Source organism: Hemicordylus capensis, chromosome 6 (assembly GCF_027244095.1).
Source record: "Hemicordylus capensis ecotype Gifberg chromosome 6, rHemCap1.1.pri, whole genome shotgun sequence".
In the NCBI taxonomy this organism is placed as follows: domain Eukaryota; kingdom Metazoa; phylum Chordata; class Lepidosauria; order Squamata; family Cordylidae; genus Hemicordylus; species Hemicordylus capensis.
The window spans coordinates 144940140-145084318 of record NC_069662.1 but is presented as its reverse complement, the minus strand read 5'-3'; the positions used below and the strand labels follow the sequence as shown (position 1 = coordinate 145084318).

Below are 144179 nucleotides of genomic sequence, written 5' to 3'. Positions count from 1 at the left end.
GCTGAATGGGGATCTGAACAAGGGTCTCCCCGGTCCTACTCCAGTACTCTAACCATTGAGAGGAGAGTTGGTCTTGTGGTAGCAAGCATGAATTGTTCCCTTTGCTAATCAGGGTCTGTCATCATTTACATTTGAATGGGAAACTACATGTGAGCACTGTAAGATATTCCCCTTAGGAGATGGGCCCACTCTGGGAGGAAAGAAGGTTCCAAGTTTCCTCCCTGGCAGCATCTCCAAGATAGGGCTGAGTCTGTGTAAGCAATCCTGAGCTAGATGGACCAATGGTCTGACTTGGTCATAAGGCAGCTTCCTATGTTCCTATGAATGGCTGCTAGGGGATTTGCTCTCCCTAGCTTGACAAGCGCCATATGCCTCTACCACAAGGCAAGCCCAGCCCAGTTGGGATGGCCCACCTGAGCCATTATTGAGAAAGTCTTGCTGTGGGTGAAGAGCAAGACTTACCTGCTGGCGTCTGAGATTGTTTACATCCAGGCTTCTGAGCTACAAAGGCCAGCTTGCCCTCTGTGGGAACATTGGCTAAACAAACCCAAGACACGCAGCCGCTGGATACCCTTTTAATGAAGCTCAAATTCCCAAACACTGAAGAACGAGGATCAAATTGGCTTGCAGAGTCCAAAATAAACAAAACTACTCACACTGTGCCTTGCAGAACACTCTGTGCATGGCAGTTCCTTATTACCAGAACATAAGGAAGGAAGCAAGCAAGCTGCCAGCAAAGCCAAAACAGAATCTGAGCAGGAACCACGACTCCATGAGAAACAAAAAGTACCATTTTTATGGGAAGAGATTCCCCAAGGTGGTGAGCCAGCTCTTACGGGAACAAAGAAGAATGACACAGCAGTCATATGGGTCAATCATTGGAAATAATAATGGGAGCAACTGTTGGGACCCATGGAGTTTCATTTCTTTATTAACTTTTTCTGAAGGTAGGAGAGAAGAAGGGCCCTCTCTTTGCTCCCTACGCATAGATGCTAACTGCTCTTAGTTTTGTGTGATAGCCACTGTGCCTTCAGTAAAGTACTATACACAAATACCAATTGTTTTAAATCGGGGTGGTCAGCTCAAGGCTCTCCAGCATTGTTGGACTACAACTCCCATCATCCCCAGCTGTATTGCTGCTGTTGAATTACAAATCCCATTTGGGATATTGCACTGTTGTTGGACTATAACTCTGCTCATCCCGAGCTGTATTGTAGTCTAACGACTATATTGAGCTGAAGATGCTGAGGTTGGCCATCCCTGATGTAAATGCGGAGACTGCATTAAGAAACACTCATCTAGAAATGTATTTATTCGTCTAGAAATGTATTTGTATCAAAATAATATACGTCATTATTTATATTTTTCTGATCCAAAACTGAATGCAGATGCTCCATCACTAAGCTACAGCCCCATTACAAATCCTAAAGTAATCCTCTATTATCTTGTGTTAGACATACAGTAGGGAGATGTGGGTTTGCATCCAAGCCTACCTTATGGGTTATTGTAAAGCCCAGTCAGTGCTGGTTGGAGCTAGGGTGAAACAGCAGTGCCACCAATGAACAGAAAAATACATGGAAACAGGAGGCTTATCCTTTCCTGCTTGACCCTTCTATGCATTTTTAGGAAAAAGCCAGATTCAGACATACTTGCTGTACCCTTCCTAACTGATGATATCTGTGCATAGCTCCATAGACACAAGCCCAACAAGAGAATCCCACATGCTCAATACAATACTAGGGGTTTTAGGTTAAAGAGGATTCCTGTTTAATGGAGGGTGACAGAGCCAGGCCAACAGAGATGCAAAGTAACAAAACATACACAGGATTTTAAAACACCCACCCACATTTCTATCTTCTCTGCCTTTTACATATAGACACGTTTTCTAGCAACTGCTTGGTTACTTGCCATCTGCTTGAGTGACCGAAGGCGAAGAGATGCAAGGATGATGATGCAAGGATGAGAAATCTGCTTCCTGTCCAGACACCGTCTCCATCTATCACCTAGACAAGACTTTAATTTGCAGCACAGATGTGCTAACAGACTGGCTCAGACTCATCTAGTAAATCAGGTAGCAAAAAGCAGAAACTCTCCGCCAATCCACAAGGAAGCTTGATAGCAGAGCACGAAGACTGCAAAGTGATGGAAGGAAGGGATGTTGCCTAGATTAGTCATCTGTCTTTAATTGATTAAGCCAGCCACTAAATCTGGATATTACCGATATGAGTGCCTTTTTGAGTTACTAAAGGAAGTGGCAGACATATTGTGCAGGGCTCTATCTGCCTAGATCTTGTATGTTTGTACAAGAGTGCTTTTGCACCAGACTGCACAACAGTGCCAATGCAGTTGCAAAAGAGAGGGCCATTATTTCCTTTTTAAAAATTGAATCACATTTAGGGACATAGGAAGCTGCCATATACTGAGTCAGACCGCTGGTCCATCTAGCTCAGTAGTGTCTACACACACTGGCAGCGGCTTCTCCAAAGTTACAGGCAGGAGTCTCTCTCAGCCCTATCTTGGAGATGCTGCCAGGGAGGGAACTTGGAATATTATGCTCTTCCCAGAGCAGCTCCATCCCCTGAAGGGAATATCTTACAGTGCTCACACATCAGGTCTCCCATTCATATGCAACCACCAGGGTGGACCCTGCTTAGCTAAGGGGACAAGTTGTGCTTGCTACCACAAGACCAGTTCTCCTCCCTATATATTCCTATATCTTTCTTCTGATTGTGCTTTAATGCTATAGCTTTCACTTCCAGGTTGGGCTTTATTTTTAAGTAGTAAACAAGTTCTTTAAAAAGAACACCCACCAGTTAATAGTTCCTCCTCTATTCTGTTTTGTATATAAGCTTTATGTCGATCAACAGGATTTTTGTGAATTACCAAGGGTTCCCCCCCTCCGCCTATTCCTTTTCTTTACAGTAATATTTTCTGGGTCACCTTAAGTGGCACAGTGGGGAAATGCTTGACTAATAATCAGAAAGTTGCCGGTTCGAATTCCCACTGGTACTATATTGGGCAGCAGTGACATAGGAAGATGCTGAAAGGCCATCATCTCATACTGCACAGGACGAGGCAATGGTAAACCCCTCCTGTATTCTACCTAAGAAACCCACAGGGCTCTGTGGGCTTCAGGAGTCAAAATCAACTTGACGGCACACTTTACCTTTAATATTTTCTGGTAAAAAGTAGTACTACTTTTCTTCTTCTTGTTTCTATTTTCAAATTAAAACTTCATGTTAAAAAAAATGTAGTGCAGGATCTTCTTCACTCTTTGCCTTTGGGCACCCAGCTGAAAGCATTAACTAATGTCAAATGTGATTCTTTAATTGTTCTCCCTCCTTTTGCTTGTAAGTATATGAAAGCTGTTATCCCCTCATCTTTCCCCCAGGCTCCAGATATCTAGTTTCTCTCTCCTTGCCTCATCTGACATCAGAGTTGTTGCCGCAGGGGTGGGGTGAGGGCTGGTCCCGCCGGCATCTTCTAGGCTTTCTCCCTCAATTACCAGCTGTTGTTTTACAAAGTAAGACTTCAGCCCTTTATATTTGTGGGGGTAGAAGGGAAAATATGCAGGGAGATTCTACCCAGTTGCACAATTAAAAATATTGAGAAGTATTGGTTATGCCTTCAATCACAGGAGAGCTTGTAGCATGTAACAGATCCAGGATAAAGACTCCTGTAGAGCGGCTGCTGCCCGTCAATGGAGCCAATACTGAGCGAGATGGATGAATGGTCTTGTTGGGGTTTCTCCCTAGACATCATCTCAATTACTTATATGGGGCATGCTTCTTTAATTTGAATGTATCTATGTACTGGCTTGGGGGTGGTCACAGGGCCCTTTCGGACACAGCGCAAAACAGTGGGTTGACGAGCCTGAGGTTAATTCTTAAACCCAGGAACTGTCCTGCAGATGATCTTCCAACCCAGGTCGGGCAACCTCTGGTTCCAAGGCAGAGGAGCTCCTCCCTTTTCCTGGTCTGCCGAGGCCGCATCCTAGAAAGCTCCATAGCGCTCATGTTGCCAGACTGTGGTCAAGGTGTCAATACATCAACAGGGCAGCAGCCATTGACCTCCATCTTCAAGGGGATGTGCCCAGCATGATCATGCCTTTTCTCTAAGGACCACCTGCCCTCAGCAGGGAAAGGGCATTTAAACCCTTTAATTGGCATTTAAACCCTTTCCCTCACGTCACTTGCACCGTTGCCCTTGCAAGAGTCCTGCAGCCAAACAGTCTTGCACAAGCATAATCACTGGTAACAGGGGAATGGAGAGGAATGGATTTTTCTGTTACTCTGGGAAGGGATCATGATGACTTCCTAGGAGGGAACATGTATATGAGGGCAGGCAAAGAATCATGGGGTCTCGTCATTTTTGCTGCCATCATGGGCTGGCAACACTGGATACTCATACTGCACAGGTGCGCTGGAGCATCTCACCTGTGCTCGCCCAGACAGGCCCCACCAGCCACCTCGCCCACTGCTACCACCACAGAGGAGGCCTGTTTGGCTCACCCCCCGGCCGCACACATGGAGGCAAAAACGGCCTAGATCAGCGTGGAGGGGCAGTGAAGGGGAGGCGGTAGGCTTCTGGGGAGACATTTGGAGGTTCCCAAAATGCAGATTTCTTTTTTCCCCCTTTAAAAACAATTGGGGGTGGGGCTCGTGGGGGTGGGCTTTGAAGCCCTTCAGTTCCAGGCTCCAAAATTACCTAGATGCACACTGCACAGACTGCATGCTTGCACCCGAGGGGAAGGGGCTGGGCCTCCCTTCCCTAATTCGTACAAAAAACAGAGCAGAGCCAGGGGCTCCCTTTCAACCCAGACTCAGGTATTACTCCCCTGGCATGTGTTATCTTTGTTGGGGAAGCTGGTTTGTTTCACTTTTGTAATGAAACTGCAGTTTCACGCATTCGGATGACCATGAAATGGAACCTCTGGCTTGTTTGCCTCCAGTTTGGTGTTATGTGCGAAGATGGCCACAGCGTTTGTTCTTCACTTGTTGCTTTGAATTCAAACTGAGAGATTCTCCCTCTCTCTGCTGTATCTGTAACCTGCATTTCAAGGGGCCTGTACCCAGGTTCACTTTTAACATGAATGTGGGTACAGTCATTCACACTAAGACACCGATATGTGTACAGACACCTGAGTGCACATGCAACATTATGGGTGAGTTCACATGAACCAACAAGTCTGGTCCCTGGGAACTTCTGGTTTCTGGTGAATATGCACTGCCAGTGGGCATGTCATCTGAACTCGCCAATGTCTGGTTCTTGGGCCTCCCAACTTTTGCCTGACTAGCAGCCTACATTTGGCATAGAATGTCAGGTGAAAGAGTCAGCCAGGAGTCAGGAGTCCGGCCTGGGAACTGGACTTTGGTGGGTTCAGACGGCATGCCCACCAGGAGTGTACATGCCCCAGAAACAGAGGTTCCCAGGAACTAAACTTGCTGGCAGTCATGTGAACTGCCCAGTGTTGAAAAGGGCTTCTCAGTAGAAAATGTCTAGCCACAGGCCTGTCTGACCAGGGCTGCACATCTTTGGCCCTCCTGCAAATGTTGGACTACAACTCCCATAATCCTCATCTATTGGTCCCATAATCCCCGACTACTGGTGGCTAGGGATAATGGGTGTTGTAGTCCAAAAACAGCTTGAGGGCCAAAGCTGTGCTGCCCTGTTCTAGACCCATCCTCCTCATCCTAGGTCTCCTCTACATCCTTTCTTCCAGTTGCTGCTCTGCTTCTCAAACACTGGTACTCACAGAACCAAACACATTAGTAGTAACGCAGAATGTTCCAAGAGGCAGGAACTTACACCTCATTTCGGTTCTCCAGAATGCTTCCCCCCTAAGAAAGTGAAAGAGATCAGTTTTCTGCTTGGGATGTCTAGTTATGTAACAAATTGAAATAGCATTTGCTTCCAGTATTCCCTGGTTGAATTCTTTCTGAGTTTCAAAGCGCTGCTTCCCTGTATCAAAGTGGCCTATATTAAGTTGAGCATTATACATATCCTAGCACCTGCTAGTCTTTCTCTTTCAAATTCAGCTGGGTCTCTGCAATTGACTCAATATTTTCCAGACTTGTTCATGAGCATTTTAGCAGTAATATCTCAGTAAATTTCTCATAAGCCTCTCTGGAATGATGTCTCCCCCCTTCCCCCCCTCCATTTAATATACTCTGCAGCTGCAGTCAAAAGTAATAAAGAGTTGTTTCCTTCTCCATTAAATATTGGGAGTGAAGATAGACATTAAGGCTTGGCCTTAGCTGTACAATAACTATCTCTTCCAAGATAGCAGGTAAGTTAATGGTTCACTCCAGGAGTTCTCAAACTTGGGTCTCCAGATGTTGTTGGACTACAACCAATTGTGGCTGGAGATGGTGGGAGTTCTAGTCCAACAACATCTGGGGGCCCAAGCAGTGTCCCCTCTAGAAGCGATTCCCAGATGTTGTTGACTACAGCTCCCATAACCCCCAAGCAAAAGCCATTGCAGCTGGGGATTCTGGGAGTTGTAGTCAATAAGATCTGGGCATCTCTGTTAAAGGGAACACTGGACCCAAGTCTGAGAATTCCTGGATCACTCTGCTTCTCCTCCTCCTCCTGAAACTCTTCCAGTGCATGTCCATTCCACACTCACAACTTCATTCTGAACTGGTCCTTCATTTACCCCCATTCACCTGGCCAAACTACAGGCAGCAATGATTGCAAGACCAACATGGCAGTTCATATGATGAGAGAAGTGCTGTAAACCACCCCTCAAAATAGCACTCACTTTTGTACCAGTTGCTTCCCATACCTCCACTTCTTGGATTCCAGCAGCTGCCAGCAAGCTATGCTGCATGGGATGGGATGGCAAGAGTGGCCTACTATTGGCTGCTTTGGGGACCATTCACCCTGGCTTTCCCCGTTTGAGTCTGTAAAAACACACTCTGCACCTACAATTCAAACATAAAAGCTACATTAGTTACATCCCATAATGGCTCTACCACTTTTTAATCTGACATTAATATTCCTACAATAGCATAAAAGAAGCTCAAATCAAGACAGTCTCTTCCCTGCTTTTACATTATACTCAAAATCACAAAAGCAATTAAGCCACATATAAATATGTGCCAAGTAAATAGAAAATGAGAGATGGTTTAATGCCTTGCCTTCTGCCATTTTGGATGGCAGATTTAAGGGGATACCACTAAGGAACCAGTTACGTCCATGTGGTTCAGGTTACATTGAGTCTGTCTTACACATTCTTTTACACTGTGCCTATTATCGGGGCATTCATACTATCTGGATCAAACCATTTTTTAAAAAACAGGCCTGGTCAATCAGAAGAATATTACATCTCCTATCTCTTGGCGGATCAACATACAGTTGTTACAGCGGGGACAGCAAGATTCTGTGCGGCAGCCTGTAAGCTGAGACAGGAACAACTTCGTTGTAACTGAGATTTTTGCACAACCTGATGTGGTGTTATCAAGTTTTACTGTTTTGATTTTGTTTTGTTTTATGCTGATTTATCTTTTGGTGTGTATGTTGATTGGTCATTGAGTGTAATAAATTATTACTTTTTGTTGATGACTTATGTTGATGAGCAGGAAAATTGGACTAGAACTGAGACTGCCAGCACCCTCACCCTCCCAACCTCCTTTGCTAACTTCTGAGGTTTCAATAAGCCCTGCTTGCACATTTCTTTCTTTCTTTTTTTAAACCAAACACTTATCTCCTAGCCATAAGGTCTGGGAATGTAGCTTTAAAAGATACCATGTGTTGCCCTTATTCCTGTACCAGATAATCTTCTTGGACATTGTGGCTGAGGGTGTGTGGAAGACATACAGCCCTGGCAGAAGCAATTTGAAAACATTCAACTGCAGTGTTATTGGCTGTCAGTAGAGACACCCCCCCCCCCCCCGCAAACACTTAGATTTACATGTGTTGCCTTTTGTGTACAGTGGCAGCCAGTGAAGGCAGGTGTCTGCTTCAAGTGCCTGGTTGCTCATTGGGCTGCTGACTTCAGCAGAGGCAGCTGCCCCGGTGGCAACTGCATACTTGCACAGAGCTGGCTTCAGTGCCCTCCCGCCTTCACCCACCAGTTAAAGGTAAGGGTGGGGATTCCACTCCCCACCCCTCAGTGGCCACACAGTTGGCTGCTGGTAGTCTTGCAAAGCAGACCACCTCTCCTGCTGCTTGTAATTAGAACTGGGACATAAAAGGAGGACATTGCAAAGGAATGCAAAGGAATTGGTCAGAAAGTTGCTTCTCTCAAAGATTCTGGTTTGGGACTCAGTTGGTTCTACAGTTTTTCAACCAAATATGAACAAAAATACTATGTATTCAAGTTTATATAAAGGACTAGTGTGGTATTGTACTGTACTCTCCATTAGAGAGCAACAACTTTGGCAACTTCCCCACCACCACCACCAATACCAATGATAACCAAGTCTCTTTACCCAAGTCCCGTAACCAGTTTCACTTGCCAAAAGCATGAGAATGTTCTTTCACATGCAGCACTTGATGCAGGAATACACACACTAATCACACAGAATTTGTGAAGTTATCCTTTCCAAAACCAAGTGACAGAAAAGACTGGGCTGGGGAGACCAGTAGCAGGGCAGTAGCAGGGCAGCTGAAACCTGTAGGTGGGGGGTGACCTTGCACCCTGCTGCTCATATGGTCAGTGCCTGGTCAGGAAAGAAGCTAAGCCTGACTTCTGGGAGGTAGGCTGGAGGAGTTGCCTACCTATCTGGCTGCATTGGCTTTTGCTCCTTGTTCTGGGGTAGAGGAGTGAGTGAATTAGGCTCCTTTGAACAACCAAGACCTTTAAAAAAATATTAATTCAAGCAACAGGACCTTAATATACTGTGGCTGCACTGTATGTATTAAGCCATGTAATGGCACAATGGGCAAATGACTTGACTAGCAAGCCAGAGGTTGCCAGTTCAAATATCCACTGGTATGTTTCCCAGACTATGGGAAACACCTATATTGCTGCTGCCCGATATAGATGCTGAAAGGCATCATCTCATACTGCGTGGGAGGAGGCAATGGTAAACCCCTCCTGTATTCTACCAAAGACAACCACAGGACTCTGTGGTCTCCAGGAGTCAACAATGACTCGACGGCACACTTTACTTTTACTGTATATGTTCTGAAGCTTCAGTCGGATGGCTTAGGGAGTTGGAAATATTTTTGGAGGGAGCGCCCGTGACCCCTTGCTACCCGTTAGAGTCATCCCTGCTGGAAAGAGGCCTCTTTGGGCATTCAGGAGGTGCCAGCACTCAGCAGCAGAAAACAGAAGGTCCCAGGTTGAGTTCCTAGCATCTCTATTTAAAGCACCTGCAGGGCTGGGGTGGCAAAGTCTCCCAGTGATACTTTGGAGAGCTGCTGCTAGTCAGAGTAGACAGCACTCATCTAGTTAGCCTGATGATGTGATGTAGTGTTGCACATGTCCATGTTTTTGTTGAGGTCCAGCATTGTTCAAGAAAGAATTGGGAAGCTGTCTTGGTGCACTCAGAGCCTAACTTAAGAGGTTAACTTTGATACTGTGAAACTTAAAATCTGACCTAAATAATTTTAAAAAGGGGGGGTGCAATGATGGGGGGAAATGTAAAGCATTTCACACTGGGGATTTCAGTCTATTTATGCTGAAGACTGAGCAAATAACTTAGTGGTTTCTTGTCTGTTAATGTAAATACGCCCAAGAACACTGCTGATTTTAGCAAAATCGTCTGGATGGCCTTGTAATCCAATGCAGATGTTTGAGTACGCAAGAAGAACCCCGGCTTCTCTCCTGATACTCCCCCGATATTCTCATGACATTGATTAGCCCCAGTATTGTTGTTGGCCTCACTCAAAAACAGCCGGCCCTGCTCAGCTTCAGATTGGAAAACCAAAATAGAGGCCTGTTTCATTAAAAGGAGATTTATTGATGTTAGAGAGTGTTTTGTTACAGAGCTCATTCTCATGCGATGGGTTCTGCACAGTACTGGTTCTTGTGATTTATGCAATAGGGAGCGAGTGCTGAGGAAGGCTGGTAGGTTAGGCTGAGAGGTAGTGGTGGACATCCTGACTAAGCCTGTAGCAGCGCACTAGTAGGACATGACAGCACTAATGAAAGTTGTATTAGCTCTGCTGCACACAGCATGCAGGGTAGGGCCACTCTTCACTGATCTTTGCTTCCCCTGGAAGAGAACATAAGAATATCCCTTGCAGAATCAGGCCCAAGGCCCATCTAGTCCAGCATCCTGTTTCACCAGATGGCCCAAAAGATGTTGCTGGGGAGTCCACAGGCAGGAGCTGAGGGCATGTTCTCTCTCCTGCTGTTACTCCCCTGCAACTGGTATTTAGAGGCATCCTGCCTCTGAGGCTGGAGATGGGCTGTAGCCCTCAGACTAGTAGCCATTGCACCACTCAAACATATGTCCCTGAGGGTCATGCAACTCTCAGGGATGTATTTTCAGATAGCACAAGGCATTAGGGATGTGCATGGAACCGGGGAGGCATGGTCTGGCACCAGCGGGGGTCTCCCTTTAAAGGTGGGAGTTGTACTTACCCCTTCTGCCGCTTTTCCCTCGCCGAACCTGTTCGGAAGCCTCTGTTCATGGCCTCCAGACTGGTTCATGCACATCCCTATGAGGCACTTCCAGGAGAAGCAGAGACAGACAAAAATTAACACCCCCACACACCCTCTGAGCTCTATGCTACAGTACTCTAGAAGCCTTGCACAGCGGGAATGATGTCCAAAAACAGCTAGAGGGCCAGAGTTGTGCAGCTGTGCTCTAGACCCTTGAATTGTGCCCTTGGTTTCAACAGAAAAGTTACACACATACACAAAGCCAACAGTCAAAATGAATCCCATGCATCCCTCCTATCTTTGGAAGCTGCTTTCTTTTTAATAACACAGAAATGGAGGTCGGAAGCAGGAAAATGATACCTCCACTCCTACAGAATCGGTTGCCTAAAGCAGCTACTTTAGCAGCTATCATTGTGAGATGGGCTCTGCTTCCAAGCAAATGGTTGTCACTGAATAGTGGAAGCTAATATAAGGACACGTTCTTGGAGTACTAGGGTAGCAACTGAAGAAGCCCATCGCCATTTCTCTGAGGCGATGAACCCCACCTGGAGGAAAACTTAAGGTGCATACTTGTGTATAGGCCTCTCATGGTAGATTCACTCATCAGAATATCAGATTTGCTGTGACATAAACTTCACAATACATAAACATGTCCATAAGGAATACCCATTATTTCCTGTCCCTCAGTCAAGAACTTGAGGCCATCAAGGCTGCAGAACCATGGAGAGCTCCAAGTGAGGGGTCGGAGCTGGAAGGAGATATTAAATAGCTCCAGGCTCAGACTACCCCTCACAGGCTCCACCTCCCTGCCTGGAGAGCAGAGAGATTTAAAGGGGGAGTCCTCTTGCCTGGAGCCCAGCACTCCTTATCGGCTCCACTGAGTCACTCCTGGCCTGTTGCTGGCATTCAGGCTTGGGGAAAGCATGAGATACTTGGGATGGAAGAGACTGTCATGAGCTCGCCTGCCGGTCGGCGCCTGACCAGAAATTTATGCCACAGGAACAGGTAGCTCTGGTTTCAGGTTTCTGCACCGAAAGCACAGGTCACAGAACTGAGAAGCCTGGAACTCAAGGTTGCAGAAGCTACAACAACGGTGCAATCCCAGCCGACGTGCTGTTTCCAGTGGTTGTTCATTACCCACGCCACCTGATTTATAGTCCTTAGCCTTAATTAACACTCCACCCCTGCCAGCTGCTAGAGATTCAGCCTCTCTCTTGCTGTCTCCCGAGGAGAGGCCGGCTTCTTCGCAGTTCCTTCACTTGCTGTTGCCATCTTTCTTGTTGGCATTCTTGAGGAGTCAAGTCTGACCCTTCACCCCCAGGGTCCCCTGGACCTGACGGACCTTCCTGTGCCGAACATTCACACTGGCCCATCTCAGCTATCTCCTGATTCCCGACATCAGACTGCTCTCCTTCAGGTGCCTCTCCACCTACTAGAAGGCTGCCTGCCTCCCACTCCTCTTCACTCTCCTCAAGTGAGGGCATGACAGAAACCAGTTCATTGGGGGCTCAGGCAGTACTGGTTCCAGGGTCTCTGGTTCCACATTTGCTAGCCCTGGGGTCTCTCAGATGGCAGTTACAGGTAGGGATGTATATGGAAACATGGAGGCATGGTCCAGCACTGGTGGGGGTCTCCCTTTAAGGGCGGGGGGTATGCACTTACCCCTCCCACCGCTTTCCCCCCGCTGGTGCTCCATTTTAAAAAAATGTTTTTCTGGCCACAGCATTCCTCCCTGCCGCCCCTGCCCCCCTTGTTGACTGGAAATACCGTAAGTAGCGATCGTGCATGTGCCCGCCGCCACCACGTGGCTGCCACGCACATTGCACATTGCGTGCACATGTCACGCACACAACATGCAATGTACGCAGTGGGTGCGTGCGTGGAAGCGAGCACACATGCAATCGCTACTTCCGGTATTTCCAGCCAACAACAGGGGCAGGGGCGGCAGGGAGGAATGCTGCCGCCTTAAAAACATTTCAAAAAAACAGAGCGCCAGTGGGGGGAAGTGGTGGTGGGGGGGTAAGTGCAACCCCCCCTGCCCTTAAAGAACCACACTCCCGAAGCTGGGGCACCAGACTGGGCCACGTTCGAACTGGTTTGGAGGCCTCTATAATGGCCTCCGGACCGGTTCGTGCACATCCCCAGTTTCAGGCTCCAGCATGGTGTTAGGAATTGGGGCTGGAACTGGGCCTAGGCCTGGCTTTACTGACCTGACTGGTCCCCATGCCTGAGAGTCAGACTCTGCAATACTGCACAGGATGGGGGTCATGACACATGAGAAATGGGCTCTAGTCCACGAAAGCTTATGCTGTGAGAGCCAGTGTGGTGTAATGGTTCAAGTGGGCTGGGGAGACCCGAGTTCAAATCCCCATTCCACCATGAAACTCACTGGGTTACTTTGGGCCAGTCAGTTATTTCTCAGCCTAACCGGGTGGTGAGGATAAATATAATTGTGTACACTGCCCTGGGCTCCTTGGAGGAAGAGCAGGATATAAATGTAAAATAAATAAAATAAAATGCCACAATGAATCTCTTTATCATCTTTAAGGTGCCATAAGACCCCTTTTAAATTTTGCTGTAAAAGATCAAAATGGCTCCAGGGGTGTAGCTATAATTGAGCAAAAGGGTTCAAAGAACATGGGCCCCCAGCTCCTGAGGGCCCTCCAGCTCCATCCCGCCCCATTTTCTTCATTATCTCCCTCACTCGGGGGGGGGGCAGAAAGAGGGATGAACACGGGCCCCTTATTCCCTAGCTATGCCCCTGAATGGCTCCCTCTCTGTCATGTGCCGCCATCAAAATGTGTACCTCAGGGCTGGTACAAAATGTGTATCTCAGGTTTGGAGTTGGGCTCAGCAAAGTGCCCTCCTCTGTGGGTTTCCTCGTACCTGAGTGCTCCCCCACAAAGTGAATGGAGTTTGCCTTGGCATTGTCTGAGTGTGTGTGGCGATGCATTTTGTGGAGGTGATGATGCTGCTTCGTCTCTCTGCCACCACCACCGGCCTCCCTAGCTGCAAATGGGAACTTTCTCCTGAGACCCCTGAGGTGCTGCAGAGAACTCTGGGACAAAAGCTCCCAATTATGAATAGGATGGGAGAGAGGGAGAGATGAACAGAACAACTCTCAGAGTCAAGATACCTGTTCTGGCACTGCTGTCACAGAGGCTTGGGGCACGGGGCAGGGAGTCAGGGGTCAGCAGCAGTGGGTCTTCCTGGGGGCCCAGGGCCCTTGGCAGCTATTTGAGGATGACAGTCTCTTTGGCTGACCCTAACTTTATTATAAGAACAGAAGAACAGCCCTGCTGGATCAGGCCCAAGGAAGCCCATCTAGTCCAGCATCCTGTTTCACACAGTGGCCCACCAGATGCCACTGGAAGCCTACAGCAGGAATTGAAGGCATGCCCTCTCTCCTGCCGTTACTCCCTTGCAACTATGATCTATGCAATTATGATCTAAGCACTTACAAGAACATAGCAGAGAGCTTAAGGAAGCACACACACACCCCGCCCCCAGTATATGTATCCATCCCTACTACAGAGAAACCTTGATTTTCCGGACCCCAATACTCTGGATTTTCCAGACACTATTTTCAGAACCAGAAGTTTCTCCATTTTGCTCCCTCGTTCTGCTTTTGGCCACTGTCCCAGGCATATGCTGCGAGACCTTGTGCACAAAAATCATTTTCTATGTCCCAAAGAATGTTTTGTGTCACAGCATACAGGCTTCTTTTGCTGCCTCACCTTCTGTGTCCCAAAAGCTGTGTCTTGTTTTGGGAAAACGTTTAACAACTTTTGTGATCATGTGCTTTTTGCCTCCATTTTCTGGGCAGTTCAGACTGACCTTCCCCTCCACTAGTCCAGAAAATCGAGGTTTCTCTGTATTACTACTGCATTCCCCACACTTCTATACTCAGGATATCTCTATTGCTTCTGGGTCCTTCATACTCCTATATCCGGCATGTTTCTTCCTCTCTTTGGCAGCTATGCCGGCTTTCCATCTTGAACAGTTCCATTGCCATCTATTTATTAAAAGCCCGAAGCACCATATTATGTTGCAAAGAACGGTCTCTAGCCGTATCACCGCATCTCTAGGTGCAGCTCCGGTAAACTTCTGTAGGTGCTGATAACTTGCAAAGATGATATTTCTAAAGCGTCTTGCCTGGCCCAAGGTCTCCCACTTTTAAAAAACTCAATGTATGTTAGAACTCAGTCAGGGCACTCCGAATACCTCCAGCTGCTTTTAATTGCTACATTGGCAACATCTTAAAGGAACCTATCAGGGAGCAGGAAACAAAGAGAATAAAGGAGCTTTGTTTGTGCACAGCAACATCGGTAGGTAGTGGAATTATCCCAGTTCCTGTTAGTCAAGTTAGTTTATTGGCAGAAGGACTCTGCTGGACTACATGGAAGACATCAGGTAATGACAAGTAGGACAAGGTTTGGACACTCTGCACTATTTTAATCACATCCACTGTGCAAAATTATTCACTCTTCTTCTTCTCACACCTGCCTACAACTTAAATACAGAGCACAACAAACACAAAAGCTGGAGAACTGTCAGTTAAAACCTTTGTTACGGCTATGCTCTCCCAGGCATTGGGATTATACACGAGCATTTCCATTGACCATCCAGTAGGTGGTGGTATTGCAAAACCTTTCCTCCACTGGAATCCTCCTCCAGGTTTAATGGCAAAGTGGAGGGGCAGAACCCTGCCAGGAGCAAGTAGAAAGACAAAGCACGGACATCCGTTGCACTTAGGTCTCCTAGTTTAATTCGCCAGGGGCTGTCTGAGTGGAGAGCTGGTCTTGTGGCAGCAAGCACGATGTGTCCCCTTAGCTAAGCAGGGTCTGCCCTGGCTGCATATGAATGGGAGGCTAAAAGTGTGAGCACTGGAAGATCTTCCCCTTAGGGGATGAAGCGCTCTGGGAAGGAGCATCTAGGTTCCGAGTTCCCTCCCTGGCTTCTCCAAGATAGGGCTGAGAGAGATTCCTGCCTGCAACCTTGGAGAAGCTGCTGCCAGTCGGTGAAGACAATACTGAGCTAGATAGACCATTGGTCTGACTCAGTATATGGCAGCTCCCTATGTTCCTATGAGTGGCACACAAGAGAGCCATTGCGGTGGAAGGTGGTGGCACCTTTGCAATCTTTGTAACCTCTGGAGCCCTTCATGCTTCTTTAAAGCAGTATTTCGAGTGCATGTAGAGGGGCAGTTAATTTCATTTATTATATTTTTACCACAGCATCTGACAACTCTGAGCGGTTTACAATGAATAAAAACAAAAATACCACAATCAAGTACCCTGCTAACTGAGCAAAGAGGCACTTTTAAAAGTGGCGATTCTCTTCTATCTAGCAAGGAAGAGCCAGCCACGGGCCCTTTCCAACAGTTGTTGGTGTCTGCCTTATGTTTCTTTTTAGACTGTGAGCCCTTTGGGACAGGGAACCATCTTATATATTTATCATTTATTCTTCTACGTCAACCGTTTTAGAAACCTTTGTTGAAAAGCGGTATATAAAAAGTAATAGTAGTCGCAATTGCAATTAAATAATTAGAAAATACAACCATCTAAAACTCTGACGCATAGAAGTCAGGGGCAAGGTCTAAAACAACTTAAAAATCAGGGCTCTCTTGAAGCCAGTAACGTTGCTAAGCCTCGGTGTGCTGGGGATGAGATGTGCCTGCTCATGAGGCACTCAGGTCTTTATCATGTGGGGCAGGCAAACTATTGTCCAAACTGGCCTAGAGTCTATCTATACCAGGGCTGCACAACTTCGGCCCTCCTGTAGACGCTGAACTACAACTCCCACCATACCGTACTATTGGCCACTGTAGCTGGGGATTATGGGAGTTGTAGTCCAAAAACACGGGCGAGCTGAAGCTCTGCATCCGTGATCTATTCAGAGTCTCTGCAGAACATCCAATAAACGCAGGGAGGGCATGACTGGGCCCAGATGCGAAGATCCTGCTTCCACTCACCCTCTGCTTTTCGGGCCCTCACACCAACAGGGCTTTTGTTCTCACAGGGTAGCATTGAGCAAGCCACTGTCACCAGTCTAACTTGCATGGCAAAACTGTTCCAAGGATGACGTGGTATAGTCGCACCCACACTTCCCTGAACTCTTTAAAGGAAGGGCAGAGAACACACGAAAAGTGTGCCCCAATCCTTTGATTCTCTGCCTCTCTGATTTCCAACACTCCTGCCATACTTTCAACAGTCAAGTCTTTTATAAATGTCGGCAATCAGGGAAGCAGCCAAACAGCTTGGGCTGTCTCCTCCACTGAGGGGTGTAACTACAATAATACGTTTTAATTGGCACTTAAGAGGACCTTTTAAAGGCACAGTTGGTTCCCTGAGGCTGCTGTTGTTTGTTTGTTCCCCTTATCTATGTCTGTGCTGCATCCGATCAAGTATAAACTTCATTGTGAATAAACAGTTTTAAATAGTTCGTCTTATCTATGCAATTACATAGTCACCGAGTGATAACACTGCATTATTTGCATTCTCTTTCATTTAAGTTTAGGGAGAGTTTATGCAAATATGACTCCCTGACTTGGATGGAAGGGAGAGAGAAGGATCAGACTGAATAAATAATCCTGAGGCACATTATCTGCCTTTGAGAGCACCACCTTGGCAGAAGGTTTCCTTCCAAACAAAGGTAGCACATGAGATTTGTACAGATGTAGTGGCCCATTTCATGTTTGTATGGGAGAGACAAGTCTCATTGTTTCATGTGCCAGGTACTTTAGTTGAACAGTTTCTTATGGCTTTCCCAGATGATGCAAAAATGTACTTTATCCTTAGTTACAATAGTTGGCTGTCACAATACTAGCCCAAATCAAACTCCAGTGGCACAATACCCACATAATACACAGGAACTTTACTGTAGGGGGGAACCCCTTCTGCTTCTTTGAATGGAAAAGGGAAGATGGATGCTCCTGTTCTGGAGAGGGAAAGCCCAGAGGCCCAAAATAATTATGTCTATACCAGAGCTGCACAACTTGGTCCCTTCAACTGTTGATGGACTATAACTCCTATCATGCCCAGCCACAGTGGCCAAGAGTCAGGGATGATGGGAACTGGAGTCCAATATCTGCAGGAAAGCCTTAGTTCTATATGCAGCCCTGATCTATATGGTAATGCATATAGGAGGCTTTGCCGCAGTGTATATGTTGAGGGGTGAAGCCTCCAGTAATGATGGGCTGAGGTGTGCTAATGGGATGGTGCAAGCTTCCTGAAAGTAAGTGACAAGATCCCCACCCCACTCCATGGATAATTTATGTGTGTACAGTAAAGGCCTCCTCATTCAGAAATTTCCATCAAACGCATAGGAGTCAGGTGCAGGGCCAACATATGACCCCACTTGCTCCTCCATGCATTCACCAAGACAGTAACTTGTGAACAAGACTCTTGTCAGACGAAGAAGACTCTTGTTGAGGGAGCAGGGAGAGGTCCCTTATTGCTGGGGGTTTCTGACGTTTTTCTGAAATAGTCAGCATTTCGGCTTCTATAATTTTAAGATTTGCTGAGAAGACTGTACCTCAGTCAGTGCTGTTTTATTTACCATGTCGCAATACAGAGAACTTGCCCTCTCTCCTATATCAGTTTTAAAGACACAGGATCCTTAACTTTGAAAAGTTGGCCGTTGTTCAGCTAAGAATTTTTTCTACCCCCTGAATAAACGCAGACCATTCCGAACTGCTCCCATCCTCTTCACCGTCCCCAAAACTTGCCTTCCAGGAGCAGCAGTGGGGAGAGGCAAAGGGGCAAGTTATTTTTCACCAGGCCTGAAAGCTTTATAAACAGTACGTTCCCAGTGCAAAGAACCCTGGGAACAGTATTTTCAATTGTACTTCAAATACTAAATAATACTTTGCCTAAAGTATAATGTTTAAGCAAATAATACTTTGCCATGGCTTGCTGTTCTAGAAGAAAGGAAAACAGTTGCAGAGACGCTTGTGGGGGCAGTGAGGGCCAGATGGGGAAGTATTTGAAATGAACCAAATCTACGATTCCAGAGGCCTTTCCTCCCAGAGAATTCTCTGGAAAGGCTTGGGATGAACCCATTTTGAACTGAGATGGCGGGGAGGGGGAGTTCAACCACATAGGGTCTTACATTAAGATAGAAGATTTGGGGCAATACTGTCTCCTGCCCCATTCTTGTCTCCTTGACAAATTTCCTCAGAACCCTGCAACGGCATTCTAAGGTGTACAGTGGAGAAAGGTATAGGATTTGGAGATATTTGTGGATATTGATGAGGAAGACCTGGGTGCTCAGGTAATGCACAAGTATCCAGATGTGCTGCAGTGTGCTACAGTTTCCAATCTAAAATCAGAGCCAAACTGGACATGACTTTAGTCCTATCCATTGGCTAGGACATGCTTGTGTCCCCCCCCCTTTTCTTAAATAAATAGTGTGTGGGATTATAATTTGGTTCGGGATTGTAGGGGATATGGGTAAGGTTGCCAACCCTGACTGATGCTATTCCTGGAGATTCCCCCGCTCCCCCATGCCCCAATATTTTTCTGTGAACATCTCCGATTTGCCTTCTACAGTCACCTGGGGATTGGGGTCAATCCCCAGACTCCAGGCCAGTCCTGGAAGCTGGCAATCCTTGGTGTGGGGGCTTTACGCCTATCATGCACTGTGCGGGGGAAGCTTCTGTTGGGGCCCACTAGAAATAAATGTGTTTCCTTCTTCCAGTGTTCTGGTCAATGAGTGCAAAGCTACTGAGATCCCCCAAGGAGCACTCGGTCTGGATTTTTAAATAGTACACAATGACATTTTATTTCAACAACATTTAATAAAAGCCAATAACTTAAAACACATTAGGCGGCCTGTATTTATATTCTGGCTTTTCTGCAGAGACTCCTGTTCTTCCAAGGCACCACCTCACTACAATATTTGGGGCGATAGGCTGGACTGGAAAGCTTACTCTGTCACTAAGGAAGTGCTGCGTCGATTGTTAGGCACTGACACACAGAATTGTGAGCACTTCTGGCTCCTTATAAACTATAGCACAAAAAGAAACACTTCTTTTAACTTGAAGGACTAGGACTCACCGGTGAGCCTTTCTCTGGTGGGTCATGGGGGCATTGCTGTTCTCTCCATGGTGAGTAGGGAGCAAGTGGTATCCAAGACTGAAGGTTGTGCTTGAGGATTACTCTGCTGTTCTCATGGGCATGTTCTGTTGCTGTCCATAGAGGAGACTGGCCCTCTCAGAACAGGAACCAGAGGAACTTCCTATTATTTGACAAACTCTATTTACCCTCCCCTCCGCCCTGCTTCATGAGCTACCTAGGAAGAGCCCTGCTGGATCAGACCCAAGGCCTAACTAAGCGAGCTCCCTGCTCCCCACAGTAGCCCACCAGATGCCTCTGAGAAGGCCATGGGCAAGAGGTGAAGATGTGCCTTCTCTCCTGCTGTTACTCCCCTGCAACTGGTTTTCAGAGGCATCCTTCCTCTGAACCTGGAGGTAGCCTGTTGCCACCAAGACTTTTAAAGAACCTGTGGAATAAACTGCCAGTCCTTGCCACATCCGCTACTACTACTACTACTACTACTACTACTACTACTACTACTGATATACTGCTTTTCAATGAAGTATTTAAAGTGGTTTACATAGAAAGATAAATACGATGGTTCCTTGACCCAAAAGGGCTCACAATTATAGTTAAATATATGAGAATCACCACTTTAAAAGGTGCCTCTTTGCTCAGTTAACAGGGATTATACCCTACCCTTCAATGCTATGGTGCTATTCAGGACTTTGCAAATGTCTGGATTTGCCCCCCAAAAGTGTGAGGGGATTTTTAAAAAAAATTTGCTTCAAGCCTTTCGTTTCTAAGAGAGCTTTCGGAGGCCCCTTCCCAATCCTATACTACTACTACTACTACTACTACGAATATTTATATACTGCGCTTCAACAAAATTCTCAAAGTGGTCTACATAGAAAAATAAACAATACAAAAATAAGATGGTTCCCTGTCCCCAAAGGGCTCACAGTCTTAAAAACAAACCTAAGGTAGACACCAGCAACAGCCACTGGAGGGATGCTGTGCTGGGGTTGGATAGGGCCAGTTGCTCTCCCCCAGCCACATAAGAGAATCACCACTTTAAAAGATGTCTCTTTGCTCAGTTAGCAGGGGTGCATACCAATCAACACTCTTTTAAAAAATCGTTTCCCATATTGACACCCCAACTTCTGTATAAATAATCACTACAACTGTCATTATGGTGGCAGTCAACGATGGCGAGTGGCCTGACATGTCAGATGTGCCAGGGTCTGGCTTGGCAGGAGCTGTAGGCCTAACAAGCGGCTTCTCACGCCATGGACCAGGCAACCCAACAAGCAAACTGAAATGCATTGTGTCTAAGTCTTGTGACTGGAAGGAGCTCTTGAGACACAAGCACCGTTTCAAACGCTGCCGTGGAAGCGGGTGGGGCTTGAAGAGGCTTGACATTTCTTAGGTTCCCTTGGGATGGAGATGAGCTGGATGACAGGAAGGCTCTGTAAAGGTTGCCATGGAGAGGGGCAGGAAGGAGAGAAGCACGGTTGCTCCCACTTACTTGTTTTTTGTTTTTTAAATTTAACATATTTTTTTATACTGCTCAAAACGTATGTCTCTGGGCAGTTTACAACAAAACAAAATAAATGGCAACAGAAAAAGTTTAAACAGTTAAAAATGACAGCAGAAAAAGTTAAGACATTACAAGAATTTAAAAGTCTAAAACAATGTTTTAAAACAATTTTAAAACTATTAACACAGTATTTAATTAAAAGCCTGGGTGAACAGAGGAGTCTAAAGATTTTTTTTCAAATGGTCAGAGATGGGGAGGCTCTAATTTCAGCAGGGAGCGCATTCCAAAACTTTGGGGCAACAGTGGAGAAGGCCCGTCCCTGAGTAGCCACCAGACGAGCCGGTGGCAACTGCAGACGGACTTCTCCTGATGAATTCAATGGGCAGTGGAGTTCATGACGAAGAGGACGTTCTCTTAAATACCCAGGGCCCAAGCTGTTTAGGGCTTTATAGGTTATAACCAGCACGTTGTATTTTGCCTGGAAACTTATCGGCAGCCAATGTAGCTCTTTCCAACTGCAGTTTCCAGACTACATACAAAGGCAGCCCCACATAGAGTGCATTGCAGTAATCCAGTCTGGAAGTTACCAGCATATGTACCATTGTTCTGAGATCATTTATCTCAAGAAAAGGACGCAGCTGGCGTATCAGCCGAAGCTGATAGAAGGCAACTCTGGCCACTGCCTCAACCTGGGACACCAGGAAGAGGCTTGGATGAAGAAGCACCCCCAGACTGCATACCTGTTTCTTCCAGGGAAGTGTGATGGTCACACTTCTGTCCATCCAGAACAGGCAGATCAAACTCATCTCTCGAGTTTTGACCCCACACAATGAGTACTTCTGTCTTATCTTAATTAAGTCTGTTTGTTATCCCTCATCCAGCCCATCACCTCCTCCAGACAAGCATCTAGAGAGGTTATGCCCTCTCCTGATGATGCTGAAATGGAGAAATAGATTTGGGTGTCATCAGCATACTGATAACCACCCACACCAAATCTCCTGATGATCTCTCCCAGCGGTTTCATATTGATGTTAAACAACCTCAGAGACAATACAGAGCCCTGAGGGACACCATATGAAAGTTCAGATTTTGAAGAACTACACTTGTAGCTTGAGTGGGCCAGAGGCAGCCAGCACTCAGGGAAGGGCTGTGGCTTGGTGTCAGAGCACATGCTTTGCATGGAGAAGGTACCTGGGATTCAATCCCTGGGATCTTTGGCTAAAAGGGATATGTAGGTGGTGAGAAGAAAGATCCCTACCCAAATGTTACCCAGTGCAAGGACAAGACAGTGGAGTTGAATCAGGAATATTAATGGTTTAATGAGACAGCTATTATTCACAGAGAGGCAAGTGCAGTCTGCCTTCAGTGCTCTTGCTGCTGGCTGTTTGTTGGCCACTACTCCAGGACTGGAATAAAAGTAACTAAAGCATTATTCAAAAGCTGGCCTGGACCACGGAATGGAGTAACCAAAAACACCACACCCCAAGACCTTGGAGAGCTTTTTCCAAGCAGAATAATATTAGGCTAACCCAGGGTGGATAAAAATCAATGATAAAAAATAAATAAATAAAAAAAATTGGATTTAAAATTTTTTAAATCAGATTTTTAAAAAATAAAATGCTTTTTGAGGGGAAAAATCTATCTATAGTTAGTTTTCTATTTAAGATACATTATAGTCCAAAGGTTACTCATCATGAAATAAGGATTAGTTTTTAATTATGTAGCATGAGGCTGTATATAAGCAATATTTATATTTTATTCACAATGTCATGCTCTTCCAGAGGTTTCTGTAAGATTATTTGGGGCAATTTTTCTTTCTAGAAGAGGACCAAAAATGAAACCTTCATCTGGTTGTAAATATTAAGATTATACCAGCAAGAATGAGTCTTTATGTAAAAAACATGATTTAAATCTAGTCTTATTGACTAGTGATTTAAATCGTGGTTCAAATCGATTTAATTTAACTCAGATCCACCCTGGGCTAACCAATATTTATTTTTCTGTGCAAACTGCTTTGGAAACTTCTGTTGAAAAGCGGCATATATATTGTAGTAGTTAGTAGTCGAGCAGGGGTTCCCAACCTTAGGATCTCCTGATATTGCTGGACAACAGCTCCCATCACCCCCAACATTTCCACCATTGGCGCTGGATGGACTTCTAGTCTCACTCATTGTATTGTGTGGTAGCTTCATATGTTCACTCTCTTTCCTCCATCCCTTCCAGCATCTTTGATCAAATAACAAAGAAACCACCACTTCAGGTTTCTGAGCCCTTCCTGAAAGGAGAGCTGATCTTGCGGTAGCAAGCATGACTTTGCTATGCAAGGTCTGCCTTGGTTTGCATTTGGATGGGAGACTGCATGTGAGTGCTGTAAGATATTCCCCTTAGGGGATGGGGCCCATAGCTCAGTGGAAGGATATGCAGAAGGTCCAAGGTTCACTCTCTGGTATCTCCAGGTAGGGCTGGGGGAGACTCTGCCTGCAACCTTGGAGAGCTGCTGCCAGTCAGTGTAAACAATATTGCCAATGGTCTGACTCAGTAGAAAGCAGATTCCTAGGTTCCTAAATACATCTCAGTGTTTGGCCCCATGTGTTTTTTTGAAGCCTAGACACCTTTGTGATCTCACACCTCTCTCCTCTGCTATTATTTTCAGTTAGGGCTGGGACTTCTATGTTTCATGTTTGCCTATTCCATACAGCAACTTGTTTGATAGTTTTCTGTAGGTAAGAATAGATGAATTGTTACCATAATGCTGCCCAACATTTCATATGTAGTTCCCATATGGCTATATTTATGTTGCACAAAGAGCATAAAAAGGTGGCATGGGAGACATTCAGGCAATGGTATTGTCCAAATGTTTGTATGATTGCTTAGCCTTTTCGCTTCCTTCTTTCCCCTCTGAATCCCCCTTGGGTCACACTGCCTTGAATCAAAATCCCCTGCAATTATGCAGCCTTGGCAGTGGAAGCCCATCACAAATACATGAAAAGTCCCTCTGGAAAATCACCTGCTCAGCTTAAACAGAGGCAGAGGGACTGCCAGACATCCTCTGCTGTTTCCATGTGCCCCTCTTCCTTAGGAGTCCCACCATTGCTCCTGGGATGGGTCTGGTTATTCTCTCCAACCAGCCCTGGAGCAAGGCGGCAGGCTTTTCTGCTGTCTAGGACGGAAAGTTCCTCATTTGTTTAATGAGCAGTATGTTATTGTGGCTTCCTTGGCTGAGGGATTTCATTTTCATTTCTAATCTCTGCCATGTGTTGGTCAATATGACTGTGGAGTTTGCTTAATCTCTTCCCACCCGCTTCACCCGATTGTGCACATGCAAGGCTCCAGCCCACGTTGCTTACACATTACTCAGCCTGGGTGGGAGGCGGCATTGCAGGAGGACTCCTAGCAATGTTCAAAAACAAAAGAGCATGGTATGCAGTGTTTGTTCCACTCCCCTGCCGAGAGATTTAGTGGATAATTGTATGCATAAAAAGCAATTAGCAATAAGCCGTGTCTGGTTTTCTTCAATGGCTCCACAGGTTTAGCCAGTACACAGATGAACTGGGTGCAAATGGTCACTTTCTTTTCTTGACGTAGGGTCCGTGCTGCCACTTGAAGACCTGAGATCCTGGGCAAATAAAACGGCTGTTTTTCTCTCCTAGTTCCTTGAAAAATGGAAACTTCAGGATAGCCTTTAGAGTCAACTTCCTCTGAAGGAGAGGGTGATGGTGAAATGCAGAGCTGTTGTAAAATAGTGGTCTGTTTATATAGAAATTAAAATTCCCTGAAAACCTTGGAGCCAGAGTACTGAATGAGTTGGTATTCAAAGGAGGGGAGGCAAGCAGTATGTATGGACAGTGGCAACTCCAAGCCAGTTATCAGGGCAGTTTCATACCCATCTAAGCAGGATAGAGGCCAAAGTAAAACCTGCATCTCGAGTCTTTTGATGTGAAGTGACCCGAGAGATGATAAGCACCTTGATAAAGATGGTACCATGAACTAGGGCCATAGCTCAGTGGAAGAGCACCTGCTTTGCATGAAGAAGGTCCCACGTTCAATCCCTGGCATCTCCTGGTAGGGCTGGGAAAGACCCCTGCTGGAATGTGAACAACTCAAGTGGGCTGAAGATAGAAATGACAGAAAGCCAACTAGTGGAAATGTATTTTTCTATGGAGGAGGAGCAATCTCATGGTTAAGCAAGAAACAATATATAATAGCTTTATCTTCAACTGAAGCTGAATATATATCTGTGGCACAAGCTTCTCAAGAGGTAATTTGGTTGCATAAATTTCTAGAATATTTTGGAGTAGTTGCACCGAAGCCTACTGTAATGTATAAAGATAACCAACAATGTATTATTCTGTCACAAATTGAGAGGGTTACACAGAGAAGTAAACATATTGATATTGATTCTTTGTAAGAGAATTACAAGAGAAAAATATTATTGATACAAAATATTGTGCTTCAGAAGAAATGGTTGCAGAGACTGTTATTTTTCTGTTAGGATGATCTTTCACTGAGTAGGACTGTTGTTTATAATTTGGGAGTAGTTAAGTAATAAACCTTAGTAACTTTGTTCAATAAACCTAACAAGCCTCAGTTTCGGATCAGTTGCACTCCACTGCAGTAACACAATTGTCCTTCCCTCACAGGCATAGGTAATTCAAGTGTGAGGTACCCTATTAAATTATACATCTACATTAAAGTCAATGACTAGACAAATCTCTTTTGAGGAATTGCCCTATCCTGGTTCATCCTACTATGAGGAACAAGAACATAATCTGTTATGATCAAGGTCCTTCCATGAAGTGAGGTGAGGTAGTTGTCTCAGGCAGCTGGTTACTGGGAGGGATGTGCAAACCAGCTCAACACTGAGCCGGTTCAACGGTTCGGGGTGAAACTGAACCACCCCGTTTGGTCTGACCCTGGACCAAACACCACCCGACTGTTCAGGGGTTTGTGAAGGGGTCGGTTTTTTTTTTAAAGGAATTTTTTTTAACCTTATCCCCCTCGGTGGAGTTCCTGGAGATGGTGGCGGGGGTGTGTGTGTCCTGCAGAGGTTCCCCCTCCCCCTGATGGCTCTCCCTATGGCCCCCTCTGGCCGGTTCAGCTGGCTCTACGGCCTTCTCCCAGTGGCCTGGTGGCTGGAGGGGGCCATAGGGAGAGCTGGTGGGGAAGGGGGAACCTCCATGGACCCCCCTGCCGCTGCCTCCAGGAACTCCCCCGAGGGGGATAAGGTGAGAAAAAAATTCTTTAAAAAAACATTTGCGAACCATCCCCCCGGACCGGACCGGACCGGGGGAGGGGTTGAGGGGATGCCGAGCCGAACTGGCCTGGTTGGGTTTGAGTCTGGTCCAGACTCAAACCAAACTGGGCCAGCCGGTTCCATGCACATCCCTAGTTACTGGCGCACCAGCAAGGAAGCAAGATACCCTTCTGCCCCCAGCCTTTAAAAGGGGGGAGGAGGGAATTTGGTATCTTGCCTCAGGCACACAGAGACCCCAAGGTGTCACTGGTTACAAATTGGCGAACGCCAACGATCCTGGACAAATTTGTGAATGTCTGAAAATCCATAAAGAGGTGGACCTTATCTGCGGGGGTTCTAGTCTCAGCTACAACCGTGGCTAATGGAACAATGGGTAACGAGACATTGAGGCAACAGGAATTGGAGGGGGATTAGGTTCCTGGAGGCTAAAAAAGGCATAAATCAGAGAAATAAAGTGCTGTAGTGTGCTCTCCAGCAATGCCTCCCCTCCAATTTTACCGGTTGTCCTTGGGATTTTCCTCGCTCCGGGGTGTGTGTGTTGAATCACAAAATGGCTCTGCTGAGCAAAATGGTGGGCAGAAATGACCTTGGAGGCCATTCCAGCCTTGGGAACTATAGTTTTTAACCCTTAAAAAAAAATAAAACCACATACACCAAGGTGGGCTCTCCATTGCCCAACCATGGATACACAAAAACGTGGTCAGGACTGCATGTGAAGAGGTCCACCAATGAATGTCATCAAGCATATTTAGATAAGTGTTGCCAAAGAGAGGAAATATGTATGTATTTTTGGACATTCACAAAATGCATTTGGGATTATGGATGTTTTACATATTTTAATTCAGCAATCACCATCTTCACGCCGAGGCTGATTCGATTGTATTCCCCCCCCCCCCCGGATTATCAACTATTATATTAAAGTTTTGAAGGATTAAATAGGGTAGAGAGACAGACCACCTACAACTACAGAAGAAAGAAAGTGCACGTTCCAATAAAATAAACCATTCTTTTTTGTTTAATGTATAACAAAGTTTAAATATTTAATAAAGATTCTATGTAATAGAATCTGTGTATTACAGATAAGCAATTGTGGCTGCCAAAGCACAATAGGTGGGTGATTTTTATATTTGGCCAAATCATAGGACCACCCAAAAATACCAGAAATTGGAAATGCTTAAGAGAAAATGGCTTCAGAAGAAAGATAACATATACAAGGCCAATACAAGCAGACAGAAATAAATTTTCAGAGGCATGTTAGCAAACAAAAACACAGGACAATTTTTTTTTTAAAAAAAAATCTATATAAACATTGTGCAGGTTAAATAATTGTTAATTCTCAATGCACATGGTTCTCTTTAAATATGCTTGGAATATTTTGAAAAAGGAACGATTACAAAGTGACAAAATAGCTCTTTGCATGGTCACACAAATGGAACAAACATGGAATTGTTGGGGTGGGGGTGGGGAATAGTGTAAAAATAAAACCCCCAAACACAGAAACCCTACTGAGATGTTACATGAAAAACTGCAGAACATGCTTACAAGTGGGGAAACCAGGTTGGGAGTCCTGCCCCATCAGGCCATCCGACATAATGGCAATGGCACTTTCCGCTTCAAATACTGCCATTTCTGTGAGTGGCAAGGTGGGAGTGATGTACTGGGGCTAGGGGCAGACAAATGCATAGGCAAGAGAGGCACTTGCCTATGGTGGCAAACTTTGAGAGGTGGCAAATCAGGGGTTGGGGGGAAGGGAAAGTTAAAACAGTTTTAAATACCTTTTAAAACCACTGCTGTGCAGTGGCAACTGCAGCGAGAGGTCCTAATGGGCCCGCCTGCCTCCCAAATCATGACAGATTGCGCTGTCAGTGTAGCGCAGACAGTGGGGAGAGCTCCTCCCATGGGCCTACCTTCTTCCCAAATGACAGGTCGGGCCATTTTTGGCCCAAAACAGCCCGACTTGTCATTTGAGAAGAAGGTAGGTCTGTGGGAGGATCTCTCCCCACTGTCTCGGCCGCCATGTGCAAAGACGGTCCAACCGGTCAAGATTTGGGAGGCAGGTGGTCCCACAAGGAGCTCTCGCCACCATCCCCGCTGCATAGTGGTGGTTTTAAAAAGAGATTTAACTGCCCCCACCAGCCCTTTACAGAACTTGTAAAGGGGAACACTTGCTGGGGTGGCAAATCTTTGGTTGCCTACAGGTGACAAAAAACTTGATCCGCCCCAACCCTGGGTGGGACTTCCAACCTGCTTTTGGTGCCTGTAAGTGTGATCAATGGTTTTTAGAACATCCACCTAATAGGGCTAATGTGATAAGGTGACAGCCCATTTTTGCACGCTGCTGAGCCAATACAGGTGCTTGTAAGATCTGGTGCAATGACTGCAGCATGAACACAAGCAGGTCTGCTAGGGCAATGATGATACTAGGACCTGACCCTGAAGCTTTATCCTCTGTGCAGGCCCACAATGCCAAGCAATCGAGTCACTGTGGAGAGGACTGTGTCCTCTTGTGTGGTTTGTTATGGTGCCTTGAAGGAAGGCATTAAGCTGCAGCACCCAAAACATAAAGTGAAGAACAAGACTGGTTTCTCCTGAGAACAGGAGAAGCACTGACTCACAGACTCAACCTCACATTCCACAGAAGACTGCCCTGCTTCAAGAAGCCATACTTACACCTGCTGCAAATTAAGCCATTCCTTAGGGTCAGGGCGCTAGATATTAAGCCTCACCTACTTTGTGGTGATTTCAAATCTGTGGAATGTTAGGGTTAGAAGACCACCCTGGACCTTTTCAGCTGTAATCTCACTGGAAAGCAGCAGCCCAGCAGGTAAGAAAACGAGAGAGAGAGAGAGAGAGAGAGAGAGAGAGAGAGAGAGAGAGAGAGAGAGAGAGAGAGAGAGAGAGAGAGGCACATGACACACATGCCTCTTTTTACAGCAATAGAAAGTGGAAATTGTGGGCAAGATGATTATACGGAATGTGTACAAGATTCGCAAGTACACTCTTCTTGGCTAGCTTCTCCGAAAAAGCCCATCTGCTGAAAAACAGATATATCTTTCAACTCGCCAACGTTCAGCAATTGCCTATACTGTAGAAAAATAGAACACACTCTCTTTTAAAAAGTTGCTTTGTTTGAAGGATCTACCAGATTGAACTAGCAATTCGGCCATATAAAGAATTTCTAGCCTAAACTACAAAATAAAAAGACAGGAAAAAAATATATATAAGTACATAACACTGAGTGCAAAACAGTGGCCAGGATGGTGAGTTCACATCAATTTGAAACAGCAAGTTGGTAGCAATAGCTGTACTACGTGTAATCGTGGCCCTGTGCAACAACTCCGTGGCTTTGTCGTCGTATGTGCGGAGCATTTGCTTTTGTTTTCTTTGCACGTGGCAAGAAGGAAACTTGAAAGAACCAAAGCCCCTTCCAACTGTGGAAGTCCAGGCAGATTTCACAGTCAGTCAATCAGCCTTCATTCCTGCTGGCTTGCATCCACTCGGACGGAAAAGGCAGCCGCGGCTCTCTCGCTGCCTGCTTTCTGGCCAAAGTTAAACAAAGCTGAGGGTTCAGAGGTTTGGATGTTTAGCTTCAAAATTCACATTCTTTCAAAAATCATTTTGCTAATCTCTCCTGTTTACGTTTGAGACAGAGGAATAAGCCAGCAATCCCTCCACTCAGCTCTGCCCCACCCTTCTTGTCTTCATCCTGTTTACCATCCTGGCTGAACGCTGCTCAGCAGAGTTTAAAATGACCAATCCATGCCAAGTGGAGGCATTAAGTCTTAATGCTACAAAAAACAGATGGTTCCAAAAGGGAGAGATTTGGGCCTGTTTTCTCTCCCCTCTTTTTTTCATGCAAGCTCTAGAAAGCAGTGGGATGTCAAGTACTTCTTATTTCCCCACTGGCAGCGAGAAGGCTGTGCCCGAAAACAAAGCGAAGCCCGTGTGCTGGAGCCCAGCAGTGTGTTCCATGGAGGTTAGAGATCTCTTGAAATGTGTGCATTTTCTCATCACACTCTTTCAACTCTGGTGGGATCATACGAGTCTGTAAGATAGGAAAGGCATCCATTATTAGTAGTACTAATTTAGGCTGCACTTCCCCTTGTTCAGCTATACCTACAGTTCCCTTGGATTTCAGCAGGAAGTACACACTGGTCGCCCTGTAAAGGACTGCAGCTTAATACAGCATTTTCACACTCAAGTGTTTGACTGTCTTTCTAGTGCTCATTTTCACAACAGCCCTGTGAGGTGGGCCATTACTAACCCCATTTTACAGATAGATTGCAGCAGTTTACAGCTTATCTAAGGATACCCGGTACATTAAACACTACTGGAGGATATTAACCCAAACCTACCGGAGAATGCTAGCTCTCTATATTAATGGGGTGTGTGCTATGACACCAAGTTCATTATGTCACTGGGTTTTGTGAAAGTCCTTTATTGGCTGAACCTTGGAAGGGCAAAGCAAGAGGAATCAGCCACTTCACTCCATCCAATAGATTCTTACAATGGAATGGGGACAAAGCTACGCATTATTTGTAGCATAGCAGCATAATGTAGTGGTTAGATTGTTGGACTAGGACTGTGAGGACCCAAGTTCAAATCCCCATTCAACCATGAGATTCACTGGGCCAGTCATGTATCTCTCAGCCTAACCTACCTCACAGGGTTGTTGTGAGGATAAAAATAAGCATGTACACTGCTCTGAGCTCCTCGGAGGAAGAGCAAGATATAAATGTAAGTAAGTAAGTAAATAAATCTGGTGCACAATTCATCTTTAGTGTATTGCTTCCATGTTACAAGCAATTGCTTTCTGTGCATATGAAGCTTTTAATGATCAGCATAGTCATATTCCAATACAGCAAACTTAACACAGAGTGTAGGGAGTGGTTGCCCGGGGTTCTGGAGGAGCCATACTTTTTGTTGATACACAATTACTTGATAAGGATGGCAAGCTTTAGGAACTGCACAGAATTCTGTGCAGTCTAGTGCCTTTAATCTTAAAAACAGCAACAAACAGAGCGCGCGCACACACGCGCACGCACACACACACACACAACCCCCCCCCCACCCCATCTATATCAGAATTCACTGCTTCCCACTCATGTGGCTGCCATCTCAATGTTATTCTATTGAGACAGATATGTGAAAATGTACCATGTTCTCTTTTGAGGGCAGATCTATTTTCTTGCTGAACCAAGAGGATGAGACACAAAATAGATCATGGGTGGGAGGCATGAAGACATCCCTTCTCGCAGTGAATGCTTCCTTCAAATCCTATAATTGGGACTGAGCAATCTTCTCCAAGCCCGAGACCACACGGGGGACTGGGGAAAGGGGCTTGTGTGTCTGTTTGTGTGCAAAAAGTAATGCCTTCCCTTTTAGTGTATGGTTGGAGTCAAGATCACCTTACAAGGGAGAATCTGTTTGGATACAGAGTGTGTTGTGGCTTCTTCATAAGCAGCTTGATTTCATTCTCCCTCCCTCTCCACCAAGATATTTTGTCCTCAGATCCAACCACTACAAAGAAAGGCAATCCACTAATTCACAATGATTTTAAAACAGTGGGCCAACATTCTGCCTCCCATGATGTAGTGTTTTCAGCGGGTGTAAGGATGCAAAAAGTTAATTGTAAAATAGAGCAAGAGTCACTGTACTTTAATTGAGATCAAAACAGTCATGTGTACCCTGTGGACTGACTGTATGTAGTAGGGAGGTCCGACGAGATGGGAACACTGTTATCAAAATGGAAAGCGCTTTTATTGCATGGTGGAGTTATCCTCGGCAAGACGAACATATGGCATGAAAAGCTCTCCAGTATAGCTGATCTATGGGACCCGTTTCACACATACAAAACCAGGCTATTGCAGGATAGCTGCTCTTACCACAGGAGAAATGTGATCACGTGAATAAACCGCTCTGAAATATAAGTAGTGATTCTGCTGTGCAAACAGAGAGAGGTGCAGCTAGAGTGGAAGAAGGATATTAGCCCAGTTATATCTGGAGAGCCAGGTTCAGGCGCAGTGGCTGTACCACTGGTCAGTACAGACGGTTAAGATGGGACATGACGGTCTAGAGCAGGGGTAGGAACCTTGGTTCTCCAGCTGCTGTTGGACAAATTGTGGCTGGGGATGATGGGATTTGCAGTTCAACAACAGCTGGAGAGTCAAGGTTGCATATCCTTGGCTTGAAGGACATGGTTATGGCATACAAGGGTGAAGCCACCATTGTGTGTCCCCCACCCAAGAACATGGACCGCTGTGCTCAGGGGCCATACCTGGCGTCTTGACATCAGACACAGAGGGGGTGGCCACATTAGCAAACAGGGCCATGTGTCCCGTTTTCAAGTCAACTTCGGCCGGTAGCACCTCTCCTTGCTTGCAAAAGCAGACAGACATGTTCCTGGCCAGGCTGGGAGTCCAGCGCTGGCTGAAACTGTTAAAAAATGGAGCCTTTCAAAAAAGGCTCCATTTTTTTAAAGGCTTCAGCCAGCTGGGAACACATCGCTCTGCTTTTGCAAGTAGGAAGAGGCACTACTGGCTGAAGTTTACTTGCAAATGGGGTAGGTGGCCCCATTTGCTAACATAGCCATGCCCCCTGCATCTGACGTCAGACGTAGGGGGCCTCTCGCTTGGGTGGAGGCTGCACCTGCCGTGATAGACGGGGGTGCCGGCATCCTCGCTCCGCCACTGATGGCCTCGATTCATTTATTTTAGCCCACTCTTACTTTGCTCCCACTTTGGAACTGATCCAAACCCTAGATCTGAGATTGGGAAGGAATTTTCCAAGGATCATATCAGTTAGACGCCATACAGAGATTCTTTGGTTGCGTGAGGCTTACGTCTCTCTGTGATTAGAAGGTTATGCTTTCCCTTCTAGAATGTGGATTGGCTCACTTGCTTAACTCCCTCGAAGCTACTGCCACTAAAGGAAATCTGCTTGCTGCAATATTATTATTATTAATTCGATTTCTATACCACCCTTCCAAAAATGGCTCAGGGTGGTTTACACAGAGACATAATACATAAATAAGATAAGATGGCTCCCTGTCCCCAAAGGGCTCACAATCTACAAAGAAACATAAGATAGACACCAGCAACAATCACTGGAGGTCCTGTGCTGGGGGTGGATAGAGCCAGTTACTCTCCCCCTGCTAAATAAAGAGAATCACCATGTTAAAAAGGTGCCTCTTTGCCAAGTTATCAGGGGTATGCATATGCAATAGCACATAGTTATTTTGCCCAAAATGTGGAAAGGGGCATCTTCATGTGACCCACTCAGACATTTTCTCTCATTCTCTTGGGTCAAGCAGGGAAATGGTCTTGCCCATCTCTAGCATTCTATGCTGTTACGTAAGCAGTCAGATTAGCATTCTGGAAGAGGTTTTCATTTTCCCCTGTGTGGTTCAGTGACTGGAAACAATTTCTTCAAATCCAGGTAAGTCTCTACTAAAGCTGTTCCACAAAGATCTGTTGGGCTGACAGTAGAACACAGCACAGTGTACTATGTGTCCCAGTGTTATCCAGGGACATTCTCTCTCTCTCTCTCTCTCTCTCTCTCTCTCTCTCTCTCTCTCACACACACACACACACACACACACACAGAGAGATTTATTTAAAATCCATTCCTGAATCAGACGGAATCCTGCAAAATCTATTCTGGCATCACGAGCTTGCTAACTATGAAACTTAACTCAGAAGAGGAGATGTGCTTCATTGGACCAAAGTAGATCTTGATATACTCTTCATTTTGACTCATGAGGAAAAATCAATCAAAGCCAGTTACTGGCAGCTCGTCTTCTGATAAAGGCAGCGTGACAGAAAAGTGCTCAGAGGATCTAGTGAATTATTAAAACTACAGTTTGTGTAAATAAGAATGATTCCTTCAATGTGGCTTTTCTGTAAAGCGGACTCTCTCATTTTAAAATTATAGGTATGTTTATAGTTACCTTAGAAATCGCTCTGTAAAACGCCAAACGTCTTTGAAGTAGAAGCACCACTTATTGAAGGATGAGGAAGCCCCTTTCTCTATATTACAGACCATATATTATTTTTAAGCAGCACCTATATCATTGGCTATTATAAGCCAGTGATATATTTTTTTACAAGTAAATCACGATTTTAAGATACACTGCTTTTGGACAGGCCTTTGAACCGTGCTTCAGTATTCTCCCTCCCTTCTGCCATTCAAATCTCTCACCACCACCCACTCAAAACCAAAATGGAAGCTCTGCTTTAAAGTGCAGGAGAACCTTCTAGAACTGGAGGGGGGGGAGAATACCCATGAGTCAAAGGCCCATATATCGTGGTTTTCAGAGGCAACCCAAGGTACTGAGGTGGCTGAAAGTAAAGTGTGCCGTCAAGTCAATTTCGACTCCTGGCGCCCACAGAGCCCTGTGGTTTTCTTTGGCAGAATACAGGAGAGGTTTACCATTGCTTCCTCCTGCGCAGTATGAGCTGATGCCTTTCAGCATCTTCCTATATCACTGCTGCCTGATATAGATGTTTCCCATATTCTGGGAAACATACCAGCGGGGATTCGAACTGGCCACCTTCTGTCTGTTAGTCAAGCATTTAGGCAAGGTGCAAAATGCTGCCTTGCCGCATGTCTCTGGTGGGGGCCAGCCCCCTTTCGATACCAACCCTTCCAAGCTTTGAAAGTACATGGGGGGCTGGGAGGAGGGAAGGTTGCCAGCAGCTCTTCTCCCACATTTGTCACTCTTTCCTCTTCTCTGAAAATGGGAGTGGGAAGGCAGCAAGAGGCAGGTTTCCCCTTTTGCTTGCCCATTCAAATACTGATTATATTGGCATTTAACAAATTTAGCACACTACATCTGGAAAACACTGGTACAACTGGCACTTGTGCATCAGTGGCCATGCAGGACAGTGGTGCTCCAAAAATAGTACACCCAAGACCAATACAATTCCCCGTGCAACATTTCACCAAGTTGAATCTTCTAACCACTGATTTTCTGCTGCATTGTTGTTTGCTTGCATCCGAATAGCAGTTTCACTTCAAAGGGGAACAAGGGGAGGATAAAGCTTCCTTTTGGAGGATCTTTCAGGATAAGTGAATATTCATCTTCCAAAAGTACTGACCACACAAAAGAACCTGGAGAAATTTAGATCTTACCTAAACAAAACAAATCTCTTCCAGTTTTCTTCTCATGCATGTTGTCCGAGAGTCCATTTTCAGCCAATGAGATGATACGCTTGGAAACTGAATTCCCATGTGATAGTTTGCGGGGCAGTTCACTTCCGCCAAAGGAGACATCACTTCCTCTTTCTTCTGGCCCCTTTGGATGCTTATCCTCCTCCCGGTCCTCACTTGGATCTGCATTTTTTATGCTGAGACGTCTCATTCGAGAAACTGAGTCGACCTCTTTCATCCTCACCAAGCGATCCATGGCGGCTCGGCTGGGAGGAGATGCAAGTTTGCCCTGCAGTGTCTCGATCACCTTTGACGTGCTCCTGGCTCTCTTTTCCACACTGGGTGGAACCAAACTTATTTCAGGAAATGTAACCACAACAGACTCATGATGGGGAGTTTGGTCTTCTCCTTGTCTACTAAGAAGTTTACAGTGCTCAAAATGTTGTTCAGCATACCAAGCTTTTTGGCCAGGGTTTTGGTCCTCCACAGATCCCGATGAGACATTTCTGTCTCCAACAAAGAGGGAGCTTTCTGTCCAGCCACACTTCCGCCTTCCCTCATAAGAAATTGCCTTTGTCTCCATCTTGCCACCTAGTGACCTCTTGGCTGACAACTCAAGGCTCTGGGGAATGCTATCAGAGAGTGAGTGTTTATCTGGAAGAGTTTTGTTATTGGGCACAAGGGATTCTACAGCTACATCTATGCCCAGGATCCTGGCAGCTCTTGCCTGAAGCGATTCATTGGGGGGAATCTCTGCAGTGACCGGTTCCCCATAACTATCAAGAGTACCAGGCTCTTGACTATCACCAAATCCTACAGCTCTCAAATCTGGCTCAGAGAGGCCTTGACTCCTGTTTGTTAAAGACAATCGTACTAAAGACCCTCTTTCTAAAGCTAGATTATTCCTGGGTGCTGTGTTTATCTTCAGCCTATCAAAATCAATTATGGTGTCTCTATGACTTTGGACTTGGTTTTCTTCCCTGAAGAAGAGGCTGTTGAATGGATTGTCATGATTCTCATCATCGTACATATCTGACAGAACTGTTTGGACTTCCTGTGGACCAACAGCCTGTTTTATCATCCTTTTCCTAGCTTCCTGCTTTCTCAGTTCCGCAAAAACATCTCCATCAGCTGGCCTAACTGATTCACCCATTTCTTTGGCTTGTAAGCAGCTTTGTGATCTAGCATACCTAGGAGAGCCTCTAGATTTGCCCCTTGCACTTTCAGATTTACTCACCTCTCTTTCCTGTTTAAACACAGGAACAACTGATATGGCTGCTTCTGACTGCATACCAGGTCTATGATGGTCCTGGCTCTGTCCCTCGCTCCTACAGGTCCTACTCTCCTTCCTCACTTCCTTCTCCTCTTCTCTCTCCTGCTTGTCCTCACTCTCCACACTATCTTCACTACTTTCTTCCTGTTCTTGAAGCTCCTTGTTAAAACTTTCTAGTTCACTTATGACATCCCAGGGACGACGGCTAACAGGCTTCAAGAGGAACTGCCCAAACAGCTCCTTACTTCTGCAAGGGGTGCGTTCTTCCTCCTTGGGAACAGAACCAGTTTCCTTTCCTTGTTCAGGAAGAGCAGTGCATGATGTACAAGGGGGGTTCTGACAGGCCTTTGGGGTAAGAACTCCAGTCTTAGAACACACATTATTGCTGGGCTTGTCAAGAAACCCCTGACCTTTCACACTGGATGAATCTTGCCTATATCTTCGGTCACCAGCAGGTAACACCGTCAGTGCCGATTCTGTGGTGGATGCTGTATATCTTGGCAACTGGGAAGCTGCCACCCTATTTTGTCCACTGGGTTCCAAGCTATGGGCAAGCCGCAAGATTCTGGGTTCTTCTGTGAAACTGGTCTGTGTCTGCTGGTCCTTGTACTGGTCACCTGGCCACGAGCCAGAGTACTGGAGCTCTTTGTGCTTTGCTGGCTGTGGGAATCGGAGGTTGTTCATGTATTTGAACTCTGGTCTCCACAACTCTTGTTTTTGTAGTTCGTTCTTATTGGTCATACTTCCTGTAAGTGCCTGGAGCTCCAAGTCTGTGGAAGAGGTGCTGAGGAGACTTTGTTCCTGCAGACCCCCACTGTTATCAAACCCATTCTTCTCACCAGCTCCCTGCGTCAAGTTGTTGTTCCTATCAGTATCTGGCAGGTTCAGCTCGGATTTAACTGGGATGGAGACCAAGCAAAATATAGTCTCGTTTGTTTTTTTCTTTGAACTCCTTTTGCTCTGGATCTCAGTTCCGGGTTCAAACGTTTTCACTTTGGTCACAGTCTCACAGGGGGGTTCTGTATGTGGGCTTTGTGCAGACAGCATGCCTTTGGGGTTTGGGGGACTCAAGTCATTACCTGCATCATAACGGTCTCTTTGGACAGGGAAGGCACAGTGATTCTTATCTACGCTGGACTCTGCTAGCCATGGGCTGCTGTGTGCAGAGCTCCCAGGGACTTGGTCACATTTCACAGCAGGATTTAATGAGGTTGACAAATCTGAGAAGGCACTGTTGTACTCTAGGTCCAGAGCACTCTCTTGGAAGGCATACGGACTTACCCTATTTGCATCCCCAGTCACTTTGCCATCCTCCTGGAGAGCATCTGGGTGTGCAATTTTAATGTGCCGTATTCGAGGGTCATCAAAAGGAATGTACTGCACAGAAGACAGGTAGCCCTCCACGTGCCTAGGATGGCCTGTCTTGTCATAAGGAAACTGCTCTTCATTATGGTGCTCAGCAACAGTCCCAAAAGTGCTAGCAGAGGGCTGGTAACCAAGCATGGCTCTCACCTCTGAGCTCTGCACACCATTATTAAAGCACATATCATACTCAGGCACTTCACCGGGCAAATGCCGGTTCACACTTTGCTGAGTTGGAGATTTATAACACGGGGGAGGTATGTACAGAGGGGGCTCCAGACCAGAATCTTGAATGCATGCATCCCGACTCTGCTCATTCGCTTTGGTCAAATAGGAGAGGGCTTCATCTTTGCGCTGGTCATCCTGAAACAAGGTGGCTTCCGGCACTCCCCTGGTTTGTCGATGAAGTTCGTAGGAAGGAGGCTTAAGGGGTCTACCATACTTGGGCCTGGGCAAAGGAAGGAAGTGGGCTGCTGGGTCAGAGGGTTTGGAGGTTTCCAGGGCCAATCCAGTGCCAGGACAAGATACTGTTTGAGTTCCACTGAATGAGGCTTTGTGGTTGACCAGGGAGGGCCCCTCAGCAGACCTCAGGCTTTCTGGTGAAAGAACTCTGGGCAAAGACTGAGACTTCCCCTTTGCATGGGGAGTAACAGCAGCATCTCCTTGTCTTACTGAGTACATATCTTGAAGGAGCCTGCCTCTATCACCATCAGACACTAGCCGTCCAAACCTACTTGGCTGGTTCCAACTTTCTGTTCTTAAGCTTTGCCATCTGTAGTCACCAGGCAGTTTCCAGTTCTCCTGCAGGCCCATCTTCCTCACGTTCTCTGTCCCTCCTCCTACCTCCCACTGACCTTCTTTATCCTTCCCATACAAGTCACAAGGTGCTGCTGTTCCTTTCATTTTGGTGTCCCCTCTGTCAGTATAACCTAACAATACACTGAAATCTTGGCCTCTTCTTCTCCAGTAGGCAAGATCTTTATCTGTCTTGGGACGTGAAGACCAGGCTAGCTGTGGCTGGTCGTAAAACCTGCAAAAGAAAGGAAGCATTACTGAAGCGGTTCACACAAACACACTCCCCTCAGCTACACCCCATAAATGAAGCATATTCGAGAATCTAATGGTGAATCAAAGCCACACAGCACATCTCCCACCTTGGAGGCCAAACGCCACATTATATTAAATCCATAGCTTGGCTATGTTTCTCTCTCTGTGTGTGTGCGTGCAACTGTATGTTTTAAATAGAGTAGCTACCACAATGGAACTGCTCAGTAACATCATCACACAATGTTGCAGTATTTACCCTTTCCTGCTGCGCTGTGGTCCTGACGAAAATGCACATCCCCCACCCACCCCGCCCCAGTTTTTGTTAACTCTGAAGGGAACACTTCCCTCCAAGGCCAACAGCAACTTTGGAGATTATAAACAGCGACTCATCTGGTCACCTGTGGAGAGTAAAAATCTTCTTCAGGTGACCAGAAAAGGCATAATTTGTAAAAACTGGGAACTTGTAAACTTTTCTTTTATACAACAAATGGCTAACATATATAAGTATACAAGCAGGTAAATAATAGCTTTTGTGGATTTAAGGCTGAAACAAGGATTTAAGGCTACGCCAGAGAGGATTCAGAAGTTTCCCATATTTTGCCAATTAAAGGGCAATCTTGTCACATGTGGGCACCTATAGCTTCATCCTGTGAAGGAACTGCATCTGTATAAGCAGAGGGGGAGAAAATGACTGCAGTTCCAGGAGATGATTATACATGCACATGTATCACCACATGTATGGTAGTCCACAGCTTCTCAGTGTGGTGTGCGACTACATGAAGGTGGCATTTCCTAAATGGAAAAGCTTTCTATGAAGGAGCTCATGGTGAGAAATGCATACAAACTTCTATTGGAGAAGTTTGTCAACTCTTCACAGCACATTGAAATGTACTAGCTGTGCTCCTGCACACAGGAGGATCAAATATGCAACTGCCATGAGCATAAGTCAAACAGAAAAAAAAAAATCAAATTTGACAGAAGTAGGACAAGCATGTAGATCAAATGAGAGAATTTACTTTCCTTTCTCTCAATTTTAATACATAGTGTTTCTGGATGAGAAAGAAAATTAGGCACTCCCATCCCCACCCCACAAACCCATTTCCTCTTTAAAACAGAGATTCAACACACACACACACACACACACACACACACACACACACACACACACTGCTAGTAATCCACATTCTGAGAACTCTTCAATCATTTCCACTTTACGTCCATGGATTCATCCCATCAAGAAAAACTGGTCAGGACAAACTGGGACGAAATATATATATTTCATCAGAAAGATTAAAACAAATCATCTGGGCAAAATGTTTAATTTGGAAAATTATTTCCTTCCAGAGACCGGAAATGAGAGAGCACCCCAAATACAAGATTAGTGCAGACAACATAAATAAAGTGCAAGAGCCAACTTGTCTTCCTCACATGGCATTCCCTGTTGTCAGCATTTTGAAACTATCACATCTGTGGCACTTTCAGTGTGGATTAGAAGGCAACACAGAGCTGCTCCAATAAAGTAGGCCAAGCAATGCAGAGAAAGACGACTGCTTCCATTCTGTGCAACTTACTACTGCGTGCCACTATGCCAAATGAAATGAACAGGTAGAACAAAAGAGGCTATTATGGTTAAGCTAGATGTGCTTGCTTGTTATATTTATATCCTGCCCTTCTGTCTCAAAGTTCAAAGTGATTGCCCACCCAGGTTGCTGCACCATCTGCCTTCAGACCATGCTGCATTCCGAGACACTGTATACAGGTGGACCTCGGTATTCGTGGGTGCTTCGTTCTACCCAATTACAATGGATAGGGAAACTACAAATACCAGGTCACTGAAGTAAATGTGAATACCAGGTCACTGAGGTCATTTCCGGCCACTGTCCCACCCACGGATACATGGATTTAACCCTTTCCCCAACTCCCCCCGCCCTCGTATACCGAGGTCGCATGTCAGAATACTGCTGTATTCTGTATAAAATAGCCCACGTGTGAAGAATTACTTTGGATAATAAAATCCTTTCATGGGCGACTTTAATGCCTTAAAATAAATGTGTTTAATGGCCTTGTGAAATTCAAATTGATCTTGGGAAAATCCAACTGAGAAGATAATAGGAGCACACCTGAACTATCTGTTTATATGAATCCCTTGATCTAGAACATTCAGGAAGACTCAGTCCCTGAAAGGAAGACTACTTCCTCTAGAAAGCAGAGAATGCTGGGAGATTCTCCCCTCAACTGTCCCTGGTGGAGCAAGAGCAGGGAATATACAGAAAACAGCACAGAAATTAAATTTCCTGAATGACCTCTAGAGAGCAGTTGACCTCTGTTCATATGAGACTATTTTTTAACCAGGGGTTAATTACCACAGTGTGCATTTAATTGCTTAGTAAGTCATCCTGCTCTGTGGGGAGGAGGAAGAGTTTTACCACCCACCTTCTCAGATACCCACTTAGATTCAGAAGTACAACAACAACAAAATTATCTTTATCACTTTGCAAGGTAAAACAGACAGCTGGCAGGCTATAAATGCTGTGGCCCAGTTCTAGGGCTGTACCCACTAGCAATCAGGAGTCTCCAGGGACCAGCATCAGTCCCGGAGATCTTAATGGCTTGATGCAGTGAAAAAGGAAAAAATAAAGGAGAAAAAAATAGGGGAAAGAAGAAAAAGCAGGCATATGCCCCCCTTCATTATTAAAAACATGTATATATCACTTTTCAAGAAAAGAACCAGTGCAACCCATCCAGCCAATGCAGTCCTCAGGCTTTCCACCCCACCTAACCTCAGCCTGCTCCTCCTCTTTGCCACGCCCCCCTCCTTCCACACCCTTGCCCATCTCCCTTAGTCTTAGGGCTGGCTTGACATGCATTCTGGACCAACTGCAGTTTCCGGACTACATACAAGGGCAGCCCCACATAGAGCACATTGCAGTAATCCAGTCTGGAGGTTACCAGCAGATGTAGCACTGTTTTGAGGTCATTCACCTCAAGAAACGGATGCAGCTGGCATATCAGCCGAAGCTGATAGAAGGCACTTCTGGCCACCGCCTCAACTTGGGAGACCAGGGAGAGGCTTGGATCCAGAAGCACCACTAGACTGCGTACCTGTTCCTTCCGGGGAAGTGTGACCCCATCCAGAACAGGCAGATCAAAATCGTCTCTCAAGTTCCGACCCCGCACAAGGAGTACCTCTGTCTTAGCCGGATTCAGTCTCAGTTTGTTATCCCTCATCCAGCCCATCACCAATTCCAGGCAGGCATTTAGGGAGGTTATGCCCTCTCCCGATGATGCTCACATGAAGAAGTAGATTTGGGTGTCATCAGCATACTGATAGCACCCTGCACCAAATCTCCTGATGATCTCTCCCAGTGGTTTCATGTAGATGTTAAACAACATCGGAGACAATATGGAGCCCTGAGGCACACCATACAAGAGTTCAGATTTTGAAGAACAGCAGTCTCCAAGGGACACCATCTGGAACCTGCCCGACAGGAGGGAGCAGAACCACAGCACATACTAGCCCTCTGACAACCCTGCGGAACAACTCTGCCGGACATGAATTTGCGGATGCAATACGGGCAGAAAAGAATAGCTTCTTTGCCACACGTATCGCCTGAGCATAGGTCTTCAAATGAGCTCTATGTTGCAATCTGCCAGATTCAAGCCGAGTCTTTCTCCACTTGCACTCCAGTTGTCTACCTCACCGCTTCAGCTCCCGTAGTTCTTCCGTATACCAAGGGGCCAGTTTTGAAGCAGGTCGGAGAGGACGCTTAGGAGCAATCATGTCTACCCAGTGAGTATGCTGTTCTAATTCTCCATCAGGGCATCAACAGAATCACCGGCAGAGCCAACAGTAAATCCCTCCAAGGCTTCTTGAAATCCTGTTGGGTCCAATAACCTTCTCGGGCGGACCATTCTAATAGGTCCCTCGCCCCTGCGAAGGTGGGAAGTGATTGTGATCATTTACTATGTGATCATTTACCATGACAAAACTACAATCACTCAGGTAAGTGTCCAAACCTGGTCTGTGTTAAGTTACCACTTGGTAAATGGTCATTTGGTTTCACAAGAACCACAAAACACTCCACTAAGTGCACAATCAAAACAGGAAATTGATCCTTTTACACATGCTGGCTTGAAAGACTTTTACATGCTTTCATATACAGAAGCAGCAAAGGGATAGAGACAGAAGTGCTTCTGTGAGCTGGTTACTGTATTTGACTGGAAGACAACCTGCATTTTCAGCATTGTCCTTTAAAGCCTTTTCCATTTGTTCATGTTTAGCTGACAGACGGCTGCAAGGACACAATTACAGAGTGCTTCCCTCTAAACACACAATTCTTCCTGTCCAATTTGTTCCAGTTCAAGAGTGCATGTCCGATCTGCTGCAGGGCAGCAGAACTGCAGCGACACATTTTATGAAATTACAACAAGGCCTTCCACTGGGCTGGAGCTGGTTTAATGACACTTTTCAGGAACTATATAGTATTTGCTTCAGTGAGCACTCCTGAGGAAAATGGGCCTTTCTGTAAAGACACACACACACACACACTTCACTGGGGCTTACTGAAAACATTTAGAATGGAGGACTGAGTTTCATTTGAGACTACCTGCTCCCAGCAAAATTATGGGGATTTCTTATTTCTACTATTTTGCTTCAATGTGTCTGCTATTACTTCTTCTTTTTTTAATAAGCTCAGGCATATTTCCAAAACAATGGCTGACATCCAGAGTCACAAAGCACCGGTGCTGCTGCTCTGTTCTACTAATGTAGCTCCAGTGATCGTGCACAGGACAAAGATGCATCTCCTCTTTCCCCAGAAGTGTTTTGTGCTATACAAAAATATGTCCCCGAGAGTCATATAGCCCTCAGGGACATATTTTTTAATAGCTCAGAATGCTTTTAAGGGAAAGAGGTCATCGGAAATTGCTCCCCTCACACTACCACCAGCTCTGTGTTAATCTTTAACTCAGCATCACCACCAACACTTCGCATCAGTGATTCGTAACTGAGAACGTCGGCCAATACTGATCAACCCATCCATTTAAAAATATAGATTTTTAATTGTTTAGAGATGAGCTGCCTTGCTGTTCCCTGAGTAAGAAAGGAAACCTTTCAGCAAGGCACCTTTTTTGGACCAATGTATTTACTGTGCTTGCACTAATATCTTGATCTTCTGCTCAGAACATCTTACATGTTCATAGGCAACCCTATCATTGAAGAACTCACCAGGCCAAAACTTGCTGAGACTGTGCAGTGTAATCGCACCAATATATGCTCTCAGACTGCTCTTTAGGCATTCTCTTCTAATGGCAGGGTAGTCAGTGGTCAAGTTGCATTAAAACTCTTAATCATGTAAATTAAAAAGAAAAAAATCTGTGCCCTTTAAAGCTTGCTACACTCTGTCAATAGGAAGGCATCATTGGAACAATTTTGGATAGTGGTTGACATCCTAAGGAAGCATCCATAGTGGTTGACATCCCAAGGAAGCATCCACATCCTGGGAAAACATGTTCACGTGCCAGAGAGTTTTCTTAACTGCATGGCATGGAGGGTGGGAAATTTTTTTCTCCAATCTTTTCTTCCTCTACAAATGCCCTACAACACCTGAAAATATGTCCCTGAGGGCTGCGCAGTCCTAGAAGCTCTCTGCAGTGGAGGCACATCCTCCCAATACATGGATGCTTCTTTAGTCAGGCTGTCAGCCACCGATTTTAAATAGCACGTGCTCTAGCAGCTCTCCTGTTGCTGCCTCCTCACTGTGGGGGCTGGCCAGGCACCTGTTGCCTCCTCTAGGCTGGTTCCTTGTTGCTCGCCCCCTCAGAGCTCCCTCTCTGAGTGGGAAACCTGAAGGGGTTGAGGACTGCCAGCGGATGATCGACGGCAACAGAGAGCCGTGGACTAGGGGCTGCCTCCTCGCTATCCAGACTGCCCCCTCCCCCAGTGAGGCTGTCGGCTGGGAGAGGAGACAGGCTGCTATCTGGTCCAAGAAGGAGAACCAGCGAAACCTTGGCAGCTAGCCCGCTGTCTGCTGGGCTACGCCCGCAGAGAGGACTCTCAACAGAATGTTGCATCGGGGCGCCAGATCCCTCAGAGCCGGTTCTGAGTTCAGGGGATTTACTTCTGCATAAACTCACATAAGATCGGGCCATAAGCAAGCCATTCTCACCCCCTTCTCCTGAACCCAGAAAAGCCCCTACTTAGATCACCAGTGAAAGGAAAACTACATAGCTACACCAACAGTCCAGCTTCACTGCCTCTTTGAGGCGATCCCTTGTTGTCCTTCACCGCCACCGCCACTCCAACCCAACTTCTCAGCTCCGCTTGGGACCTCGCCGGCACAGACATTCCATGCCTGTGCAATCTGGCCACTGTGTGCATGACATCACGTGCTCACCTCCAGCCCTGGGCCAATCAGAAGGCAAGCGTGCTCATGTCACATGAAGGAAGAAAGAGTGTAACTTTTTCTTCGCTGTTAGATCAGATCTACGCCATATGCTGCTATGGATGTAGCCCATGGGTGGGAAGACTTGTCCCTCCAGCTGCTGTTGATGGGAGTTGTAGTTCAGCAGCGGCTGGAAGGCCAAGTTTGCCCAACCCTGATGTAGACACTAAGACAGGTACCACCACAACCACTACGAATATTTACATACCAGGGCATAGTGGCGATATAACATAACAAGGGGGGACCCTGGATGCATATAAAAAGGGAGACTAAAAGTGTGAGCACTGAAAGATAGTCCCCTCTGGGGATGGAGCTGCTCTGGGAAGAGCAGAAGGTTTCAAGTTCCCTCCCTGGCTTCTCCAAGATAGGGCTGAGAGAGATTCCTGCCTGCAACCTTGGGGAAGTCACTGCCAGTCTGTGAAGACAATACTGAGCTAGACAGACTCAGTATATGGCAGCTTCCTATGTTAGGTTTTCTCCTGAAAAGATTTCAGTATCAAAAGGCACTGCTGTAAATCATTTATCTCCCCTCAGTGATTGGTCCATTTTGATCTAGAACCCTAGAAATCCAGGAGTGGGTTAAGAGAACTGTTAGCTGATCTGTATGACTGGGACATATTTTCTTACCCTTTTCTCAGAATCTCAATAGGGTTGTCACTCCCTTCAATCTGTAGCACACCAATCCTCCAGCTTTGGCAAGCCAATTTAGGAAAGTCAAATCTTTATTAAGTAACCTTGAAATATTATCTTTATTGAGATACTTTCATTTGTGACACACTAAAAGACTCATCACTGAAGAGGGGAAAATTCATTGATTTAGAACTGCTTCAGATATTTCTGAAATCTCAAACATATTTTGATTAAGGCTACACACAGAAACGATATTAGCAAAATGCAATGTGTGTGCTGGTTATAGCTTACTTACCCCTCTTCTGAAGCATGGGTATTGGCCAAATCCTGGAAGTCTCTGCGGTAACTGGGGCCCAGCTTCCTCCCTTGGATAACATGGCTACTTTCATTGTCATTTAGGTAGCTTTTCACTGTTGTCTTTTTGGTGCCAATATAGGTTCCAGAGTTGGTTGGAAACCCATTCAGTGCTCCAGGGCTGGACCTCCTCTCTGCAGTTTCATGCTGAAATCCATCACACCGGTTCTCATACAAATTGGTGGGATTTTTGGACAGCTTGTATCCATGAGAAATCAGGAGGTCCTCTACACTGAACATGTTGCACCAGCTTCATTCACCTTGGAGCACCTGGAAGTTCTCTTGAACCAGGCCCATCACTAGAAGAGAAGGCAAAGGACTTCATGAGTAAGGAAAGACCTACTTATTCAACTCTAAGTCGAGGATCTACCCAATTATATGTATAATATGAGCATGTGCAGAAATTTCACTGAACAGTGGATCTCTTAGTTATTTATAGAAAACATAATATAGGATCCACTTTACAGTCTCTATTTTGTTAATCCTCATACATTCCTTGTGAAGTAGGTTGGCATCAGTGGCCCCTCTAATTTTTTTCCATCTCTGTGTGGAATGTGTTTTGTTCTGGGTGGCAGTATCAAGATAGTGTGTGCAAACCTATATTCAAAGTGGGGCCTTCCTGATTCAAACTGAGCAGGATCTAAAATTAATTGAGCGGACATCCAAAAACTTGTGAGCACGCGCATGTGCACACACATTAGAGGGAACCGCGGATGGCATATTATGAAGACATTCACACAACCAAAAATTGGCTATGACAAGTGTCCTACTCAGGTTTGGGAGCTGTGTGTACCCTAATTTTCAGTTGTGTGGGAGCAAAGAACTAGGTAGGAGGAGGGAGACATGACTGTGTGGAATCCAGGTAGGAGGAAAAGCTGGATAGGACAGCTTTCCTCCTATCATGGTCAAATGCTGGGTATGAAAGCTCCCTCCTCCTACCTAGTTGTTTGCTCCCACACACCCCAAAACTGGGAGGACATACAGCTCCCAAATCTGGGTAGGACACAGTTTTTGCTTGTGTGAATGACCTCAGTATATATACATAGTAGGCTGAGAAGTCAACTTGCCCAAAGAGCCCATGGCTGAGATGAAATTTTAACAAAGAACAAAGATCATCCAGAAAAAGTATTTATTAGTAAAGGGATATCATTCTCATCAACAGCCTTAGATTGGCATAAAATGTTGAGATTTAAATATTTTGTAGCTCTTCCTCATGCATAACATGTAGAAACACTGGTAAGTATATCAAAGGCAAAGACACAGCAGCGATGCACTTGAATAACTCAAAAACAACCACATCAAATGGCTCTAATAGCATGACCATCACTTAAGGTCCACACATAAGTTACATGCCTTTCACTGTAGCATGTGTGCTGGTTAACTTGCTTGTTTCATAGCATTATTTCTGGAATCATCTACAACTTTGGGGGGGAAATACAAAATTCCTAGATGCCGGCCTGAACTTGGTACATATCGTTTTTCATCCCTGTTATAAACTAAACTACAGGCGAACGCTGGTATCCTCCAGGGTTCCAATCTCTGCTACGACCGCAGATAATGGAACAGCAGATACAGTGACATTAAGTCAACGGGACTCGGGGGTTAGGTTCTTGGAGGCTGTGGAAACTACGAAAAAGGGCCGTAAACACCGATGTGTGCCCTACCATGCTCTGAGAGTCTCCAGGTGTCCAGCAATGTCCCTCCCCCATCCCAAATCTAGGTTTTTTCCATGAAAAATCACAGGGCTTTTTGTTTGTTTTTAAACAAATGAGCCACAAAATGGCGGCCAAAAAGGATATCTGAGGTAATTTTCTGCCACCCCGAACCAAAGATAAACTGAATTAACCCCTTGTAAACCATTTCCCTCCCACGTATGCCGAGGTCAGGTGTCAATTACCTGACTGCAGATATGCGAAACTGTGGATATTGGACACGCAAATGGTTTGTCAGTATAGAAAAGACGACAGGACTCAGGCAATTTCAGCAGAGAAAAGTTCACTTGGACAAAACTCCAATGTAATCTTCCCTGCCTCCTTCATTTTTAAACGACTGTTTCACACATGCATGTAAGTTCTTGCTACTAAAAAGCTTCCAGTGAAAATAATTGTATTTGAGACAATATCAGGAAAGCGTTGCCTATAGAGTTTGATCTATGATCAGGGTGGATTTGATTTAAATCAAACTGATTTAAATCACGATTTAAATCACTAGCAGGGTGGATAAAAATCAATGATTTTTTTTAAAAAAATCAAAAAATCAGATTTTTTTGATTTAAATCGGATTTTTTGATTTTTTTAAAAAAATCATTGATTTTTATCCACCCTGCTAATGATTTAAATCGTGATTTAAATCAGTTTGATTTAAATCAAATCCACCCTGTCTATGATGGCCATTTCACACATGCAAGCCTTCACTTGATGCTGCAGTTATTCAGCGACATACCAGTGTGTGTGAATACGTCCTCAGACCGGGGCTTGACAAATCCCAGGTGGCACAGAGCCATGGCACCCAGGAATTTTGATGGTGGTGCCTAGAGTAGGATATTCAGAGGTAGAGTTATTTAATAAAATCTTGCCCCAGACAATCTTGTGTCTGTTCTAAGTATGTTATTTGTAAAGGGGATAAAGTAAAATCTGTTTACCCATCTCCTCCACAATATCCATCACTTAGTCTGGTAATTTTGTCAAGTGTCCATTAGGGACATGCACAAAACCAGTTTTCCCAGTTGAGTTCGAGTCCAAACTGGGCTCGAACTGAACATGTTTGGGTTTTGTACCCCAAACGAACGACCCAACTTGGCTCGAATTTGAGCCAGTTTGGGCCCAGTTCGGGAGTGCCAGGGATGATTTTTTAAGCAAAATGGTGGACTTACTGCCTCCAAGGCTCCAGGGGGTGCTGCTGGCTGCCAGGGGGGAGGAGGGTCTTCAGCTGCTCCCGCTCCCTCCGCAGGGCTCATCCTGGTTTGCCCCAGGCTGTTTCAACCCAATTTGGGACCATTCCAGTCCTCTCCAAGTTCACGGTGGCCATTCGCAAATGGCCCGTGTGCATGTGCAGCGGCCTCCAAAATGGCCACAGCGAGCTCCGAGAGAACTAGAACAGCCTGAAAATGGGTCAAAAGGGCCCAGGGGAGGGGGAACTGCTAGAGACCACCCCCTGCAGCTGCCAGCAGCACCACATGTGATTTATTGGCATGATAATCTTAGGTTTGGAAGGGGCTTTTCCCACTCCCACAGCTGCCCATCTTGTAGTCCAAGCAGTCTCTTAAGGCAGGACAAGTTATCCTTAAAGCACCTAAATATGCATAGAGCCACACCATTCTCTGCTGATCCATACATAGCAGAAAGAAAGAAAGAAAGAAAGAAAGAAAGAAAGAAAGAAAGAAAGAAAGAAAGAAAGAAGTCTATTTCTTGAAGGGAGGTCAATCGGGAGAATGAAGACTGTCTAATATGAAACAATCTTAGAACAGGAGGGAAGGTTGGCTCAGGCCAACAGAAATTCTTTTTCCATCCCTAATTATTTGTCAAGCATAAACACCTGGGACCGTGTGAAGAACATGTAAGCACAGAACAGCTGGTTGCTAGAACAATTCACCCTCTAAAAAGAAGATCTACTGTGACGACCGTAAACAACAGCAGGGCAGTTCACAGGCTACAGGTGCAAGGAAGAAATACGCTTTTCTTGGTCTTTACAGACTAATGATAATGGTTTTGTGTACGATGTCCATCTTCCGGCCTTTGACACACTGCTCTCTGGGCGAAAATTGTACACAATCTCTTCACATATGAAAGGAAATATCAACTGACTACGGAAGTGAAAATTCTGAGGCAAAAAATCACAAGGCCAGATAACGATGAATGAAAATCCAGATAATGATGAAAACTTCTATTATGCCCAAAATAATCTGGCTAGCTATCCATTGCTCCTCTAGCTGTAAAAGACACAAGCAAACACAATTTGAACATCACAAACAACTCCAGAAGTCTTCTCTGGACAAAAGTGTCTGTGTGTGGTGGTGGTGGTGGGGGACCATCCCCAAAAGCCTGACCTTGGAAGTTGGGAATGGTGCTCCAAGTTTCCCACTGTCGAAGGGAAAAGAGGTCACCACAGCGTCAAGGACAAGCCAGACTAACACTAGCATTATACACTTTACCCTCACCCAAGTAGTGTGAAACTGAACCACAGAGATGGAAAAGATGAATAAACCTCGATTTCAATCTTCTACAATCCCATATTCTGTGAATTCCTCAGCCTTAATGAGGTCAGTTTCCCCGTGGTGTTCCATTTCTCCATTATCTTGATCCCCCGCCCCTCTGAATTGCATTGCATATATACTGTAATGGTGCTTGGGTAATTTTTACCCAAGACAAAAAGAGGAAAAAATTTCCAAAGATCCCAAATAAATATTAATAAACCCATTAATCAGTCAGTGCTCAACACATTTCGAGCATAGAAGTGCTCTTCCTCGGAGGCAGCTGTATACTCAGAAGTGGCTTATGAGTTGTATCCCATATACACTAACTGTATCTCACATTAGCAAGAATATCTGTGATTCTTACCCCAATTCATTGAATGTGAAACTGAAATTAATACACACCCATTTGTTTCATTTTTGTATGAACATGCACATGTCACCATTATTGAGCCCATTCTATTTGCTGCTGTTTTATTCTTGGATTGTGAAAGAAACACTCCATGAAGGGTGGATTTATTGTTTGACGTTGGTGTGATGCTCAAGGAATCTTGGATAGCCACAAACACGCAATGATATGCTTTTTTAGGGAAGCTGCATTTAAGACTACCACTGTCAATCCGAGTGCTCCTTGCAATTCCCCATGCTCAACCCAGCTTGTAAACAAGCAGCTAGAGAGCCAGTGTAGTATAGCGGGTTGAGTGTTCGACTTAAGACCTGGGAGACTAGGGTTCAAATCCTTATTCAGTCTTAGGGCTATTGTGAAAGTAAGATGGGGGAAGGGGACCATGTATGCCACCCTGAGCTCCTTGGATGAAGGGTGAGATAAAAGTATAATAAATAAATAGATCAAAATACCACCAGAAGTCTCCGGTATTCTCCCCTTAGACAGAAACAACCTGATCTGATCCTCCAACTTCCTACAGCTTGGAAAAATGGGGAGCAGCAGAAGGAACTACCAGCCAGTCTGACTCCACACAATCCACTAGCAAGTATCTTGGAGGGAATTTCTGTTTCCCAGTGGGAGTGCTATCAGAACCAGCGTTCCCTCTAAGGTGTGCACGTGTGCATGTGGAAGGCCCCATTCTGAATGCATGTGCGCGCACACTGCCTTAATACTGCCAGCCAAAACAAAACACATTCTGCACACAGTTGGGGGGGGGGGAATTAGAGAGAACAGTGGTCTGAACCCGCCTATCACCAGTTCCTGAGCCCTCCACACCACATTTTCCTGACATTTTCTGCCCAATTTCAAATCTTGGTTACAGAAGTTGGATGAATGTCAGGTGGAGAGCTCAGGAACCGGTGGTTGGCAAGTTCAGGCAACATGCCTGCTGCGAGTCCACACTTCCCAGGAATCAGAGGTTCCCTTCAACTTACTTGCCGATGGATTGTGCCAACCTGCCCTATTTCTGACTGTTTGTGCGTCTCCCTCACAGCTGTCTTAGACTCATGCTGGGTGGTTGCCTTTCTATCTGGTCTCCCTAGTGGCCTCAGCAGGGGCAAGGAACTTGCTTTGGGAGCAGGGCGGTTATCTCACACCGGAGTTCTCATCTTTCTCACGCTCCTCTTGGAAAACTTGGGAGTTGCCTCGGCCCATCTCCTGCTCCGGTCCACTCTCATGATAGGCCAGAAGATTAAATAGGCTTCTGCACTCATCTCGTGAGAGCTTGAAATCCCATCTTGCAAGCTTTCTAGTTTCCCACGACATCGTGCCGGGCTTCCCCACTCCCTGCTCTGCCCCCTCCCGGATTCTCTTCTGTAGCCCTGAGCCAGTGTTGCTTATTTTATGTTGCTTAAAAGAGCCCCTGGTGGCGCAGTGGTAAAACTGTCGCCCTGTAACCAGAAGGTTACAAGTTCGATCCTGACCAGGGGCTCAAGGTTGACTCAGCCTTCCATCCTTCTGAGGTCGGTAAAATGAGTACCCAGAATGTTGGGGGCAATATGCTAAATCATTGTAAACCGCTTAGAGAGCTCCGGCTATAGAGCGGTATATAAATGTAAGTGCTATTGCTATTGCTATTATTTCTTCATTTCACCCTTCATCTGGCAGTAGAATAGCAAGGTCTGGCCCCTGGAGATGAGCCTGTCCCTACTGGGACTCTGGGAAAGCCCCACACCTTATTTACCCTGGATCTGATCCTAGTTAAATACGGTTCAACCACATACAGTTCAACCCCAGCAGTTTGACCAGGATCACCCAGGAAATCTGCACTCTCACAACCAGCAGCATGGGGTACAGCAATCTTGGCTACACCTTTAACCAGGATTACCATGAATGTGAGAATGTAACCCCTTTTTATGTAGTTTATCATGACTATAAAGTAAACAGTGTAGTACACTAAAGACAAATTCCAACCGAGCAGCACGGTGCCAATTGTGGGCTGCCTCCTTCTTACAAATTGCCTTCCTATCAGAAACTGCCCAAGAGATGGAACGTGTGGCTTCCTAAGTTGATGCAAGGGCAGAAGGGCTGGAAAACAGCGCGGCTTCCTGGATCTCCTTTGCTTTGTTTGTCAATGACATCACAGATTGCAGATAGCTTTCACTTCCTCAGGATGCTTGCTATCTCCCCAGAGTTTCCGACTTGCCAAAGTTTGGCCAGGCCAGCACTGTGGAGCAGTGGAAACACGACTCAGACCCTCCTGGGTTATCTTCTCTTAGCTCCATTGGACATACTCATGTTTAAATGACACGAGCATGCTCACACAACTCTTGTAGAAAGGAGAGGAAACTGTGAGATCACCCTCTTTCTACTGCTCTTTCCCCACCCAAAACAAAATATGCACTAAAGCATCATTGCACTTAATTAATGCCACTTATTTCAAAATACATATTCCCACCCAGCCCTTCCAGAACGTATGCCAAGGTGAGCAGGGATGCTGCTCAAGGTAAAAGAACTACAGCACAAGTAGTTCATTTCAGAATAGCTGCTAACAGATTGTATGTCTAGTGTGTTAGAAAAAACGGGATGCCCAGAAGAGAACACAGCACAAAATGAATATTGTTCTCAAAGGCCAAATATCTCTGCTTGCCCATTCATTTCAAACCACGGCTATTTCTCAAAGGACCGCTTCCCTGCACACATTTCCCTCATGGAAATCCCTTCTGTGGCAGAAGTAACATGTGGGCCCTGTTGGTCACATTTGAGAAGTGCACGGTAGGGATGTGCACAAGCCGATTCGGCGCCTCCTCTGGGAAGCGCCAAACCAGCTCAGGGGCCAGCATTTGAGCTGGCTTGATGGGGTGGGGAGCAATTCTCTTAAGGAGCCAGTAAGATGCTCCATTGGAAAGTTCACCTTCCTCCTTACCAGACTGAGACGATTTGGAGTCTAAAGACACAGGCCCATGCCATGGAACCACACCTGCCGGCACCACAGGCATGGGAGGTGGAACTGCACCTGCAGGAACCACAGGAGTAGGTAGGGGCAGGGATGGAATGAGAGCTTCTGGCGGAGGCCGTGGCTTGGCAAGAAACGTCCTCTGTTTGGTAAGTCTAGCCCCTACAGACAAGGACAGGGAAGTAGATGGTGATGCCCGTCTCTTACGTGCTAGCCTCCTAGACCTAGAAATGAAACGTCCCCTCACCCAAGGGGACCGCATTTCTGGAAGGGCAGGTATCAGGGAAGGAGGAGAAAGTCAGGAGGGGAAGTCATCTGGAGGAGGGAGAGCGTACAGGCGAGGCGGGTAGGAGTGGAGGGGCAGAAGGACCTGGTAAGGAAGGAGGTAAAGGCAAGGGAACTTGCCAAAGGGGGAACACGGCCACCATACATTGCCTGGTGACCACATCTTTTAGCCTCATCTTTGAAACATCCACTGGGATAGCTAGTGCCTGTGGAATCACAGGAGGAATGCCTGGCAGGGCAGGCCCGCGCAGGGTGGCAATGCAGCGGGACTCATAGTTGCCACAGGCAGGATTGGGCCCTCAGGCGAGGTAGCTGGCAGGATCGGGCCCTCAGGCAATATCTCCTCCAGAGGTGTAGTCGCTACCAGTGTGACCACGTCAGGGGCTAGCAAGCTAGACCCCTGGTCCGGTATAAGTGCCTCAGTTGGAGAGCCCTGTTGGATTGGGCCCATTAGGGCAGAGGTATTCAAAATGGTTGCCGGCCCCAGAGGAGATGGGGAAATGGTGGGCGGATCAGGTGGGAAACAGCAAGGCTTGTGTTGTCTGCACACAGCCTGAAGGAGAAGCCGCTCACTCAGCAGGACTCCCGAGGCTGAAAGCTTTGCTCGCTTCTTTTTCTTAGGAGGATCCACCTCCTTCAAGTGCTTAGTTTTCTTCACCGCCTTTTCATGCAGCTTAGCAGAAACAGCGAGAGACACCACCAGAGACACAGCCAGAGCCAAGGTGTCTGCCCGCTCCAACTGCACCCACCAGAAAATCCTCGAGACGGGAAGCCTCCATAACTGCCCTTAACAGGGCTCAAATCAGAGGGCGATTCACCAAGAAAACTCAAAGTATAAAAACGGAAAGTAATACATTATAAAACTGGGAAAGGTGCAGAAGAAGGCAACCAATATGATCAGGGACCTGGAGCATCTTCCCTGTGAGGCAAGGCTCTAGCGTCTGGGGCTTTTTAGTGGAGACATGATAGAGGTCTATAAAAATTGGAAACATGATAGAGGTCTATAAAAAAAGGCAACTGAGTGGAGACATGATAGAGGTCTATAAAAATTGTGCATGGTGTGGAGAGAATAAAGAAATATTTTCTCTTTCTCTCTCTCGTAACTGCACAACCAGGGTCATCCCATGAAACTGACTGTCAGGAAATTTAGGACCGACAAAAGGAAGTACTTTTTCACATAGCACATCATCAGTGGGATTCTCTGCCATGGAATGCAGTGATGATCACCAGCTGGGATGGCTTTAAAAGGGGCTTAGACAAATTCATGGAGGACAGGTCTATCAATGGCTATATAGTCTTGATGGCTACAGGCTACCTCCAAACTCAAGAGGCACGATGCCTCTAAATATCAGCTGTAGGGCAGCAACAGCAGAAGATTTGGCACACATTCACCTCTTGCCTCTGGGCTTCCCACTGTGTGAAACAGGATGCTGGACTAGACAGGCCTTGGGCCTGATCCAGCAAGGCTGTTCTTATGTATTAAAGCCCCCATGATCCATCCAATGGAGTCAAGCTTATTTTCCCTCCCAAGGAGGTATTCAACCCAACCGCTTTTCCTCACACGTATCCTTTAGTTCCTTCTTTCCAACTAAAAGCAAGCAAAACAGATCTCAGAACAAGAGAACAAAACTTTAATTTATAAAGCACCGCCCATGGACCTTCCTTGCTGATATGCCCCTGGAGTTGTATAAATAACTGAAAACATAATGAAAACAATGAAACATCTACCCCCTAGTCCCACCCTCTTGTTTTTCACAAATAACAAAAATATTATGAAAAGGTCAGGGGAAGGAGAAGCCGTGGGATAAAAACAAACACACATTCAGTTGCGGCCAATACTATTTAACAAAACTGAACAGGAATGGAGGACTGTTGGGGGATGAGGGGGGATGTTGAGCAGCTAAGGATGGTTATAATGAGGACCGAGGCACAGGAATCACACACCGCAGAAACAACTACAGCCGGGGCTCAATAGGCCGATATTAAACTGTTTTAATTTCTCTGTTGTCATTTATTTGTTTTAACTAATATTCTAACTTTTCTGTTGCCATTTTTGGTTGTAAACCGCCCAGAGACATTAATTTTGGGCGGTATAAAAATATGCTAACTAGATAAATAAATAAGTAAGTAAGTAAGTAAGTAAAATAAAATAAAATAAAATAAAATAAAATAAATCTGAGGTGAAACAGCAGGTTCCTTCATACATCATTTATCAATGTACGCATACTCCGGGGGCGGGGGGGGGGGGCAGTGCAAGGCACAGGCAGGGGTAACAGGACAAGGGAAAGAAGCCCATTGGGGAGGATGGACAGAAGAGAGTGTCTCGTAATTTTTCAGAAGTTCGTTACTTCTAAGGTCAAGAAACATTGTCTTAGTAGATACACATCAGGACAGGGCCTAAGAAGAGAGACTGTTGCCAGTAACAAAGATAATTGCTGAAGCTGCATTGACGCGTGTTAACGAAGCGCATCCATCTCCAATATGGCAGGCTGGGGGCAGAGAGGAAGTGCTATCTGTTTCCATTCTAGATGTTCACATTTCCCTTTCACAGAAAATCCAAGCTCCTCCTTACCTGAGCAGAAATTCTTTGAGATTTCTACCCAACAGGACTGTGCGGGAAATTCTCCAAAGAGGAAAAACTCTTCCTCCAAGGAGAAATTGAAATTCTCTCAGAATTTAAGGTTTCCTTCCAAGGAGAAAGAAGGTCAAGAAAGTTTTCTCAGATGGTTTCTCATTGCACACAATACCATAGACAGGGATCTTTCCCAGCCCTCCCAGGAGATGCCAGAGATTAAGCCTGGGGTGTTCCACATGCAAAGCATGTGCTCTGCACTGAGCTTCAGCTAGGGGTGTGCCCAAACCGTGATTCAAAGCACGGTTTGAGCACTTTTAGGAAAATTTAAAAGGGTGAGCTGGGAGAAAAGAGTGCTTACCTGCTTTCCGTCACCCCTTCCAGCTTCCTGCTGGGACAGCCTGGGACCCAAAAAGCCCCATGCGCCATCAGCTTCAGCCTAACCTACTTCACAGGGTTGTTGTGAGGAGAAATTTAACTATGTACACCGCTCTGGTCTCCTTGGAGGAAGAGTGGAATATAAATGTAAAAATAAATTAAAAATGTTAAAAAAAAAAATGTGGGCACCATGTGCATGCCCACATTTTTTTTTTACATTTTTAATTTATTTTTACATTTATATTCCACTCTTCCTCCAAGGAGACCAGAGCGGTGTACATAGTTAAATTTCTCCTCACAACAACCCTGTGAAGTAGGTTAGGCTGAGAGAGAAGCGACTGGCCCAGAGTCACCCAGCAAGTATTATGGCTGAATGGGGATTTGAACTCGGGTCTCCCCGGTCCTAGTCCAGCACTCTAACCACTACACCACACTGGCTCATGAAGCTGGAAGGGGCAGCGAAGAACAGGTAAGCACCTTCTCTCCTTTTTCTTAAAGTCCCCTTTTTAATTTCCCTAAAAGTGCTCAAATCGCACTTGAAACCACACTTTGGGCACATCCCTAGCTTCAGCCCCTCCCCAGATCTCTAATACCCAACTATACTGCTTCTAAAGGATATAAAAATCCATCTGTCTCTCCTACCATTTCATTAGGTGAACCACAATCTCTGTTATTCATCACATTAGTTCATCTACTGAAAGATCGTGGCTTGTCCCTAACCCATCCCTCTCACACACTCAACACTCCCATATTACTACCTTCACTCCTACTATTAGGACTATAAAAGCTCCAGGCTAATCACTTGATTATCTCCCCTTTCCCCACCCATCTCTCCTGCTCATCCTCTTAAAAAAGCAAATATAATCCTACAAAAGTCTGGCGAGGGCTTTCAAAGAACAGGATGGGCCCTCTAACAATCTAATTAAAGCACAAATTAAAATTTAGAAGAAAATATACAACTACTCCTGACCCACCTTCAGCAGTTCTGAAAATAACACAAACATCAGGACCAAAATCTTTGCAAGCAGGGTCTGCTCTGCTTTGCACCTGAATGGGAGACTACATGTATGATCACTGTGAGATATTCCCCTTAGGGGATGGGGCCGCCCTGGGAAGAGCACCTGCATGATTGCATGCAGAAGGTTCCAGGTTACCTCCCTGGCTTCCCCAAGATAGGACTGATAGAGACTCCTGCCTGTAACCTTTAGAGAAGCCGCTGCCAGCCTGTGTAGGCAACGCTGAGCTAGATGGACCAATGGTTTGACTCGGTATAAGGCAGCTTCCTATGTCCCTATGTATTCTACTGTCAAGTTTTTATGACAGCAATTGCTGGCAGAAGTGACAAAGCACTGTGTTCCTACTGAGAGAACACTCCAAGTTTGTTCTTACAAAACGAGAAGGAATTTCTAAGTGGTATTCACTGGCATTCCACACAGATGTCACAGCTTCCTTGAAGTGGCAGGGTGGATTTCCTCAAAGCACAACTCCTTTTTCAGGGCTTCCGATGAGCAAGCTGAAATGCTCATTGGTCAGAATGTAAATATGGTCAACATACACAAGCTAAAATCTACTAAACCTACAACTATACTATGCTTTCATCTTGATTAGAATTATATAGGAAGCTGCCCTACCATTGGTCCACCTACCTCAGTATTGTCTACACTGACTGGCAGCTGCTCTCCAAGGTTTCAGACAGGAGTCTCTAACCACCCTACCTGGAGATGCCAAGAAGTGAATCTGGGACCGTCTGCATGCAAGCAGATGCTCTGGCCCCATCCCCTGAGGATAATATCTTATGGCAGACAGTGCTCATATGTAGTCACACATCCAAATGCAAACTAAGGTGAAGCCTGCTTAGCAAACTGCCTTGGGATTGTTTTCCCACAATGTGTCAGCAAGGGTTGCCTTGGCTCCAGATCATCAGGGTCAGGGAACTGGTCATCAATCCAATATATAAGACAGTTATTGTTGGACAACTCTGGCGATAATGGGAACTGTAGTCCAACAGGTCTATTAGTTGTGATGGTCGTATGAAACCACCAAGTTCAAGGGAAATATCTCAGAATACCACAGCTGGGAGGCAACAATAGCAGAAGGCTATTGACTTCACGAGCCTCAAGTTGGCAGCACCAGGACTTGAGATCCCATGCCTTCTTGAGCTACTTACTACCAACAGTGAAATTCTTTGCTAACATTAAAATGTTTCTTTTCAGATTGTGAACCCTAGGGGGACATCTTCACTCCCTAGATATTGTCCTATGGAAACCACTTTGAGAACTTTGGTTGAAAAGCAGTCTATAAATACTCATCGCCATCATCTAGAAATACTCATCATGCAGAAGGCATGTTGCCAAAGTAGGGTTGCCACAGGATTCCTTGCAGTAAATCCCTGCTTTTACAGATATTTTTGAAGATTTGTCCCCCCTTTTTACCATCAGTCCAACTGAGCCAGGAGCAGGTAGAGAGTCCAAAAGAGGCAGGGGTCCAGTCCCAAGGCAGCAGGAGCTTCATCAGGCCGTGACCTCACAAGAGAGACAAGTTGCTCTGAGTGAGGAGGAAACGTTGAGGCTGGGAGTATGTATAAGACCTGATGGACAGAGTTTGGCCTTTGGGGGTCGGTTAACTGAGTACTCAGGCAGGCTGGCACTTCAGCTTAGCTGGTGCCCTCGAAGCACAGGCCTCCGTCTGCCAGGCTTGCAGCAAAAGCAGAGGACTAGGGGCAACAGAGGTGAAGTGCCAGAGCTGCCTGACCAGTGGGAGACCTGGCCTGAATGCCCAACTTGTCCTTTTACTTTCAATGGGACTACTTGGGAGTCCCATTTTCCACATCACGTCAGCCACTGTTTTTATCAATTTTACGGCAAGGTAAAATATTGCAATATAAAGTAGTTTCTCTCTGCATCAGCACTGCAGGTTATCAGAGGCTGTCCACAGAACTGTACCAAGCTGATGAACTCCTTTGTATGCTCAGTTGCTGTGCATCTTGAAAGGACTTGACCAGAAAGAAAGTCAACCTCAGGCTAGAGTAAATCTGTCCTGGACACTTGCAAAGGGATCAGAGAAGCACCTGCTCTGTTGTGTAACAGAATGCCTTACAGGTCTTTAGAGGCAATCCCTGGGGGAACAAACGTACGTGTGTGTGTGTGTGTGTGTGTGTGTGTGTGTGTAGAGGCTGAAGCCACAGATAGTTCTAGAAGCCTGAGGACCTGTGTGGGGGGTGGTGGTGGTGGTGGAGGGGCGTTATACCAAAGACAAGACTTGTGAGAAGAGTGGTCTAGTATCTTTGTATCCCCATGCTGATAAATAAAACTTCTGTTATTCTCTAACTGGATATTTTTCATAATGGGATCCTTGTCATCTTTGAGTAAAAATCTGCCCGCTGAGCTGCTGGAGTAGGCTGCAAAGCAAAGGAACAGCTGTTCAGAGCATTAATTTTCAACTGGTAGGTTAGGACCCACAACTGGGTGACCTCTGACCCAAGGTAGATTGCATCAATGTCTCTGCCACCATTCAAAAAAAAAAAAAAAGTTCTGAAAAGAAAGGGGGGGGCAGAAAGAGGAAGAGGATGCCCAAATGCAGCAGATGAATGCAGAATTCCTTTCTCATTAGTAACTGTGAAGACAAGGGAAATTTAGGAGATGTGACTTCTCAGCTCTTCCCAAGAAACGAAAGTTTTCCTCTCAGGAGCGGAGCGAGGCTGTTGGCGGCCTGTGTGCAGCCACTGCCGTGGACCCCTGGCCCTGCCCCCCATATCTGATGTCAGATGTGGGGCCCGGCTAGCCACGCCCTCATGTCTGATGTCAAATGCAGGGGTGTGGTCTCCCTTATAAATGGGGCTGCACTGCCTTTAAGGCAGGGAGAGTAACTCCAGCCATGCTGCCAACGCAGCGTGGCCCGACTTCAGCTCCAAACGGGGCTGTGCAGATCCGTTTGGGACTGAAATAATGCCCCCACCTCTGATGTCAGATATTGGGGGCGTGTCTGGGGCTGTGCTCACAGCCCCTGATTGGTCGCAGACCGGGTTCTTTGAACCTGTTTGCCCAATGATGGCTCCGACCCCGTTTCTTCTCGAGTCGGTGTTGACTCCTGGCAATCACAGAGCCATGTAGTTTTCTTTGGTAGAACACAGGAGGGGTTTTCCATTGCCTTCTCCTGTGCAGTGTGAGATCTTTCGAACAAGAAGATGGATATATGTGGTAAAGCATTTAGAAGTGGGTCCCATATTGTAGGCTGGAGTCCTGGGCAGAGATGCAAAAGCCTGGGGGCAAGACAAAATGGGGGGAGGGGGTCCCCTGTCCTCAAGCACAGAAACTAATTTCTGTGTCTGGCCGAGGGGTGGGGAGAGGGAAAGAAGCACCCCCCTCCCCAGGCCTTCACATATGAAGTCCTGGGTCTGAAGAAGCTGGTCTACAAGTTAAGAGGCTTTTCTGGCTGGTTGTCCTTCACTTCCTTCCTGCCTTTACCAGAGCTGGATGGCTCCAATATTACTGTATAACATATCGTGCTCCTGTGATGAACTTGGCCAGTCCTCCCTTAGATGTTAATAGATCCCACCAGTCTACACAGTCTTCTACAGCCAGGTCTTGCCGATTGCATTGAGGCCACTGGAGACTGACCTATACTTTCCTTTGGAGCAAGGGAAGTAAGTGAGCAAGGTCCCCCAGCACTCTAATAGGCCGCGGGCCCTTGAAGCAATGCACAATAGCAAGCAAGATAACCTTTTTCACCACAGGAGTGGAAAACAACATGTCTTAAAACCCCAATACACTGCTTTGCTAAGATACCCAGAGGATTTTGGAAGTGCATTTCTTAGTGAGCTCACAGAGTCAGATAAAGAAAAGTTAAAAAGAGAACAACTACTTCATGTTGTGCCATTATGCTGCCCACCCTGCTGCCCTCCACCCACTATCCCACTAGGCAATCCAGTTCCAAGTTAATTAGGATAGACTCCAGCCAAATCTGTTAACATGGGAAGGCTGGACAGCAGTTCAGAGTAAGCAGGTCAATTTCCTGAGAACTTCAGACCCCCATCACCCTGAAGATAAATACATTCTGGGCTAAATTTAAGCTCAAAGTTGTACAGGTGGCCACTTTGACAGTCCAAAAAAATTATTTGTCCAATGACCTTGCCTTAATTGAGCAGCTTTGCAGAGATTATTTGCTTTCCCCTCCACAGAACAAAAAGCCTTTGTTTATTTCTCTCCCCCCACCCGCCACCATCCCGCCTTGTGTTCTTTAGGTCATGAGAGACAAGTCTAATTATGTATCTACAGAACAATCAACCACTGTAATCTGTCAAAACTGGAAAGGATAAGGAGGCAATCCTCAAAGCACTTGAGACTCACTAGCTTCACTTAAACTGCTCCTAAGTAAGCAGTTAGGAAATGGTGGTCAGAGAGATCCATATAAGTTTTGTACACTTTTTTCTAGAATACTGTGTTTGTTCCACCACGCCACTCCACACACATCCTATTATCAGGAGAGGCATATCACAGAAAGAGAAAATGCAAGTCTAAGGGTCAAGAGGCAAATACAGTTGCAATCAGCTTTGTGCCTAGAACGACATCCTATGCCATCCCAATCCACCATCCCAGAAGCAAGCATGAAATATCTCATCAGAGAGCAAAGAAATCCCACCCCATAGCTTAGTGGTACAGCACACCCTTGAGCACACAAGGTTCCAAGTTCAGTCCTGACATCTTCTGTTAAAGGATCTCAGTAGCACAGCTGGGAAGGATCTCTGGTTGAAGACAGCGGCTGAATTCCTAGTGGTATGCTTGTGCAAAGAACAATGATGCACGAGTGCCAGACGATCATATAGCAGTGCAAAATCATGGGGATATTTGGAATTGTGTCCCTGTGCAAAAGTTTTAAGATAAATGATGAAGCATGCCACAGATTGTGTACCTGTTGAAAAAGCACAAACGTGTTTATGCTAATGCTGCACTAGTTTAGAAAACGAGTTCCAGTCTTAATGAAAACAACCTAGCATAGGAACCTTGCGCTAGTGCAACATTTGTCAGAATGTTGGCCAAAACTAGAAGCAATGATCTGACTTGGTATAAAGGAAGCTTCATATGAGCTCACATCTATAACCATTTTGACCACCAGTCTAACTCAAATGGTATTCTACTGACAATTCCATGACCAAAAAAATGCTTATAGATCACCACTGGTAAGGGTCATAGCTCAGTGGTAGAGCATCTGCTTTCTATGTAGAAGGTCCCAGGTTCAATTCCTGGCATCTCCGGGTAGGGCTGGGAAGGACTCCTGCCTGAAACCTTGGAGAGCTGCTGCTGGTCAATGCAGACCAGGGACAGGGAAACTTGGCTCTCCAGCTATGTTGGTGTGGACGATACTGACCTAGATGGGCCAATGATCTGGCTTGGTATAACACAGCTTCCTATGTACCTGTGTATGGAAGAGCATAATACGCACCCAATACTTCCTGCTATATCAACTCTTGCAATAGAACGTGACTAAGGACAACATCCCCTACTATCACCATCAATGTCCATTAGTCACAAGCTCAGGTTATTACTATGCAATTGCTATTGTAGCTCTTTTCATTAACCCAAGATCATATACCTGACCACTACAGAAAATTAATACACCACTCTTTCTGTTTCTTTACCAGGGGTAGGATTTGGTTGTGTATATGAGCCTGATGGACATACAAGACCTCCCAGGGGATTTTCTCTCTGCAAAGGCCAAAATTGTTGGCTATATTTTTCAGCCTTTTTGTCAAATAAGGTTGCAGAGGGAAGCTAGAGCAGTTTTAGGTGCAACAACATAACCATAGCTTTCAAGTTATGAGAAGTAATAGTTCCACTTTGTTCCCACAACAAAGTAGTCAGATCTCATTGAGAGTACTGTATCCAGTTCTGGGTGCCACATGTTAAGAAGGATGTTGTAGAGAAATTGGAAGGGGTTCAAACGATAGCCATGAAAATTGGCAGAGGCATGGAACACAAGCCCTGAGGGAGAACATGATAGCACTTTTCAAATATCCGAAGGACTGTCACACAGAAGAGGGGGGAAACCTGTCCTTTGCTGCCCCTAAGATAGAACAGAATTAAATGGCTTGTTACAGGAGGGTAGATTTTGGCTGAACCATTAAGAAGCTTCTTAATGGTATTTTCAGCAGAACCAATTACCTAGGACAGACTCTTTCTCATTGGAGGTCTTCAAGCAGAAGCTATATAGCCATCTGTTGGGGATGCTTCAAGTTAACAAGACTTAAATCAGATGCTTAAATCAACAATACATTGTTTAAAAAATTTCTTTGGCAGCATCATGTCCAAATGAAAGCAGATATTGTGGAGAGAAGCCATATCTGCCCAATTTATCATGAAGGCTCTTACACCAGTTAGAATGGAACTCATCTTTCAATATTGGGGTGGGGGGCGGGCAGGCCCTGATGGCAAAAATATAATTTCAGCCAGTAATTATAAGTATGAACTCACCCCTGGGCCTCGACTCTGGTTAAACTGAACTCTAAGTGTAGGATGGCATTTGAAACACATCTAGGCAGCTGGAATATGGTACAAAGGAATCTGGACTGAACAACTTCCATGGGTTTGAAGTTACAGATGGAACAGATTTGGACCCCGTACAGCATTTGTGCCAATGTATTGGCCCGGTATACCTTGACAGCTGCTGGGATAAAACAGCCCCCTCTAGTGTGGAAAAAGTTTAATACAGCAGATGCACCCCTCTGTGCACTTGCTGCAGCACCACATTGTGTATCCCATGTACCATTTGCGTGGAAACCTATGCCCACGTACTAATAGCTCCTAACCTGCTCAACCCTACTCCCGTTAATTTGCCATTTGTGTTCTTTTGGCAAATATCATAACCTTAGTCTTTGGGGTATTTATGACTAGGGACTCATCTTTGCAGAACTATGTAAGTCTTTGTAGCGCTCTCCTCATGCCAGCCCATGTCCTCGATAGATTATAGGAGTCGTAGTCAACAGCATCTGGGAATCCCTGTTAGAGGGAACACTGCTTCCTGCCTCACTCCACTCTGCTACTGTTGTGGCTGCTCAGGCAGGAACCTCCATCCTGGTTTCTCAAATTCCCCGGCACAAAACAGGGAGTAAGTGGTGTACACGAGGCTTGGCTTGGGTGTGGTTGGACTGGGTTGGTCACAGAAAGAAGCTCCTCGCAATAACATCGAAGGCTGCCTCTCAGGGAAACAGAGGGGCCTTGGTCTGGCCCCGAGGATCACAGGGCCTGCACTGTGGAGGGGAGGGAGGTGGCAGCAGCAATAGAGGAAAGGTGGGCATTGGGTCAGCTCCAAGCACCTCAACTCCTTTCCTTCTTCCCCTGTATCTCCAACCAGCATGGGCTAGTTATTCACTGGTCATCTGCACAGGCTGGTTATTTTACCCAGTGAACGAGCAGCTTGTGCGGCTCAGTTTAAAGCTGGGGCTCTGCTCTTTTTGGCTGGGGGTGGGGGGGCAGGCAAAAACCCTAGGGATGGCCCTGGTCTCCCCCCTAAGAACTGTATTTTCTGTGTCTTCCCATGCATCTCTCCCTCTCTCCACCCCATCCCCGTCTCTCTCTCACACACACACAAAAACACCAACTCCCACTTCTTTTCATCAAGATTTGTGGTGAATTGTGCTCCATGTTAATTAGTGGGAAGAGGATGTTTCCTTTAGATTACCTGAGAGGAGGCACCAGATTGCTTTGGGCTGGCCCTGAAATTAATGCAGCCTTTAAAAGGGATCGTTAAAGAGTTAAGAAAAAGGCTAGTCCCTCTTTTGACCATCCTCCCAAATCTACGGACTGCATGTACCAGGGGTTGTACCTTTCATTAGATGCTCTTCACTAGAGTTACATTCTTGAACACTACTTATTCTGCTGGAACCTGTAATTTCTGCTATTCCTCAGCACAGACTCAGGCAAGGTGGTGGTACATTACTTGCTTTTTTCTTTTTACTAAAGCTGGCTGTGGTAATACTGCTGAAGAGCCCTCATTCACTCTCCCTATTATACAGTGCTTAAAATAGCAGACAAGTGTGTGGCATTTTATGGCTTAAACAGATTACATCTTGGGAGAGATGCCTGGAGAATGAGAGTGCTGGAGTTTGCTGCAGACTTCAACAACCATCTAATTCAAAGGATTTACAGCATCTGGCCCAGGATGGGGTTTTGCTGGGAACAATCAACTCCCCAAAGATATAACAGCAGTGGGGCCCGGCCCTAGCATGGAGACTTTATATACCCAGGCTAACACTTTGATTTAAGTGTTAGATTACAAAAGCCTCACTCCTACAGCCTCTTGCAATTAGCAGCAGCATCAGATGTCTGAAGTTAACAGCGCTTTGAAAGCACAGGGAACCAATACAAAAACTGGGTGGCAAAAGACTGATAATAGATAATATCTCGAGACCCTCTATTACCAGTCTTTTGCCACCCAGCGCTGTTAACTTCAGACGTGTGATGCTGATGCTAAAACTCGCTGTAGTTTTGAACTGGTCCATTGATCTTAAAATCTTATGATCAGTGGACCAGTTCAAAACTACAGCAAAACTACAGTTCAAAATTAGCATCATGGAAAGAAGAGATTGGACTGCCCAGGCAGGCATTTCACTTTAACATGAGTACAAGCATACAGTTTTTAACTTGAAAGGGAAGAGGTGTCAGCATTCAAGTCATATGGGAAGTCTAGTTTCCTTCTAGCTAGTGCATATGGGCCGGCTATATGGTCATTAAATGGTAAGGAAGGGCACCCTGTATATAATAAGATATCTATATATTTAATTCTCCTGGGTGAGCCTTGGAATGTGCTTCCTGGTGCCCAGCTGATTGGCTGGGCGGCGGAGGCGCCTGATTGGCAGAGGCGCACCCTGGAGAATTGGTCGCTGCGGTGGGCCTGGCCGCGGAGGCGAGGTGGTGGCAGGCCTGGCCGTGGAGACGGCACTGGGCCCAGCAGCCTGGGCCTGGCACGGGCTGCCCGGAGACTGGGGCAGAAGGTGGGGGGGGGGAGAGGTAACCGCCCCCAAAGCGTGCACAGATGCTCTGTGTGGGGTTGGCTAGTACTTTATAAGAACATAAGAACAGCCCAGCTGGATCAGGCCCAAGGCCCATCCAGTCCAGCACCCTGTTTCACACAGTGGCTCACCAGATGCCTCTGAAAAGCCCACTGGAAAGAGGTGAGGGCATGCCCTCTTTCTTGCTGTTGCTTCCCTGCAACAGATATTTAGAGGCATCTTGCCTCTGAGGCTAGAGGTGGCATATAGCCATCAAGACTAGTAGCCATTGATAGACCTGTGCTGTGCTCCATGAATTTGTCTAAGCCATTTCTAAAGCCATCAGAGCTAGTGGCCAGCACCACATCCCTTGGCAGAGAATTCCAGAGATTAATTTACGTGCTGTGTCAAAAAGAACTTCACAGCCTTCAGTTTCATGGGATGACCCATGGTTCCAGTGTCGTGAGAGAGGGAGAAAAATTTCTCTGTCCACCCTCTCTACTCCATGCATAATTGTATACACCTCTATCATGTCTCCCCATAGTCACCTCTTTTCCGAACTAAAGAGCCCCAGATGCTGTAGCCTTGCCTCCTAAGGTAGGTGCGCCAGGCTCTTGGTTGCCCTTTTCTGCACCTTTCCCCGTTCGACAATATCCTCCTTAAGATACAGTAACTAGAAATGCATGCAGTACTCCAAATGTGGCTGCACCATAGATTTGTATAAGGGCATTATAATATCAACGTTTTTATTTTCAATCCCCTTACTAATGATCCCTAGCATGGAATTGGCCTTTTTCACAGCTGCCATGCACTGAGAACTGCCCATCACAACCCCAAGATCGCTCTCCTGAGCGTTTTCCAGATTGCACGCTGCAACATACTCACAACGTATCCGCTAAGTGCCCCTCCATATTGCCTGTGTTCCACATCGGTGTCCCTTCACAGCAGGGTGCCCTTCACATTTCCCATGCCTGGATTCAAATTTTAATGATGTGTTTTTGCCCTACAACGTTGTAAATGCACTGTAGGAAAGTAGCTGTATTTTTCTGTTGTAGCGAGCCTTTCCCCGCTTTTTATGTGTTGTAGCACTTTGCAGCGTGGACAGTTCTGTCTCTCCCCCCACCCCCTCACCACGGAGAGAGAAACAGGCAGGGAGAAATCTCTGCTTTCCCCTCCTTTCCTCCTCACAGATCCCAAACCACACACCTCCTCCCTCCTCCGCTTGTTTCCAACATAACTTGAGCTTGTCAACACAGAAGGGGAGAGGAGAGCAGCTGAACAGATTTCTGGATCCAACCCTTTCTCATGCACTTTTTACTGAAGAGGAAGCCCATTGAACTAAATCATTTGCTTCTGTGCAATCCCACTTGCTTACTACAAGGCAAAGGGCAGGGAGAGAGAGAGAGAGAACGAACAGTCACTTACTTTAAAGGAAGCCCATTGAACTGAATGATGATTCATTTACTTCTGTGCAATCCCACAGCCTTCACTGGAGGAGTGCTCCCCTCCCCTCCTATCTATCTATCGGCACGCCGCTGCCATTCTCCCTCCTCAGGAGAAGGCCGGGCAGGAGGGAAACAGTGAGGGCGATGGTGGAGAAGAGCAAGGTGCCCCACCGCCGTCGCAAGGCTCTCCAGCCCTGGTTCTGTCTGGGGCACCGACTGAGGAGGAGTGGCAGAGGCTGCCAGTTCCTCTTTCCCCCCCTTCCAGGCTCGCCACAGGATTCCCTTTCGCTCCCCCCTTCATGGGGAGCCGAGAGGCAAGGCAGCCAAGAAGTTATGTCTATTTATTTTTAAAGGTTGTCACGTCACACAAACGCCACAACTCCATTGGCCCAAATGGAGCAGGGGCAGATAAATGCATTTCAATGAGAATATGGACACTCCTGCCTGGAAAATCCATTTCAGTGGATGGAAAATATGAATGGCTTACAACGAAGCATTAAACAAGCCTTTACTTTCGTTTTGAAACTGTTGCACGATTTTGTCAGAGTTTGCAACGCATTAACCATTGCAAATCTCATCGTCCGGAAAACGCCCTAGTCAGTTACTTTCCTTTCTTATGACTTTTCATGTGTTCAAGGCTGAGTCCAAGCCTATGATCCACAATACACTTTGACACCAATTCTCTTCAAGAACAAAAGAGTCTTGCCTTTACCTTATTCTGATAGCAGTGGTTAAAACAGTTCCACTTGGAAAATGTCCTTTTCTCCCCAATCCACTTGTCCTGCCTATTTGCTCAAGGTTCCAGATGTTCATCCAGAGGCAGTGTTGAGCAACAGACACGTAGACACTGGGCCTCCCACCACATGCCTCCTTCAGTCCCTTTGCCCACATCTTCTTCCCCCAGCAGGCAGAGGGTGGAGACAACCAGTGGAAGAACAGGACAAAATATGGGCGAGGACATGGCCACCTTATCATCCATTTAGGTGAATGGGTGGCAACTTAAGGATATGTTCCTGTTTTAAGCAATATGTATTCATTTTAGCTCTTCAAGATTTTATTCTGCAGCACCAAACCAGAATTTCTATTTGGTCCAAGCCCTTAAAACAGAAAGGGAAACAAACATCCTTTTCTCCAAGAGGCTGAGGCAAATTTGCAGAAGATGTAGATTCCCTCTCACTCCCCTGGATTCACTTAGGAAGCCCAGCATTGTTCAACAGAGCAAAAAACTAAAAGTAAGATGACACAGTATGTTAGTTGCAGCGAATCTGATGTCAGTAGATTTGGGGAAGAACACAAGTGCGTTTGAGCATTTTGCAATAAACTGCATTCCAAAGAAGTCCTTTCTCTTTGTTTATTTATTTATTTATTTAACACATTTATATACTGCCCACTACCAAAGTCTCTAGGCGGTTTACAATACTGCAATACTTTGTTGCAGTATTATAGCTTAAAGTTTTGAAAACAGCTCACAGAAACATTTGCTAGTTATGTAGATAATTGTGCTTCTTGTATTATAATGATGTATAACAATTTATTATTTCTTTTTAAAAAGATTATAACTGTGAATCAATTCTTGAAATCAAGGGTATTAAAAAAATATAGCAGGGAAGGAAAATGAACCATGGAATCGTAGGTATTCTTCAGGGTAGCACCAAAACTGTGGAATCGCCTTCCCATACATATCAATCAAACCCAAAGTGCCTGTGGCTCCATACGCAGGAGCTGGTGAAGATGCTTTATATCAAGTCAGACCACTGGTCCATCTAGCTCAGTATTGTCTACACAGACTGGCAGCGGCTTCTCCAAGGTTGCAGGCAGGAATCTCTCTCAGCCCTATCTTGGAGATGCCAGGGAGGGAACTTGGAACCTTCTGCGTATAAGCATGCAGGTGCTATTCCCAGAGCAGCCTCATCCCCCAAGGGGAATATCTTACAGTGCTCACATATAGTGTCCCATTCAAATGCAAACCAGGGCAGACTTTGCTCAGCAAAGGGACAATTCATGCTTGCTACCACAAGCTTTGATAACAGATTGATAACAGGAGCCCTTTCTTTGGTGATGTTGTTATTAGTATCCAGCATGGCTTTCCCAGAAATAAGCAGACAATCCAAAAGGCTCTTTTGAGAATAAGAAAAAAATCCAATGCTCAAAAGGAAATCCCACTGAGTTCAACAGGACCTTCTCTCAAGCAGACATAACCATTGCAGCCTCTCTGGGCATTTCATAAGTTATTCAAGCATCTTTGAGTGTGCAATAGGCAACTCATGATGACCATTGTTAAGGACAGATATAAAGCGTAAGAGCTTCATTCTAAAGTTCTGTTCTAGCCAATGGATTGGTTTCATTTGAATTGCAACCACAGGAAATGCAAACACCCATCAATGTGTCAGGTGTAAAGACAGCCTAATGGCTTCCAATTGCTACCACCTGGGAAAACCAGAGCAATCACTGTTAAGTTCTCTTTCAACCTTTTCTTTTCTCCCAGTTCAAGAGAACTTCTAGATCTCTTGAAGTTCTAGAGTCTTGTCAGGCTATATTCACTGACACCCTAAGAGAGGTGCTCTAACCCCTGGACGTTGGGGATCTGGCCCGTGGCCTCCAAGGTCCGGGGGGCCTCTAGCCATCACTCTGTGCCTGCCCTGCTGTGCAAAACCACCCAAAGTTACCTTATGTTTATCCGCCAGTGTGCAGGCCGCTGGGCCTGCCTGCCTGGCTCAGAGAGCCTTGAAAACTGTGAGGTGTTCCTTTCTGCGCAGGTGCGCCTTGCAGTTTTCAAGGACTGCTGGGCAAGACAGGCACGCCCAATGGCCGCTCCAACCGCTGACGCCACGGGGCAGGGGAAGGCCTGCTTGGCTCACCCCCCTGCCCATGCACACTGGCGGCTAAAAATAAGGTAATTTTTGGCAGTGTGGCAGGAACATCCCGCTGCCCTCAAATGCAGGGGGGCCTTATGGCGGGGGCAGTCCAGACACCAATTTTACCTAGGCGCACCACGGCATCCCAGTCTCAAACCCTTTGCACAGAAGTGCCCCTGAGATCAACAGGACTTAGTTGAATTTCCAGGTCATGCATTTAGAACGGAGTTTCTCTTCATTTAGCCTGGATGCTGGTGGGAGGATTGCCAGAAGCAGAGAGAAAGGGGATTGCTGTTCCGGGATGACCTACCACAAGGCTCAGGCTGTCTTAATACCAGCTCATCAAGGAAGAAAGAGAACTGGCACTGCTGCTGCTTCTTCGACAACTACTACCTCCACCCTGCTGCTGCTTCTTCAACAACTACTACCTCCACCAAAATATTTATATACCGTTTTTCATCAGAAGTTCTCAAAGCAGTTTACGTAGAAACATAAAGAAGCGAGTTTCCTGTCCCTGAGGTCTCACAATAGAAAAAGAAACATAATGTGGACACTAGCAACAGCCACTGGAGGATTGCTCTGCTGCAGTTAGATGGAGACAGTTGCTCTTCCCAGGGGCATAGCTAGGGGAGAGGGCACCAACCTGTTCACCCCTCTCCCCAGAGGTCCTTAGGAGTGAGGGAGATAACGAAGAAAATAGGGAGGGGTGGAGCTGGGGGGCCCGGGGTTCTTTGAACCCACCTGTTCAATTATAGCGAGGCCCCTGGCTCTTTCCCTGCTAATCGCCACTTTAAAAGATACCTCCTTGCTCAATCGGCAGGGGTCAGGGTTTACCCCACATTCACATATCTTCCAAATGGGAGAAAATATACAACACACAAACGCACTCAGTTCAATTTTCAAAACGGGAAACTCCAGAGCTCAAAACCATCCAAAAGTGATGCCCTTTGATTGAGGAGCCCTTTCTCTAGCGTCAGATGCGTCTGGAGCGGTGGCTCTGCGGCTGAGAAAATGGCGTTCTGCATGTGCTCAGAGTCACCCTCTCCCTTATACCTCTGCTGAGTATGAAAACAAGCTCCAAGGTGAAGTCCCCCTCAGGGGAAAAGCGACCTCCTTTATCCTATCACTGCCGCCGGCCCCGCTTCAAAGAAGGAAATCCTAACGTGGACAGGGACAACCGTTAGATTCCCTCCCCACTCTCCCAGGACAGTCGACTAGGAGCCAAGAGACTGGCTGCTGAGCGTGCGAAAGCTCCGGGCAAGTTGGCACTCAAACGGGCCCCATTTGTTAAGAGATCGGGGCTGGGGGAGGGAGAAGCCAGGGGCTACATAAAACGACACCCCCGCCCCGCTTCAAGGCAGCCTAGAACCGCCGCCACGACGCCAAGATCTGAAGCCTTCCCCTGTCCCCGGCACGTGCAGCACGGAACCGCACCCTCTCTCGGATTTCCCCCAAAAGAGCTAAGACGCCGACTAGGCTGCTCCGCTGGAAGGACGGCAGAAACTTTGAAAAGCTGCGGCGCACGTCTGGTCGAGGGCAGAGGGCATGACGGCGGGGCGGGCGTGGAAAGGCAGAGTATGCTATGCCCAGTCGAGCGAAGACGAAGAAGCCGCCCGCAGCACGCTAAGGGAGGGACGGGCAAGCGACTTACCCGGCGGGTCGTCCCCCATGGTTGCCTCCGCTCTGCGGCGCGTTTGGGAGCCCAGCGAGAAGAGCGGCTCTGCTGAGCATGCCTGGTGGAGCCGCGCCTCGCCTCTCCGGCGCTGCGATGACTTTGAAGTGGAGTGGAGGGAGCTCTCCCGACAAGCCTCCCAAGGCACTGCTCTCCTCCTCCTCCTCTTCCCCCCCCCGCCCCCTCCAGCAGCACCTTGTGGCTTTCCTTCGGGGTTTGCCGTCTTCTGCTTCTTCTTTAAAGAAGAAGCAACAAACCTCTTGGGTTGTTGTTGCAACCCAGAGAGCGAGGCTGTTGTATAATTCCACTTCATGTCCCTGCATGGAGCACCCCTGAGACCGTCCCCCCTTCCTTTTGAGCCCGTGAACTCGTCGGAAAGGAGCCTTTCTCTACTATTGTGCCTCTTGCTCTTTTTTATGCTTGGATTATCTACGTGTTGGATGTTGGTAATGATGCGGCCCCCCCCCCACATTCCCCTCGCTTCTTGTCCCCCACCATTCGCTCCCAGACTTGTCTAATAGTGCTTGTCCTCTAGCATTTAATTTGCTGTTCGTTGTTCTTGCATTATTTCTGTTTCTGCAGCGATGTCGCTCCAGGATTTGGAGCAGACACGGAAACGGATGAGGGCGCCCCCCCCCACCCCCGGTTTCGAGTGGATCATTTAGGGTTGCCAACTGACCAGGGTGGGGGAGCGAGTAGAGAAACAACAAGCCTGCCTGGTTTTGTGCCTTTAGCAGCCTGATCTGCAGAAATCAGCAAGTGAAGCTTTTCAAAGCATGAAGATCAGTATTGCTAACAGCACGTCAAGCTGCTGTTGAAGGCATAGCTACAGAGAGACCAGATGAAACATTGGCAACTTTACACACCTCACCTTTAGGCTCTGGTGATGACACTTTTTTTTTTTTTTTGCTCCCCCGCCCCAACCTACCAAACCTATTGATTAGAAACAATAATGGGATGAAAGACATCTGTGTGTGGAATATGAGGGCAATCAGTTAAAAACAGTTATCTCACCAGCACATGAGATATGCCAACAAATTTCACATTTTGAGACAAATGTAAAGGTGGAAATCGCTGTTTCTTACATGTATAATATAGTGTAAGCCATTTTATGCCACAAATTGTGGGAGAAAAGATATGTTGTTCAAAAATGTTTTAAATATTTTTAAAATGGTGGTTCACACAATGGGGCAAAATTGGGCTAGCCTCCACTAGCCCAATTTTGCCCCATCGTGTGAATAGCCTCTGTGTTGGATTAATCCCCTCCGAGTTTGAAGTTCCAACAAAGCATTGATCCTGCATCTGCTATAGTGACATTATCCCAAGGAAAGGACTATGGGTGCTCTGGAATTCCATAAAGCAGCCTGCACTACAGCTGACAGGCAAGGGAGAATCCCAGAAGCATCTTCAATGAATAGAAAGCAGCACATTCCCCATCCCTGAACCTGAACTGACCAGCCAAGGGAAGGGTGGAATGGCAGGAAGCAATGTTAAGTGGGCTGGGGTTCCACGGTTGCGATGTCTGCCCATTGCTCTGGGAGCTAATTAAGAATGAACGGATGTGTGCGTGCCTGTGTGTAAGAAATTAGACTCAAACATGCCTCCCATTTTAATCCAGAAATAAAACTATGCTGCAAATAGTAAAAATGTGTGCAATTCTGCTTTGGAATATGCTACACTCTCCATCCATATTCATTGACTAGCTATAACTCATAATGTGACTAAAACTGTGAACCACGTTTGCATCTAGAAACAGAACGTTTGTCCTAACTGGCTGGCCCAATATTAATTTCTTAATCTTATTATATGTATTTATTGGCTTTATAGACCCTCTCAATTATAAACAAAATATATAGTATATAATGAGGCTATTCGATGGAGAGGAACCAAGCTAAGGGAACCCAGCCCGGTTTCTCTCCATTGTGAGAACTACTGGGCGAGCCTGGTAGTTCAACAGCAGCTACCCCGCCTAAGAAATGCTCTCCTAAAATGAGGTTAGCGGACCAAGCACTCCGCTAACCCCCATTTTACTGATCATGTGCCACCGCAGTGTGGCTCCACACTGTGGTGACACACAAGTAGACCCCCTCTTCCCAACAACAAACCTCCTGGCCTCGGGGGTCTCCCCAGAATCCCCCATGCACTCGCAAATCAAAAACCTACCCGGATTTGGGAGCTGTGTGTGCACCTGATTTTCTGTTGTGTGGAAGTCTTCCACACAAACACTCCTACCCAGGTTTTCCTCCTACCTTGCTTCCACACAACCAAAAATTGGGAGCACACGCAGCTCCCAAACCTGGGTAGAACATAATGGGGCTATTCTCACGATCAGCAAAAATCGGCCTAGGAGAGCTTAGCCTGATTTTTACTGATTGTGTAAACCACCGGGATGGCAGGCGAGCCCGGTGGCTTACATGCAGCTAGCCCGCTTTTGAAGCCCTCCTCCCCAAAGCCCGGGCTTCCAGATTGTGAGTAGCTGCGGTGCTGCGGCATGGCTACTCACGAGCAGACCCCTGGAGAGGAGGTGAAAAGCTGCCTCCCAGCTCCGGGGGTCTTGCCAGCATGCCCTGCGTGCTAGCGCAGGGCATGCTGGAGCTTCTGGGAGCTGTGTGGCCCCCGCTCCCCCCAGCCAGCTCCATCACGGAGCTGGCAATCGCTTAGCCCGCTCTCCCTGCTCACCCCACCAAACCAGGTCTCACTGATTGTGAGACCCGGCTCAGTTTTTAATTGTGTGAATGACCTCACAAACTGTGTTCTACCTGGGTTTGGGAGCTGTGTGTGCTCCCAATTTTCAGTTGTGTGGAAGCAAGGTTGGAGGAAAACCTGGGTAGAAGTGCTTGAGGCTGTTCACACAATCGTGCAAAACCAGGCTAAGGGAGCCCAGCCCAGTTTTGCACACTTGTGTGAACTGCCGGGATTGGGTCCAATCCCATTGGCTACACAGCAGCAAACCCGCTTTTGTAGCCTCCCTCTAAAATGAGGTTAAGGGAGCGAGTGCCTTCCCCACAGCCTCACGGACCATGAGAAGAGCTCTATTGTGTGGAAGGAAGGTAGGAGAAAAAGCTACCCAGGTTTTCCTCCTACCTTGCAACCTACACAACCAAAAACTGGACACACACAGAGCTCCCAAACCTGGGTAGAACCTAGTTTTTGGTTGTGTGAATGACCTCAATGTATAGAATTCATTGATGCTTTAAAAGTATTAGGCAACTGTTGGCCACAATAGTGAAATAGAGCCTCCATGTTCAGAGGCAGTATTTTTATTTATTTATTTATTTATTTATTTGCTTTTTATACCACCCTTCCAAAATGGCTCAGGGCGGTTTGCAATTAAAAACATAAACCATTAAAACCAATAACAATTAAAACAGAAATATAAATATGAACACCAATTAAAAACATCTTGGACCGGCTCTCATGATCAGTGAGACCCGGTTTGGGGTGGTGAGCGGGGAGAGTGGGCTAAGCCCGCTCTCCCTGCACACGAGCGGAGAGGGAACCCTGGGCAGCCGGATCGGCAGCCCACACAATTGCCGGCTCCGTGACAGAGCCGGCAGGGGCTGGGGAGCTCGGGGGCCACGCGGCCCCTGGAAGCTCCAGTATGCCCTGCACGAGCGGGTAGGGCATACTGGGGAGACCCCTGGAGCCTTTCTGCCTCCCCTCCGAGGGTCTAATCACGATCAGATAGCCTGGGTTTGCAGAGCACTCGAACGAACCCTAACCCAAACCCGGGCTAAGGGGAGGGCTACAGAAGCGGGTGACCCACTTGTAAGCCACCAGGCTCGCCTGCGAGCCCGATGGTTTACACGATCAGCAAAAATCGGGCTAGGCTCTCCTAGCCCGATTTTTGCCGATTGTGAAAATAGCCCCCTTTAAAGACCATTAAACTAAAACCCTGAAAACCAGGTTAGCGTTAAAACAATTAAAACTAATTACAAACCCTGAAAGGGTTTTAAGGGCTCTCTTGAAGGTCAGTAAGGAATTAAGATTGCGAAATTCTGCTGGGAGTGCATTCCACAGTCCAGGAGGAGCTACAGAGAAGGCCCGCCTCTGAGTCGCCACCAAACGAACCGGTGGTAACTGGAGACGGACCTCCTCAGATGTCCTTAACTTGCGGTGGGGATCATGTAAAAAAAGGCGCTCTCTAAGATATCTCGGACCTAAGCCATTCAGGGCTTTAAAGGTAATAACCAGCACTTTGTATTTTACCCAGAAACATATCGGCAGCCAGTGTAACTGTTTCAAGACAGGCATAATATGGTCTCTCCGGGTTGCTCCAGTCTGGCTGCTGCATTCTGAACTAACGGAAGTTTCCGGACTACGTACAAAGGCAGCCCCACGTAGAGCGCATTGCAATTGTCAAGCTGTAGACTTCTGAACACCAGATGCTAGGAAGAAACAATGGGGAAGGACTACTACTTCCACGACTTGAGTGTCAGCCTCCTACCAGCACCTGACTGGCCACAGTTGCAAAACTTTGCTTCATCTCCTAACACTGCTCTCTTTTGCTTCCCTGTATCCTCACATTTCCTGGCCATGATGAATTCATTTCCTATGAATGGAGTCCCCACCCTCAATCTTGCATCTTGATTTGTGTTATCTATGCAGAACAAATTCTCTGGCAGCGGTTTATGGGCTTCCTGTCAGCCTAGGCGTGTTAGCTGTGCTCCAGTCGAAATCCAGAGAAGAGTTACACTTAAGGGCTGCGTTAGGAGGGGAGAAAAGCCCTCCACATCAGGACGCACAAATGAGCAACCGTGTGGCCTGGTTAGCTTCAAGCATCAGTCTCCATCAGTAACAAAACAGCTGCACATAAAACAACAACAACAACCTTACAGACATCTGGCTATAGGGAGCAAAGGCAGGCACAGTTTGAAAAGCAGTGCCCACCCTCCCAGAGAAGCAACACAAATCTAGTCACAAAAGCCTGGTCCCATCCTCTAGGCAGACCTAGGCACTTGCCTAGGACAACAGTTCTTGGGGAGTGTATAAAAAGGGCCAGAATATAGCATGGCCAATTACTCTTCCTCTTGTATTGCACCCCTGAAGTACTGCCTAATGGTGTAAGGATGTAATATGTAATACTGTACCCTGTTCCTCAAAGGGTCTGCACATTCTGCACCCCATAATAAAGTTGTGCCGTCGAGTCAGTGTCGACTCCTGGTGACCACAGAGCCCTGTGGTTTTGTTTGGTAGAATACAGGAGGGGTTTATCATTGCCATCTCCCGCACAAGATCAGATGATGCCTTTCAGCATCTTCCTATATCGCTGCTGCCCGATAAAGGTGTATCCCATAGTCTGGGAAACATACCGGCGGGGATTCGAACCAGCAAACTCTTGCTCCCTAGGCAAGTTACTTCCCCACTGTGCCATTAGGCGGCACACCCCACAATACACAGTCTTCTTTGCTCATTGCACCTCAGCCCCCAATAAACAGCTAGTCTAATAAGCTGCTCTCTCTCTCTTGAACAGGAATTGCCTGCCTCAGCATCCATTTCTGGAAAGAGATGGGCTCAGACTGGATTTCCAAATTAACAGAGGCAACATTTCTTCTCTGAATTTTCTGAGTTTTTGCCCCACGCTAAAATGGGAGCTCTTTCCCCCTCTGTCCTCAAACCAGCGTGGGTGGGACCTCGCGAAGGAGCAGTCTGCATGGCTCCAGTTAAAGCTGGGGCTCTGCCCTTCTCAGCTGGGTGCCAAAATCAAACTTTGCCTAGGGCACCAAAAGCCCTAGGGCCAGTTCTGTGGCAGCAGCCACCAGTTACCCCCTGGAATGCTCTTAGCCATGGAGAGGGAAGCCCAGAGACACAACATGAGTGTCTATAAGTTTTACCCCTCTCTGACTAATAGTAGCTGGCAGAGGTGGGGGAGAAGATTTGCATCAGGGCATCATTACGTAGGGGGAAAGAGCCCACTTAAAGCCCACTTTCCGGTCACAGTTCTGGTTCAACATAATAACATAAGAACAGTCCTACTGGGTCAAGCCCAAGGCCTATCTAGTCCTGTTACACACAGTGGCCCACCAGATGCCTCTGAGAAGCCCATAGGCAAGAGATGATGGTGTGCCCTCGCTGTTGCTCCCCTGCAACTGGTATGCAGAGGCATCTTGCTGGAGGTGGCCTAGTAGCCACGAGACTAGTAGCCATTGATAGACCTGACCTCCATAGATTTCTCTAAGCCCCTTTTAAAGCCATCCAAGCTAGTGGCCATCACCACATCCCTTGGCAGAGAATTCCATAGATTAATTATGCACTGGGTGAAAAAGTACTTCCTTTTGTTGGTCCTAAATTTCCCGGCCTTCAGTTTCATGGGATGACTCCTGGTTCTAGTGTTGTGTGAGAAAAGGAGAAAAATGTATCTCTGTCCACTCTCTCTACTCGATGCATAATTTTATACCCCTCTATCATGTCTCCCTGTAGTTGCCTCTTTTCCAAACTAAAAAGCCCCAGATTTCGTAGCCTGCAAGCTGCCCCGCCCGCACACACACCTTGTGCCTGCTTTAGGGGGGAAAGACATTTGAAGATCCAGTCACAGAACACCCACATCTTTGTAATCTTGTCCCAAACTATGCTCCCTCTCATGGTGTGTTCTTATCGCATGTTAGCTTTTTCGTTTTGGGGTTGTTGTGGGTTTTTTTTTTTAAGTATCAAAAAACCCCATTGTATAGCATCAAAAACAGTTCTTATGAGTGTACAGAATCTTGCACTTTCTCATTCCAATATCAGACCAACAAAATCCACCTAGACACAAATTTATCTATTGTACTCTCATCTCTGGAATGTTTAATATGTGCATTTTAATAAAAACTAGCATAATCCATGCAGAGCATCTGCACGTTAGTACTTGGTTGCTCCCCTTCCCCCGCTGCCATAGCCCCCTCACTTCAGAGATCTCTTCACCCTCACCTGAGCTGCACTCCTGCTCCTCCTCCTCCATCCAGTTGCTTCCATCCCCCTCACCCCTCTTGGTCGTGGCTGTAGGTCACTGGCGCCTATTGGCCAAGCTTCAGCCCTCTATCCCCAGAGACCTCCCCACCTGCACCTGAACCCCGCTCCTGCTCTTCCCCATGGCAGCAACAGGAGGAGGAGGAGGAGGAGGAGCAGCAGCAGCTGACCAGGCCCTTCCTCGCTGTCACCACCGCCATGGCCGCTCGTTCCCCTCAGACCGCTGACAGGCCTGGGCCCGTCCCTTACCTGCCTGCCTCCGCCAATGACCTCGGTAGACCCAAGCAGCAGTGGTTGACTGGGCCCTTCCTCGCTCTGCCACCAGCACCATAGCCTCTGACAGGCTTGGGCCCGTCCCTTGCCCTTCCTTATTTCTTTCTTTCTTTCTCTCTCTCTCTGTCTCTCTCTCTCTCTCTGTCTCTCTCCCCCTCACCTCTTGAGTTAGCAGATGCTGTTCATCTTGTTTCCTCATCTAATTCACACAACGGCAGCCTCCTTCTCCTGAAGGGACTCTTTCCTCCCTCACGACCCCTCTCTTTGCAGACCCCTGCCCACTATCCTTATATATATATATAGATAGATTCCTCTCCTCTGCAATCAAGAACATCTTCCGACCAGTAACAGTTGCATTCCAACTGACCTTAACTGGCTCCTCCTCCCTATCTGCATATGGAATCCCCACTGCCCAATCACCATGGTGCTTCTGCTCTCACAGGCTCCTCCTCTCTATCTACATATGGAATCTCCACTGCCCAATTGCCATCGTACTTCTACTCGTGAACTCTCACGAGAGCTGCCACACATGGGATTAACCACGGGCATGCCTTAGAGAATTCATGCTCCAAATATATTTTAACCAGTCTAGTCTTGTAGGACTTGTTGCTTTCCCCCCATGCTTTTGCAATACAGATTTTTGCTACAGAAAATAGATACTAAAAGTGATCATTTCTAATAATCTAAAGGCATCTAAATCTAAAGGGGCAAGGCACTGCAAACAGATATAGAAATGAGCACATTCACTTTTTGTTCCAAATGGTGGCCTATTAAAAACAAGAGGAGCTTGTTTCACCTTCAGTGAGCTCATGGTCTGTCTCCTTGCCATTATTCCCCACAACCTGGATTTGCTGGTGCACCTGGATTTGCTGATGCTGCTCCATCTTCAGCTTTGTTCTATGAGGGTCAGGGATTTTCCTCTGCCTTTAGAGGATGGGGATTTCCCACTTCCTATTCCTTCCCTCTCCCTATCTATGTTGTGTCTTTTAGATTTTGAGCCCTCAGGCAGTTCCTGCAGGGGGCAGTTCCCCTAAATATAAAGTGCTATTAAAAAATCAGTCATAATAATTGTGGCTCAGCTCATAATGAACATTATTGCATCTCATTTCTGGAAATGACCTCACATTCATGAAGGTCTAACAAGTCATCCGGCTGAAAATGACACAGGAACGAAGGGATACCTGCAGGCCCATGCAGCTGCTTTCACTTTGCAAAGTTAATATCTGTGTTAATTTCCCCTTCAAATCTTTTTATAGTTTTCTCTGGCCCTTGAGAACTAGTTTGCATTTCAGAGTATATATTGAAACCACCAAATACCTGAAGGCTACCATAACTAACTCTTCACATATGTAGATGAAATCCACAGTGATTTCCCACCCCATTAGAGCTGTAACATATTACACGCTCAACAGACACTATCTAAATACAAAATTACTATTAGCACTTCTAGCGAGAAGAAATGCCCCTAGATGGCTTGCCACCTGTTTCGGAAAATGTTTGCTCTGTTTTTTCATTGGAAAGAGGATTGCTCCCAGTATTTTACTGCCCCAGTGTGGAATGAAGAGACTGCCATGCATAGGAGGAGGTGTGATCCACTGCTAGCTCTTTGCTTCTTTAGCAACATTTTTGACCCTGGTCATGCAGTGATTAAATCTCTTAACAGCTTTAACAGCTTCCTAAACATTCTCTCACATGTGGAACTCAAGGGTTTGTGGGGGTGCCTCTGGGTGGTAGAGAAGCCAAGCAAGAAATTCTTTAAAGAGTGTGTGATGCCCCAATACGTTACACACATTTACTCCTTGCCACACACACACCCGTACAAAAAGAAATACAATCAATATTTATATACTGCTTTTTTAAAAAAATCCCAAAGCAGTTTACATAGATATAAACAAAACAAACAAACAAACAAACAAACAAACAAACAAACAAACAAATTGGCTTCCTGTCCCCAAAGGGCTCACAATCTTAAAAAGAAACTTAAGGTAGACACCAGAAACAGCCACTGGAGGGATGCTGTGCTGGGGATGGATAAGGCCAGTTGCTCTCCCACTGCTAAATAAAGAGAATCACCACTTTCAAGAGGTGCCTTTTTGCTCAGTTAGCGGGAGCTTTCCCAGACTACACGCTTTACTGCGAGTTTGAATTTGTAAAAAAACCAAAAAAACAAAAAAACTGATGCAAAAAGTGGATTTTTTCACCCTGGATATAAATCAGGCTAGGCTCTAGTGCGCAATGATACATCCAACTGGCCCAGCATAAGGAAAATAAATAAGCAAACTCCTGGGTTACTACCTACTGCATTTACCTGAATCCAAGACTAGGTTTTTTCCAAGTTATTTTATGTTAGAAATGAAGAGGAGTGTGTGTGTCTTAAATTCAGAGTCCTTTTCCTTTTGAGTAAATACAGATATAATCTGGATTCAACCTGTTTTTAAGGGATTCATTTTAAGTTCAGGGTTGTCTTCTATTTGGGTAAACACAATAAGTAAAGAAGGTGGTAGAACTCGTGGGAACACGGTTAGTTGAGCAAACCCCACCCCCATTTTTAGAAACATGCTTTCTGCAGCTTCTTTGTTATCTTGTCTTCTCAGTTTAAGCCTTTCCTACAGATCCCCATATTATATTGCTTATATGGCCCCACATTGGTGCTGTAGGCCTATCCAGAGCTGATTTCACCACTGATAAATAGCAGTCTGATTGGGTACTGTGAATCTCATTCTCCGAGCTAAGTTTGTTTAAAAAGGGAGCTAAACATCCCAATCTCAGGCCCTGTCCAAATACCACAAACACCAAGAGTAGCTGATACAATGCAGCAAAGGTGATCAACATTTCAAAACATATTTTAAGCATAACACATTAATTTCATTGGTGTGGGGTCCAATTTCAGAATCGTGGTGCAGTGTGCATTCTAGTTCTTCCTCAATCCTCATCTACACATTACATTCAACACTCATTCAATGAGTGCTCAGTGTACACATGTACAGATATGTACATAGTATTCAGGCACTATATTGAACACAGGTATAACAGTACACTTCCTATCATGCATATGAGGGGCCTGTACCCAAGTTCAGTTTTAACATGAACACAGGTACAGTCATTCACACAAAAAACATGTTCAGGTTTACAGACATCTGTAAACTTGTGCAACATCATGAGATCATCACCAGTGATCGTTGGAACCACCGGACTCGTGGGCGAGCCTGGTACTGCCAAGGCAGCTAGCCCACCTAAAACACTCTCCCCTTAAATGAGGTGAATGGAGCAGGCGCTCTGTTAACCTGGTCTTCCTGCTTGTGTGCTGCCATGGTGCGTGGTGACACACAAGTAGACCCCCCAACCAGGAGGCTACAAGCAGCCTCCTGGTATCAGGGGTCCCCCCAGAATGCTCCGCGTACTCGTGCAGGGCACCCTAGGACTCAGGGGTGTAGCAAGGTTGGAGTAGGCCCAGAGACAAGATTTTAAAATGGGCCCCCCCTCACTGAAGTGTTATCTCTATCTCTATCTCTATCTCTATCTCTATCTCTATCTCTATCTCTATCTATCCTATGTGCCACAAAAGAACATCATCCTAAATTATTTTTTTTAAGGTTTTGTAAATTGTGGACCATGCAAGTCATTTAATGGTACTAGAGAAAGACATGCTGTTCTGGTAGCTCTAGGTCTTAACACTCACATCAGTTTCAGGGGATGAATAAAACTGAAGCAAGCCCGGGCGGGTGCGCGTCTGGGGGAGTCAGTCATGTGACTTGCCTCTGGGCCGCCCCCCCAAGGCAGTGGGCCCCCAGACAACTGTCTCCCCTTGCCCTATTATAGTTATGCCCCTGCTGGGACTTCCGGGGGCTGAGCGGCCCCCTATCCCTGCAGCCCCACCAGCCAGTGGTCGTGTGGGTGGCAGATCTGGCCACCCAGGGCTGCACAACTGCTTGCCTACGGGGAGAGAAGGCTGAGCCCGCTCAACCCACAGAACCCTCCCACAGAGGCCTAGGGCAAGCACTGAAATTGCGCCCCCTGTCCAAACATCTGACACCCATCTGATTCTCTGTACATAGTGCCAAACTGAATATGTGTACAGTGACTTATATTATATTAATTTTTTTAAAAAAAATCACTGACATATCAACTTATTCTATGGTGCAAGTGCAAAAATGTCACACACACACAGTTGTGTGATTGTATGGCAATTATTTGCAATGGCTGTACCATCACAGAACTACATTTGTACAATTGTTCTATTTGTGCAAGAGCACTCTTGTGCAACTGTGCGAACATAACATTACAAAGTGCACATTGCACAATATATCAGCCACTGGCATTATGGCAGGTGCAGAGAGTGTGGATGGAAAGTTCATATATATATTGCAAGGATCCTGAATAATATACTGTACATTTTATAAATTCTAAACATTTCACTAACTTGTAGTCTGAGCCGATACATGTTTACTTAGAAATAAGCCTTACTGAATTACATGGGAATTACTCCCACGTAAGTGTGCAAAGGATTAAAAGGGCAAAGAGGTACCTTTAAAAAGTGGTGATTCTCTTTATTTAGCAGGAGGATTTATTTATCTATGTAAACCGCTTCAGTTGAAAAGCGGTATATAAATATTTGTCATATTTGTATTCATATTGCAGCCAAAGTAGCATTTAACTACTGGCAGATTCAAGGCTGTGTATCCCGTGTGTGTACTGTGCATCTCTGAAGCTCCAAATCCTTATGTAGATTAATGCCCATTGATTTCTAATTTAACACAGGGTAGAAGTCTATTAATATCAAATGTTCTAGCTGTTTTTTGTGACCTCATGCATGTGGGCTTATTTTCTTGAGGTTATGGAACATGTGGCAGTCATTTCTTCACCTGGATCTTAACAGATTTGAATCGAGTCCCTCGGTGCTAGTTAATATTTATCTTCACGGTGTGAGAAATTATGTTTGAGAATACCTAAGTACCAATGAGCCAGTATTATTTATGTATTAAATTTATTAAAGATTTATGTCCCTTCTTTCTATCATAAAGGAGATCCAAAGTGGCTAACTGAATCAAATTAAATGTCAATAAAAATTGAACGCATAGCTAATAGCAAGCGCCACAAGCCCAATTCAGACATGGAGGCTCTACACATGATCCATGTGTAGAGCCTGGGAGGGCAGGGGCGTATCTAGGGGTAGGGCAGGCAGGGCACATGCCCCGGGCACCACTTGAAGGGGGGAGCCATTTTTCTAAATTTTTTTTAAAAATTAAAATGGCTGCTGAAAACAAAATGGCCACCGCGCATGCTCAAATGGCCTCTCAAATGGCCTCATGAGCAGGCAGGGAGCCCTGGGCAGCCAGATCGGCCACCCACACGATGGCTGGCTCCAAGACGGAGCCAGCGGGGGGTGGGGGGATTGGGGGCCATGCGGCCCCCGCAAGCCCCAGTATGCCCTGCGTGACTGCGCAGGGCATACTGGGGAGACCCCCGAGCCAGGAGGCTGCTTTCAAGCCTCCCGGCCAGGGGTCTACTCACAATCGTAAAAAGCAGGTTTGCTGGAGCGCTCGCTCCGCAAACCTGCTTTTTACCAGGGGTTCTCGAGTGGGTTACCCGCTCAAGAACCACCAGGCTCGGCTGCGAGCCCGGTGGTTCTTACGGTCACAAAAAATCAGGCTAGGCTCTGCTAGCCTGATTTTTGCTGATCGTGTGAAGCGCCCCATGATCTCAGATAACACTGGGGGGTTTTGCCTTAAAATAGATAGATAGATAGATAGATAGATAGATAGATAGATAGATAGAACATTTCAGCTTCCTCTTGAAGAGCAAATTGGGTATCCCATTTTCCACCAAAACAATTAGAAGACAGGCTATAGCATGATTACGTTTCAGCAGGCCAGAATGTGCACAAACTACTTCTCTTAACTGATGGAACATCAAATTAATGAAATCCTGTTGAGAGATAAATACAAACTGGTGCTATTGCTACACTTCTTGGTTGACCTAAACAAAGGACGGGAGATTTGGAGAGGACAATGCAGAGAATCAGGGTAGCCAGAAATGTTGCCCAAATCTAATACATCCTACCCAGTTCTATCAAGTTAGCTGCTGAAATAAATGACTGAGGTACTCTAGTCTTTACCCTTTCAAATATTATCAAACAGTCATTAGTTTGTTCCTGTTCATTTCATCTAAACTGCTTCCTAGTGTTTGTTTCTTTGGGGCTCTCTAAATAATGGCACGGGCATCGGGCAATTAAGATCAGCTTTGCAAAAGCTGATCTGCTAGATCAAAGTGCAGGTCTAGGTAGGTCTACTGTATCTCAATTAAGACAAATCAGATAGCTTTAATAAGAGGCCAGTTGCAAGTCGGTTCTGATTAGAACTTATCAAAAGAATGAATAAAATTACTACAACTCAATTAACAGCACTATGAAGTGGCTTTGTAGTTTTGCTTTTTAATAGGGACATTATCTGAACCAAATCACAATATTAAAATGCTTGAACTTTATTGACCATGCTTACTATCCGGAAGTGAAAAATTCTGGGCAAAGGAGGAGCCAAAATCATGCAGGTAAATAAGTCAACAAGTTACTAGTCCACAAAAAATGCCTAGCCAACCTACTTGAAATATACTTACGTGGCTTAAAACAAAGGAAACCCCAGTTTTGGCAATGCTTCAAAGTTGCTTGGGGAGATCATGGCTCAGTTTTGGCAAACAGACATGTGGCTATTTATATGTCCAACCTAAATCTATGACATAATGACTCTTTCGATGTTTAGATGCTGGCAAAGATGTGGATGGTGAAAAGGTACATTAAGGTCTTATTCCTTTAAGTCAAATGACAGAAGGGATGGGATGCGCTCCCCCCAACTCCCACCATTCCCACTCCTCAATATAGAATTATTGGCACCTTCCAAGATTTGTACATTATGCTGATGTGTTGATGGTAATTTTATCTTTGGGTTTTAATGCCATAATGTAGGGAAACACTGTTAAGCCGTAAGAAAGAGGTGGTAGCAGGCCAGGTAGCCACCTAATGGCACAGCGGGGAAATGACTTGCCTCACAATCAAGAGGTGCTGGTTCGAATCCCTGCTGGTATGTTTCCCAGACTATGGGAAATACCTATATTGGGCAGCAGTGATATAGGAAGATGCTGAAAGGCATCATCTCATACTATGCGGGAGATGGCAATGGTAAACCTCTCCTGTATTCTACTAAAGACAACCACAGGGCTCTGTGGTCGCCAGGAATCGACACCAACTCGACAGCACACTTTACCTTACTGCCATACATCTGAAATAAAAAGAGTGACCCTTTTTGCCAAAGACTGCTAGTATCAAAGGAACGGATTTATACCAACCAGACTTTATCTTGGACAAATTTGCACCAGCAGGTATGCAAGAGGAATGCTTATCCTTAGATCAGCTCACTGAAAATGATACTGTGATTCAAATGCATGCAAGGTGCAGGACGGTACTGCAACATAAAGCACTATCTGTTGTGCTTGGTGCTCAGTTAATAGCTTGAACTTGGATAATATAATGTAGCATGCGGGCGTAGGAGGTGCCAGTTTTCTTGAACATGACCTCAGCCAGAGATTTCCTTACTTTCTCACTCCACTGAATGGGGAAAAATTGTTTCCTTTTATGTGAGCCTCACAAAGGAATGAATAGTCGAGAAATTAATGCAGGGAACTCATTTGTTCCACTGGCCGTGCCTCGTAGCTGGAGCTGGACTATCTGGTTGGGTGATCTGACAGCAACCTTCCAAAGGAGTTCAGATTCTGCCATACGAGAACTGCCAGGTTTCTCTGCCCACATGATAAAGTAGTTAGGGATCCGTGAAATGGCAACTGTTGCGCCTTCCCAAGATTTGCCTCTGGCAAGACCCTCTGTGAACAATATGCTTTATTCATTAAGTCATTCACTCTAGGAGGATTCTATGAGCACAGTCTCCATAAATGCGCTCCTGACTGTGGAAAGGCCTGGCCAATTCTGTGGCTTAGAGCCGATTCTTACATGCAGTTTACATCGACTCTGCTGCTGCCCCTTGATTCCTCAGTGCTTAGGCCTGGTTCAGACATGCATGCAGCTCACATGATGCCCACTGAAAAGCACTGTGCTTGAGATAAGGTTCTCCCTTCCAGTCTTCCACAAACATCACAGACTATTTTGTTTGGCCGGCCTTTTAACCGGGAAATGTAGAACTCCACCCTCCTTTTAACTTCACTCATCTTATCCCATGCTTGGTTATTATTTTCAACTATTTACTGGGGCTGTTCTCATGACCCTAAATAGTCGGAGGAGTACCTAGCCAGGGTAGGAGAGCCAGGTGCACTCCCAATCGTCAGCTGTGTGTTCGCAAAGATCAAGACAGGGGGAGTAGGGATGTGCACAAAACCGGAAAAGCCGGTTTGGCTCGAATCCGAACCGGCCCAGTCCGGACTTTTTTACCTCCACTCCATCTTATATTGTATCTAGTTTATTAACATTGTAAGCTGCCCTGAGCAGTAGTGCACTGAATGGGCGTGGTATAAATATTTTTAATGAAAAAATAATAAAAATAAATAATGAGATGTAATTGTTTATGAGCTTAATTGTCATGTAGCATCCTGGGATGGTTATTGAAGGGCAGTTTAGGAATGTAACAGACAAGAAAAAAATGTGAGGCGGTAATGGAACAGATTTACAGGTCGGTAGGAGTGGTCTGGAAAGCAAGCCCTCTATGGAAAAGAGGAAAGAACTGGGAATACAATGAATATGACGAATATTTATATTCCGCTTTTCATCAAAAGTTCCCAAAGTGGTTTACATAGATATAAATAAAAATGGCTCCCTTTCCCTAAAGGGCTCACAATCTAAAAAGGAAACACAAGATAGGCACCAGCATCAGCCACTGGAAGGATGCTGTGCTGGGGTTGGATAGGGCCAGTTGCTCTCCCCCCTGCTCAATAAAGAGAATCACCACTTTTAAAAGGTGCCTCTTTGCTCAGTTAGCAGAGAGCAGGACTGGATATAAAGGGCTTACTCTACAGGAGGGTAGATTTAGGTTAAACATCAGGAGAAACGTTTTAATGCAAGTGTTCTCAAAAGTGGGTCCCCAGATGTTGTGGGAATACAACTCCCATCAACTCTCCCATGATAAGAGTTGGGGACATAAGTTTGAGAATCCATCCTGATGGTAAGAACAGTTAGGAAGCTGCTTTATACTAAGTCAGACCATTGGTCCATCTAGCGCAGGATCATCTACACAGACTGGCCGCGGCTTCTCCAAGATTTCAGACAGGTATCTTTTTCAGCCTTACCAGAAGATACCAGGGATTGAAACTGGGACATTCTGTATGCAAAGCAGATGCTCTACAACAGAGCTACAGCCCCATCACTCCCCACCCCATGGAAGTGGTGGGCTCCCCCTTGCTGGAGGTCTTCAAGATGAAGCTGGACAGACATCTGTTGGGGATGCTCTAGCTTTGGATTTCCTGCATTGAGCAGGGATTGGACTATATGGCTCACAAGGCCCCCTTTGACTCTTCTAGTTCATGGGTGGCTTTCATTGCTATAAGATGAATAGATGGTTTTAAAAGGAGCTTAGATAAATGTCACAACAATTGATTTATCAATGGCTGTAGGTCATGATGCCTAGATAGAACCTAGTAAGTCAATGACCCATGGTCAATGACAGTATGCCATGAACATAGTGAATGGGCTATAGCTCTAAGCCTTCTTGTGGGCTTCCTGGAGGCCTCTAGTTGGACACTGTAGCAAGCACGATGCCGAACAGGTGGACCTTTGCTCTTCCCCAACAGGGCTCTTTTTATATTCTTACTTATAGACACACATCATCCTTAATCTCAACAATTCATCGGCCTGCTCAGAGGTGTAGCTATAATTGAGTGGATGGGTTCAAAGAACCCAGGCCCCTGAGCTCCTGCAGGGCCCCCAGGTCCACCCCTCCCTATTTTCTTTATTACCTCCCTCACTCTGAATGGCCTCTGGGGAGAGGGGTGAACACGGCCCCCTCTCTCCTAGCTACGCTCCTGGGCCTGCTTCCCACAAGCATTTGAATCAAGGTTTAATGTGGGTTCCCAACATTCGTGTGATTGTTTATGGTGGTTTATGGCCTAAGATGAATCTGAGATTCCCGCCTTGGTGTGGGTCCACACAAGCTGCCATATTCAAATGATTGTGTAAATCAGGCCATTATCATGTTTTTTATAACAGAGATTCATCCCTGACTACAAATCCACATCCCCACCAAACAGATGTGGTTTTATAGCCTCTGGTCAGCTTATGAGCCTTCAGTCCCCTTCTCCTATATTTATCTGCTAGTGAAAATACATGGGAGCAATGTGGACTTCAATGTTGTTCTGTGGTAATCCTTTCCAACAAATGGCTTTCCTAGCAAGCCAAGCAGTCTGGCAAAAGCTGGGTGGGCGTATTACAGCAACAGAATAATTTCCATTCAAAAACAGGCATGACAAACACAGCCGAGGCTGGGTGAAGAATGTGAGGAGAAGAAAGGAGGGGAAATAAATGATCTTCCATCTTGCATGGTCATGCTCAGATTCAGCACCTTCTCTGCCTGCCAGCACATCAACGTGTCCTGCTTAAAATATGCACACACATGCACACATCAGGGAAACAGAATCAAAAGGAGAAGCTTGAGCAGCTCTGAAGATTAAAGAGCCTCGTGGTCCCTTATACTTGTTAAACACTTTATTTCCTGTAGCCGGCTGCTTTTCTACTATGCGATTACAAGCCCTGCTTCCAAGGGACCATTATTCCTCCTAAAATTACCAGGAGCAGTGGAGCCAGCAGACGTGCTTTGGGGAGCAAATGCATCATTGTGTCCAAGTGAAAGAGGTCCAAGTAGCAATTTTCTTTGAGATCTAAGCATATAGATCTGGCATCGGTTGGGAGCCAAGGAAGCATTATAAAAAATAATTACGGCATATTTCTTGTTGTTTGCAGTAATTACAGCCATGCTCCCTACCCCCCAGAGTTTCAAAGTCTTCAAGTTTATAACAGTCACACGGGCAGGGGTGTACCAAGGTTGGAGTGGGCCCAGAGACGAGATTTTAAAATGGGCCCCTCACTGCCTTCCTCTCCTTCTCCTGGCCTGAAGGCTTTTGGAGGAACCCCCCCTCCCCACTCTGCCAACAAGTTAAGCATCATCTCTCTCTCCCTCTCCCTCTGACACATACAGTATTTTTAACATGTGGGTTCTTGAGGGCACAAACAGCAACTGAACTGAACTCACTGTTGGAAGTGAAGGACTCTGCACTGGCTCATGCCTCAGTGACAGAGGGGGACAGATTAGTGAGTCAGAGGGCTAGAGGGGTCAAGACATTGGTCATCCCTTCTCTACTGCTCTGACACTATTGCTTTGATATATAGATTGCTACTCTCAGGGACTTACTTACTTCCTGCCTCTTCTTCTTCCTTCTCCCTATCACACATGCTTGCCTCTCTCTCTGCACTATGTGTGCACAGAGATGCAGACAGCATCTGTCTGCATCCAACTAGCTAGCTAGATTAGAGATACTATCTCTCCACTTTCCTATCTAGAATGGAGTTCTCCAATAAAGACTCCTCATATTGATATGAAACTATGAACTGGCTCCAAGTTTCTTTTGGCTCTTAGCAGATATGCATGCCTGGGCAGACTCTGCTGTGTTTTGCCTCTGTGCACTCTTCTGTAATAGAAGGGTATCTCTTACCAGAGAGAATTCCCAACACTCACAAGATAGTAAAAATATAAAAACAAATATATTCATGCAAATATGCATTAACAGAAACATTTCAACACACAACTTAACATACTCTCATCCCACATATCCCCCCCGCCGCCTTTCTGGCTCTAAAGGAGCCAATATTTAAGCAACCGAATTTGTAAAGATGTACAAGACTCTCTGTGCAGATATACCGTAGTAGAAACGTTCCAGGGGGTGCAGTAAGGCTTCACCTCCATTGGGCCACAGATCTAAAAGAGCCCCTGCCTTCTGCCCCTTCCTCTCCACCACATCTCCAACTGGCAGGAAGTGCCAGGGGGACAAGAAGGCAGCAGCCCTAACATCAGCCTGGCTGTTCTTTATACAAATAATAAAGCAAAACTGGTCACCTCTTAAAATACTCTGGCCACATACAGCTACAGTCATGGTTTCCCCCCACATCACTTTTGAAGTTCCAACGGAACTTATATTCTATTTCAACTTATTATTATAGCCTACATCTCAACTGAAAGAGTTAATTCAAAATAATTTACCCATTTTACAGCACAGACACAGACACAGACACAGACACAGACACAGACACACACACACACACACACACACTATAGAGGGATACATATAGTAAGAGGCTCCGTTTGCTTCTGGAAACCCCCAGATACAGGGGTGTAACTATAATAGGGCAAGGGGAGACAGTTGTCTGGGGGCCCACCGCCTTGGCTCCCCCCCAGAGGCAAGTCAGATGACTGACTCCCCCAGCCGCGCACCCGTCCGGGCTTCCTTCAGTTGTATTCATCCTCCGAAATTGATGTGAGTGTTAAGACCTGGAGCTACCAGAACAGCATGTCTTTCTCTAGTACCATTATTAAATGACCTGCATCGTCCAAGTTTTAAAAAATAATTTAGGATGATGTTCTATTGTGGCACATAGGTATACAGGTGAAACTCGGAAAATTAGAATATCGTGCAAAAGTCCATTAATTTCAGTAATGCAAATTAAAAGGTGAAACTGATATATGAGACAGACGCATTACATGCAAAGCGAGATAAGTCAAGCCTTAATTTGTTATAATTGTGATGATCATGGCGTACAGCTCATGAAAACCCCAAATCCACAATCCCAGAAAATTAGAATATTACATGGAACCAAGAAGACAAGGATTGTAGAATAGAACAATATCGGACCTCTGAAAAGTATAAGCATGCATATGTATTCTGTACTTGGTTTGGGCCCCTTTTGCAGCAATTACTGCCTCAATGCGGCGTGGCATGGATGCTATCAGCCTGTGGCACTGATGAGGTATTATGGAAGACCAGGATGCTTCATTAGCGGCCTTCAGCAATTCTGCATTGTTTGGTCTCATGTCTCTCATCCTTCTCTTGGCAATGCCCCATAGATTCTCTATGGGGTCAGGTCAGGCGAGTTTGCTGGCCAGTCAAGCACAGTACACTGTATACTTTTCAGAGGTCCGATATTGTTCTATTCTACAATCCTTGTCTTCTTGGTTCCATGTAATATTCTAATTTTCTGGGATTGTGGATTTGGGGTTTTCATGAGCTGTACGCCATGATCATCACAATTATAACAAATTAAGGCTTGACTTATCTCGCTTTGCATTAATGCGTCTGTCTCATATATCAGTTTCACCTTTTAATTTGCATTACTGAAATTAATGGACTTTTGCACGATAGAGCTGAGCTTCAGTGAGGGGGGGCGCATTTTAAAATCTTGTCTCTGGGCCCACTCCAACCTTTCTACACCCCTGCCCAGATACATTTCACTATATTATATTTAGTAAAATTAAATAAAATATTTTTCAACAGGTTCAGATAGATATCTGAGCACTAACTTATTCAATCTTCAAATAAGTAATGCTAAGGATGGGGCAGTGTGGGAAGAGTACAAGAAGACAGGGATTCAGGGAGGTGATGAGAGGCTGTGATTGTGGAAGAAAGGGGGGCAACAGAGAAAAAGCAGAAAGGGGCAACAGAAAAAAGGGGGAAGAACAAAGAAAAGGGGCAACAAAGATTACAAAGAAAGGGGGCAACAAAGAGGAAGAGGGAATGGACAAAGTAAGAGGGCAAGGAGGGGACTAACAGTGTGTGTGGAGGGGGGGGAAGCAGGCAATCTGATTTGTTTAAGGGGGGGAGCAGCAGTCAGCAAATGGTTGTAGCTGTGTGCTCCCCCAGTGTTTTGAGCTTTGTGTCCAGCCTGCTAAGAAGGGTGGAAAAAGAAGCGCAGCTATGTATTGGGAATGGGGAGGAAAGTCGAAGAGTAAGGAAAGGATTAGTTTCTACTTCAGTATCCTGGGGACCAGGAGGCAGGATTTAATTTTTCTGACCTTCTCCGTGCTCCTCTGACTGAATGATGGGAGGGACGAGGGAGACTGTGTGAAGCCTCAACCCAGATAGGTGGAATTAAGCTGCTGCACTTCAGACAAGAACACACACACACATACACACCACAAACACACACACACCCCAGCCAGCACAGCAATCGGAAAGGAGCCGAGGCGAGGCTGTTGCGACTCTCTACTGGAGCTATTTCTTCTCAGTCACAAAGACAAGGAAGCTCCAGTCCAGAGTGTGGGAATCCTACCACCACGCCTTCCTTGTCTCCTTCCTTAAGTTCTTTGCAGGAGCAAGCAACAATAGGAGGAGGGGAAGAGCGGCTGGCCTGCCCACAGTGAGCAGTGAGTCCCTACCCCAGCGGTTCTCGGGGAGCAGCTGAGGTGGCTGCTGTGGAGCTTCTTCTTTTCGTCTCCGATCTCCTCGTTCTTTTTAAAAATAAATTACAACAAGGCAGGCACCGACAACGTCGCTGCTGCTGCCTAGCTAAGCTTCCCTTCTCATTCCCGGCCATGCTTCAGCCTGCCTGCCTTCCTTCCTGCTACTCACAGCTGAGCAGACATGAGGCAAACAGGCGGCTTCTGACCACCCCGCCTGAGCCCAGACTGGAAGAGAGAGGGCAGGGCAGGCATGCGCAACTGGCCAGGACCGGTCTTGTTGCAAGGGATAGCTCCCGCCCCCTCGCCACACCAAGGGCAGCGATGGCCGGCTGCAACTCGGGAAGGCATCAGCTGCGGGGAGGTGTGCATGTCCTGCCATGCTGCACCATGGGAGGAGACTGGCCTCTTGGGGGGGGCTTTGAGGCAACCGGGCCAGGAGACAACTGTCTCCACTTGCCTAATTGACTGTACGCCCCTGTACACGGGAAGATAAATAATACAGGGCCTGTGTTCAATGAGGAGGGGCACCCTAACCAGAAGCTGGCAATGGCCTATTTTTTCAAATCTTCAGGGAGATGAGGAATCCAGACTGCACCAAGCCACGTCCCTAGTTAAAATCATTCTGCCTCACTTGCAGCAGAGCAAGTATGTAAAAAACAAACAAACAAAACCAGCACCTGAACTTTTCTATCTAGCTTGGGAGAACGTTCTTGTGCATTTAGGTTCGTTTTAATAGGAAAAAGGAAGACACTGACACCTTTAACAGGCCAATTTGGAAATCTGAGCTGATTATCTTCAGCGGATGTCCTTGACAAAGAAAGTGGCATCTTTCTTGTGACACATTTAGGAACTTGGTATGTTTGGTTTTTTTGCTTCATTGCTTCCCAGAGTCCTGAAAAGAGTTATTATTTGCTCCACTGGTCAAATGCTCTTTGTAGCATCTTGGCCAAGTGACTAAGCTAGAAATCAGAAAGGTCCTAGTTCATGCATCGCCTTAAGCTCTCTCTTGTTCTTGTCTTCACCAAGGACTGCTCTCTCTCTGGCTTCTCTGCTAAGCAATTCCCTCTATCTGATCATCACTTATTTCCTTCAGCACTGCACACAGTCCACCCTTTCCATATTTTGCTTGCTCCTCCTTCCATGACCTGCAGTCCACTGAAGATGTGCTTTCCCCAAAGCCATGTACTCGCCTCTCTTCACTGTCCCTGCATCCTTCCTAAGCCAGCAGTCTCCATCTTCAGTTTTTCCCTCTCCTCAAGCCTTGACATATCTGCTTTCCTCTCCATACAATTGATATACCACTTGCAGGAATTGCATCTCCAACATTCCTTCTAAAATGCTCCTTCTCGTCGTCTCGTGCACCATTCCATGACTCCCATCTTCTCTAGAAGAATGTGGAACCAATCTCATGATAGCAGATGGGCTGACCAAGCCACTACCAAGAGATCGGTTCCAGATTATTTGAGATAAGATGGGAATAGTGGATCAGTGCAGGAGATAAGAAGAGTTGTTGGAGATGCAGCTCCTGATGGCATTGACACTAGTACTAGCAACCCTATTGACCACTAGGGTCACTAGGGGCATAGAAAGTGAGCAAGGGAATCCCCTCTGACTATGCTTTCTCTCCTCTACAGGAAAAAAGGCAGGGAGTTTTTTTGCCATGGAGACAGCAGCACAGGGACAGCCAGTGATCCTGAGACTGGATGGATTTAATTATGAAATGTGGTCATTCAGGATGGAGTCCTTTCTCATGATTCAGGGGCTGGAAAGCATCCTTGAAGAGGACAGACCTGAAGCAGTTGGAGAATAACAGCATGGGATGCTAAAAATAGAAAAAAAACTACAGACTCATCTACTTGCATGTGGATGACCCAATCATTGTGCATTTAAGAGGAGACTTTGTGCATCAGCAAGGAGACTTTAAATGCCTGTATGCTAGAAAGACAACTAATATTATCATTGATCTGATTGTCAGACTGTGTAATATGGAATTCAGAGGACAGAATTTAACTGAGCATGTGAATAAAATCCTAGACATTGCAAGGAGATGTACACAAGAAAATGTAAGACTCCCAGATGAAGCAATTGCTGGGTTTATTTTGAATAGTCTGCCTGACAGACTTCAAGTGATGCATTTCATTTTGGAATCAAAAGAGATTGATTTGGAATTTGTGATTTCTAGACTTCAGGATTTTGATATGAGATCATATGCAGCCTAAAGTGGTCTCTGACCGAAGAGTCAGGTTACAGTGTTTCAAACCAAACAAAAGTGCAAAGTGTGTTGGCTGTGTAGGAAGCTGGGCCATTTGCAAGTAAATTGTCCTCAGAACAAAGACCCTAGACACAGCAGAGAAGTTGGGCACCACCCAGAGACTCTGGATGGGGTGGTATAGAAATGTAATAAATGAATGATGAAACATTGAACCTGGAAAAGAGAGCCTTGTATGCAAGCTCCAAAAAAGCATCTATGGATTGAAGCAAGCTGCTAGAGCATGGAATGAGAAGCTGAACCAGATGTTACTCTAGGAGGGGTTCACACAAGGAAAGGCTGACCCCTGCCTATATTCAAGATTCAAAAATGACAGATGGACTTACATTTTGACTTATGTTGATGACTTTATTATTTGCTATGAAAAGAAACAAGACAGGCAAGAGACTGTGGAGCATCTGAACAAAGAAGTAGAAGTGAAAGAACTCGGAAAGATTTCCTATATTGGCATTCAGATAGAAAGAGAAGAGGGTAGAAGTTACCTTCTCAAATAGAATCAGAAGGATCTCCTAGAATGCCTGAGAGTGACAGAAGCCAGTGAGGTCAGTACACCAATGAAGACAAACTTCCTAAAGCAAGATCAGGACAATGAGCCATTGCCAGACAACAGTCTACAGAAGAATAATTGAGAAACTTCTGTATATAGTAACAGTCAAAAGGCCAGACATAACTGCAGCAGTGGGAATTCAGAGCAGAAGTGTAAGTGCACCAACCAAGAATGACTGGACCCATTCAGAAAGTCAAAAGGCTGGAAAGATACCTGAAGGATACAGCGCACTTCAAACACATAATACCAGCAAGCAGCAACCCCAGGCTAGTGGAATACATGGATGCAGATTGGGCCGAAGACAGAACTGATCACAAATCCACAAGCGTACACCTGTTTTTCTATGGAGGCATTGCTATCAGTTGAACTAAGTGGAAGCAGTGCATTGTTGCGCTTTCATCCACAGAAGCAGAGCATATATCAGCTGGCTAAGCATGTCAAGAAACCACATGGCCACACAAGCTACTGTTAGACTTTGGAATTGATGAGCCAAAGCCAACTGAGATGTTTGAGGACAACCAAGGGTGCATTCAACTCTCTCTGATGGAAAGGAATATGTCTTGAACAAAGTACATAGACGCAAGCCCTGCTATGTTTGAGAGGCATAAGAGAATGGGAGGACGAAGACGAAGACGACGAAGATGACGAAGACGGCGACCTATTTTAATGCTGAAATTTCTTGTATCCCAAATGTGAACACATGAACGGTCTTGTATTGAGTCAGACCACTGGTCCCTCTAGCCCAGGCTTCCCCAACCTGCGGCCCTCCAGATGTTGTTGAACTACAGCTCCCAGCACACCCAGCCACAATAAATTGTGGCTAGGGATGCTGGGAGTTGTAGTTCAGTAACATTTGGAGGGCCGCAGGTTGGGGAAGCCTGCCCATGTCTCCAGGACTAAGGCAGAATAAGTCTTTCCCATCTCCTGCTATCTGGTTCTTTAACTGGAGAATGAACCTGGGACCTTGTGCATACAAAGTCTGTGCTCTACCATGGAGAGGGAAGAATAAATGCTCTGATAAAGTGATCTCCATATTGTGAGACAACCAAACCAGATGCTGAAATAATGAGGTCACACCCAGAACCAGAAACCTGTTCTATAGGTAGCTTTTAAGTTGAAAGTGTATGACTGCAACTTGTTTTTCTAGCTTGTATTTTATATCACACACCGCCCCCCCCCGCTTCCAGGCGAATATTCCAACCAACAGGTTTTATTATCTAATGTTAACTAACTCCTTGCTCTCTGAAGATACACTGCAGGAGATCTGTGACTTTAAATGTAACATAACTTTGCAGCTCACCAGTGGTATGCAACTAGCCAATATTCCAGCAGAATATAATATAGAGCCACTATAGTAGGAACATAGTGAGCAAAACTCATTTTCAATCTCCATTCGAGGAGTGATTGCTGAAAAGTATAGCAGCTTTTCTTCAACTTTCTCTTAGATCTTTCTCAGCAGGAAATAATTACATGTAATACCAATTTCCTGCAGAATCTCACAAATCCTTCCCTGCAGGGATTTCACCTTTCAGTAGTCTCTAGAATACAGTACACAGCATCTAATTGGAATAGTAGTAAGTCAGAGATGTTAGGCAAGAAGGTGGGTTTTTTTGTTTTTTGTTTTAAACCCCTCCTATTCCCTGAAGGCTGAGCTCCATAAAACTGTGCCATTTCCAGTAGCCAAGATGAGGATTGTGCAGCATAGTAAGAGATGGGTGAACACAACATAGAAGCTATTCCCATGATCAGTAGAAAGTGGGCTAAGGGAGCCTAGCCGGCTTTCTACTGATCGTGGGAACCACTGGTGGTTCCAAGGCGGCTAGCCTGCCCAATTCCCCCTCCCCTTAAATGAGATCAACGGAGCAAGCGCTCCGTTGACCTCATTTTTTTGCCTGTGTGCTGCCATGGCACACAGCAACACACGAATAGACCCCCGACCAGGAGGCTGCAGCCAGCCTCCCGGCCTCGGAGGGGTCTCTCCAGAATGCTCTGTGGGCTTATGCGGGGCATCCTGGAACTTCTGGGGGCCTCACAGCCCCCGATTCCCGCAGCCCCTACCCGCTCCATGATGGAGCTGGTAGTCATGTGGGCAGCAGGCATGATCATCTGTGGAGAGAGCAGGCCAAGGCCACTCTCCCTGCAGACCCACCAAAAGCTCTTCTCACTGATTGTACAATGTGCCTTATATTGTATGCAGAGGCGCTCTTACCCATGGACCTCAGGGATCCAGTCTGTGGCCTTCAAGGTCCAGGGAGGCCTCCAAAGACCCAGGGGGGCCACTGGGCCGAACAGTCAAGACCAGCGGCCACTCCAGATCCACCCACTGACACCAACGCCGCCACCACAGGGGTGGGGGAGACCTGCTCAGCTCACCCCCGCACGCCCTTGGCTGACCACATGGCGCATCGAGAATGCCTGAATTTTTCAGCACTCTGGGGCAGCAGCGGGGTGAGGTGGCAGCATGAGCCCCCCCTAGGTCTTTGGAGGCAGGTAGAGGTTTAACTCTTTTAAAAAATTAACTTCTCAATTTTAACTCACGGGGGGGGGGGGTCCAAAGCCCTGCAAGTCTGGGCACCAAAATTACCTAGGTGCGCCCCGATTGTATAGTAATAAAATATATTGGCCTGTTTAGTTTAGAAAGGAGGTAAGTAAGGGTGACATGAAAGAGGTGCATAAAATTATGCCCAGTGTGGATCAAGTGGATATGCCCAGAGATGGAAGTTTGGGGTGGTCTAAAAATTTGAAAAATGCAATTCAAATAAATAAAATAAAAGGATGTTTTTCGCCCTCTCTCTCATAATATTAGACCCAGGGTTATCCATTGAACTAAATGCTGGGAGATTCAGGACAGACAAAAGCAAGTACCTTTTTTACACAACATATAGTTAAACTATGGAATTTGCTGCGGCCAGATTTGGTGATGCCCACAAGCCCAGAGGTGCACCTAGGTAATTTTGGAGACTAGACCTCAAGGCCGTTGGAGGCCCCCCCCCCCCCACCTCCGCTGCAAGTTAAGCACCTTTTTTTAACACATAGGTTCTTGAGTACACAAACCACACCACCCAGGACAGACTAAAGAGGATTTGGGGCCCCCAAAGGATGCGGAGGCCCTGGACTTCAGCCCCAAAGTCAAGGCATAAGAGTGCCTCTGCACCAATCTAGTTTTAAAAGGGGATTAGACAAATTCAGAGGATAGGGCTATCAGTGGCTACCAGCCTGGATAGCTGTATATTTTCATCAGGATCAGAGGGGGAACACCAGGTGCTAGGGAACACCAATGAGAAGGGGTGGTTTCCCTCTTCCCCTCACCCACAGGCTCCCCTGATGTACCTGATTGGCAACTGTGTGAAGTAGGATGCTATCCAGAATGGGCCATGTCCTGATCTAGCAGGGCTTTTCTTATATTCTTATGTGCCACATATTCTGACAAATGAGCCCCAATGAGAATTGATAATGGGCCCCAAATATTAGTAACATAGGAAGCTGCCTTATTCCATATCTCAGACCATTGGTCCATCTAGCTCAGTACTCTCTATATTGACTGGTAGAGGCTTCTCCTGACCTTCTGCATACAGGTGCTCTACCACTGAGCTCCAGCCCCATCTTAACCGCACTCTTTGCCTTTTTTCCAAATCCAGCTGTTTAAACTCCGATCAGATGGACATGACATTAACAAGCTGCTCCCAGTCATGTAGCCAAAGGAACTCTCCAGTGAAGAAAAGCATTTCAATATGAAAAGCACATCACCACCCAGGGCTTGATCTTGAAGGAAAATAAAGAAAGGCACCAAGGTATGTGCTGCTGGCAAAAAAAGGAGAGAGAAAAAAACCTGTAGCAATTGAACTTCCCTTGAGACTGGGCTGCAGTAAAGAAGGAGTGGAAACCCTGGAAAGAACAGCCCAGTTGCAGGAGTGCAGCCAGGATAAAGGCCAGAAGAACGCTAAAGCTGTTTGTACAACAAGAGAAATCTAGAAGTATTAACAGTAATGAAAAGGAACGGTGCAAATATTTTGATTACAAGTCCACATTTTTCCCAGTGATCAGACAGTGTGAGCTACACAGGATACTGTGAGGGCAGAAAACACACAGACAAAAGAGTCTTGTGACACTTTGAAGACTAATGGATTGTGGCACAGAGTACACGAGTCATCTGTGGTGGATGGTACCATCTGGGAGGATGAATGCTCAGTGTGATATCCACCCCCAGGGATGGAAAATAGGTGATAGCATTGCAATACTTTCAGTATTCAGTGTGTTGTCATGCTTTTATTGTCCCGACCATCAGGCCTGCAGCGGCCAAATTTCCAATGGTGTTTTAAAAGCTTTTAAAATCACAAAAACTACTATAAAAATGTATCGATGTAGCCAGAGGAATGGAAATGAAAATAGGAAGGAATGTCCTCCAAAGTTTACTTCATGGAGAGAGTCCAACCACTTGTTCATTGTTGCACTAACCCTGATCCTCACAGTTTCCTCTGTGCAAAAATACTTCCATTTTCTTCTACTCATTTGGGGGTAGGGATAAAGAAGGGGCGATAATGCACAGGGAGATGTAAGTGCAATTGATGGTATCACCTACTTTCCATCTCTAGGGGGATAGACTTCAAAAACCACTACGAGTATTAGTCCCCTGAGATGGTACTACTTACTGATGGTCAAAATTTGTGGGCCTGGCTCACAATAAGGCTAATAAGCTTTCACTTACTATATTGACTAAAAAGCTTTCATGGACTAACTTATGCTCAACAAATGGGTGAGTCTTTAAGGTTACACAAGGTTCCTTTTTGTGACTGCTGTAACAGATGGCTACCCCTCTGGAATTTGTCTCTGATGGTATGCACCATTCACACTTTAATTGAACTGGGGTACAATTAAATTGGGGTACAATTTAATGGGTCCAGGCCTTGCTGACTCCCACCCTGACGTGCAGGACTTAGACCTGTAGTGCAGCCTGGTTGAGAGAGAAGCCTGGAGGGAGAGGCTACAAAGAGAAAAGCTTCGGGAGGGGCATGTTCAACACCTCCAGACTCTCTGACGATTCCAACTGCATCTTGATTCCTCCTTACACATTAGTATGTGTAAGGGACACAGGAAGCTGCCTTATACTGAGTCAGACCATTGGTGCATCTAGCTCAGTGTTTTCTACACTGACTGGCAGCAGCTCCCCAAGGTTTCAGGCCTTTCCTTCCCATCCCTACCTGTAGTTGCCAGGGAATGAACCTGGGATCTTCTGCATACCAGCAGATGCTTTTCCACTGAGCTAGGGCCCCATCCCCTAAGGGGGATGTCTTCCAAATGCAAACCAGGGAAAACCCTGCTTAGCAAATACAGACAATTCATGCTTGCCAAATGGGGAAATGACTTGATTAGCAAGCCAGAGGTTGCCAGTTTGAATCCCCACTGGTATGTTTCCCAGACTATAGGAAACACCTATATCAGGCAGCAGCGATATAGGAAGATGCTGAAAGGCACTGTCTCATACTGCCCAGGAGGAGGCAATGGTAAACCCCTCCTGTATTCTACCAAAGACAACCACAAGGCTCTGTGGACGTCAGGAGTCAACACTGTCTCGATGGCACACTTTATCTTCATCATTGCATGTCACTTGCCTTGGAGCTAAATCCAAAGTAAGGTCCTATATTCCTTTCATGGTGGAATAACAAAACAGAAGAGACAAAATAGACTCAAGTGGGAGAAAAAGGCAAGGAGTAATTATCACAGCACTGAGTTGTTCTGTCTTCTCTCGCCTTCTTTGAGTAAGTTTTCTCAGTGGCTAAACACTACGTATGTAAAGCACTATTTGCCCTGATGGGCCTAATTTTTGTTTTTAAGTAAATAGTAGGCAGATTTGGGGTTGGGGGTGGTGGATTAAGACTGGGGTGGGGTGGGGGTAGAGATTCGGATCCAGCTATTTACTCGGGTGGTGGGGCGGGGGGGGGGCTCCCCTTGGACCTCCCACTTCCAGATTACATTCCAGACCAAAGGCAGCCAGCCTATGGAACACAAAATATTATTGAGTGGCACTTACACTGACTCATAAGAACAGCCCTGCTGGATCAGGCCCACCTATCTATTCCAGCATCTTGTTTCACACAGTGGCCCACCACATGCGTTTGAGAAGCCTACAGGCAAGAGGTGTGGGCATGCCCTCTCTCCTGCTGCTACTCCCCTGCAACTGGTATTGAGAGGCATCTTGCCTCTGAGGCTGGGGGTGGCCTATAGCTACCAGACTAGTAGCCAATGATAGACCTGTCCTCCATGAATTTGTCTAAGCCAGCCAAGCTAGTGGCTATCACCACATCCTGTGGCAGAGAATTCCATAGATTAATTACACACTGTGTGAAAAAGTACTTCATTTTTTTGGCCCTAAATTTCCTGGCCTTCAGTTTAATGGGATGACCGCTGGTTCTCGTGTTGTGAGAGAGGGAGCAAAATGTATCTCTGTCCTCTCTCTCTCCTCCATGCATCATTTTATACACTTGTACCGCAACACCAGGTAGTCACCTCTTTTTCAGACTCCTCCTGAGTTTCCTCCTGAGAGGAGGCTGTACCACTGAACAACATTCAGGACTACTCTCTGGTGATTCACAGTAGATCCTAAAATGTAACTTGTAACTGTGTGTTTGTTTTTAATAATTAATATTCCAAAACCACATACATCTAACAGGCAGTAAAACAGTATTATGGCTCATAATAAAAATAACAGAAATTAAGTTTTTATCCCTAAGGAAAAGCAAGGGGTGAGGATCACACTAGCTGGTAAAATATGAATTTTAATTTATTTTAAATTAAGTCTATTAAGCATTCAAAAAACATTATTTCTTTTACATACAACAACAGTTTAATTATATGCAAGGAGAGGCCTTCTAAGTATCATTGGCACACAAAAATTAGACTAAATAAATGAAGGCTTGGCACACCACTTCTGAAAGGTTGCCGACCGCTGTTCTAGACTACGCCAACACAGAAAAGGCAAGGCTTTCCCCCATCTGTGGAGACAATCTTCCATGCATGGAGGATCCCCCAGCTGACAGTAGCACAGCCTTATACATCTGACTGACAAGCAAAGAGGCTAAACTTTGTTAGCTGCAATGTCTCAACACCTTGATGACTCTAACACTATCTGCGTGTCAGTAGGAATTCTTTTTTAAAATCGTCTCAGAAGTGCTGGTCTAGCTGCAAAGTTACATAACTGAAATGCCAGGTGAGTGGGCTCTGTTTATTTCCCTACCTGGAACAGATGTTCCTTTTGGCCCTTCCCACAGCTTGGGATGGGAGATGGCTGGACAGGTTATTATTTATGTCAGCACAAACTGGTGGTACCAGTCATGCCTCCGCGGCAGGGAAGGAATATCCCAGTCCCAGCAATCCGTACCCCCCCCCCCCCCCCGCCGCCAGCATATGTATGTGATGAGATAATACACATCTGGCACTGAGACGCCACGGAGCTCTGTAAATCTTTGTTATGCAACTGTGGGCAGAGCAGTTATCTTTACGACTGTATATATCATAATACAGCATTTTACAAGGAGTTAGTTGTAAGACTGGTTGGGCTTCATGCAGACATTGGTGTAATGTTTTAACCTTTTGTTGTTGTTGTTTTTATTGTATTGTAAACCGCCCAGATACTTATTTATTTATCATTTAATTATTTTATTTCTATACAGCCCTTCCAAAAATGGCTCAGGGCAGTTTATATTAAAAAAAACTAAAATCAATTAACTATTAAAATCAAAAACTGTAAAAACAACATAAAACCATGACTAACACAATTAAAACAGTTTGTAAAACCCTGGAAAACCAGGCCAAACCTTTACTGTTTGAAAACAGTTTAAAAATGCTGGAAAGCCGGGACAAACAGATAGGCCTTAAGGGCTCTCCTGGAGGCCAATAACAAACTCAGATTCCGGATTTCTGACAGGAGTGCATTCCACAGCCCAGGAGCAGCTACTGAGAAGGCCCGCCTCTGATTTGCCACCAGACGTGTTGGTGGTAACTAAAGACAGACCTCCTCAGATGACCTTAACGTGTGGTGGGGATTGTGCAGAAGGCGACGCTCTCTAAGATTAAAGCCCTGAACGGCTTAGGTCTGAGTTAAGGTAACAACCAGCACTTTGTATTTTGCCCAGAAACATATCGGTTGCCAGTGCAACTGCTTCACAACAGGCATAATATGGCCTCTCCGGGTGGCCCCAGAGACCAATCTGGCAGCCACATTTTGAACTAACTGAAGCTTCCGAACTACATACAAAGGCAGCCCCACACAGAGCGCATTGCAATAGTCAAGCCTAGAGGTTACCAGCTAATGCACCACTGTTTTGAGGTCGTCCTCTTCAAGGAATGGGTGCAGCTGTCGAATCAGCTGAAGCTGATAAAAGCACTCTTGGCCATGGCATCCACCCGAGATATCAGGGTGAGGCCTGGGTCCAGGACTGGAGTACTCCCAAGCTGGGTAACTGCTCCCTCCGGGGAAGATCTAACTCATCCTTCAGATTCTGAGCCCTTACAATGAGCACCTCCATCTTGCTTGGATTCAGTTTCAATTTGTTATCCTTCATCCAGCCCATTACTGCCTGCAGGCAGGCATTTGTGGAATGAATGCCATTTCCTGATGACGAAGGTGAAAAGGAGAAGTACATTTGGGTGTCATCAGCATACTGGTAACACCCAGCACCAAATCACCTGATGAACTCACCCGACGGTTTCATATAGATATTAAAATGCACTGGTGACAGAATGGAGCCTTGAGGGACTCCATATAGCAGCTCCCATTTGAGGAGCAACTGTCACCAAGCTCCACCATCTGGAATCTACCCAAAAGATAGGAGCGGAACCACTGCAAAGCAGTGCCTCCTATCCCCAACTCGCCTAGGCAATCCAGAAGGATACCATGGTTGATGGTATCACATGCCACCGAGAGATCCAAAAGAACCAACAGAGTCACACTCCCTCTGTCGATTCCCTGGTAAAGGTCATCCATCAGGCCAACCAAGATTGTCTCAACCCCGTAGCCAGTTCTAAAGCCAGTTTGAAATGGGTCTAGATAATCAGTTTTCTCCCAAACTGCCTGGAACTGTTTTGGCCACCCCCCTCTCAATCACCTTGCCCAACCAAGGGAGTTTGGAGACTAGCTTATAACTATCCATCTCTAAGGGGTCCAGGGAAGGCTTCTTAAGAAGCGGTCTAACCATTGCCTTCTTCAAACAAGGAGGCACCCTCCCCTCCCTCAGAAATGCATTTATGATATTAACCAGGCCACCTCCAACAATATCCCTGCTAGAGAGAAGCAGCCAAGTTGGGCAAGGATCCAGAGAACAAGTAGTAGGTTGCACTGCCCCAAGAAGCTTGTACACATGCTCAGGAGTCACAGATTGAAACTGATCCAATCTAATACTGCAAGAAAGATTGCTGGACACCTCCTTCATAGACCCTGCAAAAGTAGTGGAGTCCAAGTAGGCCTGGATACAGGAAAGTTTGTCCGCAAAGAACCCATTAAAAGTGTCACAGCAGGATGTTTCCGGGGACTGGTTTAAAGCAGAAGGAGCAGAAATCAAACAACCCACAACCCAGGATAGTTCTGTTGAATGCAAAACTGAGGATACAATGCGCACAGACCACAAATCTCTTTTTTGCCGCTCGCACCACTACCACATAAGCTTTCAAATGGGTCCTGTGCTGCATCTTGTAAGATTCGAGCCGAGTTCTCCTCCACTTGCATTCCAGTTGCCTACACAGCCGCTTCAGCCCTGATCTGAACAAAAAACCAAATTGAGTGTGTGGCCAGCAACATGAGTTGGTTCAGAAACTATTTGGGATAGGCCCATAGTTGTCATGGCTGCTATGAACTCCTGAGCCGCACCAGACAAGCCACCCCCAAAGTGGATATTGAAGTCTCCCAGCATCAAAAGTCTAGGAGACTCCAAAACCAACTCTCAGTTAGGGAATCAGTTGAGCAGTGGGGTGGACAGTACACCAACAGAATCCCCAATCTATCGCTAGTACCCAGCCTCAAAAACACACACTCAATATAAGTCAACTGTCTCACAGGGGCCCTGGTAAGGGAAATGGTATTCTTATGGACCACAGACACTCCACCCCCCCCCACCCACTTTCCCTAACCTGCTCCACAACAGAATAACCTGGAGGAAGAAGCTGAGAGCACACTGGACCGCTTGCCTCCCCCAACCAGGTCTCAGTTATACATGCCAGGTCAGCTCCCTCATCCACAATCAAATCATGGACAATTTCGGTCTTATTCTGAACTGACCTGGCATTGCAGAGGAGCAAGGCCAGACTCTGTGGGTAATTGAAGTTGCTCCCCAGGCCTGAGAGTTGGCAAGAGAGTGGGAGGTGCAGTTACTACATTGCTGATTTCCCTTCCCCTGTAATGGCCAGCTGCTCTGTCAGCGCCAATTCTTCTATTCTCCGCCACTACAGTAATAGCCGCTCCGGAACTGCCGGACGCACCCCCTGCACCATCCCACTCAAGAGAGCCCAAACACATGTCTGCAAAAAGGCCTGGCACAACCCAGTAAAAATAAAAGACCAGCAACCTCTGACCCAGACTCCGTAATATAACCTCCCCCCAGCCCCACCCTGAAGACTCAGCCCCAAAGGCCAGCCCCCTTTGGCGGCCGGCCACACCCGCTGGCTGTGCCTCCTGGCACAGCCCTTCCTTAAATAGCCCCTGTGCTACTTCTCTCCCAAGAGACACCTGGGGCAAGCTGGTACAGTGAGTGCTGGCAGATGTTAGGGATCGGCACTCAAAAGGAAGGGAACAAAAACTCCAGCCAGGCTGCAATACTAAGACAAGCTGAGGAAAAGGCTTTTCTTCTGGCCAGCAAGAAGTGGGGAGGAAAGCGGTTATCAAAAAACAAACAAAAAATCAACTTGTGTTTTGGGCAGTATGCAAATATGTTAAATAAATAAAAATTCATACCAAAGCCCTGTACTATATATCTCCGCCACGAGTGGGATGATCACGAATTATTTCAGGATTTGAGTACAATGCTTAGGATCAGAAGCCCCATTTCTAATGGCCACTGCGCACATTACAGGGTTTAGGTGTATGCTTAAAGTGTTTTAAATGTACACTTAAAAATGCAAACGTGTGACGACGACAGCATGTGCATGGATGTTTAAAGGTATAATTTGCTTCCTCACTGCCCCAATGCCCCAGCAGCCACTGGAATCTATTCACTACATGGGGAGGGGGGCAGCGTTCACAGCCACATCCCCCCCCCCCAATTTGGCACCCTAAGCAACCGCCTAGGTTCCCCTAGTGCAAGGGCCGGCCATGTGCTCACACAACAATGAATCAACCCTACATTCAGTATGTATTGGGGTGTTAGTGTGTTGGCTGTAGAGCATGAGAGACACAGAGGGAGGGAGGCAATCACCTTTTGGGGGGCTAATCTCTGAGGATCAGGTTGTTGCTGTCTGACTGTTGCCATGGAATCCAAATAAACACAATTCAGACAAGTCTACACATTTACAGCCTAATAAATTTAGAGTATGCTCTTTATTAAGCCAATTCTAGCATTTCTACCTAGTCTATGCCTCAGTTCCTGTGCTTAAAAATATGTTTTAATATTAATATAATTTTATATTATAATTTTATATTATATCTTTTCCTGTGCTTAAAAATATAATATACTTCAAAGCTATTCAGCAAAGTTTCCAACAGCAAAAACAGCAAAAGAGTATCCAGTTCTAAAGGCAAAGTGTGCCTTCAAGTTGATTTCGACTCCTGGCACCCACAGAGCCCTGTGGTTGTCTTTGGTAGAATACAGGAGGGGGTTACCATTGCCTCCTCCCACGCAGTTCTACTGGAAATAACTGCTTGGCTGATCAGGTTTGAGTGAAAAATAAGATCATAGAGGGCTATGAGATGGGAAAAAAAATCTTTAAGCCCATAAAAGGATCATATCTAAGCCACAGGATTCTGTATAGGAACCTGTTTCCTTACATAGTAGTAACTGTCAATAGCTGCATATCCTTGGTTTAGAAAAAGATGGCAGCAGAGAAAATGCCTCACAGGAATACAGCTTCTCCTCTTCCAGAACCATCTGTTGACTTTCAGATAGACTTCAGCAGAATGTGTATGCTTGTGGGAAAAGAAAGACTAAGATTCATAAGAATGCTCTTTCAGGGCAAAGGATAAAGCCTTTCTCCCTTGGGAAAAAACAAACACCCAAACAAATTAGTAAATTTGAGGGCCTGAGATCCAAAATGTGATGACAAAGATGGATTTACACCTTGACTTCAGATGAAGTATGAAATACTCTACAGGTATCTCTGTGATGGGTAGCCCAGTCAACTTTCACGGGGTTAGTTAAAACCAGCATACAGCAAATAAGCTGTAAACAGAATACTTATCAAAATCATAGCCAAATACATTATTTATTTATTCAAATTTGTATAACACTCCGAACTTCTGTCTCTGGGAGGTTTACAACAAGATCAAACAGATTAAAAATAAAAACCTTAAAACAGTTTAAAACCACAGTCCAGTTAAACTGCTTGGGTGAAAAAAGCAAGTCTTTAGACACTTTTAAAAAGACTCTAATTACATTTGTATATGTATAGCAATAATAGCAATACAATGTGGAGTAGTGGGATCAGGATGTTCATCATAGATTAGGGAGACCTCAGTTTAGAGCCTTGATCAGCCATGAACCTTCATAGCTGATCTTGGGCTAGTCACTGAGGCTATTCTCAAATGTGGGCTAAAGCGGGCTAAGGGAGTGCAGCCCGGATTCCAGCGCATGTGTGAACCACCGGGAGCCATGTGACTCCCAGTGGCAAGCCCGCTTAATTCCCCCTCCCCTTAAATGAGGTTAGTGGAGCTAGTTGGTTGCGTGTTGCTGCAGCATGGCTCTGTACCGCAGCAACTCACGAGGAGACTCCCGACCGAGCAGCTACAACAAACCTCCCGGCATCAGGAGGCTTCCAAGAATTTCCCATGCACTCGCGAGGGGCATTGTGGGACTCCCGGAAGCTGAGAGGCCCCCAATCCCGGCTGCCCCAACCGGCTCCGTGACGGAGCGGATAATTGTGTGGGCAGCTGATCCAGCCGCCCAGGGCGAGTTGATTGCTTATGTGGAGAGCCTCACTATCTCCTAGCTCAATGATCTTCACTATTTTTCAAGCAGGGGCTACTTTGCAAAAAAAAAAAATCTTTAGTGTGAGTCACTACCCACTATACTGACCTCCATGCAGTGCAGGGGCGTAGCTAGAGGGGACGGGCCCATGTTCATCCCTCTCTCTGGCGGCCCCCCAGAGTGAGGGAGATAATGAAGAAAATAGGGAGAGATGGAGCTGGGGGCCCCTCAGGAGCTGGGGCCTCGTGCTCTTTGAACCCTTTCGCTCAATTATAGCTATGCCCCTGAGTGCAACACTTTTCTCAGTGCCAAGGGAGTTTATTTAAGAGAAAGAAAGCCTGTCAGTCCCTAGCAACATTTGGGAAGGTGCTGTTGGAATGGAGAGAAGGGTACTCTTTCCTAGTGCAGGGAGCTCTGTGGGGGAAGTGCTGGGAAGGTCTACATTTGCAATGCAGAACACTGTCCTAGCTTAACATCATGCATAGAGCTGGGATAACCCCACATATGCATGCCTAAGCCCCTTGGACAAAGGGACAGATAACAATGAAATTATCATCAGTAATAAAGTATAGGGTCAGGTTTAGATATCACACAGAACCTTTGTTAACAGCAAGCTCCACATGATGTCCCTTAGCCGTGGGAGGGCACACTACCTTCTCCCATTGCTGAGCAAGTGTCTACATAATTTCTAGTTTAGGAACAACCAATAATGGTTGTGATGTCAGAACCCTGGATCCAAGGGTTGAAGTGGGTTGAAGGGTGTCTGCCATCCAAGCAATGGCCTGTCCTAGCGCCACTTAGTTTCAGCATGTTTGCCACAGCATATGTTTTCAAACTGGTAAATATGAGGTATATATGCCTCTGGTACCATCTGGTCCCGTTGTGTTGGATTCTTTTCGGTTGGTGCGGCCTGAGGATGTGGACAAGATCCTGGGCAGTGTGCGGGCGACTTTGTGCGCTCTTGACTCTTGCCCTTCATGGCTAATAAAAGCTGCCAGGGAGGGAACAGGCAGATGGCTGGAGGTGATCGTTAATGCTTCATTAAGGGAGGGCAGGATGCCATTGTGCCTCAAGGAGGCGGTGGTAAGACTACTATTTAAAAAGCCCTCCCTTGATCACCCCAACCTGGATAACTATAGACCTGTGTCTAACCTTCCCTTTTTGGGCAAGGTGATGGAGCGTGTGGTGGCGTTCCAGCTGCAGAGGGTCTTGGATGATACGGTTTATCTGGACCCTTTTCAATCTGGCTTCCGCCCCGGGTATGGGACTGAGACTGCCTCGGTTGCTCTAGTGGATGACCTACACCGGGAACTAGACAGGGGGAGTGCGTCCCTGTTGGTTCTGCTGGACTTCTTGGCGGCGTTCGATACCATCGACCATGGTATCTTTCTAGGCCGCCTCTCGAATATGGGAATCGGAGGCACTGTGTTGCAGTGGTTCTGGTCCTTTCTTGGGGAGAGGGTCCAGAAGGTGGTGCTGGGGGACTGCTACTCGGCCCCATGGCTGTTGGCCTGTGGGGTCCCGCAGGAATTGGTCTTGTCCCCCATGCTGTTTAACATCTACATGAAGCCGCTGGAAGAGGTCATCTGGGGACTTGGACTGAGTTGTCAGCAATATGCGGATGACACTCAGCTCTATCTCTCCTTGTCATCTGATCCTAGGAAGGCGGTGGATGTCCTGAATCGGGGGCTGGAGGCCGTGATGGGTTGGATGTGGGCTAATAAACTGAAATTGAATCCGGATAAGACGGAGGTACTGTTGGTCAGTAGGAGAGCCAATCGGGATGAGGAGATTTTACCGGTTCTGGATGGGGTTGCACTCCCCTTGAAGGAGCAAGTACGCAGCTTGGGGGTACTACTGGACCCGGCTCTGCTTTTGGAGGCTCAGGTGCAGGCGGTGGCCAGGGGTGCCTTTGCACGGCTTCGGCTAGTGCGCCAGCTGCATCCCTTTCTCAAAAAGGCAGATCTGGCCATGGTTACCCATGCCTTAGTCATGTCGTGGCTGGATTACTGTAATGTGCTCTACGTGGGGCTGCCCTTGAAAAATATCCAGAAACTGCAGCTAGTGCAAAACGCGGCAGCTAGGGTTTTATCCGGAGCTGCCCGTTGGGAGCACATCACCCCCATTCTGAAAGAGTTGCACTGGCTGCCGGTTCGTTTCCGGGTCCAATTCAAGGTGCTGGTTTTGACCTTTAAAGCCCTTAACGGTTTGGGCCCAGAGTATCTGAGGGACCGCCTGCTCCCAAGGGTTGCTGCCCGCTTGACGAGGACATCTGAGGGGGCCCTGCTCCGGGTGCCGACAATGAGAGAGGCCCGGCTGTCGTGCACTCGGAACAGGGCCTTCTCTGTTGCTGCCCCCAGACTTTGGAATGCTTTCCCAGTGGCCATTCGCTCCTCGGACTCCATCACGGCTTTTAGAAAGCTTGTTAAAACTTGGCTTTTTACCCAGGCTTTTACATAATCGTTTTTACTGCTGCTTCTGTGTGTTTTTACCTGTTGTATTGTTTTTATGCTTGTATTTTATATGTTTTTATATTTTTAGCTTGATGTTTTTAATGCCTTTTTATTGTATGTTTTAACTTTTGTAAACCACCTTGGGGTTGTCTTTTAACAAAAGGCAGTATATAAATGCAACAATAAAAATAAATAAATAAATAAACCTAATATTGCATTCACACTGCCAATTTACTATGGATTTACTGATGGATCTACTAGTAGTTCAAAGTTCTTGGAGTCCTACAAGAACATAAGATCGACTAGGACACACAGCAGGGCCTTCTATGTTCTGGCACTTACACTGTGCCATTCCTTGCCCAGACAGATCTGAACATAAGAACATAACAGCCCTGCTGGATCAGGCCCAACAAGACCTATCTAGTCCAGCATCCTGTTTCACACAGTGGCCAACCAGATGCCTTACAGAAGCCTACAGGCAAGAGATGAGGGCATGCCCTCTCTCCTGCTGTTGCTCTCCTGCAACTGGTATTTAGGGCATATTGCCTCTGAGGCTGGAGGTAGCCTACAGCCACCAACCAGTAGCCATTGATAGATCTGTCCTCCATGAATTTATCGAAACCCCTCTTAAAGCCATCCAACTAGTTGCTGATTGTTTTGCGTTATCGATATGTATATGTATGTAATGTATTTGTTTCTGTTTTCACATTGATTAGATTGAGGAAGGACCATAGGGGAATCAGCGTTGTATGCAGAAGGTCTCAGATTTAATCCCTGGCATTTCTAGGTAGGACTGAGAAATATATGTTTGAAGCCTTGGAAAGCTGCTGCCAGTCAGTATAGACAAGGGGGTTCCAACCTTGGGTCCCCAAATGTTGTTGGTCTACAACTCCCACCCTCCCCAGCCCCAATGGCCAAACGGGGTAGGGTGGGGAATTGAAGTCCTACCACATCTTGGGGTTAAGTTTGGGAATTCTTAGCATTTATTTATTTATTTAAAATATTTACATCCTGCTCCTCTAGTGCAATACTGTACTGCTTGGGGCAGCTCACAAAAAGTAGAGCCAGTTCTGAGCTAGATGGATTAATGGTCTGATTCAAAAAGAAAAAAAGAAAAAAAGGGGGGGGGGAGAGAGAAAGGCAGCTTGTTAAGTAACTTTCTTGTAAACTATTTTCAATAGATCTAGATCTAGATCTGGAACTAGAGCTAGATCTAGATATTGTGAGCCGCCCTTAGCAGTAGTGTACTGGAGGGGGTGGGGTATGTATGTATGGATGGATGGATAGATAGATAGATAGAACTGTATTGTTGATTAACAAAACAGAAGTATAATGGGCAAGACTTCTTTCTTTCCGTTTGCAGCTTTTATATATATATATATATATATATATATATATATATATATATATATATATATATAAAATATTTAAAATATTTTCTGTTTGCAGTTTGCAGCTTTAAAATAATCAATCTAGAGGGGAGAGAGAGAGTGTGTGTGAGAGAGAGAGAAAGAGAGAGAGAGAGATGCAGCCAATATTAAATCTTAATATAAGAAAATGCATAAAGAATCTTGGTGGTCTTCCACGTATTTTTCCTCCACTCATTTTCAAAATAAACAGCAGTTGGAAAAGCTCAGTGAAGTTTACTTTAGCTTTCTTTCACTGTAATGCGACTCCCTCCTTCCCAGGGAAGTGAACCTTGAAGGTGAAAGGAACAACATAATCGTAGGAGGTATCAAAGACCGTTCATAAACATAACAGTGAAAGCCACACCGTGGATCACAGTGTGTGGGTGTAAGGAGCTAGCCAAGGCAGGGTCTCCTCTGTCCCCCTTGGCAGAGAAGCCTACTGAGACAGAAGGAGAATGGTGTCCACAGCTGGATTCCTTTGGTGCTTCGTGACCGAGGACTTACTTTCTCCACGGACAGGTCATACCAAGCAGCTGGCAGCACCAGGATCCAGCTTTGTGGGGCAATTAAGAGCCACAAAGATCCACTGGCCAGACTTTGTTACTGTGATCTCTCGATCTGAACGGCACTTCTGACTAGGGGCATAGCTATGGTTGAAGAAGGGGGGAACAAATATCTGTGCCCCTGAAAGGGGTGGGGGCTGCCAGCGGGGTGGCAACTCACTCTTTGTTGATGTTGTATAAATATATAAGTGGATGCTACCAGTTAAATATGTTTTTTAAAAATGTTTCAGAGCCAGGGTATGTGTGCATGTAAGTCTGTATGTGTGGAAGTATCTGAGTGGGGATTTAGGTTATTAGATTTGGTGTGTGTGTGGGGGGGGATTCAGTAAAATGAGAGTATGAGTCCTTAAATGGTGGGGGGGGGGCAATCTGCACCCCTGGTTATGGGCTCAATACAATGAATCTTCCCCTGTGCTATCAGTTTCTGTTTTTTTTAATTTAATGCTGTGTCTGCTGCACTTAATGAAAGTTAGATAGTTGTCTATGTTTTTATTATTTTAATTCTGAACTGCTTTTTTGTGGTGGGGGAGAGGTAGGATATAAATGGACAAATTAGCTAACCAACTAACTGACTATTAATTTCAATGTTCTTGGGTGGGTTTTAGAGAAAGTTGTCCTATAGCAGGTAAATGAATCTTTCAAAGGTCAAGAGGGTCATCTGCCTCACTCCCCTCCAGCCAGTCTTTCTCAGATGGTGGAAATTAGCTCCACTTTTCCTCTGGTGCTGGTGGACTGATTGGGGTCATTTGGGTCTGAGAAAGGTCTCCTGACCCCAGATAATTTAAAGCCCAAGCTGATAAATGCTGGCAGGGCACCAGGGCCAACTAGTCTTGAGATAACCACTCTTGGAACAATAGATAAGTAAACCTTCTCAAAACAATGGCTTCCTTTGCAAGTTTCGGGAGTAAGGTAGAGGCAAGAAGAAAGTTGTAGTGTTCAAACAAGAATGCTGAATAGATTAGGTTGTCTCTGCACATACAGAAGTCATTATTCTGGACTCTGTATATATGAGTAAACGTATATAGATTAACTAAACAGAAATATAACGGGCAAGAGGTTTCGGCTTCTGCCTTCTTCAGCTGCTCTGATGTTAAGATCAGTCATCAGATCAGCTGAAGAAGGTGGAAGTTGAAACATCTTGCCCACTATATTTCTGTTTAGTTAATCAACAATGAATTTATACTTTTCTTTTTGATTAACAATATCCTTCTGGGATCCAGATAATATTTGTATGCAGTTCTGTTTGCAATTTAAGAATCTCTCTCTCTCTCCCTCTCTCTCTCCTCTGTGTGTGTGTGTGTATGCCTATGTATATAAATTGGTAACAAGAGCAAAATCTTGAGGAGCAACTCATTTAAATGTTTGGAGGGGGAAGGAAATACACTTTTGTGGAGGAGAAAATATGTTTTGTGGGGACAACAAAATCACTTGGGGAGGAACTCCTCAAATGCTTAGGGGAGATCTGCACCTCTCATTGATAATACCAATTAGAGGTGCACCTAGGTAATTTTGGAGCCTGGTAGCACGTGGATTTTTGAGGACAAAACAGCAACTGAACTCACAAGAATGTAAGAATATAAAACAGGTATATTTATGCAAAATATGCATTAGCAGAAACATTTCAACCCACAACTTAACATATTCCCATTCCCCATATTTCCTCCCCACTCCCCCTTCTGCCTCTAAAGCAGAGGTCAGGCTTGGAGCCTGGCACAGTTCACAGTCATGCTTGCCCAGCCGGCACAGTGCAAGCTGACAGTGTGGCGGCCACATCACCAGGGATAGACTAAAGATGATTTGGGGGCCCCCAGGGGGTGTGGAGGCCCTGGACTTCAGTCCGGAAGGCCAGGCGTAAGAGCACCTCTGGTTACCAATCTGACTCAACAAAAGACTAACAAAACAAGGAGTGCAGAAAGCAATATAACACATTCTTGTATCAGGGGCGTAGCAAGGTTGGAGTGGACCCTGGGACAAAAGGTGAGGATGGGCTCGTGTTCTCCACCCACTCCCGTCTTCTTCAGAGAGGTGGGAGCGGGGAGAGCAAAGAGCAAGTTGCAGCCAGCTACCACCCCCACCACCCCTGCTAGGGGCCCAAGGACATTTGTCTCCTGCTTGTTCAATTGTAGCTATGCCTCTGTCTTGTATTACCCATCCAGTCTGTATGTTTGCCCATGTATACAGACATGGGAGCAACTCCTGTTTTGTCTCAGCTAATATGTAATGTCTTGTCAGTCCTTCTTTTGAAAGTGTTCCCAACTAAATGCTTTGACTCTTAGAGAAGCCTATAAGACGCTGAGAGTTTGGAGTCTAACTGGAGAACAACTTGTTTGGTTGGTGCCCTTTGAGAAGGCCAATTATTTTTTACCCATAGTCCTCTCTGACTCTTTGTCACTCCATATGCAGCCATACAACGTGCGTTATTAGAACAACTGTCAGTGTGACATTCATGTGTTCTAAATATTTATATAATGAACGATCAAAAGCTACTTTTGCATTAAGTTTTGCAGCTAAAGTAACAGCAGTTTTGTGGGTAGGCAGTATTGTGACTAATTCCTGAGCTCTGTGTGGAGGAGGAGAACCATACTGATCATATCACGTATGTATGTAAAGTTCTTTGTCCACTTTGTTTTCATTTCTGCAAGACAGGCTAACTCTTTTAGTGAATAACTAATTATTATGAACCTAGCTTTTCAGCTCAAGAGCTTCAAGGGTGCAAAAGAATAGAATACAAAGCTTTTCTATTCATTCCGATGGGTTCTGAGGAAGGCAACAAAGAAGAGGAGGGGTCTGGAAGCCAAGAGGTGAGAGTTGAAGGAGCTGGGTGTGTTTGAGCCAGAGAAGAAAAGACGAGGGGAGGAAATGAGAGCCGTCTTCCTCCAATAGCTGAAGGGCTCCCGTCACATGGAAGGAGGAGCAGACTTGCTAGGACTGGAACCAGTGAGTTCTAGTTGCTCCTGAGGTTAGGAGTAGAACCAATAGGTTGACATTACAAGGGAGCAGATTTAGGCTAGACATGAAGAATTCTCTAACTGTAAGAGTTGTCCGACAGTGGAGCAGTCTGCCTTGTGCAGTGGTAAGCTCTTTTTTGCTGGAGGTTTTCAAACAGAGGCTGGGCAGCCATCTGTTTGGGATCCTATAGGGATCCCATCTGTCCGGGATTCCCTACACTAAGCAAGGGGTTGGACTAGTAGCAGATCCCCATAGCCCATCCCCACTCTAGCATTCCAGGGTTCGATAAACGGGGCTGGCTCACAACCAGAGCTTTGTGGCTTTCCCCCAGGAAAATGGTGGGAATTAGACAACCTGAACCTCTGAAAAAGTGCTACCAGTCAAGCACTCATGACCAAGGGCTAATAAATACCAGGACCAGGCAAGCAGGAGATGCAGAGGGATATTCTGGTGGCCTTCCTCGCCCTCAGTGACATGAAGTGTAGTGACAGTGGAAGGTTTATAGCAGACAGTGGTACAGGATTAGCTCTCTGGGACTGCCTGACTTGCAGAACCAGGAAGATTCTGGGCTGTGGTGCTAGTGTTCCAGCTCAGATGGCCTGGAATTGAAATATGAATGTATGAAGCTGTCTTATGCTGAGTCTGACCCCTGACAAGGCTGGCCCATCCATGATGCCTCAAAAGACAGATTATCAGGGGTGGCTGCTGCCTGTTCCTCCTCCCACTTCTCCTCCTCCTGTGCTCACTGGATTTGAAAAGGAGGAGGGTGACAGAGCAGAAATGGAAGTGGAAGAGAGGAAAGTGGTGGGCCAGAGAGTCTGCCCTCTTTCCCTCCACTTCATGCCAGCTTGTACATCGCTAGGAAAGGGAAGGCAGCATTTGGAGCCATTGCATGCCTCTGGGGAAAGAGAGCGATATTTGACATCCTGCCTTAGGGATCCAAAGATCTTGGGTGACCTTTGATCCATCTAGCTCAGTGCTGTCTGTCCTGATCTACCAAACACGGATCTTTCCCAGCCCTGCTTGGAGATGCTAGGGACTGAGCGGCCCTCGGCATGCCACGCATGTGCTCTGTCACTGTGCTAATTCCCTCTTCCAGTTCTAGCTAGCAGTCCTGGTGGTTCAGGGAGGAGACAACTAGTGCCTGACTTATGGAATGCCACGTTTAAGCCTTGTCATGCCTAACACCATCATCCTATTATCAAATGAATTCTGAGTAGGTCTTCAAGTATTTACTCTCATTGGCTTCTTCTGCACGTATCTAGAGGAGAATAAGACAGCTGCAGTGAAGAATACTACACAAAGCCTGAAGCACTTTACCCGGGACGCACCCTTTGTTTAGCCAGATTAATCTGAACTCACAGGTCCTTCAGTGGATGCTACAAGTGGAGAGACGAAAAGCTAGAATAATTAACACTGACATAATCACAAGATGCTTCGTTGAACATGAAGGATGACTAGGCAGTGGCTACAAGCATCCCTGTGAGGATAAATGTGTTTGTATCGCTGATTCAGATGAAGAATTCTTTCTACATCAGAAATTAAATTCTGGGAAAATGTGTCTAACTGCCTGAACTGCAACTCCTGAATGTCAAAGTCTTTAAGATTTAAACTGATAAAGTGCTCTATTGATTCCATTTGACTTGGAACTAAGTGCCAATTTCAGTGTAACTCTTTCCTCAATGGAGGAAATCTTTTGTAGGGAAATGCATGGGGGGGAAATGGAATCAGAAGTACTAAAAAGGACATCTGAAGTACTAATTTAGACCTAGATCAGTTGTGGCACCTGAATCACATGAAAACAGAGACTACCTAAGAGATTTATACAACGTCTTGAAAAGCTAAGCATCTTCATGGAAACGCTCCCTACTTAAGCTCAGCCAAATCTTGGTCTTTTAAGACAGAAGAATCTTCTCCACTGTTCCAGAAACATTAATACATAGAACCTATTTCAAATGTGGCCTTCGCCTTAAAAATGCTAATTTAGCTTGTAAGACACTTTAAAAATAAACAAACTCGAATGTAAAAGTGCACAAGTCCCATGTTTTTCTATATATGCAATCCAAATCCATTTTAAAAGGTCTAACATACTTCTCTGGCAGGTTCCCATAAATATTTTCCACAGAAGTTCATTTTTCCACATGAGCAAACTCTGAGTATGTGTGTGCGTTTTTCAAAAACTAACTCTTGATATGGAACTTAGAAAATTCTTGGCACTATTGTGTGGAGTTAAAATGACATCAGCTTGACTTGCTACACTGAAACTCGACCACATTTCTTTGTTTGGAACACACTGGCTTTGGGTTGCCTCCTTCATACAGCCTAACCATATATAGAGTGTGATTACAAAGTGGCCATCTGTATTCAGAAGAACTCAGATTTCCATTCCACAAAGCAGGAGATGCTCAAGCAGCATTTCTGTCAGTGCAACAAAAAAGTACTGTCGGCCTTAAAACTATGTGCACCTCCTGCCAACTCACAGGTTTCATGCTGTGATGGACACTCCCTGGCATGACAGCACCTTGAATGCTTGTAAACAACAGATCTCATCTTCAAAATGAAGTGAGCCTCAAAATGCACTTGCCTCAGATACAACACAACTGGGGGACACTGTCAGGGTTGGTCCATCCATGAGGCAGACCTAGACAGTCACCTAGGACACCAATATTGGGGCGGGGGGCACTACATGCCTCCCTGTCCTTCTCCAAGCAACCACTCACATGTCTGACTTGCTGGGAGTGCCCACTTGCTCTCCTCCCTGGAGGGGGAGTGGAAGGAGCAGGTGGGGGGGAGGAGTGAGTGGGCAAAGCCAACTTTGCCTTGCTCTCTCTCCTGTCCTGGAGAATGAGCAGCCTCAGATTAAAGCCAGGCCTCCGCACTTCTCAGCTGGAGGGGGCACCACCGTCAAAATTCTCCTAGGGTACCAAGAACCCTGGGGCCGACCCTGAGTTCTGTTGCCATCTTAGCTCTCATGAGCTACATGTACCTACTAGCTTTCCGTTGCTCTTAGCTACTTTTTGCATCGTGGAGGAGTGTCAGGTGCCCCACACACAGCTGTAGATCATCTGCCACCTCTCTGCATACTGAAACCTCCCATATAAGGAACAGAGTCTGAGAGCAAAATGTTTTAATTTTTCCTGTTGCCATTTGTTTTGCTTTGGTGTAAACTGCCCAGAGACATAAGTTTTGGGTAGTATAAAAATATGTTAAATAAAATAAATAAAACAAAAGAGGGACTTGGAAGAGGAGAGCTGCAGCAGGAATCAACAGTGCAGCAGGAGGTATCCAAAGGAGTGGGGAAGGGATGGAGCGAGCGCTCCCTTTTCTCCCAGCTGAATTCCCAACTGTCCTGTCATCCTGAGGGAGCTCCCGTACAGAAGCCTCCTCTCTCCCTTGCTGGCACATTTTTGGTTGATTTTCACTTTCCCTTCAGGTCAGTGCTCAACCTCTAAGGAAGTGGATTTGTTTTAAAATATGGCACTGGGTGGCCTGTGTTGCTCACAACTGTGATAGATCTGGCACTATCTAATAGGTGTCCGTGACTCCCGTGCAACCACATTCTGCACCACACAACCAACTGCAAATCTAATTTACACTTAGCGGGAGGTGGGATTGCCATTTGTCCAGCCACAGAACAATGCGAGGAAATGAAATTCTGTTGCACCAGAAGTGCTCCCTTTGAGAAGGGTGGTTGTGGATCTGCACAACAATTACACACTAAACATATCACGTAGAAAGGCCAGAGAAGTGTGCCCTCACACTGGAGCTCTAAAGTGCGTGAGAGGTCATGAAGCAAAGAACAAAAGAAGAGTCCTGCAGGATTAGACCACAGGACCATATACATTCTCTTTCCATGTTTCTGAAACGTTTATAAGCCAGGCATAAAGGTGATATCTCTCCTCTGTTGATCAGCATAGTATTCAGAGGCACACTACCTCTAAATATGGAGAAAAGAGGGGAGGAATAGTTAAAATGTTCTCAAAATGGGGTGTGTGTGTATAAAGGTGGGAGTGCTTCAGTCATCATTCGTATCACAGGCACTGTCCAATAGGAGCCTGCGGCATTTCACACAGCCACATTCATATGGCAATATTAACAAAGAGTACTACTACTACTGCCTGGTAGAAGAATTTTATTTTTCCCTCATCAAGTAATGTGATTTGAATGGTTGGAGATGCACTATTCCCACAACAGAAATGTATATCCTGAACAGAGATCTTTGGATCTCTTGCAACGTATGTAGAATACCAACACAATTGCTGAGGAAAAGATCTCTCAAACACCTTGAAGATGCCATCTGTATCAACAACAAATATGTCACACACCAGGACACCATTTGAGCAAATGCATGTGGAGGAGTCCGCAGATGTGTCATTTATATGGAATCCTGCTTTAAAAGTTGGTGAAACAATTCTCTTGTGCTTCTGGGTATATTTTAAACTATGGTCACTGGTTCCCAGTCATGAACCAAAAAGTCAGGTTTTCTACCAGGGTTCAAGATTCCCCTCTCATTTTCTGCACCGCACGGCAAGGAGAAGGAGCTAGCAGGTACCGTTTGCCCAGTGGAGTGCTATGCAGAGAGTTCTTTATAACTCTATTTACAATGCCACTTTGTTATTTGCATTTTGGCATAGAAGAGGTTTTCATCAGGAGTGATCCCTCACTGAGCCTTTGAAAGCAGCCCAGTGGACAGAGAGGTGCTTAATTATCTGGTGAGGCTGTATTAAAGAAATACTCCAGAACACAGGGCTGTCTTGTTACTATAACAGCATTAAGACACACACTGTAAACACAGCTAGTGTGATCCAGTCAGCGAGGGCTTCAGCCTTTGGCATAGGGATTACACTGCTCAGACAAACCTGGAGAGTCCCTACACTTCAGACTCAAGCAAGCCAAATGCAGGCTGTAGTCGAGCATTAGGCTGACTTCATCCTAACAAAATCCAGATTTGCCGCTGTCCTGAGCCCCACAGTTTCCGAAACATAACATGTGACACAGAAGTGCTGATGTGCTACTATTGGTTCAGTGCCTGGTAATCATTTCATCATTTCGCTCAGGTTGTATGCACAGGAATAGCCATAAGACCAGTGGAACAGTTCAAAGACCTCAAGCCTTTCCCCACAAATGCTTCTCGCGGTATTAATAGCCGGGTTTATACAGACACATCCATGCTTGCTCAACACACACACACACACACACACACACACACACACACACACACCACCCCCAGAAAATCATTACCTTGAATGCAAACCAGGGAGAGACTTTTCTTTCCTCTCATGGACTGGAAAAAGCAGGATAAAAACCAACGCTAACGGTCTCGTCTTCCGAGAGTTCTTTCAATCCTGCTCCGGCTAGCGGCTCTAAGTTTGTGCTCTGAATAGAGGCTGTGTTATTTTAACCGCAGGATTTCTAGTCATGGGGGAGGAGAGATGGATTAGGTACGTTTGCAATCTAATGCTTCGCATTCACTCTGCAAGGAGTGAACAGCCCTGAGCCCGATGGAAAGAAGAACTTTGAGTCAAGATATGGATTTCAAGGGACCCCAAGCCAATTATGTCTAAGCTAACATGCTAAAGAACTGTGTAAAATTCCAGAGGAGTAAGATAACACACGCTTGTGTTTTTTCCTAAATAAAAGGCATGTGTGGAATTTCAGGCCAGAGACTGACAAAAGGGAAGCTGAACAGATCTACTCCATGTGGGCCAACCTATGTGTGGATCCCAGAATATATCTTGCAGAAGAACATCTCTAGCACCTGCTAAGTGGATTTCAGTCGATATACAGTCCATCGGTATGCTATGCTCAGAGTATATATCCATGTTGTGAACCGCCCTGAGCCATTTTGGAAGGACGGTATATAAATAAATAAATAAATATCTATACAGCAGCTTCTGATGCTCAGCTCAGTATTAGTGTTATAAAGGTACAGCAGGGATGACTAGGTGCCACCCATTCAACACTTTCATGTTAATCTCTGCTAACTGAGCAAAGAGGCAAAGTGGAGATTCTCTTTTATCTAGCAGGAGGAGAGCAACTGGCTCTATCCAACACCAGCACAGCATCCCTCCAGTGGTTGTTGCTGGTGTCAATGTTATGCTTCTTTTTAGTTTGTGAATCCTCAGAGGACAGGGAACCATCTTATTTACTTATTATTTATTTTTCTATGTAAACCACTTTGAACACTTTTGTTGAAAAGTTGTATATAAATATTTGTAGTAGTAGTAATTAGTGGATGGTACATGTCTTGGGAGCTCTGTCCATATAATGCTGCCTACTACTATGAGTGGAGTTTGTCCATTTTTATCATGGCAAACAATTTCTCCTAAGAAATTGACTCCCAATGGGAAATGGTATACTTCACATTAACAGTGAATCACAAACGATAGATATGAGGAAAGGAAAGGTTGTCTTGTCAAGTCAGAGTCAACTCTTGGTGACCACAGAGCCATGTGGTTTTCTTTGGTAGAATACAGGAGTGGTTCACCATTGCCTTCTCCTGTGCAGTATGAGATGATGCTTTTCAGCACCTTCCTATATCGCTGCTGCCCAATATAGGAGTTTCCCATATTCTGGGAAACACATCAGCAGGGATTCAAACTAACAGCCTCCCGCTTTATAGGCAGATTGCTTCCCCACTGTGCCATTAGTTGGCTATGGTAAATACACCCCATTGTCAATTTGCCCTCAAGCGACAAAGTGTTATGAGTGACCCCTAAAGTACTCTTCTCTTTAGTATTCCAATAATTAACAAGTTGTTCTAGTAAAAACTAATCCACCCACTTTCCTTTTACTATCCCTACAACTGGACTAAATTTGGTGCAAATCGGTTAGGCAGTTCACAAGTTAGCCCACTTGCATGTCAAACATTCATGTGTCTGCCATCTTGAATTGGGGTGGATGACATCATCATCAAACTATGTGTTTGAGGTGTCCCTACAACTGCACCAAATTTGGTCCAAATCAGTTAGGCAGTTCACAAATTAGCCCAATTGTGCTCATATGTTCATGTGTCAGCCATCTTGAACTGGGGTGGATGACATAATCACAAACCATGCTGTTGAGGTGTCCCTGTGTGTCACTCACTACAACTGTACCCAATTTGGTTCAAATCAGTTAGGTGGTCCACAGGTTAGTCCTCTTGCACCTCAAACATTCACGCAGCTGCCATCTTGGATCAGGGTAGATGACATCATTACAAATCAGTTGAATGGTCCACAAGTTAGCCCACTTCCACCTCAAACATTTACACGTCCACCGTCTTTAACCAGGGTGGATTACATCATCACAAAATATGCCATTTAGGTGTCCCTACAGCTGTAGCAAATTTGGTTCAAACCAATTAGGCGGTTCACAAGTTAGCCCACTTGCACCTCAAACGTTTACACGTCCACCATCTTGGATCAGTGTGGAAGACATAATTACAAATGATTTAGATGTTCCACAAGTTAGCCCACTTGCGCTTCAAACATTTACATGTTCGCCATCTTGGATCAGTGTGGATGTCATCACCACAATATAAGCCACTGAGGTGTCCTTATGTGTCCCTACAGCTGTAGAAAATTTGGTTTAAATCAGTTGGGCAGTTCAGAAGTTAGCCCTCTTGCACCTCAAACGTTTACACATCCACAAACTACGCCATTGAGGTGTCATCACAAACTACACCACTGAGGTGTCATTTACACACCCACAAACTATGCCATTGAGGTATCATCACAAACTATGCCATTGAGGTGTCACACTACAACTGTGCCAAATTTGGTTCAAATCAGTTAGACAGTCCACAAGTTTGCTCACTTGCATCTCAAATGTTCACGTGTCCGTATCTTGAATCAGGGTGCATGACATCATCACAAATTATGCCATTGATGCATTCCTATGTGTCCCTACAGCTGTAGCAAATTTGGTTTAAATTTCTTAGACAGTTCACAAGTTAGCCCATTTGTGCCTTAAAAATTTACGCGTCCACCATCTTGAACTGGGCAGGGTGACAGCATCATAAACTACACTGTTGAAGTGTCCCTACAACTGTACCCAATTTGGTTCATATTGGTCCAGGCACTGTTTGAAATTGAAAGGTGGGGGAAAACACACATAGACACACAGACGGAATGCCGGGTGATTTCATAAGCAGGGAAATGCTTGACTAACAAGCAGAAGGTTGCCAGTTCAAATCCCCACTGGTACTATATCGGGCAGTAACGATATAGGAAGATGCTGAAAGGCATAATCTATTACTGTGTGGGAGGAGGCAATGGTAAACCACTCCTGTATTCTACCAAAGAAAACCACAAGGCTCTGTGGGCACCAAGAGTCGAAAATGACTTGATGGCACACTTTACCTTTATTGGAACATAGGCTAAAAAGATGTGACTGGATAGCTGTGTCTACACTACGGACAGCAGGACTGACCTCACTGGACAAGCAACCTTCTTGGTCTCTTGGGTTGCATATTTTTCTCTTTCATGAATGAAGCAGCATGCAGGAGCACAGGAACACAGAAAGCTGCATTATACTGAGTCAGACCATTGGTCCATCTAGCTCAGTATTATCTATACCAGGAGATCCCAATCTATGGTATTCCAGATGTTGCTGAACTACAGCTCCCATAATCCCCAGCTATAATTTATTGTGTCTGGGGATGATGGATGTTGTAGTTCAGCAACATCTGGAATGGCACAGGTTGGGAACCCCTGGTCTATACTGACTGGCAGAAAGTCTACAAGGTTTCAGAAAGACATCTTTGTCAGACCTATCTGTAGACACCAGGGATTGTCCGCTGTAAGATATTATCCTTAGGGGATGAGGCCATAGCTCAGTGGTAGAGCATCTGCTTGTTGACATAAGGTCCCAGGTTCAACCCCTGGCATCTCCAGGTAGAGATGGAAAAGACTCCTGCCTGACATCTTGAATAGCAGCTGCCAGTCACTAGAGATAATTCTGAGCTAGATGGACCAATGGTCTAACTTGGTATATGGCAGCTTCCTATGCTTCTATTTGTTCATGATATGCATAGTTCTATGTGTAGGAATACACAGCTCTAAGGAGCACAGGGAACATCTGGTCACTTGTAAGGGCCATGCTGGCAGAACTCAGTCCCAGAGCCATGGGTCAAAGCTAGCTAGTCCCAGGTACAAGGCTCAAAGACTTGAATAAACTGGAGTTCTTAAGCACATGCACCAATCTGTGCAGAATGGTGCCCCAGGGACTCCAGGTGAACCAGTAAAGTCCAGAACTTCAAATCAATTGTTGGACACATTATCTTTCTGGACAAGCAAACACAGCGGTTCAGGAATGTCAAGGGGGTCTGGCAGACAGAGATCAATACTCCCCATGAATTTGGTTGATCATCAGTGTTAATGTCCTAGGAGGCTTGCTATATTGTCCTTGCAGCCAATCATATTGCAACTTGATGAGAATGAGGCATAGAGCAAAACAAAACAGGGCCAGTAAAGTCCAGTCCAGGGGCTTAATCCTCAAATCACTTAGATTTCACTTGGTTGTGTGAACTGGTCCTAAAAAAGCACCTTTCTTGCAACAGAAATGCATATCAGCTTCTCTATCTGGACAAGAGAATGTAGACAAGATCTCTGACTTACGAGGAAGCAACTAACATGTCTTAACATGGGCATATGTGCTAGAAATAATTGTAGACATAATTAAATGTAAGCATGAAATTGTGCCTGCAAAACTGGTTTGCAGATGTTTGCAACATCTGTATGGGATCCTAGGCTTATGATAATATATGCCTAGTGTCATTATATTTCATGGAGGTGCACACCTCAGAAACAATAATTGAAAACCACAATGGTTAATAGCCCTCTGTCTTTTGGAGATGAATGCCACTTTTTTCAAAAACAAAACAGTCATGAAACTGAGACAGAAGAAAAAAATAAAACCCCAGTGAAAACAAAGATCAACTTTAATCTGTCCTTTGAAAACAAAAGCACTAGGCTTAAGTTCCATTTAGAGCAAAACCGAGAACTATAAATAACCAAGTCATACGAAAACCACTCACAAAGAGGCATAATTTCACTCAGCCTTGAAATGCAGGCATCTCTTTAGAGACCAGCAACACACACATGCAACAATGTTCCACCACCAGGGTAAGAAGCAAGAACAGCGATTCCAGCTGAAACAGCAAGGGGCATTTAAAGGGCTGGAATTACCTAACCTGGAATGGTGCCAACCTGTCAAGACTAATACTCTTCCTCTTGTGAAAATGACATGGTGGAGAAGAGTCAGTCTTCAGTTATCATAAGCTTAATATATATTCAGTCATCCAAAAACCTTTGGTTTAAGATGAAAGATATTTTCATTCATGCTCTAAAAAGCACAGAAATGACAAGTTAAGGTGCCCACCTTAACTTCCGTTATAATGACATGCTACAGTCTCATAGATGCCGGCTTTAGAAATGGGGCTCCATGCTGCCTTGATCTTTCAGCTGGATACTGGGCTGGGAAGGGATGCATCCAGGCAGAAATTCAATGGGTGCCTCTTTCCCCAATCACTTCATAGAGATGCTCCTGATGAATTTATTTATAGTTCAATTTCTATACAACCTTTCATAAAACTCATCCCAAGGAGGTTTACAAAAATTAAAATACAATAAGATTTCTGCCTGATGCATCTCTATGATGTGACTCCAAATACTCTAATTAAAGATAGGGCCCAAATCTATTTAACCATAACCATAAAGTGTTACCAATTGCCTCTCAAAGCTTCTGGTGTCCTTATGCTTCCTCTAGTGGGTAGAGATTCATTGAGTGATGACTTGCTGGGCAAAGTGGCACCTCCAGCTTATGGCTGATGGAGTCTAAGAGGGCCAAATGAGATGAGACATTGGAAGTCTGTGATCCCATGTCCCATTTTTTTTTTAAGCAGTCACACACTCCCTAAACTGGATTGGGATTACAATGCTGAGGAAGAAGAGTTTAACCCCTTCTAAACCACTCCCTAAATCTGCTTTTTGTCCTGAAAAGGTTATCCTCCGACCTTGTTTCCAGACAACTGAAAATAGGGAGTGCACACAGCTCCCAAACCCAGGTAGAACACAGTCTTTGATTGTATGAATGACCTCATGGTCTGAGAGCTACATCTAATAAACCTTTGTTAGGAGTGGAGCCCAGGTGGGCACCGTTTGGGTTTATGAAATGCAGCTGCTCAGCATAGCCAGATATGCTGGGTCAGGACTCCATCAGGTGAGGAGTGGTCTGTATTAAAGAATGAGAAATGCAAATTCATTAAAGCCTTAGAAGATGTTCATATTTTCACAAACATTTGTTTAGAGAGCCTTCCTGAATCATATCCTATCCTAATTCTTTCTTCTCATCTCTTCAGCTGTGTTTGTTCAGTGCAACTTTACCCACCTGAGGAGTTATTTATTTTACTGATTTAAAATATGTGTACAGTCCTCTACTTCTCCAGTCATGCAAAATAGCTCAACAGCAAAATAAAATAAAATAAAATAAATGTATTACTACTGTTGTAATACATTGATCAAGCATTCATCCAAATGAACAATACTTCATTTGAACAAATGGGCCACTTTATACAGGCTGTAGCTGCTGCTCTTCAGGTTTTTACAACTGTTGTTACACAGGCAGTGCTGCTTACTTTCTAAAATGAGGTTGTGTGTGCTGGGTCTTCAGCATGCTCGTCTTTGGATCTGGGAGACTTTCCCTTTAATACCAGGTGTGTGGAAGGAAGCTCTGTGTGGTTGCCTAATGCTGTAAGAAAAAGCACTCTGCACAAGATCAAAAGGACAGAAGAAAAGCCCTGCTGGATGAGGCCCAAGGCCTATCTAGTCAAGTGCCCTGTTTCCCACAGTAGCCAACCAGATGCTTCTGGAAATCCCACAAACCAAGAGATGAAGGCAGTTTTCTGGACTACAAGATTTGTGCTGGTTAAAGTGTTGCAAAGTGCGGCAGTATGAGGCAGCAGCTTGAAACCGTGAGTACAGCATTTCTTGATGCACTTTTCAAAGCATCGTGACAGGGTTTTGGCCGTTCATATTGCCCACCATTGCAGCAGGCTTTCCAGGCAGGGGGTTTCCATATTCCATCTGAATCGCATTCAATGCTCCCTCCACCTCCTCCATTTCGGGCCACCTACGTGACGAACCACTGACGTGAAGAACTCTTCCCCCCCATCAGTGCCTTTGTGCAATGCCACCAGCAGGGGTGCAGCTCCATCTGCTCTGCTTTGTGCTAACAAGAGCACTAGGAACATGTGGGGCGTGATGACAGATGGACCAATGGTCTGACTGTATAAGGCCACTTCTCGTCAGAGGAAACATGTTTTCCCAAGGAAACATGAACGTCTCCGAAAAATAAGTCTGATGAAAAACAAAAAGCAATGGCGGGGAAAGTGTCGCTCCAAAATGATAATTTAGTTGCAGCATTGCACCCTTGCACAAGTGATCCAGCAAAACAAACAAACCCCAGGCTACAGGGGTTTGCTGAATAAGCCAGACAATCCACAGTGCACAAAAAAGGAGGAAACATGAACATGTCCAAAAAATAAGTCTGATGAAAAACAAAAGCAAATGTGATGGAAATCAAAAGCTGAAAGCAGATGAGAGTTGGGTTGCACCTTTGCGCAAGAACCCAAATGGAATTTTTTTATTTTTTTTTGAAATGCTGTCATGAACGGGATGGAAAAATTATTTCATGAATCAGATGGAAAGGGGCTGTAAAAATGAACAAATTGTTGCACTGTGATTTGAACCATCCACACCACACTGCAACTAAGAAATGATGGCAAGCCTTCTACAATGGAAAAATACATCTAATTTCCTGCAACCCATATACAAAGTTTTAGAGCTACAACATATTAATAAAATCTGAAACAAGGCATCAGAAATATGAACAGCACCCTCCTGATAGTGCAGCGATCACAATGTCGAAACACAGGCTATACAGAGGGGCACTTAGTGGACACGTTGAAAAACTGTTGCAGCATGTAATCTTGAAAACACCCTGCTGTTGCTCCCTTGCAACTGGTGTTCAGAGGTATCCTGCCTCTGAGCCTGGAGGTAGCCATCAAGACTAGTAACCATTGATAGATCTAACCTGTAAACTTTGAAATTTCTGAATTTTCTTATTAATGTTATTAATTGTTAATCTGGTCTGTGACCACAATAAACTTACTACTACTACTCGATCTAACCTTCATGAGTTTGTCTAAGCACCTTTTAAAGCCATCCAAGTTGGTGGCCATCACCACATCCTGTGGCAGAGAAATCCACAGATTAATGATGAGCTGTGTGAAGAAGAAGAAAAAACTTGCTTTTGTCAGACCTAAATTTCCTAGCAATCACTTTCATGGGATGACCCCAGTTCTGGTGTTGTGAGAGAGGAAGAGAAAGTTCCAAGGCTAAACACAGGCACTGTAAACAAGTGTTGAGACTCAACAACTCCCCAAAGTACTTGCAGTTGCAAATCATTAAACTCTTTTTCCAAAGCCATGAAGGAAGTTATTATAGCCACAGGAGTAGACCAATATGATACTTGTCCCTATCAGGCTGATGAAAGAACACCAAGCTAAAGACTTGCTCAGTACATATCTATTTCCCCTCCTTGTCATGACTCAGACAGGAGGAAGCATTCCTGAAATATAGATTCACAGAACCATAGAATTCCAGATAATTCAAAATAACTACAGCTGGAAATAATAACCAATGTGCTGAGAACCTGAAAAACAAAGCCGTATAAAGATGAAGTGAAACAAAAAAGAGTTTTTTTCTAGGAGGGCCAATGTTTATCATCGCCTCCAGTGGGGTAGTAGTTGCACACTGGATTCCAACATGTTTGTACCAGAAGTGGTTGTGTGAAGGGTAATATTGTGCACAGAACTGGAGCCAATTCAAACAGCCACACTATCTGCAGGATTATTGGAATTATAACATGTTGGTGCCCAAGTTCTTGGAAGGGATCACCACAGTGACTTTTATTTATTTTTATTTAACATATTTTATTTTTAAACATATTTTATTTTTACATGGTGGCAACAGCTGCCAGTAGAAGGAAAGTTCATATGTGATGAGATTACCTCTCACAGTGGTTTTCGGATGTTCTTTCAGGGAACCCATCTGCTTGTCTGCCAAGGGCCTCTTTCAAGCAGGAGAGAATGTGAGGGCATGTCCAGTGATGCACAGCCAGTTCACACTGAACACTGGGCCATGTCTCCTGGGTCACACAGTTGTCCCGTACAAACTGAGAACGGACCCAGAACACACTCAGCATTCATCTCTGGCTACACATCAAGGGTGACTCAGAACTACTAGTTTTGGGGAGCAAAACAGGTTTCAATGAACATTATTAGGGGATTTTGCTATATGTTAAATAATTATAGAGGAACAGTAATTAATATTGTTCATTTTATTTTTATTTGCAGTGGTTGACATTATGGCCCAGTTATGGTAGTTATGGAGAGCCATGCTGGAGGATGGGTCTGAAATCAGGGCTCCTACCTGTCAGACCCTGGTGCTCCCTCCCCACTGCCACATGCTTACCTGTCTGGATTCAGATGTAAGTACTGGCCTCCTCTCTGCATTCTGCCAAACTGCAGAGAGGAGAGGATGGACAGCTGTGGCAGCCAATCAGGATGGAGACAGGGAGGAGCTTCCTTCCCTCAACTCCAGTCCCAGAGAGGCCTGCCTCCAGCTCTGCATTCAGATATAATGGAGGCAGCTTCAAACCAGAGGCCTGAGCAGCAAACCTCACTTCAAACTGAGGGTTCAAATTTGACTTTGGTGAGTGAACCCTCAGTTTAAATTAGGGTCCAAACTGTAGTTTCATACATTTGGACATGCAGTTACACAAGCCCCAGCTATATGTAACTCCAGTTTCGTGCAATGTCCAAAAGTGACCCCATATTCAATTGTATCCCATTGGACAGATAGCTGCCTGCTTCCCTGGCTGGTCAGAGTTGGCTGCAGAACAGAAGGGTTCCCCTAGCATCTGAGTGATATCTAGCTTCAAAGAGCTCTGGCTGTCATGGGCCCCATCTGTAGCCCTCTTCAAACATTAGACTTGTTCATACATTTAAGAACATAAGTACAGCCCTGCTGGATCAGGCCCAAGCATCCTGTTTCAATTGTTTATTTAGTCCAGCATCCTGGTTCAGTTGTTTGAATTGAAGTTTAATGTAGGTTACCAACACTGAAGTGCTTGTGTCAACCCATGCCGAGGTGATTTATGACCTGAGATTCCCACCTTGGCATGGGTTGATACAATCACTTCAATGTTGGTAACCCACATTATACCTAGATTCAAATGATTGTGTGAAAAGGCCTACTGTGTCATACAAGTATATGGTTGTCTGTACATGTGTGCATGCTTTTGTGTGCATTAATGTACCTGCATTCAATTAAAACCGAACCTGGGTACAAGCCCCACAAACAGATAGGAAGTGTACTACTGTACCTGTGTTCAACATAATGTGTGAATGACTGTTCCTGTCTACAGATCCTGTATACTTTGTACAGGTGTTCAACATAATATCTGAATAGGGCTTAGGCTGCAATACTAGCCTGCCTGAGCACTAACTTGCTTGCATTTGTACTGTGGTCCCTACCTCTGCTGTCACACTGGCACTGGGGGAACTGGAGGAATGTATTAGCCTTGAAGACCATTCATTCCTATTGGATTTATTCATCCAACTTCTTAGACAACCTGGCCTGTAGCACAGGTACAGGTTCCAATATTGAACTTGAAACTGGAAAAGCATGAAAAGAAATGAATACCAAACAAAAAAACCATTCTGACCCAAACCACATTTTCAGGGAGGAAAAAACCAACCCATGGTGCTGTGTTTGATTAAGAACTGAAGGCTCAGGTATGTGTTTTGATAAATACATGACTAAATATATCCCTTCATCAGAAGGAGAATTTTTCTATTTTATGGGAGACCAGAAAATAATTTTGCTCAACCATATGGAGTTGGATTTTGTTTGTTTGTTTGTTTGTTTGTTTGTTTGTTTGTTTGTTTGTTTTTGCATCTAGGAAACTGGGAATTTAAAAAAACAACTCAGGTACATTGCACTTTTCTGTGCAGGTGGGCAAATTCACTTTAAAAATGCTTTTGGCTTTGCAATTCTAAAACTACATATTTTCTACTGTTTTAAAGCTATACTTCATCTGCGATTTCTGATATTACATAGAAGTAATAAATATGTATTGCTTTTATTTCAATGTATTTCAGAAAATATTCATGTTTTTCCACTGTCTGGAATTTGCAATCTTGGGAAAGACACACATAGAGAATATCTGTTATGAATGAAAAATGATATAAGGGAGGGAGGAACCTATTTTATTGGATGGTGAAACTTGAAAGCCAAATAACTAAACCACAGAAATGCTTTTAAAAGTCAATTTCTAAAGGGGCAAATGAAAGCATTTGCTATACCAAAGAGTTTCTAGAACTGCAAGGATAGATCCTTATGACCATTTCTGAGGTGCGAGAGTGAATCACTGTGAGGAAACTTTCTCCCTCAGTGTTCATGAGATAAAAGGAACTTTTAAAAACACCCATGTAGTACAAATCCACATATTTTATCCTGAAAAACACTTTCCTAGTGTCTTAAGGACATTCAACTCTCTGATAAAACTGTTTCCAGTCCAAGATTCTGAAGGAATTTGTACCTTTCCAGTTGGATGCTGGGCCCTGTTCTCTCTAGATTGAATTTTATTCTATAAAACCAGCCTGGTTTTATTTCAGGCCTAGTATTGTATAATTCCCACTAGCCACCTAATGGCGCAGCAGGGAAATAATTTGCCTAGTGAGCAAGAGGTTGTCAGTTTGAATCCCCACTGTTATGTTTCCCAGACTATGGGAAACACCTATATTGGGCAGTAGTGACATAGGAAGATGCTGAAAGGCATCATCTCATACTGCGCGGGTAATGGCAGTGGTAAACCCCTCCTGTATTCTACCAAAGAAAACCACATGGCTCTGTCATCGCCAAGAGTTGACACCGATTCGACGGTGCAACTTTACTTTATAATTCCCACTATTTGTTGCTGACTTTTGCACTGGAATGGTGTAAGCAGCAATGTGGCTAGAGTTGCCACATTCATCGGAGATAATTCCTAGACACGTCTGGCAAAGTGTGTGCTGGGGATTTAAAAACCCTACTTTTTTACCAGCGTTGGAAAGAATGCTCGACAGCAGAGCTTGCCCACTGTTTCATTCATTCCCCCCCCCCCTCCCTACAGCATTCTTTGCACAGAAACGTTCTTTGGTTTAGAAGCATTTCACCTCAATAAATCCTCACTAACTCTAGAGCTGGTCCAGAAATGAAGGGGCAGCACTGGAGGCCAGAGAACGGGGTAAGGATATTTAAACATTGACAGCATGGACAGTAGCTACAATGCCTGAAGACAAGCACTAGAAAAATGGATAAAAATCACTAAAGCAATCTTCCCGCTCAAATTCCTTGACATTTCGTATCCAGGATGACCATTTTCCTTCATCTGGGACAGAACTTCCAGTTCCTGGACTGCCCAGGCCAATCCTGGACATGCGTGGCAACTCTTCTGTAGCAGTGAAAATAGTCAAAGACAAAAGCTGGAAGGGCCTGGCACTTTGAAATACGGGTCTGGAGTAAAGACTGCAGCTGGAAGACAGCAGCTGACATCCAAACTAATGATACATGCATAGAAGAACGCTTCACAAACACAACAGGGGAAGGGCAATTTTCACAGCTCCCACCCCCCTTCCCTTTGCAGCCACCAATGGCTCCTGAAAATGTGTCCCTGAGAGTACCACAACCAAAGACTCTAGGCTGCTTCAAAAGCTAAACATTTCTTAAACTGGAGGAAGCACTGCCCATTCAGAAACGTGTAAAGCTAAATCATCTTTCATATGAATTTCACCCTCTACCCTGCACAAAAATATGGGGGATGCATTTGAGCAGTGTTCTCCCAAGAACTCTCTGAGCCATTTTCAGAAGCAGTATAAAACCTTTTCATCTGGATCTTGGTGAATAGGATTAAGCTTTTAGCACAAATTCTGTTTTTAGTACCATTTTTTTAAAAAAATCTGAATATGTGTTATTTTAAAACTGTAACCTGCTCCAAGCTGTAGGGATGGGGTGGGCTAGAGATGGAACTACACTAATATATAAATTACTCTTTCTGCATCCCTAAAGGAGAATATTCGTGGAACTCTGTGAACCATAACCTAATTCCTCAAACTAGCAAAGCGAAGACATACTTTGGAAGTCTGTGTATTTTGTTGTCCTCGGGAAAACAGCCACATTTTTAGCCATTACAGAAAACCACAAAGTTTATTAGTACAGATGAGCCCGCTAGAGTTCATGCCTCATCCATCTCAGGATTGCTTCATGAGAATAATATTAAAATACTTCTTCTTGCCTCAAATGTAAATTGCCCTGAGCCATTTTTGGAAGGGTGGTATAGAAAACAAACAAACAAACAAACAAGTGATACCTTGGGGACACTCTGTGTGGACAAGAAATGTTCAAACTTTACTCAAGGTTTTCATTTTGCGGAACAATGCTAGAGGTTTGCCATTGTTAAGTATTCATTTAGTCTCCTCAGAGACAAAACAGGAACAGGCCGTTATTTTTGGTGCTTGAAATAGCACTGTATCCATAAGCACTTGTGCATTAAAGGGAAAGGGAAAGAAAACACAAAATGAATGTGCACACATATACAGCTTTCAAAAATATTAAAAAGGAGAGGAGGAACAGGGACAATAGGGCCAGAGGTAACAATGAAGAGGTGCACCAATAGAACAAGAGGGTTTTTTTGTTTAGACATAAATAGAAATTGATCCAGAAGACCCACAAATCACACACTTTGCAGTGAATCACTTTGCAGTGATTTGCATTAATTCATCAAAACATTAACATGTTTTGATGAATTACTTTGGGCAATATTGGCAAAGCTGTAATGGGGCAAGCATCCAATGATCAATGCTTCAGTTGCTAGGCTATCACATAGCTATAGTCGATAGATAGATAGATAGAATCTGCTTTAAGATGAGGGACCTTATAGAAGGGGTGCACTGTAAATATCAATAGAGTGAAGTCCACAATTCAGACCATCAGTTTAATTTGGAAATCGAATACTACACTGCTGATATGAGTTATATGTGTGTACACTGACTTTCAGGAAAGCACACTCAGTCTATAGAACTGAAAGAGTTTCCTCTGCCAAATGCACATGCTACATTATGAACCCACTGGAGGGAATAGCAAAATCAGTACCTGTCAGGTAAGCAAGTAAGTAGCCCTGCCTTTTTCTGCTGGGAAGTGGATTTATTAGCCATAGGATAAGAGTCTGTTTCTAGCACAGCACAATCTTCTGAAACATTCTTTTCCTGAACAAAAACTGATGGGGTCTATGTGTGTGTGTGTGTGTGTGTGTGTGTGTGTGTGCGTGTGCGCACAATGCTTTATGGCTGCTAAACTGCCTCTTTGTGAATGCAAGCCACAATCCAGTTCAGTATTACTCTTAAGCTGACCAATTTCATGGTCTCAGATGGGCGCCTAACTCAGAGCTGTATTATGGCTTTTGCAGTCATAAAGCAATAGGCATAGGATGAAAAGGAATGGTTATTGATATCAGCCAGTCTATCCCTCTGTCTGATGTTACAGAACTAGATTTGTGACAAAGATATGTTTACCTGAGGCTAAAGTTAAAAACAAACAAACAAACCATACACACATACTGTTTTATAGAGGCTTCCTTCATAATGGTGCAGAGGAGAAATGACTTGATTAGCAAGCCAGAGGTTGCCGGTTCGAATCCCCGCTGATATATTTCCCAGACTATGGGAAACACCTATATTGGGCAGCAGCGATATAGGAAGATGCTGAAAGGTGTCATCTCGCACTGCGTGGGAGGAGGCAATGGTAAACCCCTCCTGTATTCTACCAAACAAAACCACAGGGCCAGGAGTCGACACCAACTCGACGGCACAACTTTACCTTTACCCTTATACCCACAAAGAAATCTTATGCAGTTTTAACTAAAGGTTTATTCAGCAACAACTCTCAATTTCCCTCTTCTCCTTTCCCTCCCTTTCCCTCTCAACTCCTCCCCCACACTCTCTACAGGATCCCCCTTGGGACAAATGTCCAAACAAACAAACTGCAAAAGATTACTGAATAGAATACAACACATCCCTTACCAGCTGTACTCATAGACCCAGGCCTGCCTCACTTCCAGTGGATGAGCTTGACTGGGACAAAATGCTTCAAGAAACAAAGTGCAGCAAAGGAAGGTGGTTTTACTCCCCTCCCTGCATACTCTATTTCATGTAAAACACAGAGCACCACCAACCCTATTTTACGAATCATACAAATACAAATAATAATATGGATTTTACAGGCCTGTAGGGATAATGGAGCCACCTAATGGCGCAGCAGGGAACAAATGTCCCTAGGCTGCTGGGGTCCGAAGGTTGCCAAAGTAGTGCTTCACACACACCCCAGGGCACTCTCTGGTCCCTTTTGCTCCATTATAACTTCAAAACACATCTCAGTTTTCCAAAACATATTTTCACAAGGGATTGTGGGAAGGGATGCCTGTTACAAGTTTGAACCAGGCCTGGAGAGATGAAACTTGGGCACTGCTGCTGGGTAGGGATGTGCAAGCCTCTGAACCGGTCCGGTCTGGCACGGGGAGGGGGGGGGTTGTAGCTTTAAGGGCGGGGGTGGTGGTACTTAACACACCTCCCCCGCCGCTCTTCCCCCTCCGGCGCTGTGTTTTTAGATAAAGATTCTGGGGCGGCAGCGTTCCTCCCTGCCAGCCCTGTCCCCGTCGTTAGCTCGCCATTGCCGAAGTTGGTAACACGCATGCGCCCATTCTGCCATGCATGCGCACCTCTCGCCGCGCCCGCGCGCGCTCCGCAGATGTCACACGTCGACGAGCGAGCTAACGATGGGGGCAGGGGCGGCAGGGAGGAACGCTGCCGCCCCAGAATCTTTATCTAAAAACACAGTGACGGAGGGGGAAGAGCGGCGGGGGGGGGTAAGTACCACCACCACCACCCCGCCCTTAAAGCTACAACCCCCCTCCATGCCGAACCGGCTTGGAACCGGACCGGTTCGGAGGCCTCCAGCATGGCCTCCGAACCAGTTCGGGCACATCCCTACTGCTGGGAGGTGCAGCCCTACAGTTAGTACCCTTCAGTATGCTTTTACACAGGAATTGCCATCATGAGACAATTATAAGGCCTGTTTGACAATGATATAGTCTACTTGGCTGTCTTTGCACAGTGGAAGGTTCTTCTTTGCTGGGAGTTAAGAACATAAGAACAGCCCTGCTGGATCAGGCCCAAGGATGCCCATCTAGTCCAGCATCCTGTTTCACACAATGGCCCACCAGATGCCGCTGGAAGCCTACAGGCAGGAGTTGAAGGCATGCCCTCTCTCTTGCTGTTACTCCCCTGCAACTGGTAAGATTGGATGGCCTTCTGTTAGGGTTAGCATAGCAGATTCCTTTACTGAGCATGGGCTTGAACTAGAAGACCTACAAGGTCCCTTCTAACTTAAAAATTTTGTGATTTTCCTCTGGCAAGAAGTTTACATCAATAGTAACAGTTTTCACATGGCCGGAGTGTCCATAAGAAAATGATATTCAAGGAGTATATAGGATTGTATAGCCTGTAATTTAGAGCACAAGAAGGAAAAACTGAGTAAAACCAGGGCTATTTAGTGCTGAACAGAACTGTTAAGTGCAAAATAATTTCATGCAGAAATCATGCTGATGTAGATGTTACTCCTGCATAGAAAGGAATGTGTGAATTCATAATTTGCTACAGATAAAAGGAGGACACTATGCCACATGAGGAGTTTCCCAGAAAATTTCTGATTCAGAATAGAATATGCAGCACAAATTAATTATAACAATTTGACTTTTTTTTGCATAAGATTTCTAATCAAGTGAACATACTGAAGAGGATTCTACAGAACACTGCATATTTACAAAAAATGTAACTACGGATGTGAAGTATGTGAAAAGAGACATATAGAACTTATCTGAGAACCTCAAGGATACCACAAACATACAGAAAGTCGAAAAGAAATTTTGGCACTTCATTTAGAAAAGCAGGATATTGTTAAATGACACCTCCCTATTTCCATCCAAAAATACTGCATCATTTTTTTAAAAAGAAAGAAATAATATACACCTCAAACTTCCTAGGCTTTATAATATAGCGGTCCATTTAACAGCATCAAGAGAAGGCCTGTGGCTGTAACTGGAGACTTCAAATTTCCTGAGTTTGGTGAACTTAAGCCAGATGCTCAAGTTTGTTTTTGTGAGGAAGTAATATATAATATCTTTGATGCATGAATTATTTTATAAGGGAAAGGTGTGTGTGTGTATACACACACACACACAGTACTGCCTCATTATAATGTTACAGTTAGATAGAATAGGGTACCTAGCAAAAATGGTTTTTCAAAATACAGCCTTTGGAGATAGATAAACTGGTGATGTGCATGAACAAGCCAATTTCCATGGTGCAGCATGCTGTAGTAGATAGAACTTTGATCTTGAACCAGTGCAAGCTAGGTTAAAATCTATATTTCAAAGAGGCCACATTCCTTTTCAACAACAACAACCTTCTAGCCACAACAGAAAAGGCCCCATCTTTTGCACATCCAATGAAGGGTAATGATAGAGAAGGAGCAGAGTCCAGACAGGAGAGCTTTCACAAGACTGCTTCATCAACCAAAATTTAGCTGGAAACTTCCACAATGGTTGTGGGAATCGGTCCTTAGTTCCTGAATCACCACAGGCAAACACTCCCAGCACGGAAGCTAAGCTGGGACATGAGAGCTATTAGGCTACAATCTGTGATGAGTTGTCACGTAATGATTGTCTGAACTTCTGAACTTACCTTGATTCTTTGTACCTGGTTAAAATCACTTGTCACTCTATGGGAACAGGTTCCAGACCTACAGACAGCGTTTAATTACTAGTCAGTGATGAGCCCCCACTCTCTGCTTTCGCTGGGCTCTGGCCTGGAAACCCTCTTAAGGCCTTTTCGCATTTTTGAACTATGACGACACAAGTGAATGAGATTTACACATTTTTGAGCAAGATGCTACGTGTGCTTAACCCTTCATCTGGCAATACATCTTATAAACAATTAGACATGTTACGAAGAAAAGTTTGCCTGAGAAGGCCCATCCATTATGAGCAGACCCCGGTAACAGGGTCATAGAAGGGGATTTATCTTCCCATTTTCTAGGATCTTCTAAAGTACAAAGGTAATATTTCAAGGACCATTTTTCCTTTCCACTTCTCAGAGCTCAGCAAATGGATGAAAAGGTTTAGACAGTATTGATTTACCACAAAGCCCATGTGTGTATTCCTGAAAGTGGATGGAAATATGATTTGTGCACTTCTTACCTCAGAGCAGAAGGCTGGATGAACACGAACTGATGCCACCAGCTTCTGTAGGATCTCCATATAGGTCTCTAAAATAAAGTGTGTTTCATCTTTCCTGTTTGTTGCAGGATCAAACATGGATGCCAGCTCTCTAGGATTACTTGAGCAACGTCTATGAAACTGACAAATCCAACCCATTATAATGCCTGCAATTTCTCATTATCTCTATCACTACAGTGATTTCTCTTAAACCAGGTTCATAATAACTGTCATTATTGCCTGCTAAAGAAAGCAAGTACATATTTCCAGTTAATGAGAGCTACCTCACAGAGAGAGGCAGAGAGATATTATCCCTGTGTATTGACCACTGCCCTCTAGTGGCTAATTTGCCTGCTATAGACGCCATCTTGGCCCACAGGGATAATGCTAAATGATTTTATCTTGAACTGTTGGGCAATGTTCTATAATTGAGTCAATGCTATCCCTGCAGTGGGTTGAACCAGCAGTTCTGTTACTATCTGATGTTGTTGTTGTTGTTTTGTTTTTTGTTTTGTTTTGTTTTGTTGTTTGTTGTTGAAAAGGAAAGAAATATACTGTACAGTGCACTTAAACAGAATGCAGTGCTCAAATTAGGAAAAGATAGGACCGCTTTAATGAAATCCATCTGTGCCACCCCTTAATTCCTCTTAATTTTAGCCAAATTACGCCCCACCCTGTTAACTTCTGAAAACGGGCGCTAACGAGGTGTGTCACAAAAGGTAGAGAGCTGGGGTCCCTTTATAATTTTACCACAGAAATAAAATACAAAATACAACATTAAAAGTGGATCTAATTCCGCAAAGATTAAAGGCAGGCCTTGGGTCGGGGGGGGGGGGTGCTCTATATTCAATCAGATCCAAGTGATCTAATACAATTGCCAGCCCTATAGGATTGGCCTGGAGTCTCCAGGAAGTTTTACACATGGGGCTTTCAAAGCCCTTTAACTCACATCTCCTCCGGAATGGAGGGTGTGTGTTCACAAATCGGCCAGATTTACCCCGAAGCCCCTGCAAGTTATTGGGGAGCAGTTCACACACAATTCGGGTTTTTCACTGTGCGTTGGAGTCAGTGGTGGATTAACGGAGAGACAGAGTAGGCATTTGCCATCGGTGGCAAAACTTGAGGAGCAGCAAACTTTGCCCCTCCTCAAATTTTGCCGCCTCTCTCCATGGGCAGCAGCAGCTACAGCAAGGGTGGAGTGCGTGAGGAGAAAGCGCTCCCCCCCCCTTACCTTATTTTTTAAAAAGGCAAACCTTTTTTGTTTAAGGTAAAAGTGAGGCAAAAGCCTTTTTGCCTATGGGTGGCAAAGCTTAATCCTCTCCTGGTTAGAGTGTAGGACGATTTATATCTGGGGTAAAAAAAAAATCCACTATTTGCAGTGGTTTTTTGGGACAACTTCAAGTTTGCAGTAAAGCCCTCCGGTAAACCCGTGGTAAAGTCTGCTGTGTGTAAAAGTCCCAGGAACATTTCAAGACGGGGCTTATAGCTCCTTCGGAGTGGAGGGTGTGCATTCACATAGTGGCCAGGTTTATCCTGAAGTCCCTGCGAGCTACTGGGGAGCACCCCAGACATGATTCAAGTTTTTCGTTACACATTAGAGCATAGCCCAATTTATGTCCAGGCCAAAAAAAAAAAAAAAAATCAATTTTTTGCTTCAGTTTTTTGGGGGCAAATTTGAACTCACAGTAAAGCCTTGCAGGGACTTTGGGGTAAATCTGGCCAATATTTATTGTCAACACAGTGTTGCATACACAGACTGGCAGCAGCTTCTGCAAGGTTGCAGGCAGGCGTCTCTCTCAGCCCTATTTGGGAGATGCCTGGGAGGGAACCTGGAACCTTCTTCATGCCAGCATGCAGATGCTCTTCCCAGAGCAACCCCATCAGTAGCGGCTGGTGCTAGTGGGGGGAGGCACATTTAAGTGTAAATCAGCAGGTGCTTACTTCCTGTACCACCGCACCTGAAAGCTCTTTCCAGCAGCGGTGTGCCGCCAAGCACCTGCTGTGATGGAAGATCGGCTCTGCCACTCAGCTGGTGGAGGCCATTTGCGTGGCCAGTAAATGGCCTCCACCCATGTGCAGAGGCCAGCTGAGTGGCAGAGTTAATTCTCCCCTGCAGCACGTGCGGGGGGGCTGCGGCGCTGCTGGAAAGAGCTTTCAGGTGTGGTGGCAAGCTTCTACTAATTTACACTTAAAGGTGCCTCCCACTGCCCCCGCCCCCAGCAGTGCCTTCACCAGCTGCCCCTGGGCCCCATCCCCTAAGGAGAAAATCTTACAGTGCTCATACATGTAGTCTCCCATTCAAATGCAAACCAAGGTGGACCCTGCTTAGCAAAAGGGACAATGCATGCTTGCTACCACAAGACCAGCTCTCCTCTCAGCTCTTGATAGTGTGAAAATATTGCGGGGGTGGTGGGCAGGAAACCTATGAATACCTTCAAGTCAGAGTTGGC

At 45.5% G+C, this 144179-nt stretch overlaps 1 protein-coding gene and 1 non-coding gene across 5 annotated transcripts; one reads left to right on the top strand and one right to left on the bottom strand.

Moving 5' to 3' along the window:
• Positions 1-27382: 27382 nt before the first annotated feature.
• JCAD (junctional cadherin 5 associated) lies at positions 27383-142088 on the bottom strand. 4 transcript variants are annotated; one of them, XM_053263191.1, is made up of 4 exons: positions 141712-142088; positions 46591-46948; positions 35523-39205; positions 27383-30435 (listed from the first exon to the last, which is right to left on the bottom strand). In XM_053263191.1, the coding sequence occupies exons 2-4, from the start codon at positions 46887-46889 to the stop codon at positions 30401-30403; spliced, it is 4017 nt and encodes a 1338-aa protein (XP_053119166.1). In that variant the 5' UTR covers positions 46890-46948; positions 141712-142088; the 3' UTR covers positions 27383-30400. The 4 variants fall into 4 exon arrangements, with proteins under 4 accessions (XP_053119166.1, XP_053119168.1, XP_053119165.1 ...); XM_053263193.1 differs by lacking the exon at positions 141712-142088 and adding an exon at positions 123556-123688; XM_053263190.1 differs by lacking the exon at positions 141712-142088 and adding an exon at positions 73348-73536.
• TRNAR-UCU (transfer RNA arginine (anticodon UCU)) lies at positions 63595-63664 on the top strand. The gene has a single exon. It is a non-coding gene; the product is annotated as a tRNA-Arg (tRNA).
• Positions 142089-144179: the final 2091 nt, after the last annotated feature.

Coding starts and splice junctions, on each gene's coding strand:
- JCAD (XM_053263191.1), bottom strand. CDS start 46,889: ATGTTCAGTGTAGAGGACCTCCTGATTTCTCATGGATACAAGCTGTCC. Junction 39,206..46,590: donor ACCCATGCTTCAGAAGAGGG/GTAAGTAAGCTA, acceptor TTTCTTTTGCAG/GTTTTACGACCAGCCACAGC. Junction 30,436..35,522: donor AAGAGATTTGTTTTGTTTAG/GTAAGATCTAAA, acceptor CCTATCTTACAG/ACTCGTATGATCCCACCAGA.